This window comes from Anomaloglossus baeobatrachus, chromosome 6 (assembly GCF_048569485.1).
Source record: "Anomaloglossus baeobatrachus isolate aAnoBae1 chromosome 6, aAnoBae1.hap1, whole genome shotgun sequence".
Classification (NCBI taxonomy): domain Eukaryota; kingdom Metazoa; phylum Chordata; class Amphibia; order Anura; family Aromobatidae; genus Anomaloglossus; species Anomaloglossus baeobatrachus.
In genome coordinates this window covers 193,203,342-193,347,520 of record NC_134358.1, presented here as the reverse complement: position 1 = coordinate 193,347,520, position 144,179 = coordinate 193,203,342, and the positions used below count along the sequence as shown (strand labels likewise).

Genomic DNA, 144,179 nt, shown 5'->3' with positions numbered 1-144,179 from the left:
ACGGAACGGTCATGTGAATGTAGCCTTAACAGCAATCACTGCCTGCTGCCGATCACATGTGACCGTGTGCGGGCTGTGTGTACAGGAGTTCAGCTAAGTTCAGATCAGCTGACTCAAGTGTCGACCGATCAGGCTGGGGCCACACGGGGATTACTGCGATCCCCTCGCATTACACTCGGCTCACGCTCAGTACAGCAGAGCTGAGTGTCATGCGTGTGTCCCTGCGACTGAGGTCCGACTGTGCGAGCAGACCTCAGCTGTGGGGGGCGGTCCGGCACTTGAGGGGTGGGCCAGCATTGTGGAAGGGTGGGAGGGATTTCTCTCCCTCTCTCCTCTGTAGTCCACCGATGTACCGCAAGTGCAGTGCGATTTTTCTCTCAACCCATACACATGAATGGGTAAAAGAGAGAGTCTTGCATTACAGTTGTAGCATGCTGCGATTGTTTTCTCTGTCCAATTAGGGCTGAGAAAATAATTGCTCATGTGCGCTGACACACAGGCTAATATTGGCCCGAGTGGAATGCGATGTTTTATCGCACTGCACTTGCACTGTTTTTCTCGCCGTGTGGCTTAGACCTTACTTGTTTTGTGTCCCCCTTCATCCATCACAGCGTGTGCGGGCTGGAGTTCAGCTGAGTTCAGATGAGCTGACTCCAGTGCTGGACTGAACTCAGGTGACCTCACAGCCTGTACACGCTGCGATGGATGCAGGGGGACACAGAACAAGTAATCGGCCGACACTGGAGTCATCTGATTACTTGGGATGAATGAGCAGTAAAATGCTCTGGTGCTCGATGGGCGAAGCCCATGTCGATTTTTTTTTTTAAAAAAATTCATTAAAAATAAAAAAAAACAAAAAAATCACATTGTTTGTGGGCTCCCGCTGCATTTTCTATTGCTAAGGGTAACCCAAGCAGCTACTGGCTGCTAACCCCCGCTGCTTGGTGTTACTTTCACTGGCAATAGAAATCCAGGGAAGCATTTTTTTTTTTTTTTATAAAGGTTTTTGCCTGAAAACGTTTTTAAAAAAATTACGTGGGCTTCGCCATATTTTTTGTACGCTAGCCAGGTACAGCAGGCAGGTACGGCTGCCCCCAACCCCCAGCTGCCTATTTGTACCCGGCTGGGAACTAAAAATATAGGGAAGCCCTTTTTTTTATTTCATGAATTTCATGAAATTAAAAAAAAAATGACGTGGGCTTCGCCATATTTTTGTATGCTAGCCAGGTACAGCAGGCAGCTACGGGCTGCCCCCAACCCTCAGCTGCCTATTTGTACCCGGCTGGGAACCAAAAATATAGAGCCCTTTTTTTTCATGAATTTCATGAAATAATTTAAAAAAAAAATGACGTGGGCTTCGCCGAATTTTTGAGTCCAGCCAGGTACAACTAGGCAGCTGGGGATTGGAATCCGCAGTGCAGGCAGTGGGGCCCCCGCTGCGAATTGCAGTCCACAGCCGCCCCAGAAAATGGTGCTTTCATAGAAGCGCCATCTTCTGGCGCTGTATCTAACTCTTCCAGTGGCCCTGGTGGCAGGTGGCACGCTGGGTAATAAGGGGTTAATACCAGCTATGTTTTACCAGCTGGTATAAAGCCCGAGATTCTTAATGTCAGGCCAAGTTTGACCTGGCCATTAAGAATCTCCAATAAAGGGTTTAAATAAAAAAAAAAAGACACCACACAGAGAAAAATACTTTATTAGAAATAAATACACAGACACAGTAGGGACTCCATGTTTATTACTCCCTCCACAATGGAGAGATTTCTGTACTGACCATGCCAGGAGAGAGCGAGGGGGGGGGGTAAAAAGAGAGCGAAAGGGGAAAGAGAGCAAGGGGGGGGGGGAGAGCAAGGGGGGGGAAGAGAACAAAAGGGGGGGGAAAGAGAGCAAAAGGGGGGGAAAGAGAGCAAAAGGGGGGGGAAAGAGAGTGAGGGGGGAGGAAAAGAGTGAGGGGGGAGGAAAAGAGTGAGGGAGGAGGAAAAGAGAGCGAGGGGGGGGAGGAAAAGAGAGCGAGGGGGGAAGAGAGCGGGGGGGGGAAGAGAGCGAGGGGGAAAGAGAGCGAGGGGGGGAAAGAGAGCGAGGGGGGGGGAAGAGGGCGAGGGGGGGGAAAGAGGGCGAGGGGGGGAAAGAGAGCGAGGGGGGAAAGAGAGCGAGGGGGGAAAGAGAGCGAGGGGGGGGAAAGAGAGCGAGGGTGGAAAAGAGAGCGAGGGTGGAAAAGAGAGCGAGGGTGGAAAAGAGAGCGAGGGGGGAAAAGAGAGCGAGGGGGGAAAAGAGGAAAAGAGAGCGAGGGGGGAGGAAAGGAGAGCGAGGGGGGAGGAAAAGAGAGCAAGGGGGGGAAGAGAGCGAGGGGGGGAAGAGAGCAAGGCAGGGAAGAAAGCGAGGGGGGGAAGAGAGAGCAAGGGGGGAAGAGAGAGCGAGGGGGGAAGAAGAGAGCGAGGGGGGAAGAGAGAGCGAGGGGGGGGAAGAGAGCGAGGGGGGGTGGAGAGAGCGAGGGGGGGAAGAGAGGGAAAAGAGTAGGGGGAGAGAAGAGTGGGGGGAGAGAAGAGAGTGGGGAAAGAAGAGAGGGGGGCAGAGGTGCTCTGTCACCAACTGTCTCCATTCTGTGACTTGTGGTGCAGGTGACAGAGTGCAGACAGTTGGTCGCATGCAGCAGGACAGATGGCAGAGCACAGCGGTGACATGCCTCTCAGTGTCTTGCTGGTTGCTGCGTCCTGCAGTGCTGCTGGGAGTAGCACATGATCACACTGCCCGACACCGGCCTCTCTCCTGACATCGCAGCAGAGCGGGTGGGTGGAGAGTGTGATCAGATACTTACGTGCAGGGGGGATTTCAGCTGAAGAACCCCCCCTGTACTGCACACTGGCGCCCCGTGCCTCACCATCTTCAGGACGCTTAGCCGGCTCCACACTGACATCCTCCGGCTCCTCCCCTCGATGCTGGGCTGTGACGTGCGGTAGTCACGGCCCACAGCCCTGTCACTCAATCTGAGTGGTGCCAGCCTCCTCTGACGTACCCGACAAGTTTGAGAGCCCGGAATTGCCGGGACGTCAGAGGATACTGGTGGCCACAGCTCCAGGGGGTCATGTGACAGGCACTGAGCGTGCAGGATAGTGCCGTTCAGTGCCAGAAATGGAAACAGAAGCCAATGGAGAAAACGCCTAGAATGGTAAGTAGAACTCATACAGAAAATAAAAAAATGGGTGAACCACCCCTTTAATGGGCCAGCACAGCTGTCCGGGATCTGACTACTAATTAGCTTTGGGTATTTAAGATTTCCTATTTCCCTTGGCCTGTGCTTGTTTAACGCGTCCCTGTAGCTTGTCTCTTGTACCAGTTGTTCAGGCCTGTCTATGCCATGTGCTGGGAGTAAAGGGTGCTTTACATGCTGCGACATCGCTAACGATATATCGTCGGGGTCACGGTGTTTGTGACGCCCATCTGGCGTCGTTAGTGACATCACAGCGTGTGACAGCTAGGAGCGATGATCAACATTCGCAAAAACGTCAAAAATCGTTGATCGTTGACACGTCACTCCTTTTAATAATATCGTTGGTGGTGCATGCCGCAGGAACAACGAAAATCTTCTTACCTGCGTCCACCGGCAATGAGGAATGAAGGAGGTGGGCGGGATATTCTGCCCGCTCATCTCCGCCCCTCAGCTTCTATTGGACTGCTGCTGTGTGACGTCACTGTGACGCCGCCCGAACCGCCCCTTTAGAAAGAAGGCGGTTCGCCGGCCACAGTGACGTTGCAGGGAAGGTATGTCCGTGTGATGGGTGTAAGCGATGTTGTGCGCCACAGGCAGCGATTTGCCCCTGACACACAACCGACGGGGGTTGCTCACTAGCGATATTGATAGCGATATCCCAACGTGTAAAGTGCCCTTTACTCTTTCTATGCTTACAGATCCTGAGTACCTTCCTGAGCATGCTTCCTAGCCTGTTCCCTTTAACCTGCACCAGTCTCCGATTCTGGACTTCAGCCTGATCCTGTTAACCTGCACCAGTCTTTGATTCTGGACTTCAGCCTGATCCCCTTAACCTGTACCTGGTCCAGATCTGGTCCTGTATCCACCACAGACTCTATAAGATGCTATCCTGCGAATCCTGCTGATCCCAGCTTCCGTGCATCTAGGCCCTCTGGGGTTAGGCCCGACAGTCTCTGTATAGGGGTTCGATCGAGGTGGCGCCACAGGGGTTTCCGGTGCATGGTCCAGTGGGTCCACTCCCAGGACTATCGTTACACTGTGATGTTCCCTGAGTCAAATGGGGTTGCTGTGCAAAATTTTGTGATTAACCACACCTCCCTGACGAAGGCCACATGCTGAAACCCATGTTGGTTTGGCATCGGCACGGCAGTAGGGACATCACAACCTCAGGTGAACTATATCTCTAATACATGCCTACTGCTCCCACATGATCTCTTTGCTCATTTTGTCTTGGTAGCTCTTTACATCATTCTCGCAATTTGAGTTTTACTGACATCCATATTTAGGTTTTGTGCCTTTTGATTGCACTTTCACAATGCACCTTACCATTTGCACTTTAATACTCTGCACCATAATTTTGCACTTTAATTAGTCTTGTGGGACTATTTTCCCACATAAAAAATTCTTTACACTTGTATTATATATTATATTTTACTATATTTTTTGTACAAATATGTATTTGGTGCACATGTTATTCTTTGTAAATTTGTATAATATCTTTTTCATGGGTGTAAATATTATCATTGATGTATTTTTCTAATTATTCCTTGGTGTATCTTATTGATTGCATTTTTTGATTGGCTTTTTATATATTTTTGATACTTTATATTGGAGCCTTTATACTATTTTTTGCATAATTTTGTTGCACTGAGATGCAACGTTTTTTGTCCCTTGCCGTGCCGTCTTGTTATGCTTATTGCACCTCTTTCATTATTTACATTTTTATCTTGCTTTTAAATATTTACTAATAAAATTCTATTTTATAGATTACTTTTGTTTTGGCTATTTTGTGTCTGTAGGAGTATAAAATTTTGTGATTGTCCACTAAAGGAATTTGCACCGTCGCATTTACATACAGTCATATGAAAAAGTTTGGGCACCCCTATTAAAGTTAACCTTTTTTCTTTACAACAATTTGGGTTTTTGCAACAGCTATTTCAGTTTCATATATCTAATAACTGATGGACTCAGTAATATTTCTGGATTGAAATGTACACACATACATACTCTCAGCTTTATATATGAAATGTTAAACATGCATATGCTTGTAAACAAACAGTTCTTTGCCATAAATGACAAAAACTTAACAGTTCGACTCAGAGTATAACGTGCTATCAACAATGTGAAATAGACCATTATTGGACATAATAATAGACAATTATTGGTTGTCTTCCACCAACAGCAATTCACCAAATCCACTGTGAGAAGACACAAGTGCTGAAAAACAATGAACAATCAAACAGAAATACAAGAAATGTCATGATTAGTTGAAGAAACATACATACAGTAGCTGAGCTTCTAACCAATCCAGATAAAGGTAAAGAATGAATAAAGAAATGTAACAGGCCATCAAAAACGTAGATTGCTTGGCTAGGCAATAAGGGGTCTGCATCACAATATAGAAGATTGAATCAAGGATCAGTTAGATCAGATGTCTCAAACACATGGCCCCTCAGGCAGATTCTTGTGGCCTGCTGGCCAATGAACCCCGGGGCCACAGCCATCAGAGCTTTATTTCAGATGAACATTTTGCTGGCACTGCGCAGAGTCAATCTCCCTCTGCACAAATAAAAGGCAGTCACCAGCCAATCAGAGGCAAGCAACTGATGCGTATGACCTCAGCTGCTCGCCTCTGATTGGCTAGCAGCTGCTATTGGAATTGTTGTGCAGAGAGAATTTGACCAGCAAAAAGTTCATCTGACAGTGGCTGAAAGCGTTACCAGGTCCACGGGCCTGCACGCCACATGGAGCAAGAAAGAAGATGCCGAGGGAATAGAGGTCAGGTGAGAAGAATGTTTTGGTGTGTGTCTGTTGCCCGCTGAGGCTGCACATTTCAGGGTGTGTGTGTGTGTGTGTGTAGAATGGCACAACAGAGGACAATGATGGGACATTGCTACAAGAAGAGGACCAGTAAAGGGAACATTACTACAAGAGGAGGACCTGCATGGGCACATTACTACAGGATAGGCCTAAGGATGGACACATTACTACAGGATGTGGACCAGGATAGGCACATTACTACAGGATGGGAACAAGGATGGGAACTTTACTACAGGATGGGGACACAAGAATGGGCACATTATACAGGATGAGGACCAGGATGGGGATTTTACTACAGGATGAGGACCAGGATGGGCACATTACTACTGGATGGGGACAAGTATGGGCACATTACTACTGGATGGGGACAAGTATGGGCACATTACTACTGGATGGGGACAAGTATGGGCACATTAAACTGTGGACAAGGATGGGGCATATTACTACAAGAATGGAACAAGGATGAGCACACTACTACTTGATGGGGACCAGATCGGATCGATCCCCAGGGTCACGGAACTGGGCATCGGCCGCCACCACGACTGTTCCCCCTGCACACCACATGCCCGTGACCGAGTACCCCACAGCCTTGGGGCATCACATACATGTGTCGGGTATGTGTGAAAAGGACGCCACAACTACCAGAAACACACATGTGGTCTATGACTGATGGGTGCTGCTTGCATTCCAGTAAGAAAGTATTGTGGGGTAGACAAATTGTTTTCAGCACTCTAAAGGCTAAAGCTGGCTATTCAATCTCTATAAAGAGATTGTCCACTACCCTCACTCGGTTACTGGTTTTGCCATAAATGCTTCATTTCCCATGTCCTGGTACCAACTTTGTTGTCATTGCGATCACTTCCTTTTCAGAAGACTCTGGTCCCTTCTTGCTACATTTCCTATCTTTCCTTGTGCTGGGTTGCCCCTTGTAACTATATCTAAACCCTTCCTACTCCTTGCAAGAGTCACACACAGGCTAAGCATGATTTCCTGAATGTATGCACATTATAAATGGAATATAGCAGAGTGTTTATATATTATAAACAGTATACATAAGTTTGTGTACATGTATATACACGTTTGTGTACATACAGGTGTAAGGGAAAGCTAGGAACAGTCACAGAAACTGAGTGAGCTCTGCTGAATGCAGCCCTGCCCACCTATGTGAATGGCCTCACCCACCCACCAGTTTCCAGAGCCCAAAACTAAGTGACAATTGGAAGTGACACCACAGGAAGCCAGGAGATTCTCACCCAGAGATCATGTGACCAGAAAAGCAGCTCAGGTTACAACAGAATTTGACAAAGTAAGGTATTTAGTGCTGATGTATGGCAGGTAGTTGACATGAGGGGGACATGTAAAGTAAACTGCTGTATTTAACCCTCAGTTGAAGAACATTACCCGTGCTCCCCACCCAAACTGTGCCCATGACTGTACAACCATTAATGTTAATATTTGGTCCGGTTAAAATTATGTTTTGTGAGTTATTGAGTGGCCATAAACAATTTGATGAAAATGTTTTGTGTGAACATAATCATTTTTTAAATTATATTTTACTTAGCAGAAAAATTTGAGGGCTGACTTATTGAAGATATGGCCAATGATATAAGATTCTTCAAGTTCATTATGATGCTGTGACGGGCTCCTTCTCCCATATCACACAATCAACAGAGCAAGAGATGGCTGTACAATCCAAAGAGCATTTATTCCAAGCAAATCAAAACGGTCCATAATATAATCCACAAAACCAAGGGTAAAATTAGTCCAGTAACACAAATATAGTCTGGTAAGCGATAAATGTCCAGGTCTCTCTGAAAACCAGTTTCTTCCAGAGGATCAATCCTTCTCTCTTCAAGTTCTCCAACAGACTGCCTCTTCCCCCCAGGTAAGCAGAGAGTTTACAGTAGGTGGATTCCACACCCACCTCCTCCCACACCTAGGGATAGAAGCGCTTCAAGAAGCTATAACCTTGCACTGTAGGGGATGATTGCCTACAGACAATACAATGTACACAAAAGCAGTACAAATAATGGACAGTGAACCAAGCTTAAAATAGGAATCTGCAGAACATGATACACCTCCCCCCATATCCCACCATCACAATGCCTTTTCCTGACAATCTTTGTCACCAAGGAGCTGGCAGAAATTTTTGCTTTACCTTGGACCACTCTCTGGTGTAAATGTTAGTGAATCAGTTGGGCCGTCATTAGACGTTCCATCCCATTTAGCCCCATCTACATTTTTTTTAAAGTAGCAAGTTGAACACTCCCAATACTTGGACAATTATGGTTTGAGCCTCCTCAGAAACATTTTAAGGCCAAGAAAATGATAATGAATTGAAAATCATAATGAATTGGCCCCTAAGTGTACAAACCAACTTTAATATACTTTTTTTACTTTGTGTTGTTAGTTAGAATTGTAAAAACAAATCCATTTACTTCTAAAATTTCCCATTTTTTAATTTTCTTTTTTTTTTTAAAAAATGATTCAGAAAAATAACTGCATTTTTATTTCTGTGCCGTGTTCTTCAGCTTAGCCAGACTTAATCAAGTAATCAGTGTAACTGAATCTGGTTGTGGCTGGACAGCGGTATTTAACTCAATGAAAGGAAGAACACAGTTTTCAGTTTCCTTTGATCATTAGAATTTTCAGGACTATATGCAAGATTAGAAACAATATTATATTTAGTAAAAGTGGATTTTTTAGAGATATCTCAGGCAACAGGACTATTGTGCAACTGGTAACTCCATTTCCTCTATAGCTGCACCCTAGATATTAGCTATATTTTGTATCATTATCATGTTGTACTAGATGAAAGGTGTACTTGGTTCCTTGAGTTGATTATTTTTCATTTTTATTTTCTTATTCTCTGACTAGGTAGTAATTTTAACATGGAGCCAAAGGTTTGCATCAGTGTGGGGACAACCTCCGATCTGGGTGCCATTACATCAACTGTTTCAGTCCTTGGGCAATTTTCTAGGGGGTGGGGGTGCTTTGCTTGAGCTACTGGACATTTAATTCTTTCCTACGGTGTGCGCACACAGGTTTCACTACTGAACACTGTGGCATATGCAATACTGGATTGAGTATTAATTATTGCCAATGCTAATGTCAGGATGTTCTTTGTGGGTGGAGTTAGCACTCTCTCCTCCCGATCAATGTTTTAACTTATGGTGCAGTCTCCTGTGGGATGTATGCATTAGACACAGTGTCTCCTATGTGCTGTACATTATATCACAAATGTGAGTACACATCTCACTGTAAATATAATATTATATTTATTCATGGGACAACACTAAAGATATTACATTTTGACACAATTTAAAGTAGTTAGTGTACAGCTTGTAAATTTGGTCACTAAATAAATTAACACATAGCCATTAATGTCTACACTTCTGGCAACAAAAGTAAGAACACCTCTAAGTGAAAGTGGCTAAGTTGTGCTCAATTAGCCATTTTCCCTCCCAGTGTCATGTGATTCATTAGTTTTACAAAGTCTCAGGTGTGAATGGGAAGAAGGTGTAGTAAATTTAATGTTATCTCTCACACACTCTTATACTGGTTACTTGAAGTTCAACATGGCACTTCATGACAAATAATTCTCTTAAGACATGAAAAAAAAATTGTTGCTCTACATTATAGATGGCCTAGGCTATAAAAAAGATTGCCAACACCTTTTTACAGCACAGTGGCCAAGACCATATAGCGGTTTAACAAAACAGGTTCCACTGAGCACAGGTTTCACCATGGTCAACCAAAGAAGTTTAGTGCATGTACTCAGCATCATATCCAGAGGTTGTCTTTTCAAAATAAACAAGTAGTGGTGCCAGGATTGGTGCAGAGGTTAAAAGTGTGCGGGGTTATCTGATGCACTCCCCCATGTAAAGCATCAGTTGCAGGCGCTTCACTTCCGGTGCACCCCAGCATTCCAGAATAGAAAGTGCACCCTGATATCTTATAGTAAGTTTATTTTCTTTGTCAGCATACTGAATTAGGATGGGAGCTATGAGGACAAAATTGGGCGCTCATCTGAGTGTAAGTTTGGGTGCATTTGTGGATGAATGGGAAAGAAAAAATCAACACATGAACCTAGGTTCATCTAATAATAAGGTTCATCTAATATTATTTTTTTTATTTTCAAATGAGAATAAGTAGATATAATTGCGCAATGTTCTTAGTTTGGTTGCCAGTCTGCTAGCTAGTTGTCAGATCCTGTTATCTCTGTATCAGTCACCTGCATCTGCCTTCCCATACCTATCTGTCCCTGTCGTGCTCACCATACATGTCTATACCCACGTTCCTGTCTGTCTCACCCATGTTGCCTGTACCAGCCTGCACCTGTGCCTATTATTGAGTCTGTATCCAATCTTGGGGGTCAGTTGCCACAATCTCGATCACTGCCCTTGGAGTGATACCTTTTGTGTGCCTCGCAGTATGTCCTTGGTTAAGCACCTCCCACTAAAGGATAAGCCTGGGTCCTCTCTGTGGTGCTGTGAGTTCACTGCTCCTGCTCACTGCCTCTATATCGGCTGTGTTACACCCTCTAGTCTGCAATTATTTCAATAAACGTTTATGGACAATCATCTGGTCTACCTTGGAGTTACTGTGAGCGCTGACTGAAGTCATTAACTTTTTAATTAAATTATATATTTTATGAACGTTTTTTTCTATTTTAGCAGGATAGTAAATATCTTGCAACAAAGTAAATGTGCAATTTTGCAGTAGATTTATGGTTTCACTTTTTTAACGAAACATGCTTTTTTAGTTCTGGATAGTCATTGAGATGCTTTTCCACACACTAGAGAATAAACTGTTTCTGGTCTTCTTGAGTGCTCAATGACGAATTGAATGTGCTCATGAGTGCAATGCAGAGTTTGTGTAACACTCACTAATGTTGAGGCGAGCAGTAGTAGGAGTTGAACCACTGGATGACAGGGGATACTGAGGCTTACCCTGACGTGTGAGGGGCTTGACGATGCAATCACCGAGGTGGACACCAGGTGCCACTCGCAGGGCAGTGTCTAGGACTGTGGCAGCTGACTCCTATGGTAGGGAATGCAGGGACATACAGGTGCAGGCAGGTACAGTGTCATAACCAATACAGTAGACATGAATAAGACAGGCAGGTATGTGAAGGCGGGCACAGAAATAGATAATGGGACATTAGCATGGGACCTAACAACTAGATAACAGACAGAAGACTGACTAACTAAAGGTGGTGTCACACACAGCGACGACGACAACGACGTCGCTGCTACGTCACCATTTTCTGTGACGTTGCAGCGACGTCCCGTTGCTGTCGCTGTGTGTGACATCCAGCAACGAGCTGGCCCCTGCTGTGAGGTCGTTGCTCATGGCTGAATGTCCTGCTTCATTTTTTCGTCGTCGCTCTCCCGCTGTGAAGCACACATCGCTGTGTGTGACAGCGAGAGAGCGACGAAATGAAGCGAGCAGGGAGCAGGAGCCGGCGTCTGGCAGCTGCGGAAAGCTGTAACCACTGTAAACATCGGGCAACCAAGGGAAGACCTTTCCCTGGTTACCCGATATTTACCTTCGTTACAAGCCTCCGCCACTCTTGCTGCTAGTGCCGGCTCCTGCTCTGTGCACATGTAGCTGCAGTACGCATCGGGTAATTAACCCTATGTGTACTGTAGCTAGGAGAGCAAGGAGCCAGCGCTAAGCAGTGTGCGCGGCTCCCTGCTCTCTGCACTGTGACATGTAGCTGCAGTACACATTGGGTTAATTAACCCGATGTGTACTGTAGCTAGGAGAGCAAGGAGCCAGCGCTAAGCAGTGTGCGCGGCTCCCTGCTCTCTGCACTGTGACATGTAGCTGCAGTACACATCGGGTTAATTAACCCGATGTGTACTGTAGCTAGGAGAGCAAGGAGCCAACGCTAAGCAGTGTGCGCGGCTCCCTGCTCTCTGCACATGTAGCGACGTTATGATCGCTGCTGCGTCGCTGTGTTTGACAGCTAAGCAGCGATCATAACAGCGACTTACAAGGTCGCTGTTACGTCACAGAAAATGGTGATGTAACAGCGATGTCGTTGTCGCTGTCGCTATGTGTGAACCCAGCTTAAAAGCATTGCACAAGGCAACTCCCCTAGTAGGAGTCTTAAGTCTTAAGTACCTAGTGCCTCTCAGCCATAGGCTGAGGAGCACTTCTGGGAAATAACACGCTGGCCCCTAAAAAGAAGGGCAGGTGCACGTGCGCACCCTAACCACATTCCTGGGATCCTGTGCAGTGTGCACAGGCCTCTGGACAAGGAGGTAGCAGAGGAGCACATGGATGAACATGAGAGACAGCCAGAGAGGGAAAGTGGGATAGAGATAGAGAGACAGTTACTATCCTGGGCAACGCCGAGTACTACAGCTAGTCTAATATATAAAGCTGAGTGCATGTACTGTATGTATGTATGTGTGTGTATGAATATGTATATGTCCTCCAAAGGAATCCACACCATGGCATTTACAACCACAAAATTTTATCCAGTCACCAAATTTGACTCAGGGAACATGATAAACTATGTTTTTAGGGGAAATTTTTACCCCGCTTTTTACAGTTGTTTGTCCCCCAAATAAAGCTTACTTACTGTTTGTAGGTGTGAGGTAATATTTTGGCTGGTTTGACACTTAAGGGTTCTTTACAAGCTGCGATATCGGTACCGATATCGCTAGCGAGCGTACCCGCCCCCGTCGGTTGTGCGTCACGGGCAAATCGCTGCCCGTGGCGCACAACATCGCTAACACCCGTCACATGGATTTACCTACCCTGCGACGTTGCTATGGCCGGCGAACTGCCTCCTTTCTAAGGGGGCGGGTTGTGCGGCGTCACAGTGACGTCACATGGCAGCCGTCCAATAGAAGCGGAGAAGCGGAGATGAGCGGGACGTAACCTTTCGCCCACCTTCTTCCTTCCGCATTGCCGGTGGAGGCAGGTAAAAAGATGTTTGTCGCTCCTGCGATGTCACACATCTGCTGCCGCAGGAACGACAAAAAATATCGTACCTGCAGCAGCAACGATATTAAGAAAATGAGCGAAGTGTCAACGAGCAATGATATTTCATGTTTTTGTGCTCGTTGATCATTTGTGTTACACGCTGCGATGCCGGTAACGGCGCCGGATGTGCGTCACAACCGACGTGACCCCGACGATATATCGTTACCGATATCGCAGTGTGTAAAGCACCCTTTAGCCTGGATATTTATCAGGTGGCCTATAGCGACCACTCACAGCTCTGCTTATGTTGTGCTACAGATCATTAATAGGACCTCTAATTGGTTGCTATAGGCAACGAAGGATATTTTTAGTATAAGATAGCTTATGTGTCAATTAATATAATTTCGGTGGTGAGTGGAAGAGTATGAGAGAGGGAGAGAGAGAAGGAGAAAGACAGAGGGAGAGTGCCAGAAAGGGAGAGTGGGAAAATGGGACAGAGGGAAAGAGGGAAAGATGGAAAGTGGGAGAGAGGGAGAGGGAGAGAGGGAGATTGTGAGAGAGACTGGGAGAGAGAGTTGGAGAAAGGGAGAGTGTAAGAGAGGAAAAGTGGGAGAGAGACAGAGACAGACTTTGTTACTTTCCCGGGCAAAACTGGGTACTACAGCTAGTTATACATATAGCTTAATGCATCAACCACAGACACCAAGGAAACCTTTCTAATCATGATGACAATTTCATGAGCCTGAACGTTTGGAGAAATGGACAGTGTTCATTTTTCTATGGTTGCTATACATCAATGATGTGCTTATCCTATGCACTGGGACCAAAGAACAGTTTATGGAGTTCACAGAGGAACTTAATATGAATGATCTGGGTCTGAGAGTTACATCAGAGAAACAGCCAAATGAGTTCTCCTTTTTGGACTTTAGTATCATCAAACTGTAATGAGGGGAGGAACGGAAGGAACATGGTTCCTAGGCTGACCCTGCAACTAGGGAACTCTGTCCCTTATCCCGACGGTAGACCTAATGGTAGTCAGGGTCGAGCCTCCAACATGGCCCTGTCTCCTGTCCAGGTCCTAACAACTAACCCCCACCACCTAGGGGATTGACCCGGACGGAGTCCAACAACCCACCAACACAGAACAACAGACTGGGTAACAAGAACTCAAACACACCAAAAAACCTGCACCAGGGAATAACAGAAGGTGTGCGAGTAAGGGTACAAAGAAAAAGGAGGTAGAAGAACAACTCACAACAATCGCAACAAATAGCAGCAGTAGTAACAAGGCATCCTCTCTGCTCCCTGAATAGCTTCTAACTGAATAGAATAACTAGCAACAAGTCCAGGAAGCAGAGGGTTTAAATCCCAGCCACCAATTGATTAACTGCTGCCAGCTAAGCCAGTCTGCTGCAACAGAAGGTACATTAACCCCACAAGTGCCTAAAGGAAAAAATCAGTTTAAAGTGCATGGTATAGATGAGAAGATGAGAACTATATTGTCCCTATACATGTGATAGTACCCTCCCCTTTAAGAAGAGGCCTCAGGACTCACAAGACCACGCACTTTCAACAACCTAACAGACAATGTGAACCGCAACCTTGGATCATCAACCATATCTCTCGAGTGCCGACCTATATACGATGTTGCAGGTGTTCATTACTGAGATGGCCATAGGATCACTACAATCTACACTCAGACAAGCACCCCCACTTGATGTGGTTAGTGTGCACCCATGCAATGTCATTTTCCCACAGGTCTGGACCTGCGCATTTATTATCAGCATGTACGCATGTGTGCAACTCAGAATGTCTATACATACACCCAGACACAACAGCCGCCCCCCTCTTACCACCTCCTCGGGGCGAACACCGAGAGCTGCAATAGAAAATACTCCCAGATACTGGAGTTGCCACCTATTTGGTGGGAAGACCGAGGCTTGTAATTAGACAGGGGCATAGAAGAAATAGTCCTGTCCTTTTCGGATACAACCCCAGGGCCCAGGGAAGCAGGGACTAGATGAACAGAGGAGATACTTAATCCAGGATGCTTTGCACAAAAAGATCCACCTTGAGCGGGTTCTTCGGTAGACGCAATGCGTCCTGAAAAATGTGGAAACACCAGCTCGTGATCTAGGCATTCGGGCCAAGTCTGAGGATAGAGATGGGTATCCCTCCCATGTGCTTCAGGTGATGGGGTCGGCACTGAAGGAAATAGAGAAGCAAAAGTAAAGCCTTAGTCGCTCTGCTCAAAGTGACCCAGACAGTGCGGCTCCTTTGGAGGGGAGACCTTTTTGGAATGAGATAGACATGCACCAATAAAATGGCCCTCACATCCACAATAAAAACAGGTTCCCATCCCACGGCAGACTGAAACCAACTGGCCACGAGAGGTGAGCACCCCCACCTGCTTGGGCTCATCCCCCTCAACCTGTGGGACCTCCACCTCTGGCATGGCTAAGGGGACCTAGTCTTGTTGGTTCTTTTCCTGAGGCGTCTATCCACCCTGATGGCAAGGGACATTGTGATCCCCAGTGATGCGGATGTGGAGTACTACAGTAAGGAGTCCTGCAGCGATATCGCTGGTGAAAGCAACCGCCTCCATTGTTTGTGCTTCACGGGCAAATCGATGCCTGTGGCGCACAAAATCGTTTGGAGCCGTCACACGGACTTACCTGCCTAGCGACGTCGCTGTTGCCGGCGAACCGCCTCCTTTTTAAGGGGGCGGTTCGTGCGGCGTCACAGCGGCGTCACTAAGCAGCCGCCCAATAGAAGCAGAGGGTAACATCCCACCCACCTCCTTCCTTCCGCATTGCCGGCGGCCACAGGTAAGCTGCAGTGCGTTGTTCCCGAGGTGTCACACGTAGCGATGTGTGCTGCCTCGGGAACAACAAACAACCTACGTCCTCAACAATCAATGATTTTTTAAACAGGAACGACATGTCAATGATGGCCAATAAGGTGAGTATTTTCCATCGTTAACGGTCGTTCCTTGCTGTCACACGCAACAACGTCGCTAACGATTCTGGATGTACGTCATGGAATCCGTGACCCCGGCGATATATCGTTAGATCCGTCATTGTGAGTAACGGGGCCTTAAAAGTTAAGTTTTAATACCAGCTCATTAAATCTATATTAACTAAGGGAATGATTTGTCCATACAATGATATGTTTTGGTAACTTGTAAGTTCTATTATCTATATATATAATTGCCTTATTCTGTCTGTCTGTCTGTCTGTCTGTCTGTCTGTCTGTCATGCTCCAAAATTGTGTCCTTACGGTGACACAAAGCTGATTGGCCGCTGGGCTCGCCATGGCCCCGCCCCCCCACACGGATTGGCCGCTCGCCCAGGCTGCGCCCCCACACGGATTGGCCAGCCGCTCGCCCAGGCTCCGCCCCCCCCACAGATTGGCCTCTCGCCCCGGCACCCTGCAGGCATTGGCAATTCGGCCACGCCACGCCCCGCCCCCCTCACGCAATGCACGTTAGCTCTGGCCCCACCCCCTCCCTCCTCCCGCGCATTTCTCGAACTGACACGGCTGTCACGGAGGTGAGTACGGTACTCCCTGCCCACCCCCCCCCCTCCCCCCCCGCCCACCCCCCCCCCTCCCCCCCCCGCCCCCGCCCCCGCTCGCACAGGACTGGTGTGGATACGTTGCTAACCATGCTCGCATGGTTACAAGCGCTGTCACGGAGGTGAGTACTGTACTCCCTCCCCCCCCCCCTCCCCCCCCCCGGCCCCCGCTCGCACGGCAGTGGTGGGAGTGGTGTGGATACGTTGGTATCAAGCCCATCAAGGTCCTGCTGCGCCAGAAGATCCACACGCACACACACAAACATACACACACATCAGATCACACTCACACTCACTCTTACACACACCTCACACACACCTCACACACACCTCACATCGCATCCACATACTCACAACATCCTGGGATATCGCTTGCTTCTCGGCGGCGAAAATGTGCTGTTGTGATCTTCCAGGACCTGACGGAGGATCACATGGCCAGAAGCATGTGATATCCCCGGATGTTGTGAGTATGAGCGCGTAAGTGCGATATCGTCAGTGTCTGTGTGTGTGAGTGGATGCGATCGGGTGTGTGTGAGTGGATGCGATCGGGTGTGTGTGAGTGTATGCGATCGGGTGTGTGTGAGTGTATGCGATCGGGTGTGTGTGAGTGGATGCGATCGGGTGTGTGTGTGAGTGGATGCGATCGGGTGTGTGTGAGTGGATGCGATCGGGTGTGTGTGAGTTGATGCGATCGGGTGTGTGTGTGAGTGGATGCGATCGGGTGTGTGTGAGTGGATGCGATCGGGTGTGTGTGAGTGGATGCGATCGGGTGTGTGTGTGAGTGGATGCGATCGGGTGTGTGTGAGTGGATGCGATCGGGTGTGTGTGTGAGTTGATGCGATCGGGTGTGTGTGTGAGTGGATGCGATCGGGTGTGTGTGTGAGTGGATGCGATCGGGTGTGTGTGTGAGTGGATGCGATCGGGTGTGTGTGAGTGGATGCGATCGGGTGTGTGAGTGTCGGCAGAGGACCAGGCCGTGCTGGAGGAGGCTGGGAGCAGAGAGGCTGATCATGGGGAAGAGGGGAATGCTGATGCTGAAGGAGGCTGGGATGGGAAGGCTGGGAGGAAGGAGGCTGGGACGAGAGAGGCTGATCCTCAGGAAGGCTGAGGAGGGGAGGCTGATGCTGAGGGAGGCTGGAAGGACAGAGGCTGAACAAACGTGCTCCATCCGCCATACTGCGCACTCCCCATCGTGCTGCATCCCCCATGCTGCGCACTCCCAAACGTGGTCCATCCGCCATGCTGCGCACTCCCAAACGTGCTCCATCCGCCATGCTGCGCACTCCCAAACGTGCTCCATCCGCCATACTGCGCACTGGAGCACGTTTGGGAGTGCGCAGCATGGCGGATGGAGCACGTTTGAGAATGCGCAGCATGGCGGATGGAGCACGTTTGGGAGTGCGCAGCATGGCGGATGGAGCACGTTTGGGAGTGCGCAGCATGCCGGATGGTGCACGATCGGGAGTGCGCAGTATGGCGGATGGAGCACGTTTGGGAGTGCGCAGCATGGCGGATGGAGCACGTTTAGAAGTGCGCAGCATGGCGGATGGACCACGTTTGGGAGTGCGCAGCATGGCGGATGGAGCACGTTTAGGAGTGCGCAGCATGGCGGATGGAGCACGTTTGCAAGTGCGCAGCATGGCGGGTGGAGCACGATGGGAGGTGCACACCTCCCCCCAACACACACACACACGCGCACTGCACAACACACACACACTAGGAATCACAAACAACGCCCTACACAGACACCCACACAGACAACGCTGCACACACAAATATACGCACATACTGCACAACACACACATTGCTCAAAACATACCTCCCCCCAAAACACACCACACCCACACAAACCGCACAACACACACACACACACACAACGCTACAGACACACAGCGCTCCACAAACAACGCAACACACATACAACACCGCTCTCACCCCCCGCGACACTCAGAACATGTACAGCCCCTACACAAACACTTGGTAACTACACACAACAACATCTATATATATATATAACAAAAATCATACATGAACTACACAATACGTAAATTCTAGAATACCCGATGCGTAGAATCGGGCCACCTTCTAGTCCAATAATAAACCTTTACCATGTCTTCTCAAATCTTTCCACATGAGGTCACTGCAGTGTAAGGTTTGATTATGGTTCTCATTCTAGTTTAGTATCTTGATTCTAAAAAAGATGTGAAAATGCACATTTTGAAGATTCAAAAAGAAGACAGTTATTTTATTTTAATAGCAAACAGCAAAAAAATGACTGAATTGGAAGTGTCACTAAAATAATTTCAGACGTAATGTTAAATAGGTTGTTTAAGGTTTAAAAATAAATAAAATTGTAGGGCTGTAAAAACAAGCAACTTTACAAGTTAGCCCTTAATAGAAAATCATCTCTGATCTCAAGAAAAAGAAAAGGTTCTTAATTTTTTATTTTATTTAGTTATTTTTTATATTTTTTATTGCTGCCTTTGCTGTCAGGGAGAGTGCCCTGCTCAGACCGGCTGAGTGACCATGCTGCTACTCTGTACTATCACACAGTCCTAGGCAAAGTAGAAAGCCAGGGGCCAGGAGCAGTGCACTCCTGAAGAATCATATTGAGAAAACTCCTTCATCCACATCTGCCATACATGTACGATACAAGTTAGTAGCGGAGCACTGTCACAGGGTGAGATCCCCCCCATACATGGCAGGTAATGGCTGCCAGGACCTGCCTATAACAATCGTTAGCCTGCTAAATGCCACTATCAAACCCTGACAGTGGCACTAACCACTCTGGCATTGGGGGAACATCATTCTTTGCACCCATCGGGACATTCCTGACGTGATTGTGGGGTGCCAATGGGTTGCTATGACAGCTGAGAGTCTGTGAAAGACCTCCGTGCTTGTCATTCCAGAGCGCCCTTGAAACCCAGCTTCAGTCCTGACTTCAAAGTAGAATGTGGTGTGACAACTCAGTGTTTGAAAGCCACTTCTGTGGGGAGTGAACTAATCTTAATTAGGCCCAGACGTATGTTTCCTTTATTTTTTAAACCATTTTCTCATGTGAGATTGACCGAAGCCCTATTGTCTGTAAATGTGGATTGCCTCAGCTCTTCTGACTACATAGTTTAGAGGAAAATTATGCCGTTGGTTTGAACTTGAGACCAAAGATAAAACAGTCATCCCAACTACTCCTGTAAGAGAACTGAAGGGTATAAAGGGCCTTGCTTCTGTCATCAGAGAAATATTCTAAATGACTCCAGCCGAGGAGCTACGGTTCCAACTGGTGGAATCAAGAACTGCTTCAAGATTTGGGGATATTCTACATGACCTCAGCCGGGGACTTAAGGGGGATTTACACGCTACGATATCAGTGCCGATATCGCTAGCGTGCGTACCCGCCCCCATCGTTTGTGCGACACGGGCATATCGCTGACCGTCGCGCACAAAATCGTGCACCCCCATCACATGGGCTTACCTGCCCTGCGATGTCGCTCTGGCCAACGATCCGCCTCCATTCTAAGGGGGTGGGTCGTGCGGCGTCACAGCAACGTCACACGGCAGGCGTCCAATAGAAGCGGAGGAGCGGAGATGAGCGGGAAGTAAACATCCCGCCCACCTCCTTCCTTCCGCATAGCCGGTGGAGGCAGGTAAGGAGATGTTCCTCGCTCCTGCGGTGTCACACACAGCGATGTGTGCTGCCGCAGGAACGAGGAACAACATTGCTAATGAGAGGTAAACGATTTTTTGTTTTAGGACGACCTCTCCACGGCAAACGATTTTGGCCGCTTTTGCGATTGTTTTAGATTGCACAAAAGTGTCACACGCTGCAATATCGTTAATGACACCAGATGTGCGTCACTAACGACTTGACCCCGACGATAAAACATTAACGATATCGTAGCGTGTAAAGCCCCCTTTACAGTTCCAGCTGTAGAATCACAGAACTGCCTCAAGATGAATACTACAGGATTTCAGCCCAAGATCCACAGTTCCAGCTGAACTTTTACAGAACTGCTTCACTGCTCAACACTGAGCCCAAGAATTTGCTTGCAGAACCCAGATTGGGACTACTCGGTCACGTGGCTACATATCTTGCTATGACAGTCACCTTCTTAAGGTTGCCACTATGTCTTCTCATAGGTGCCCACCAAAAGCAGATTTTGCATCCAGTTTCCAAGGACAGAAACGAGGACATGAGGCAATTTTTTTTATATCCTAAGAAAATTGATTTCTTCAAATGTATTGTACAATAAACTCCTCCAAATTTGTGCTGGAAAATCTGTCCCTCAAATCCATATTAATTTCACCACGTATGACCTTGTTCTTCTAGGGGTCTTCTCATCACATACATTTATGCTGTATCCCTGATATTACATCATGGATGGTACATGTGGATCTCCTCAATGGAGCCCACATGTATCTGGAAAATTGGAGAATGAGGCACTGCCGATCTTTGTGGAGAGATAGTACAATGTGCAATACAGGTTAATATTGTGGTATCGTGTTAGCCAGAAAAATCAATTGAAATAATATGTCCCAAGAATGACAAAAGTATATTAGGAGTGATACCTTTATAGGCTAACCAGAAAAATTATATTAGCTATAATTTTTCTGGTGAGCCTATAAAGGTATCACTCCTAATATACTTTTGTCATTCTTGGGACATAGTATTTCAATGGAGAGATAGTATAAATTCCTGTACACTTGGATGGGAGTTCTGGCATCTCTGAGCTGAAAGCAGTGCAGCTCGTGGCCCTATTGGTGGAATTAGCATCTACTATACAAATTCTGTGGATAGAATATAAATATAAAGATAAGTACACAAGACAATGCACAATGGAATCGGCGGCCGGTGCCGCATGTGCTCAGGACCAAAAAGGCCAACATACAGATGTTAAAGGGGATAGTTCAAAAATAGAAAAAAATCTCTGCTTTCTGCATAATATAGTCTCCTGGGGTTATATGTGTCACTGCCTCTCAGCGTAACTGACGTGATGTCACAGATGCCTATGGTGAACCCAGGGAAGCCTATACTGGCCCTAAGGCTTGGGTTCCTGAGCTCACCCAAACACCTGGAAGTACCCTTGATGGTAGTGAGGTCCAGGCCTCCAAACCTAGTCCCTATCTCCTGTCATTGTCCCTGATGTTATAAACCCCCCTCCACAACCCACCACCTGGGGCAATGGACAAGAACAGAAGACTACACCCTACCAGCAAATATGGACAGAAAGGAGTTACCACAAAACAACTACTCATACATATGGCAACCATACATAAAGGAGCCACTAAAGTGCACGAGGGAAAACCAACACAAAAGTGGGTAAGAAGACAAACTACTGGGAAACTAACATACAATAAAAAAAACACACCTGAAAATGCTGCAGCCAACACCTATGCTGCAGCTCAAAGAACAACAGAGAGAGAGAGTTCCACAGCTCCTTCCACCTCCTGGCCAAACTTCCAAATGATAGGAAATAACTGGCCCCCTCTGGTGGATGTAGAGGGTATTTATAAAACCTGGGCATTGTCCCAAGCAGAAACACCTGACCAGAAGTCTGGAGCTGTTGGAAGGAAACCTGGCAATAACCCTCTCCTCTCCAAAAGAAAGGGAATTCATTTAATCAGCAGAGTCCCACATGACAAAGTGAGACTCTGATCGAAAACATGTCACAAAACTCCGCAACAGAGGAACCTTCATGACACCTGAGCAGGTGCCGTACAATATACACACCATGAGGATGGAGGAGTACTGTGTATGTGTCACTGCCTCACAGCTTCATTGACCTGATCAGACTGAGGTGCAGCACTACATACACAACATAAGGACGGATAGTGCTGTGTATGGAAGAATTACAGCATATATACTGTAATCCATCTATTAATTAGTCTGGGCTAACACCAGTTGGCAATGCTGCGAATAATTTTGTACAAGAATTTTTCAAACAAAGCCACGCTCATTATGTGATATTCTGCAGATCCTCATACACACCTCAGCAACTGCAAAACCTTATAATACACACTTCAGATGAGGCAGAACCTCATCATACATACCTCAGCTGCTGCAGAACCTCATCATACACAACCCATCTGCTGCATAACATTATAATACACACCTTAGCTGCTGCAGAACCTCATCATACACACATCAGCTGCTGCAGAACCTCATAATACACATCTCAGCTGCTGCAGAACCTCATAACACACACTTTTGCTGCTGTAAAACCTCATCATACACACTTCATTTGCTGCAACACCTTATAATATACATCTCAGCTGCTACAGAACCTCATAATACAACTCAGCTTCTGTAGAACCTTATAATACACACCTCTGCTGCTTAATACACACCTCAGTTGCTGCAGAACCTCACCATGCACAACCCAGCTGCAGCAGAACCTCATCATAACCTCTTTATCTGTAAAAGAGACACCTGTTCACACACTCAATCAATCACACTCCAACCTATCCACATTGGCCAAGACCAAAGAGCTGTCTAAGAACACCAGGGACAAAATTGGAGACCTGTACAAGGCTGGGATGAGCTACAGGACAATAGGCCAGCAGCTTGGTGAGAAGGCAACAACTGCTGGGGGGATTCTGTATGTCACAGTTGAAGTGTACATATAATAAAAATTGCAGACCTCCCCATTCTTTGAAAAATGAGCAGTGTATCAAATACTTATTTTCTTTACTATATATGTGTGTGTTTTTATTATTTTTTTTTTTTTTACCAAATCAATTAAAAGTAAAGTTTTATATGTTTTGCTATCCCTGGTGAGCAATCAAAATACTATGTGCGGTTTATCGATTAATGAATGTCAATGATTAATTATTATGCCGGATGTTACCAAACAACAATATAATATCAGGATAAATACACCCTACTATTTGAAATTTTAAAATACATACCTCCCACGGTGGCTCAGTGGTTAGCACTACAGTCTTGATGTGCTTGAATCCTGTCTTCAAATCCCACCAAGGACATTTACAAGGCGTTTTATATGTTCTCCATGTGTTTGTATAAGTTTTCTCCCACGCACTAAAAATATATTAATAGGGAATTTAGATTGTGAGCCCCAATGGGGATAGTGATGTTCATGTCTCTAAAGCGCTGTGGAATTAATAGCGCTATTTAAGTGAGTAAATTAAAAAAATCCATAAAACACTATTTGCTCCTGGATAATGGACCATTATTATCTTCCTTTGTTTCTGGTCAAAAGTGAAGCTAGCTAGCCATATGCAACACTTTGGCTGTTCTGCTGCAGCGTGCGGACCGGAACAGCCAGAGGGTTTCATATAGTGGTGTCCTGCACCAAGAGACCATCCTCTACCCGAAGTCTCACTTTCACTTGTATCTGTATCTTCAGGATGCAGGTACCAGATAAAACAATGGTGAAACAGGAAGCTATCAGCTTCTTCTCCCATCATTTAGCCTGTACTAGTGATGAGCGAGTATGCTTGTTACTACTCGGTACTCGCACGAGTATCACTGTACTCGGGCTACTCGGCGGGTACCGAGTAATTTTGCAATACTCGTGCTGTACTCGTGGTCTTCATCCCTGCATGTTGGCGCTCTTTTGAGAGCCAGCCCTCATGCAGGGATTGGCTGGCAGACCACTGCAATGCCACAGCCCTGTTAGTTGTGGAATTGCAGTGATTGGCCGGCCTGCACAGCGTGACCGAGCCTTTATACCGGCGGGCGCGCTGTGCTCTGTACACAGCCATCTCATATTCCCTGCTTTCCACGCCCACAGGCGCCTATGATTGGTTGCAGTGAGACACGCCCCCACGCTGAGTGACAGGTGTCTCACTGCACCCAATCACAGCAGCCGGTGGGCGGGTCTATACTGTGCAGTAAAATAAATAAATAAATAATTAAAAAAAACGGCGTGCGGTCCCCCAATTTTAATACCAGCCAGATAAAGCCATACAGCTGAAGGCTGGTATTCTCAGGATGGGGAGCCCCACGTTATGGGGAGCCCCCCACCCTAACAATATCAGTCAGCAGCTGCCCAGAATTGCCGCATACATTATATGTGACAGTTCTGGGACTGTACCCGGCTCTTCCCGATTTACCCTAGTGCGTTGGCAAATCGGGGTAATAAGGAGTTAATGGCAGCCCATAGCTGCCACTAAATCCTAGATTAATCATGTCAGGCGTCTCCCCGAGATTCCTTCCATGATTAATCTGTAAATTACAGTTAAAAAACACACACACCCGAAAAATCCTTTATTAGAAATAAAAAACACTAACAAAGTCCCGCATTACCAATTTATTAACCCCGACAAACCCTCCATGTCCGGCGTAATCCACGGACCTCCAGCGTCGCGTCCAGCTGTGCTGCATGAAGGTGACAGGAGCTGCAGAATACACCGCCGCTCCGATCAGCTTCACACAGCAACTGAGGTGAGTAGCGCGATCAGCTGCTGTCAGTCAGGTAACTCCCGGCCACCGCTGGATCCAACGGTGCCGCGATTAACCTCAGTGACAGCAGCTGATCGCTATACTCACCTCAGTTGGTGCATGGAGCTGACCGGAGCGGCGGTGAGTAGCGCGATCAGCTGAGCTGTCACTGAGGTTACCCGCGGCCACCGCTGCATCCACCGCTGCATCCAGGTAACCTCAGTGACAGCTCAGCTGATCGCTATACTCACCTCATTAGCTGCGTGGAGGTGACCGGAGCGGCGGTGTATTCTGCTGCTCCTGTCACCTGCATGCAGCAGAGCTGGACGCGACGCTGGAGGTCCGTGGATTACGCCGGACATGGAGGGTTTGTCGGGGTTAATAAATTGGTAATGAGGGACTTTGTTAGTGTTTTTTATTTCTAATAAAGGATTTTTCGGGTGTGTGTGTTTTTTAACTGTAATTTACAAATTAATCATGGAAGGAATCTCGGGGAGACGCCTGACATGATTAATCTAGGATTTAGTGGCAGCTATGGGCTGCCATTAACTCCTTATTACCCCGCTTTGCCAACGCACTAGGGTAAATCGGGAAGAGCCGGGTACAGCCCCAGAACTGTCGCATATAATGTATGCGGCAATTCTGGGCGGCTGCTGACTGATATTGTTAGGGTGGGGGGCTCCCCATAACGTGGAGCTCCCCATCCTGAGAATACCAGCCTTCAGCCGTATGGCTTTATCTGGCTGGTATTAAAATTGGGGGGACCACACGCCGTTTTTTTTAATTATTTAATTATTTATTTCACTGCACAGTATACACACACACTGGCTGCTGTGATTGGGTGCAGTGAGACAGCTGTCACTCAGTGTGGGGGCGTGTCTCACTGCAACCAATCATAGGCGCCGAAAAGCAGGAAAGCAGAGAATACGAGATTGATTAATGAGCGGCTGGCTTTTTCAAAAGAGGAAAAGCCGCCGGAGTTTAGTGAACAGCAGTGCAGCGCCGCGCCGGTGATCGGGGAACGGTAAGTAAGAAAAAGGGGGGAGATTGACCGACAGACTGTGAGAGGGGGACAGACAAGACAGAGAGAGACAGACAGAGTGAGACCGACCGACGGGAGATAGAATGAAAAAAAAAATGACCGACATCGTTAGTAAAAAGCACAAAACGTGCGTTTTGGACATCGGAGTGCCACACAAGGTTTTCACGTAAACTCTTTCATGTATTAATCTCAAAAAGTAACATACACCAGCTCTATCTCACTATTGGGTATGTGCCCTTAACATTTCCGCCATGAAAATTCATTTTGGTGTCATTTTGGAAGGTTTTCTGGTGAGTCCGTAAAAATGGCGTAAAACTCGGACAAAATTGTTCACAGCTGTGACTTTTGAGTGATAAATGCTTCAAGGGGTCTTCCCCATGCTGTTGCCATGTCATTTGAGCACTCTTCTGAGACTTTTGTGACATTTTTAGGGTTTCTACATGCTGCCGGGGGTCATTTCACAAAAATACTCGGGTCTCCCATAGGATAACATTGGGCTCGGTGCTCGGGCCGAGTACACGAGTATCTTGGGATGCTCGGCCCGAGCCTCGAGCACCCGAGCTTTTTAGTACTCGCTCATCACTAGCCTGTACACCTGAGAGAGTGACATGCCCACTCCAGGGCCGGGGGATCTCAGAACCGGGCTGGACTAGTCCGGGGACATCAACGATGTCAGGGTCCGGCTCCGTGACTCTGGCGATGTCTTTATTTAACAGAACAGGGATGATGACTATTTACAGTTGGATAAAATTTTTGACGCCATCTGTGGTTTTTGCGGCTATGAGGCCGCGGCTACTGGACAGGAACCCGGGGATGGTGTTGTGGTCGTTGAGGTATTTCTGCTCCCCACAGGTGGAGCGGATAACCCCGGGGCAACCATTAGGAGAGTCAATGGAAGGTATCGAGTAAACTTCAGCGGCAGGAGCGGGATGTATGGGAGTTGTAGTACTACTGGCGGTATTCTCCAGGGCTAACAGGGCGCGGGAAGAAGTAGGCGAAACAAGGGCTGCGGTTCACAATATCTTTACTCACAGATTGTTCTTTATGCCCGCGGGATGCCGGTCTCCACCAAGATGGGCTCCAGGCGATCCCGAACTCCTCGGATCCCAGTGCCGGTTGTGACCTGGGGGGCTCTTCCTCCATGCACTATTCTGCTATTGGTGGGTCCTTTTGGGGTCCCCTCCTGGTCTCACAGTCCCGGCCCATATGGCAGGCAGCTTGAACCTCTCAATGGGTTGGACCTCTGTCCTAGTTCCCAGGTTCCCTGCTTGCTGCTGTGCCCGGGCTCCAAAGTTGATGAGGAACCCTGATGATCCCCTCACCTAGCAGATTTAACAGGTGAGCCTAAAGCGTCTTCCTGTACTAGGTCTCTGCACCCCGCCTGTGATTGGTGCCTTGAGTACTGACACCGTACTCTCCCGGTGATCGTACTCTTTTTGTCCCACCGAAGTCACTAGGTGAGCTTCTCGCTGGACCGAAGTCCCTCTCTGACTGACTTTTCAAACTGTCACTAATGGTTCTCTAGACTCCTCCCTCTCCCCAGAGACTCCTCCTCCTTGACCCTGAGTCCTGGACCCAGAGGGTTTGGAGTCTCTAAGTGCGGTGGCATCCCATAGATCCAACCGCTGTGGCGACCGCCTTCATGACCCAACCCTGGTCCCAGTCCCCATTGGGGAGGGAAGTCTGCAGTGTGTAGTTTGTGGTGTTGTGTGAAACTGTCACTGATCACCCAGGAATTCGGGATTAGCACAACACCTAAAATCAGGTACCATACCCTGTGGCAACTGAAGCCTGAGGGGCGCCACATTCCCTCTTGGTAAATTCCAGCACGTCTGCGGGCTGCAGAAAAAAACTTTACAGTTATATCGCATTTTTAAATATGCTATAAACAATAAAACATTTATCTCTTTGGGGAAGGCAGGATCACTTGAACGTTGCATAACATTTAAAAATGTTCATAGCTATTTGCATTCAATGGACAACACATTAAATAATTAAAACTTATCATCTCCTATAAAGCATAAAATACTGGTAATCATCTTTGTCACAAAAGCATGTAAAATTTCACATTAGTATTCACATTGCCTATAAAACTTTATACATATACTTGAGTCTTTGGTGCACATACCCAGTGCACCTTTCCCTTTAAGTGTGACTTTTCTAGCAGCATGCTCTCGCCTTAATTCAGGTAGGGAGCACAACAGGTGCAACTATGTACAAGGTGGTGTCCTGGCCACACTAAAGCAGGCTTTACACGCTACGATATCGTTAATGAATTATCGTCAAGGTCACGGTGTTTGTGTGTCGCCCTGGGCAAGCCAGGGGACACAGATAACAACACCACCACACCCCACACTCCAGGTAGGCACACCTGCTAACCAGAAATCCTTGTTGCCTTCCTCCAAGAGTCTGTTGATGCACACCAGGGGGTGGGCCAGGCGGTTGGCTCCGCCCACCAAGGAGCTCACAACTCTGGAGGCAGGAAGTTACCAGGCAGTCCAGTCAGGGACATGAACGAGTGAACAGCAGATTAGCCCAGGCAGGGCTTGAGTAAACATCGAGGTTAGCCCAGGCAGGGGCTAGAGGAAACAACCAGAAGTGGAAAAGGAGGAAAGCAAGAAGTGGAGACAGAGCAAAGAGGGAGCAAGCCTGAGAGCCCAGCTGTGTGTAGGGCTAGAACAGCAAGGTCAGCGACGGCGGTGACTGTCCGGAGGGGGACCGTTTGGAAGTTCCTGGAAGGACCCCGTTGGCTGTGTGCCCGGTGGTCTGGAGCAGTGTTCCGAAGGACAGTCAGCACCAGGGCAGGGGCCTCTCGGACCCCGGCAAGGCTAGGAGTCGCCCAATTTGCCGAATCCGTCAGTGAAGGGGACGCAGATCCCCCAGCAACAAAGTCCCGATTGACGGCAACAGCCCGACCATTACCGGGGAGACACCGCCACCGCCAAGGCACCAGTTTCCCCAGGGCCAGCGCCTGCGGGCAAAGTGTAGAGCTCCTCCGGCCCAGATTGCAGTCGGGGAGCGGGTAACCGGAGGGAATCCACCGCTACCATCAGTCAAATAGGTGCAAGGAAGAGAGACGTCACCGTCACCTACCGGGAGTGCAGGTGCAACCGTCTGTGGGACCGTCCTACCAGCCGTTGGTTTACCGTACAAACTGTGTCCGTATCTCAGGCTGAGTGAGTACCACAGTGCCGCAAGGCACAGCGCTGCCCCCGCGTCCCTGCGCCCTCCAGGCCCTACACTTTACATCTCTTCACCGGGCCCCGGGATCACCAACCCCTACCCACGGAGGGGCAACACAACACCTGGCTGCTCCCATCACCATCCCCGGGACCCCCACACTGAGCAGCGGTGGTGCCATCACCACAACCGTGGGTGGCGTCACGAACTATAATCCCAACAAACACCCCCCTTTCACTCACGGGCGAGGAGTGTCGCTCGAGACACCCCGGGATCCGGCCCGCAGCTCGAGCCACCAGGAGCAACTGCCGGACCCGAGCAGAAGGGGTGAGCGCGGTGTGCTGACACCCTCCTCCCCGCCCGCGACATTTGTGACGCACATCCGGCATCATTAACGAGATCGCAGTGTGTGAAACTTATGAGCGACCATAAACGATTGCAAAAGCGGTCAAATTCGTTTGCCGTGGAGAGGTCGTCCTGAAACAAAAAAACGTTTTTTGCTTATTAGCAATGTTGTTCCTCGTTCCTGCGACACCACACATCGCTGTGTGTGACACCGCAGGAGCGAGAAACATCTCCTTACCTGCCTCCACCGGCAATGCGGAAGGAAGGAGGTGGGCGGGATGTTACGTCCTGTTCATCTCCGCCCCTCCTCTGCTATTGGACGGCTGCCGTGTAACGTCGCTGTGACGCCGCACGACCCACCCCTTTAGAAAGGAGGCGGCTCGCCGGCCAGAGCGACGCCGCAGGGCAGGTAAGTTTGTGTGTCTGGGTTAAGCGAGGTTGTGCGGCATGGGCAGCGATTTTCCCGTGTCGCACAACCGACGTGGGCGGGTACGCACGCTTGCGATCTTGCTAGCGAGATCGCAGCATGTAAAGCCTGCTATAGTCCTGTGGCCCACATGTCCATCAACTTTTTATCAATCTCCTAAAGAAAACATATTAGCAGACATAGTTCTCAACTATTTACATTAAAGTTGCGTCCATCCATAGTTCAGTGGCCCGGTTGTCCATCTTCACAAATATAAACAGGGGGAAAAATCAGGGTGATGTCTCCAAAAAGAACAAAGGGGCTATTTACATATTGGGATCCCGGTCTTTCACATATTGGCGACTGAAGCCTCAGGGTCACCACAAGAGCAGGAGGCATGATGACGTCACTACATCACGTCAGCTGTGCCTCAGTGCATAGCGCAGACCAGAGCTGCAGGGGAACAGGGTGAGGTGAGTAGTTTTTTTTTATATTGTGTAAGGGGGCTGTGTGGGGACATCATTTTGTAAGAGGCCTGTGTGGGGACATTATTCTTCTTTGAGACTGTATAGGGACACCATTGTGTATAGAGGCTGTGTGGGGAACAACATTGTGTAAAGTAACTCTGTGGGGACATCTTTGTGTAAGGGTGCTGTATTGTGCAAGGGGGCTGTGTGAGGACATTATTAGTGGCTGTGTGGGGGACATACTATTGTATAAGGGGATGTGTGAGGACATCATTCTCTATGGGTGCTGTGTGAGGACATCATTGTTTATAGAGGCTGTGTGTGGGGACATAATTTCCAATAGGGGCTGTGAAAAGACACAATTCTGCATAAGCTGTGCAAGAACATCATTCTGCATTTGGGCTGTGTGGGGGGACATCATTCTGTGTGGGCGTGCTCTGTGGGGACTCAATGTGTAAGGAGGTTATGTGGGGGACATAGTAATGTGTATGGGGGTTGTGTGGGGACATTATTCTCCATGGGTGCTGCATGGAGACATCATTGTACAGGGGGGGTTGTATGGGGGGACATTATTTTCCATGGGGCTGTGCCGGGACATCATTCTTCCTGGGGGCTGTGTGTGGACATCATTCTGCATGGGGGCTGTGCAAGGACATCATTCCGCTTGGGGACTGGTTTGGACATCATTTGAGTGGGCTCTTTAGGGACATCATTCTGTGGAAAGGGGCTTTGTGGGGATATTGTTTTGAGTGGAAGGTTGTGTGGGGACATAATACTGTGTACTGAGGCTTTGTGGGGACATTATACTGTGTGTGGGGACATTATACTGTGTGGGGTACTTAGTGACTTAGTGTTGATATCATACTGTGTGGGTGGCTTTGTGGTGACATCAGTTTTTATTGGAAGCTGTTAATCAATGTAGAAGGGCTGAATACCAGGAGCGCTATGATTTCTAAATTTTCTAAAAAAGTTTGCCAAGGCTCTTATATACAGCATTCTAGAATATTGTATATAAGAACCCAGGACACTCTGTAGAACTTAAAAAAACATCTTTATAATACTCATCTAGGGGGTGGTCCAGTCCAATGGGTGTCACTGTTCTCGGTCCAGCACCTCCTTCATCTTGTGTGATCGGTGTCCTTCTGTCCAGTCCCGTGTGCATTACGAGTCCTGCATCATTCATCTAGAGGCCTCCATTGTGCTCCTGCGCATTTGCACTTTGATCTGCCCTGATGAGGTCAAATTAATACATTGTAGTGCGCATGTGCGGACGGTCTTTCATCTTTCCTCGTGCCTGCACGTTATAGTACTTTGCTCTGCCCTCAACAGGGCAGATTAAAGTGCACATGCGCAGGAGCACAATGATGGCATCTGTGTGCATGACATAGGACTAGGGATGATCGAATACTTCGATTATTTGGCTTCGTGAATATTTCCTGAATACCTCGCCGCTATTCGACTATTCAATGCGCAATGCAAGTCTATGGGAAGCCTGAATAGTTGTTATTTGGGTTTCCCATAGACTTACATTGCGCATCAAATATTTGCGAATAGTCGAATAGCGGCGAGGTATTCGGAAAATATTTGTGAAGCCGAATAATCGAAGTATTTGATCATCCCTATGTAGGACGCATCATAAATATGAGGCTGGGAAGGAGGATGGCGATCGCACAAGACGGAAGAAGCGCCGGACCGAGAGCAGTGTCATCGGACCGGACCACCCCCTAGGTGAGTATTATAAAGGTGTTTTTTACGTTCTACACAGCAGCTTGGGCTCTAATATATAGCATTCTGGAACGCTATAAATAAAAGCTCACTGGTGATTGCCGCAGCTCATAAGGGGAAAAACCTGGTGACAGGTTCCCTTTAAGTTCGGCTAGTTGGTTCGGCTCTCCACAAATTACAGTATCTCATGTGGTCGCTTGAAAAAATGAATTTCCTATCCCTGCTCCACACAGTGGCATCTCTGTGGGGTGCCAATAGCTTGCAGTTTGAGATGCTGGGTGAAATATGTAGTAGCTACAGAACTGTTGAATCAAGCTTGCATCAAAAGCATTTTGGAAAGAAGCTCTGTTCATTACAGGAATGTGCTTTGCTTTTCCTTTGGCTCTTTATATCGCTGTCTCCCTAGCATACTAGCAGTCAACTAATATTTTCAACCATTCTAACTCCTCATACCAAACAGCCATATAGTAAGCTCAAATAGGTATAGACATGAACAATGCTCGTACCTTATTATAGTCCATTTAAAATCCTTCAATGTGTATATGGACTTTATAATTCGTGTACATAAAAATGACATTTACTATCTTGAAATAATCAACTTAATAACTTACATATATGCAGAAATTTAATGTCCTGTTAGAGGGAACCTGTCAGGTGCAATATGCATAGATAAAGAGATCTTTAGAAAAAGTATTTCTAAAGATCTTTTATCTTACGCTAATGAGCGCAGGGAATAGTCCCTTGGGCGTTACTTCCCTTGCTAGTCGCCCCATTAGCATGTTAGCACGCTCCTGTGGGTGTACTAACATGCTGATGAATGTGCAGCGTCAGAGGATGATCTCACTCACCTCTCCACCGCCATCGCGTCCGACGGGGGATTTCAGCTCAGTGCGCATGACCCCGGAGTTTCGGTCATGCACACTATGAAGCCGGGTGTACGCATCCCGGCTTCAAACTGAAGCAGTGCTCATGACCGAAAGTCCGGGATCATGCGCACTGAGCCAAAATCCAGCGTTGGACGCGATGGCGGTGGAGAGGTGAGTGAGATCATCCTGTGACGCTGCACATTCATTAGCATGTTAGTACACCCACAGGGGCGTGCTAACATGCTAATGGGGTGACTAGCAAGGGAAGCAATGAACACTGGGACTAGTCCCCGCACTCATTAGCATAAGATAAAAGATCTTTAGAAATACTTTTTCTAAAGATTTCTTTATCTATGCTACCAGATGCAGGAACGGTTAGGGAGGGATTAGCAGTATACACCCAGAACTGCTCGTGGATCTGGGTGCATATTGCACCTGACAGGTTCCCTTTAAATTGTACCAGTGTATTTTCACACTGTTAGGCTATGTGCGCACTTTCCGTCATCCTACATGCAGTTGTAAACGCACGTTTTGGGCTTAATTGATTTAGCCAAAGTTGCCTTTTTAAGAAATTTAGCGCTGAAAACGCATGCGTATTTACCGCGTTTCAGATGCGTTTTCAGCGCTTTTTGCATGCTTTTTCACCTGCGTTTTGACAGATGCGTTTTGAACATCAAGACACTACTAAATAAAGTTGAAACATTCAGACGGAATGAAAAAGTAGAAAAAAAAGGGACAAATCTATATTAATGGGAAAAATAATGGAAAAAGATATATTTAATAAAATTATAGCGTTAAGATACATTTTATCGGTAAAATAACAATAAATGCATATTTTTCTTAAATTTAATTGTCGGATTATGTGTGTGTGTAAAGGAACATATCAATTCATTATTTTGATGTCCAAAAAGCATGCGTTTTGGTAGTCCAAAACGCATGTTTTCTGCAATGAAAAAGCAGGTAAAACGCAGGAATTTTGATATTTCTTGCTTTTTGCAACTTCTCATTGACTTCAATGTTAACAAAACGCACCACAAATGGCAAAAACAATTGACAGGGTCCTTTTCTGAACGCATGGTTTTTGACCAAACTTATGCAAATTTTGTGATGCGTTTGTAAACGCAAAGTGTGTACAAGAATTCATGATTTCTCATTGACTTTAATGGAAAATCAAAACGCATGCATTTGGGCACAAAAACGCTGCAGTTCAAAACTGACTCTAAAAGCAGCGGAAACGCAGGTGAAAACGCAAAGTGTGAACATAGCCTTAGGGTATGTGCGCACGTTGCTTTTTTACCTGCTTTTTTGCTGCTTTTTCTTCTGCGCTGTTTAATGCCAAAATGGATGTGTTCTTCTATTCAAGCAAAGTCTATGGGAATTTGGGTTTCTTGTTCACACTATGTTGTTCAAAATGCTGCCTTTTTGTGGCAGAACTTTGGTCAAAAACTCAGCTTTGCAGTGCAAAACCCAAATGGCAAAAACAATTGACATGTTGCTTCTTTGAAAAGCTGAGTTTTTGACCAAAGTTCTGCCTCAAAAAGGCAGCATTTTGAACAACATAGTGTGAACAAGAAAGCCAAATTCCCATAGACTTTGCTTGAATAGAAGAACACATCCATTTTGGCATTAAACAGCGCAGAAGAAAAAGCAGCAAAAAAGCAGGTAAAAAGCAACGTGCGCACATACCCTAAAGACAGATAGGATTCCTGGGCATAGAAAGGTGCAGGACAGGTTGCAATAGGGTGTTTGTCATTAATATTTAGATCATACAGATAATCCAAGATAATTATTGTAATTAGTTAAAGGAAAGTAATGAAAGTGTATTATGAATCCTCCCTGGAGAGAAACCGGCCTGGTAGGTTTTCCATTTTGGCGTACATGTCACTAAAGTCCCTATCAGTCTGGAGTACATGCTAATGCCTAACTTTATGCAATATTAACAAAGGCAAACACTTATTTATGGCATAATTTTTTTAAAAAATGAGTACCGGTATATTGTGTAAACAATTACTTTAATATAATATATGTCACACAAATTTAAGAAAGAACAATCTTTAAAATGAGTGGAAGGTGCTGTATTGTATGAAGGGATACATTACATGTGTGGGTCCAGTACAAAAAAATATAGAGTCATCATAGGCATAGGTTGCAGAGCACTAAGTGCCATGGGAAAAGCATAATCCCTCATAAAGTAACAGTCTGTCAAAAACACACTAAGGCCTCTGCCACACTCACGTGAATTTCACGCACGTGCCGAGAGACACGTATTTTCCCTGCGTGTTGTGTGCAGGTAAGTACGTGTCTCTGGTACGTGCGTGACACGTGTGTTCTACGTGTGCTATCCGCGATAGCACACGTAGAATCAGTAATTATTATACTCACCTGGTCCTCCCTGCTGTCCGCGCTGCTGTCCGTGGTGCTGATCTTCGGCTCCAGCTCTCCCGTCTCCCCGCTGCTGCTGCTGCCAGGCTGTGAAGTGAATATTCTATGAGATTAATGAGCGGCGGTCGGCAGCAAGAGGCAGCAGCGGCAGAGACAGGAGGGCTGGAGAAGGTGAGTTAATGTTTTTTTTTTTTTTCACTGACATGTGTGTTTACTCCGGCGCGTGTCACACGGGACCGCATCCACACTACACCCGTGTGGTACGGGTGCGGGCCGTGTAACACCCGTGCTGCCGGAGAAAACACTGACATGTCAGCGCTTTCAAAATCGCACACACGTACAAACGCACACGGACACACGTTCCGTGTGGTTTTACGTGTGTGTGCCTGCTACAATAGGGTAGCATTGGTTAAAGTGTCTCCGTGCCGCCGGTACGTGTAAAAAATGACAAACACGTGCCGGCAGCACGGATGTGTGGCACAGGCCTAAGGCCCTGTGCGCATGTTGCGTTTTTTGCTGCGATTTTGCTGCATGTTTTGCTGCAGAAAATGTTCGTAACCTTCCTGCAGTCCTTCCCCTGCAAAACATATGGTAAAAAAAATTCTGTGTGCACACTGCGTTTTTTTCCCCTACAGATTTTGCTGCAGAATTTCTGTAGCAAAAAGAATGAGCATGTCACTTTTTTTCCGCAGGTACCTGCGGTTTTTGCCATAGATAAGGCTAGTTTCACACATCCGGCTTTTCGCCGGTTTGCCGGATTCAGTGCACGCCAGTACAGTGTATACAGTACAATGGCAGCGCGACAAGCTCCGGTCACGTGCTGTTAAGTGACCGGAGCATGTGACCCGGACGTTGCGGCGCTGCCACTGTAGTGCATACACTGTACTGGCGTGTGCTGAATCTGGCAAAAGCCGGATGTATGAAACCGGCCTAATGGTAAAAAAACACAGGGAACAACCTGCAGAAAATTTGCGGCAATACCGCAGTAAAACCGCATGCGGTTTTCGGGTGCGGTGTGCTGCGTTTTTTTACCGCAAGTGCGGTAATCCTTAAGAGGGTGCGGAATTTTCTTAAGACCATTCCATTTTCTAGTGCGCACATAGCCTTAATCAGTGATTACATGAATTGTGACTGCTTACAGCATATTCCTATGGCCCCAATTTTAAAAAAACACCCAGTATTTGGGGCTGCAATGGCTGTCAGGATCTGGATGTTCCTATTCATTAACCGTACAAAGCTTAAAAATTGTGTGGCAATGACACTGGTCAACACGGGGACGTACTGCACCTCAGCAAGTCTCCGGCAAGTTCTGCAGCCAGTATCTGGAAATTACTGGGGTGCGACTATCAATCACATGGAAGTCGTAATAACGAGTGACCAGCGTCAGTAAGTCATACACATTGGGAATCATTCCACTTTCTCACAGTTGTGTTATGTTGCAGGTCCTAATGTGACACTGCAGGAACTTTAGATGTAATTTTGCAATCTAAACACCCCGTGTTGTACAGCCTTGGCCTAAAACTAAGACAAAGAATAACCAGAAAAATGGTTCAGAATTTCAGAAGCGCCTGCCTCTCCCAGGAGATAGTGACACTACCACCACTGTGCACTGATGAAGGGCCAATACGGACTGAAACGTTTGTGCTTGGTGGTGTCTTGGAAAAAAAACCCAAAACCCTATTTTTTCACATCAACTCCTGAGTGCGAAGTCTTCTTTGATATTGGTTATGGGATTGGTCCTACTTGTGCACCATCAACAGAAGTGCCGTGTTTGCTTTAATTACATCTGGCTCAGAGACTCCATTGCAGATGTTGCCATAGAACAAGAGCTCTGCATGTCCGCCGAAGATGGAAACCTTGGTGGGAGTCTCACCGACCCCATTATAAATCAAGGTAATATGAGCCTCCGGCCTGGTAATCACTAATGATGGCTCATATGGGACTGATCCGACACAAAGATGGCAGCTGACACCCCAGCGAGAGCTGCCTTCAGTCTCTGAATGGCGCTGACTGAGGGCAAAATGCTTATGTGTCCAAAACCCTGCCAGAAAAGGGCTGTCATTGGCCACAGGCGGGCAACCGTATCGAACTGCACTGGTTGTACCAGACATATGATGGGCCCCAAAACAGCTGGACTCCATCACTAATACAAACCTTACATAGTAATATGTACACAGCACAAATGTGCCCATCACCAGGCGGGTGCCACATGGCGCCCACCGTCTACTGTTCACATATGGTGGAGCGCACCGTCATAAATGGTTTGCGTCACACATGGTTTGCAGTCATACGTGGTTTGCAGTCATACGTGATTTGCACCGTCATATGTGATTTGCACCGTCATACGTGGTTTGCAGTCATATGTGGTTTGCACAGTCATACGTGGTTTGCAGTCATATGTGGTTTGCACAGTCATACATGATTTGCACCATCATACGTGATTTGCACAGTCATACGTGGTTTGCACTATCATTAGTGGTTTGCAGTCATACAAGGTTTGCAGTCATACGTGGTTTGCTCCATCATACGTGGTTTGCACCATCATACGTGGTTTGCACAGTCATACGTGGTTTGCAGTCATACGTGGTTTGCACCATCATACGTGGTTTGCACAGTCATACGTGGTTTGCACTGTCATACATGATTTGCAGTCATACGTGGTTTGCACTGTCATACGTGGTTTGCACAGTCATACGTGGTTTGCACAGTCATACGTGGTTTGCACAGTCATACGTGGTTTGCACCGTCATTAGTGGTTTGCACCATCATACGTGGTTTGCAGTCATACGTGATTTGCACCATCATACGTGGTTTGCAGTTATACGTGGTTTTCACCATCATACGTGATTTGCACCATCATACGTGGTTTGCACAGTCATACGTGGTTTGCACCATCATACGTGGTTTGCACAGTCATACGTGGTTTGCACTGTCATACATGATTTGCAGTCATACGTGGTTTGCACTGTCATACGTGATTTGCACCATCATACGTGGTTTGCACCGTCATACGTGGTTTGCACAGTCATACGTGGTTTGCACAGTCATACGTGCTTTGCACAGTCATACGTGGTTTGCACCGTCATTAGTGGTTTGCACCATCATACGTGGTTTGCACAGTCATACGTGGTTTGCGGTCATACGTGATTTGCACCATCATACGTGGTTTGCAGTTATACGTGGTTTGCACCATCATACGTGATTTGCACCATCATACGTGGTTTGCACAGTCATACGTGGTTTGCACAGTCATACGTGGTTTGCACTGTCATACATGATTTGCAGTCATACGTGGTTTGCACTCTCATACGTGATTTGCACCATCATACGTGGTTTGCAGTCATACGTGGTTTGCACCATCATACGTGGTTTGCACAGTTATACGTGGTTTGCACCATCATTAGTGGCTTGCACCGTCATACGTGGTTTGCAGTCATACGTGGTTTGCACAGTTATACGTGGTTTGCACCATCATACGTGGTTTGCACCGTCATGCGTGGTTTGCACAGTTATACGTGGTTTGCACCGTCATACAGGCTTTTACTTGGGGGTACATGGCCATCATATCTGGATAATCATAAAAATGATATTAAAACAATAAGGAACTGGTTTCCAGTGTGACTGGAGGCCGCCTGCTCTTCATGGACCCCGGCTGCGACAGCCAGGCCTTATTATAGGACCCTCATACTAACATTGAGTGACCCGAGTGCAGGGAGCCGGCTCTGGAGGTGTCACCCGCCGGCTGCCGGTCACTTTGTGTTCCCCGCCGGCTCCGGGGCACTGAGTGTCGCCCTCCCGCTGTGTGAGGAGGAGGCAGCCTCCAGCCCGCACAGCCTACCACTGAGGAGGAGGAGGGGGCGCCATAGCGCTGCCTCACTGTTTCCTTCCGGTATCACATCCTCCCAACATGGCAGCTGCCGGGTTCTGCGCCTTCATAGCAACAGGTAATGATAGAAGCGACGTCTGTGTCAGGAGCACAGGGCATATCTGCGGTGTGTGTGTGCCTGTGGCGCTGCCATGTGTGCTTGTGCTCCTCGCTGGAAGGGTGTGTGCTCTGTACGGATGCCCCATCCATCACCATAGCCGCCCTCTATGGAGGGAAGTGTACGGCTGTGATATACAGTGCTGGAGCTATGGGGTGTGGAAGACCCCGATCACTGTGTACAGGGGCACCCGGGCGAGGGACCAGATGTGCTGCCCTGTGCCATCAGTAATAGAAGGGGCAGCGTGTCTGCATGTGGGAGAATGGGCAGTATGTGCAGAATATATATATATATAATGTGTATAGGCAGATAATATATATCATAATGGCAGTGCGTGAGGATAATAGATAATAATGGGTAGTATATAATTGTGATCCTGTGTGGGAGGAGTAGGCAATATAGCATAATGGACAGTATATGATCGTGACCCTGTATAGGGGGAGCAGATAAAATATGACAACGGGCAGTGTATATTTGTGATCCTGTACAGGAGGATCAGATATATATGATAATGGGCAGTATACGATTGTGACTATGTGAATATGGGCAGTATAAGATTATGATCCTGTAAAGAAGGTGCACAAAATGTATACAGTACCTTTGAAAAAGTATATCCCGTGAACTTTTCCACATTTTTTCACGTTATACCCACAAACGTTAACGCAAAGTAGTATTTGGGAATGGTAAAGGAAATTATACTTTTTTTGGTTTTGTTTTTTTTTTTTAATATTTGAAAAATATAAATTGCACATTATGACATGTATTTATATTCAATAAAGTAAAGGCAGATAAGGTAATAAAAAATAAAAATAGCCCAAGCATTGATCCTCTCACTCAGCAGTTCAATCTATCATGTAAAAAGGGAAGGAGAATGGCACAACTACAAACCCACTAAGACATGGCCGCCCACCTAAACTGACATCCCAAACGGGGAGCGGACTAATTAGTAAAGCAGCCAAGAGGACCATGGTCACTATGGAGGAGCTGTAGATACTCGCGGATCAGGTGGGAGAATCTGCCCACAAAACAACTTTTTGGGCCCACTCACACAAGCCTATAACGCGGATGAGTTGTACCCCATGGTTTATAAGATAACAGTTGGTCCTGTGGTATACTGTGGGGCAGTGCCGACCTATTTGGCATGAGAAATTGCTGCGTTTGGCAGCATAGATCAGACGGGGTGCACCCATTCTGGTTTATGAATGGAAAAAGTTGTACAGTCTGATATACGCCAACTAAGACAGTGGAGAAATGAAGTTATGTGTTCTCTGTTCCTGTGCTCCGATTCTCACATTACAGTAAATGTCACTTGGCTCACGCTCTGGTCAGAGTTTGAGCCGAGTGTCATTGACACAATTGGCCCAATTCTCTCGCAGGAGAGAACATATATCCGTGTGAGTGAACCCTTAAGGGGGCTTTACACACAGCTAGCGATGTCACTGGTAAAAGCTCCCGCCCCCATCGATTGTGCATCACGGGCAAATCGCTGCCCATGGCGCACAACATCGCTTACTCCCGTCACATGAACTTACCTGCCTAGCAACGTCGCTGTGGCCGGCGAACCGCCTCCTCTCTAAGGGAGGGGATCGTTCGGCGTCACACGGCAGCCGTCCAATAGAAGCGGAGGGGCGGAGATGAGCGAGCCAAACATCCCGCCCACCTCCTTCCTTCCTCATTGTAGGTTTTTTTATAATGTGGAAAAAATATGTGGAAAAGTTAATGGGGTATGAATACTTTTTTCAAGACACTGTGTGATTGAGATCCTCTATAGGAAGGGCAGATAATATACCTAAGATGGGAGGGTACACATATCCTAACATTCTTGTCTCCCTGTGTGTCTTCCAGCCATCTTCTTGTTGGCCCGCTCCTCAGCATTTGTAGAGGACTTGGATGAGACGTAAGTACATGACTGATGTTTTTTCTACGCTGTGTATATGTGTGCTGGACGGCGAGTGATTGTAATGTAATGCTGCCCCCTGAGTGATGTGCTATACAGCACTGCTATGACGATATCAGCCTTTCCAGTATATGGTCTTTACCCCTCACTTCGTGTCGGGCCCACAAATGATGACTTGTGCTCTTCTCTCATCTTGATAGTCCATTTAACCATTAGAAGGTTCTGGTTTTCGCACGCTGATGGTAAACAGTATAATAGCGGATGTAGGAGATCTCTGATTTCTTGCAGCCGCTGATATTTTGAGAGGCCGCACCCGTTTCACATCACATCATGCTTTATATACCTCGGAGCTCCTCTCCTTTTGCTTTCTCCTCTTGGTTTTGTCTGGCATACAGATCACATACTGTTACCTGCGTTCACCCTTATGGAGCAGTAATGAGGACATATCATCAAGATGCCCACCCACAATAATGGAGGAGATGATGGTATAGTAATGTGGAGCGACTTTAGTCCAGTTACAGCTTTCATTTTCCATACAGTTTCCTAAAATTGAGAGCCGGTATCTGGTTGGTGTCTACGGGCAGCTGCTCCATTTTTTGTAGCACTAGTTTTTATGACTACCTGAATATTTAGAGGTCATCTGCTCACAAAAAGTAATGATTTATTGGGCTCAACTGAAGGAACTGTAGAATTGTGGCCTCTGTTTTGACTATGAGGTCCCCTCTTTCCCCGGATTATATACCTAGAACAGCGGGATGCTTCCTACAATGGCATGACGTCCTGTCTGCCTCCTGAGGTAGACCGTTCCCAATAGGAACCATGCCAGTACACATTATCTTGTGCATTAATTGCGGCATTTTTTTATCATGTAAGTAGAGATTACCAATGAGCAAATCTTCCATTCTATTGGCCTGATCTCTGCTGTCAGCCATTAGCTCAGCCGTTTGTAATATTTTTTTACTTGCTAGAACTGATCCTACCATTTTTGGTTAACCGAATTGGAACATGAGGACAACAAAATCCATATACCGTCCCGAATCCCTAATGTACAACCCTTTCAACAGTGTAAAATGTGGGAACCAAAGTGAAATGTATTTACTCACTATGGAAGATTAGCTGTGTGGCTGTAGGTAAAGGCCGCTTTACACGCGTCGATTTATCAGGCGATCGCATGTGCGACGTGACGCACCCAGATCATATTTACGATTTGCCGGTATCGCTTATTGGTCGTTTATTTGCTGTCACACATAGCGATCTCAAAATCTATGCATCAGCGATCAACGATATATTGTTGGACCCAGGCAGTCGTTTGAATGTTGTTCGATGTTGGCAGGGTGTCAAACGAAGCAATATGTCGGCTGCTTCCCCAAAACGAACAATCGTTTAAAAATGAATGACGTGTCAACGATCCACGATTTTCATCCTATTTGCGATCGTTCAGAGTCGCTCGTAGGTGTCACACGCAACGACGTAGCAAACGATGCCGGATGTGCGTCACAGAATCCGTGACCCCGACGACATATCTCCCGATAAATCGACGCATGCAACGGGGCCTTTAGATAGGACACAGAATTGTCGATCCACATCCGCCTCCTATTGATCTAAATGGGAGGTGGATGTGCAGTATCCGGCCGCGGCCACTACCAGAAGACGGAACAGTGCCAGAGCTGAGCATTTCCGGCTGCCTGCTGCCGCCGCCGGGTCTGTGATCAGCTGATTTTCCGATCAGACGTTAATGACCTATCCTAAGGATAGGTCATCAATGTAAAAGTAATGGACAAACTCCTTTAAAGCACCAATCACCAAGACACTTTTAACCCAAATACCTGATTTTAAACATTAGGTCATTTTACCAATGATGACTTTCCTTTTAAATATATAATGCTGAGCGTTAGATAATCACGTTTACAAATGTCTCCATCCAGTAACCTCTTCTGTCAGTGTATCTGTGCCACCTAACTGAATTGCTGAATGCAGCAGTCTGAGTGCTGGAAATCCTTTAATGGTGGGATTTACGGACGCACGCTTCACTGGGCAGTCATCAGATAATGGGCTCAGTGGAGCGGACAGTGTGAGGCCCTGTGTACTGAACTGATGAATGTGGAAAGTAATCTGCACATGGTGTTGGGTTTCCATTGATGAGGCAAGTGTCTCTTTATAGATGACGAAACTTTTTGTCATATTCCAAACTAGGGTGATTGGTTATGGCAGCAGGGAACGCTCGAGAGAGCCTCGGGGGAATGTCATGCTGCAATAGCACTAAGGAGTTTCCAAGCAGGTTTTACAGCCTTGAGAACAATGTGCCATTGCCACATCAGTATAGTCAGTATACGAGGGGCTGATGATAATTCTTTATCTTTTTTTGTTTCTATGGTAACGAATGTTACATCACATGAAAGCCTTATGTGTCTAATGTGTGGTTTCAAAATTGTGTTTGTTGCTCATAGCAACAGTATTCTGCACACGCGGGAAAACAAAATGGAGGAGTCTAATGTGATATTTACAGCAACTGACAGCAGAGGAGTGATAAAATTCATGTTTCTGCAAGGAAAGCCCGCAAAGCATATTCATGGTGATATGTCGTAGACATTGGGGGATCAATGCCCTTCATATTCCACAGATAAGAAACTGGGTTGAAAAATTTAAAACGGGGCACTTCTGCAATAATGAGGAATGTTCTGGATGACCGAAAGTGGTTGTTACTCCGGAGATCATTGATGCTGTGCACAACCTTATACTGGAGAAAAGACGAATTTCAGCTAAAGCGATAGCAGACATCATGTTGATTTGCTATGAATGTGTTTGTGTCATTATCTATGAACATTTGGACATGAGGAAGCTATCTGCAAATTGGGTCCCCAAATGTTGGACAAGAGATCAGAGAAGCATACAAGTGAAAACTTTCCAGTCCATTTGTCGGCATTTCTGGACTGATAAAAACTTCCTGGATCGACTGGTCTCTATGGATGAGACCTGGATTTATTTGTATGACCCTGAAAACTAGGAGCGGTCAAGAGTGGAGGCACATTGGTTGTCCTCGTCCAAAGAAGTCCATGGTGCAAAACTCAGCCACTAAGGTGATGGCGTCTGTGTTCTGGGATAAGGAGGGTGTGCTGCTAGTGGACTACCTTCAAAAGAGTTTCACCATCAATGCAAGATATTGCATTGAACTTTTTGACCAATTAAAGGCAGCTCTGAAGGCCAAGAAGCACAGCAAGCTGTCCAAAGGAATCTTGTTTCTTCAAGTCAACGCCTCCGCTCACACTGCACAAGCGACTACGGCAAAACTTGCAGAGCTCGGCTTCCAGCTTATTCACCAGATCTAGCTCCATCCGACTATCATCTGTTTCCAAACCTGAAGAAATACCTCAAGGGTACCAAATTTCACACCATTTCTAAAGCCATGAATGCTACAGATGCCTGGTTTGAGGCACAACCGAAATTCTTCTTTTTCCTCGGCTTACAGAACTTGGAATACCGATGTAAGAAGTGTGCTGACATCAGTGGAAAGTATGTGGTATAAATGTAAAGTTTCATCTTCCTATCTCGTTTCTTTCTGGGTAAAGCTAAAGACTTATCAGCAGCCACCCTCATAGAGGCAGAAAAATATTAAGTGTATGGAGGATTTTCTGATATTGTCAATAGATGATAAATGTATGCAGAGTAAATATTGCTAATATAGGAGTTTGTGTGGTGGGGCTGTACACGTAGCAATATTGTGTCATGTCTTATTTGCAATGTAGGTTTTGGTTGTTTGGTTGCTAGCCATATCAACTATTCATGGTGCCTCAGTCTTTCCTTCAGTTGATTGGCACTTGATTGCCCCCTGTCTTGTCTCTGGATCCAGCCTAGGCTGCTCTGGTGGTCTGCTCCACAACCGAAAGTAATGAATGATGCTCCTTCTGCAGCCACCTGACCTCCAAAGCCCGTGATAGTCTGAGGGGGTCACCTTGCCTGGAACAATGCGTTCTCAGAAGTGTCTAATGGTATGCCATTCAACATGGCGAAAAGTACGAGCATGGTGTGGTGTAGATCATGGAACAATGCTGGTCATTCGTGATGGGCACGCAGTAATCGAAATGATGAGTGAACAGTATGATGCTCGAGTGCTCTTTACTCAAGTCAAGTAGGTTGGACGCTCTGATGGGCTCGACTTGACTAACGAGTATGATAGAAGTCAATGATTGGGCAGGTCAGCTCTCCGTTCACATAAAACCAGGCATAAACAGAGCATTTCCTAGGAGGGGAGAAGGCAAGGGTTTTTTGTTTGTTTTGTAGACACCACATGCAAAATCATTGTTCTCTCCCCAGTGAGAGCCGTTCGGAGACTGCAAGTGTCTTCCTCTGCGGTCCCTACTCCCATCATTCAGTGAAGCGAGCCTGAGGTTTGTGTTCGATGTTTCATGACCGACACATCCGAGCACCCGCGATACTCGACTGAACACCGAGCGTACCAGAGCACCCTGATGCTTGATCAAGTACCGAGCAATGGAGAGCACTCTCGCCCATCATCTACTCATGTATTATTTTGGTGTTTTTCTTGAGTGGGAGAGGGGTGTAGATATATGTTGTAAATCGTACACTACACAAGTACAGTATAATAGCGAACTTCTGCTCACTGGTATTCTTGTTTCTTTTTATAGTTTCAAAGACACCCGAGAAGAGGATGTGTGGCTTGTTGATGTAAGTCTTATCTTTAATCTTGTATTTGTCCTCGGTGAGGAGTGTGCAATATAGAAAATGTAATATTTATTCGTTTTATTTTACCAGCCTTACAGTATGTTCACACAGGGTTTTTTTTATGTAGATTTATAAGCCAAAACAATGTGCCTTCGAAACCTGGAATGATGTTTTTGCACTTTTTTTTGGCTCATTTTGTGCATGGGGATTTTACTACTTCTGATTTTTTTTTTTTTTTTTTTTTTTTCCAGGCAGAAACTTTTATGAATTTTTATGTTTTCTTTTTTTTTGTCTGTACTCAAAAAAACCCAACACCATATGAAGTATATGCAAATTGTGATAGTCTTATTTTCTAAGATATACTTATAGCATAAAGGCTTGGTTGAATCTATTTAACTCCTTAACTATTTTAACTTTTTAAGTGTAATAGGCGATTCAGGAGAACTTGCAGCAAAATGTCTGTCGGCCTCTTGCTCCCCCATCTCCATAGACCTTTTATAAGCGCTCTCTGCCATCTCCTAGCTCAGTAATGGGAACGTTTGTCTTCATTGGAGACAGAATTTGCCAGAGAATTGAGAATGAGTACTCAGTCCAGGAGGAGAAATATGATTTTTACAAAGTGTCTTATTTTCTTAAGTACTTTTGCTTTCTTAAAAAAACAAAATGACGGTTATTATTTAAATCAACTTGAAAGAAACTCGTATTTTTTTTTTTTTTTTTTTTTTTTAGTCACAGGAACTGCAGAAACGAAAAGGGCAATAAGGTCTTAACCGATAAAACTACTGCTGTATAATAGAAATGTCCACTCACCTATAGCGGTTGTGCTAGTCATAACCTCTATAATGGCCGAAAAAAGGTGCTTGGCTGCAGCTCCTCGAGGTAGGCAATTCAGGTATACAGGAGAAAAAGGGATTTTCGCCGCGCTCTCACCACACTGCTCATATAAACTTAATTTCTTTTTCGCTCCTAATTGGGAGACCCAGACAGTGGGTGTATAGCTACTGCCTCTGGAGGCCGCACAAAGAACTACACTTAAAAGTGTAAGGCCCCTCCCCTTCTGGCTATACACCCTCCCGTAGGAGTACGGATTCCTCAGTTTTAGCTTTGTGCGCAAGGAGGTCAGACACGCACGCATAGCTCCATTGTTTTTAGTCAGCAGCAGCTGCTGACTATGTCGGATGGAAGAAAAGAGGACACATACAGTGTCCCCAGCATGCTCCCTTCTCACCCCACTTATGTCGGAGGTGTTTGTAAGGTTGAGGTACCCATTGCGGGTACGGCGGCAGGAGCCCACATGCTGATTCCTTCCCCATCCCTTTTTACAGGGCTCTGGGTGAAGTGGGATTTACCGGTCTCCAGGCACTGAGACCGGGCTCCATCTACAGCCCCTGGAGAAGATGCTGGATGGAGCGGAGTACGTCAGGGACATGGCCCTGCTTCCTTAAGGTACTCTGTGTCCCCGTGCATTTGGCGCTCACACCGCAGCATGCTGGGTGTTGTAGTGCGCCGGGGGACGTCAGCGCTGCGGCGCCTGTGCCATGGCCTCATTCAGCTTAGCTGAAGCAGGCACACTTATGGGATCGGCCGCGCCGGCCGCTGGGGCTGCGGCACGGCTGGCACTTGTAGTGCGCCGGGGACTTCAGCGCGGCCTGCGCTTTTACGGCGGCCGCGCTGATAACTACAGTCCCCGGCTTTTTGCGGCCTGTTTCCGTTCGTTCCCGCCCCCGGACCTGCCAGTCAGGAGAGGGGCGGGACGCTGCCCACGTCTAGGACTCGGTCGCGCCGGCCGCTGGAATAGCGGCGCGGCTGGCACTTGTAGTGCGCCGGGGACTTCAGCGCGGCCCGCGCTTTTACGGCGGCCGCGCTGATAACTCGAGTCCCCGGCTTTTGCGGCCTGCTTTCGTTCGTTCCCGCCCCCAGACCTGCCAGTCAGGAGAGGGGCGGGACGCTGGCCAGTGCATCAGCGCTGAGGGCTGGAGTCGTTTTTACATACTCCAGCCCTCACAGTCAGCACAGAGGGGACACTGTTCCCGCACTTTTGTTTGGGAACTCCCACGGACCGCCCCTCTCCACACAAGCCGGCAGCCATTCTTGCCAGACACGCTGCGCTGCAGAGGGGAGCCGGGGAGACCCAGACAAGGCATTCTGCAGCCTCTTACCCGCTGTTCAGCGGGCGGTAAGCAGCCCTCAGGGCTCACCCCCTCTTGTGCTCGTAGTATTCTTAGTATTTTGTTGCTACAAATACTTTGTACTGCATAGCGCTGGTCGCCCTTTTGGCTATAGACTCTCTCACATGCAGAGAGCCAGCAGCATGTCGCCCGTAAAACGCAAGGGTGCCAAAGCACAGACATTATATGCTTCCTGCACCGCATGTGGGACTTTTCTACCGGCAGGCTCCACGGACCCCCATTGTGTGCAGTGCTCGGCCCCTGCGGCGCTTGCACAGTCGGGACCTCTGCTGGACGTGTCCCAGGGTGTACCACCTGTGAATGCTGTCCAGGTGACAGGAACTGAGTTTGCAGCTTTTGCTGACAGAATGTCTCTCACTATGTCACAAATTCTTGACACATTGCGAGCTAGGCCTGTACTTCAGACCACGGACACTGTGCAATCATTGCCCCCTGGTCCCCCTCAGCTCCTAGCTCCGGGACGGGCATCTACACCTCAGGGTGAAGACTCTGACTCGGACGATGGCCCCGGGCAGCCTAAGCGGGCTCGTTATGACGGGCCTTCACATTCATCTCAATGGTCTGGATCCCAGCGGGATGAATCTATGGGTGATGAGGCGGACGTAACTGATCAGGATTCTGATCCTGGGACCGCTCTCAATCTAGATACACCAGATGGTGACGCCATAGTTAATGATCTTATATTTAACATCAATAAGATGTTGAATATTTCCCCACCAGCTCCTCCTGTAGAGGAGTCAGCTTCGCAGCACGAGAGAATCCATTTCAGATACCCTAAGCGTACATTAAGCACTTTTCTGGACCACGCTGACTTCAGAGACGCAATCCAGAAACCCCACGCTTATCCTGAAAGGCGTTTTCCTAAACGACTTAAAGATACACGCTACCCTTTTCCCTCTGAAGTGGTCAAGGGTTGGACCCAGTGTCCAAAAGTGGATCCTCCAATTTCCAGGCTTGCAGCTAGATCCTTGGTTGCGGTTGAAGATGGAGCGGCACTTAAAGATGCCACTGACAGGCAGATGGAGCTCTGGCTGAAATCCATCTATGAAGCGATTGGAGTGGGTGGAAAGCAGAGCGTCCACCATATCTGCAGTTCACATCCCAGGCGTGGAAAACTGGGAAGCGGACTTTCTCAGTCGCCAGGGCATGGACGCAGGAGAATGGTCCCTTCACCCGGACGTGTTTCAACAGATCTGTTGCCGCTGGGGGTCGCCGGACGTCGATCTGATGGCGTCACGGCACAACAACAAGGTCCCAGTTTTCATGGCACGGTCTCACGATCACCGAGCGCTGGCGGCAGACGCATTGGTTCAGGATTGGTCGCAATTCCGACTCCCCTATGTGTTCCCACCTCTAGCATTGTTACCCAGAGTTCTCCGGAAAATCAAGTCCGACTGCCAACGAGCCATACTCGTCGCTCCAAATTGGCCAAGAAGGTCGTGGTACCCGGATCTGTGGCATCTCACGGTAGGCCAGCCGTGGGCACTACCAGACCGTCCAGATCTGCTGTCTCAAGGGCCGTTTTTCCATCAGAATTCTGCGGCCCTGAACCTGACTGTGTGGCCATTGAGTCCTGGATCCTAGCGGCCTCAGGTTTATCTCAGGGAGTTGTTGCCACAATGAGACAGGCTAGAAAACCATCCTCAGCTAAGATCTATCACAGAACGTGGAAGATATTCTTAGCGTGGTGTTTGGCTCAAGGGTTTTCTCCCTGGCCATTTGCATTGCCAATTTTTCTTTCCTTCCTGCAGTCTGGGTTGGAAAAAGGTTTGTCCCTTAGCTCGCTTAAGGGTCAAGTCTCCGCGTTATCCGTATTCTTTCAGAAGCGCTTGGCACAGCTTTCTAAAGTACGCACGTTTCTCCAAGGAGTTTGTCATATCGTTCCTCCTTACAGACGGCCATTGGAACCCTGGGATCTGAACAAGGTTCTCCTTGCTCTTCAAAAGCCGCCTTTCGAGCCCTTGAAAGAGGTTCCCCTTTCTCGGCTTTCACAAAAGGTAGTTTTTCTTGTAGCGGTCACATCTCTTCGAAGAGTGTCCGAGCTGGCGGCGTTATCTTGCAAATCTCCCTTCCTGGTGTTTCACCAAGACAAGGTAGTACTGCGTCCAATTCCAGAGTTTTCTCCCAAGGTGGTTTCTTCCTTTCATCTCAATCAGGATATCACTTTGCCATCTTTGTGTCCGCATCCAGTTCACCAATTTGAAAAGGGTTTACATCTGTTGGACCTGGTGAGAGCACTCAGGATTTACATTTCTCGCACGGCGCCTCTACGCCGTTCGGATGCGCTCTTTGTCCTAGTCGCTGGTCAGCATAAGGGATCGCAAGCTTCCAAATCCACCCTGGCGCGGTGGATCAAGGAACCAATTCTTCACACATACCGTTCTGCTGGGCTTCAGATTCCATCTGGACTGAAGGCCCATTCTACCAGAGCCGTTGGTGCGTCCTGGGCGTTGAGGCATCAGGCTACGGCTCAGCAAGTGTGCCAGGCGGCTACCTGGTCGAGTCTGCACACGTTTACCAAACACTATCAAGTGCATACCTACGCTTCGGCAGACGCCAGCCTAGGTAGACGGGTCCTCCAGGCGGCGGTGGCCCACCTGTAGGAAGAGGCTGTATAACAGCCCGTTCATGTGGTATTTTTTTACCCACCCAGGGACTGCTTTTGGACGTCCCACTGTCTGGGTCTCCCAATTAGGAGCGAAAAAGAAGAAGGGAATTTTGTTTACTTACCGTAAATTCCTTTTCTTCTAGCTCCAATTGGGAGACCCAGCACCCGCCCTATTTGTTTTTAGGGTTTCGTTTTTTTCGGGTGCACATGTTGTTCACGTTGTTTCTTAAGTTCTCCGATCTAGTTATCGGATTGAATTTGTTTTTGAAACTGTTATTGGCTTTCCTCCTTCTTGCTTTGGTACTAAAACTGAGGAATCCGTACTCCTACGGGAGGGTGTATAGCCAGAAGGGGAGGGGCCTTACACTTTTAAGTGTAGTTCTTTGTGCGGCCTCCAGAGGCAGTAGCTATACACCCACTGTCTGGGTCTCCCAATTGGAGCTAGAAGAAAAGGAATTTACGGTAAGTAAACAAAATTCCCTTCTTGTCTTTTTTATTCTATGTAGGTACAGGTCAATGCGTTTCAAGGGACTCGGCCCTCTTCATCAGGACAGCAGACAAAAAAAAAAAAATATTTATTTATGTTTTGTTGGTCTGCTGTCCTGATGAAGAGGGCTGAGTCCCTTGAAACGCTTTGACCTGTACCAACATAGAATAAAAAAGACATATATTAAATTTATATGATCAGTGTGGTGAGAGCACGGCAAAAATCCCTTATTCTCCTGTATACCTGAATTGATTTTTTTTTTTTTTATCATTTCATTTGTACCAAAAAGATAGTTTTAAATTTAAAGCTTGCTTTCTTTGTCGCTCCATTGGGAGACCCAGACAATTGGGTGTATAGCTTCTGCCTCCGGAGGCCACACAAAGTTATTACACTTTAAAAAGTGTAACCCCTCCCCTCTGCTATACACCCTCCCGTGCATCACGGGCCCATCAGTTTTATGCTTTGTGTTGAAGGAGGCACACATTCACGCAAGGTCCACATTTTAGTCAGCAGCAGCTGCTGACTTTATCGGATGGAAGAAAAGAGGGCCCCTCACAGGGCCCCCGGCATGCTCCCTTCTCACCCCACTTTTGTCGGCGGTGCTGTTAAGGTTGAGGTACCCATTGCGGGTACAAAGGCTGGAGCCACATGCCGTTTTCCTTCCCCATCCCTTAGGGGCTCTGGGAGAAGTGGGATCCTAGCCGGTCACCAGGCACTGGGACCGGGCTCCCTCCGCAGCCCCTGTGGGAACCTGACGGACAGGAGACTGGATGTCATCAGGGACAGGCCCTGCTTCTTTGAGGTACTCTGTGTCCCCTTAGGGACGGCGCATAGAGCGCCTGTGGATCGGACACTGCAGCAGCTGTGCTGTGTTTGGGGCCGCCGGGACTACCGCGCCGACCGTGCCTGTTTGCCGGCCGCGCTTATAACTCGAGTCCCCGGCTTTTGCGGCCTACTACCGCATATTCCCGCCCCCGGGCCTACCAGTCAGGGGCAAGGGCGGGACGCTAGACTGAACGTCAGCGGTGAGGGCTGGAGCATACTTAGTATCCTCCTCCCCCCTCACTGAGCACCGTGGGGCACCAGATTCCCGCACTTTTTAAGGCACGCCCACGGCTCCCTCCTCCTCACAGAACGCTGGCAGCCATTATTATCATCGCTGCTGCCGGAGGAGAACTTCAGATAGAGCTCCATAACTCTGGGAGGCCCAGGCAGGGAATCTGGTGGACACACAACCGCTGAGCGCGGTCGGTAAGCCGCTCCTGTTACAGGTGCTGGCCCCCCTGGGTGCCGCAGTGTATATATATATATATCCATATTTGGTATACATTTGCTCTGCTCGGCTGCAGTATTTGCTTAGCTATATACCCTCACTGTTTGCTAAGAGGAGATAACAGCATGTCGTCTGCAAAAAGCAAGGGTGCCAAGGCACAGGCTTATTTTGCAACTTGTACCTCTTGTGCGGCTATGTTACCTGCAGGTTCCACCTACCCTCATTGTGTGCAATGCTCGGCCTCTGTGACACTCACTCAGCCGGAGCCTCAGGCACTGGTGGGACCCTCGGCTCAGGTAGAACCACCGGCTGTTACTGTCCAGGTGGCATGGACAGAGTTTGCAGTGTTGGCTGAGAAACTTTCTGACTCCCTTTCACAATCCATGGCTCAGTCTATGGACAAATGGTCTGCTAAGATATTTGAAGCTTTGCAGTCCAGACCGGTAACACAGGCCCCGGGCACTGTTGAATCATTGACCCCAGGCCCCCCTCGGTTAGAGCAGCAAACTGCTCCTGAGGTGACACATAGGTCCCACGGGGAGGACTCCGACTCGGACTGTAGTCACAGACCGTCTAAGCGGGCTCGCTGGGGACCTTCATCCACTTCATCACGCTGCTCAGGGTCTCAGCATGAGGACTCTCTGGAGGATGAGGCGGACGTTGCAGCTCAGGGCTCTGATCCGGACGGTGCTCTCAATCTTGATACACCTGAAGGAGACGCCATTGTAAATGACCTTATAGCGTCCATTAACCAGGTGCTAGAACTTCCTCCTCCAACTCCACCTGTTGAGGAGTCAGCTTCACAACAGGAGAAACACCAGTTTAGGTTTCCCAAACGTACAAGGAGTGCTTTTTTCGATCACTCTAACTTCAGGGATGCTGTCCGGAAGCACAGAGCATATCCGGACAAGCGCTTTACTAAGCGCCTTAATGACACACGTTACCCCTTCCCACCTGATGTAGTTAAGGGTTGGGCTCAGTGTCCCAAGGTGGATCCTCCAGTCTCTAGGCTGGCGGCTAGATCCGTGGTATCAGTGGCAGATGGCTCATCGCTCAAAGATGCCACTGACAGGCAAATAGAGCTCCTGATGAAATCCATCTATGAAGCCATAGGTGCGTCTTTTGCTCCAGCATTTGCAGCCTTGTGGGCGCTCCAAGCTATCTCAGCTTGTTTGTCTGAGATTAAGGCGGTCACACGCACCGCTACTCCGCAGGTCGTGTCTTTGACTTCTCAGGCATCGGCTTTTTCATCCTACGCCATGAACGCGGTCCTCGACTCGGTGAGCCGTACAGCGGTAGCATCCGCCAATTCGGTGGCAGTCCGCAGGGCCATGTGGCTACGCGAATGGAAGGCAGACTCTGCTTCCAAGAAGTTCTTAACCGGTTTGCCATTTTCCGGCGACCGCTTGTTTGGCGAGCAATTGGACGAAATTATCAAGCAATCCAAGGGAAAGGACTCGTCCTTACCCCAGTCTAAACCGAACAGACCTCAGCAGCGAAAGATTCAATCGAGGTTTCGGTCCTTTCGGCCCTCAGCCAGGTCCCAATCCTCCACGTCCAACAGGTCACAGAAGGGCCAGAGAAACTCTTCGGCATGGCGGTCTAAGTCACTTACACTCTCAGGGCCACTCGGTGATCCCTTACTTAGACGATCTTCTAGTCAAGGCACCCTCCAGGGTGGCATGCCAACACAGCCTGACCGTCACTCTGGAGACTCTCCAGAGGTTCGGGTGGATCATCAATTTCCCAAAGTCAAATTTGACACCGACCCAATCGCTGACTTACCTCGGGATGGAGTTTCATACCCTTTCAGCGATAGTGAAGCTCCCGCTGGACAAACAGCGTTCACTACAGACAGGGGTACAATCTCTTCTTCGGGGTCAGTCACACCCCTTGAGGCGCCTCATGCACTTCCTAGGGAAGATGGTGGCAGCAATGGAGGCAGTTCCTTTTGCTCAGTTTCATCTGCGTCCACTTCAATGGGATATCCTCCGCAAATGGGACAAGAAGCCGACGTCCCTAGACAGGAACGTTTCGCTGTCACGGACAGCCAAGACCTCTCTTCAGTGGTGGCTTCTTCCCACTTACTTGTCAAAAGGAAAATCCTTCTTGCCCCCATCCTGGGCTGTGGTCACGACGGACGCGAGTCTGTCAGGGTGGGGAGCGGTCTTCCTCCACCACAGGGCTCAGGGAACCTGGACTCCGACAGAGTCCTCCCTTCAGATCAATGTTCTGGAGATAAGGGCAGTGTATCTGGCCCTAAAGGCGTTCCAGCGGTGGCTGGAGGGACGGCAGATTCGAATACAGTCGGACAACGCCACGGCAGTTGCGTACATCAACCACCAGGGCGGCACTCGCAGTCTTCAAGCCTTCCGAGAAGTTCAGCGGATTCTGCTGTGGGCGGAAGCCACAGCCTCCACCATCTCCGCAGTTCACATCCCGGGCGTAGAAAACTGGGAAGCAGATTTTCTCAGTCGCCAGGGCATGGATGCAGGGGAATGGTCTCTTCACCCGGACGTGTTTCGGGAGATCTGTTGCCGCTGGGGAACGCCGGACGTCGATCTAATGGCGTCTCGGCACAACAACAAAGTCCCGGCATTCATGGCTCGGTCCAAGGATCACAGAGCTCTGGCGGCAGATGCGTTAGTTCAGGACTGGTCGCAGTTTCAACTGCCTTATGTATTTCCTCCTCTGGCACTGCTGCCCAGAGTATTACGCAAGATCAGGTCCGACTGCAGTCGTGCCATCCTCGTCGCTCCAGACTGGCCGAGGAGATCGTGGTACCCGGATCTGTGGCACCTCACGGTGGGTCAACCGTGGGCACTCCCAGACCGACCAGACTTGCTGTCTCAAGGGCCATTTTTCCATCTGAATTCCGCGGCCCTCAACCTGACTGTGTGGCCATTGAGTCCTGGCTCCTAGCGTCATCAGGGTTATCTCAAGATGTCATTGCCACCATGAGACAGGCCAGGAAACCAACGTCCGCCAAGATCTACCACAGGACTTGGAGGATCTTCTTATCCTGGTGCTCTGATCAGGGTTTCACTCCCTGGCCGTTTGCCTTGCCCACTTTTCTTTCTTTCCTTCAATCCGGATTGGACAAGGGCTTGTCTCTCGGCTCTCTCAAGGGACAAGTATCGGCGCTTTCCGTGTTTTTTCAAAAGCGTCTAGCCAGGCTTCCGCAGGTCCGTACGTTCCTGCAGGGAGTTTGCCACATAGTCCCACCATACAAGCGTCCGCTAGAACCCTGGGATCTTAACAGAGTGCTGACGGCTCTCCAGAAGCCACCTTTCGAGCCGATGCGGGATGTCTCTCTATCTCGCTTTTCGCAGAAGGTGGCCTTCCTAGTGGCAGTCACATCACTTCGGAGAGTGTCTGAGCTAGCAGCGCTGTCATGCAAAGCCCCCTTCCTGGTGTTTCACCAGGATAAGGTGGTTCTGCGTCCGGTCCCGGAATTTCTCCCTAAGGTGGTATCCCCGTTTCATCTCAATCAGGATATCGCCTTACCTTCTTTTTGCCCTCATCCAGTTCACTAATGTGAAAAGGATTTGCACTTGTTAGATCTTGTGAGAGCACTCAGGCTCTACATTTCACGCACGGCGCCCTTGCGCCGTTCTGATGCGCTCTTTGTCCTTGTCGCTGGACAGCGTAAGGGGTCGCAAGCTTCCAAGTCAACCTTGGCCAGGTGGATCAAGGAACCGATTCTTGAAGCCTACCGTTCGTCTGGGCTTCCGATTCCTTCAGGGCTGAAAGCCCATTCTACCAGAGCTGTAGGTGCGTCCTGGGCATTGCCGCACCAGGCTACGGCTCAGCAGGTGTGTCAGGCGGCTACCTGGTCGAGTCTGCACACTTTTACAAAACACTATCAGGTGCATGCCTATGCTTCGGCAGACGCCAGCCTAGGTAGGCAAGTCCTTCAGGCGGCAGTGGCCCACCTGTAAGAAGGGGCCGTTTTTTCGGCTCTTTTTTATCGAGGTATTCTTTTACCCACCCAGGGATTGCTTTTGGACATCCCAATTGTCTGGGTCTCCCAATAGAGCGACAAAGAAGAAGGGAATTTTGTTTACTTACCGTAAATTCCTTTTCTTCTAGCTCCTATTGGGAGACCCAGCTCCCGCCCCTGTTCCCTTCGGGCTGTTGTTCTTTTGTGTACACATGTTGTTCATGTTCAATTGTTCTTTGGTTCATGGTTTCAGTTCTCCGAACATCCTTCGGATTGAATTTACCTTAGACCAATTTATAAGTTTCCTCCTTCCTGCTTTGGCACCAAAACTGATGGGCCCGTGATGCACGGGAGGGTGTATAGCAGAGGGGAGGGGTTACACTTTTTAAAGTGTAATAACTTTGTGTGGCCTCCGGAGGCAGAAGCTATACACCCAATTGTCTGGGTCTCCCAATAGGAGCTAGAAGAAAAGGAATTTACGGTAAGTAAACAAAATTCCCTTCATTGCTTTGTACACTCCAGTAAAAAGTAGTTTCCTTTTTTTTTTTTTTTTTTTTTTTTAAAGGGAAATACCCATGTACAAGATCCTATCCCAACATGTAGCATTTGTAATGATAATTAATATTAGCAAATACCTCCAATTAGAAATGTAGCATAGTTCTCCTGATTAGCTATGTTGCTTACCGCATGTGCAGGGCATTGCAACAGCTTAGGCATTAATGGTTACAACCACAAGCACTTAACTAACGACCTGTCAGTATGAGTGGCTGTAACCATAAAGCTGCAAAGGTATTTGCTATTATTATTATTATTATTATTATTATTATTATTATTCCTACTGTATAGTGGGGGATAGGATTTTGGCGATGAGAATACACCTTCAACTACAACAGTCCACCTAATATCTTTAAACTTCACACTGCTCCACATTTGAGTCCATCTATGACTTTTAGACTGTCATTGAAGAGTCAGCAGCTGTGCAGAAATCTTGCATCTGGTGGACCTGATAACACCAAAAGCCACAATACACATATGGATGGCTAAAGCACAAGGGCTAAATACACACCAAAAGAATTTATATGCAAGCCAATATGTATAATATAATTGACAACGTCTTTATTAAACATAAAAATACAAATACATATTACATATTAAAATGGATATGCCCAAGAGGATGGATGGAATAGAGGGATAACACTAGGCACTTGTCATTAATATTGATGGACACTATTTTAGCAAAAAGGTATTTGTGTAACTATATATCAAAAAGTAAAAAGGTTGAATTTGTATCCACATTCCCACTTTGTAATGATGAATAGAGTACGATATACAATTATAATAACAGGGGAATGTATCTAGAAAAACACCAGACAAATACAAAACATAATATTACCAAAAGGTCCTAATCTGTAATGGTGCCACGGCCTCCCAAAACACACTGACGCGCGTTTCGCACCTTAACGTGCTTCCTCCTGGACGAAGCACGTTAAGGTGCGAAACGCGCGTCAGTGTGTTTTGGGAGCATTACAGATTAGGACCTTTTGGTAATATTATGTTTTGTATTTGTCTGGTGTTTTTCTAGATACATTCCCCTGTTATTATAATGGTATATCGTACTCTATTCATCATTACAAAGTGGGAATGTGGATACAAATTCAACCTTTTTACTTTTTGATATATAGTTACACAAATACCTTTTTGCTAAAATAGTGTCCATCAATATTAATGACAAGTGCCTAGTGTTATCCCTCTATTCCATCCATCCTCTTGGGCATATCCATTTTAATATGTAATATGTATTTGTATTTTTATGTTTAATAAAGACGTTGTCAATTATATTATACATATTGGCTTGCATATAAATTCTTTTGGTGTGTATCTGGTGGACCTGGAAGATGGCAGGACTACCCTTGGAGAAGGCAGGGACAGTTGACTACCATCTCTGCCTTCCAAATTGCTGTCTACACATTGCAGAATAATTGCTGTGTGTATTATTTGGAAAGTAGGAACGGCTCTTCCTTCTTTGGTCTCCGTGATGATTGGATTGTCGGGTGCTGGGAGGTGACAAAAAGCTGCTGGGTTTCAGATCAAATCACCCTTTGTTCAGCAATGGAAGCTGAATGTGCCCTGTGGCTGAGAGGGATTTAAATGTTGATATGCTTTCCACCTCCCACCCAACCACAAAAGGTGTCTTTATGACCCATCACCAGATTTTCCCCATATAAATTTCAGCCATTACCACTAAGGCTTCTTTTACACTTGGAGGGGTTTTTTTTTACCACTTACCATTACATCATATGATATAATGGATTGTGTTATTCAAAAGTACAAAAACAAGCTCTCACGTGGCTATATCGCCGGAAAAATAAGCGTTATGGCTCCTGGAATAGAGAGGAAAAAAAACAAACGCAAAATGAAAAATCGCTCGGGCCAATCTTTTTAAGAAGGGCACAATGTCTGTAATGATTAAGTAAGAAAAAGGCAAGAAAAAATAAAAAATTACATAAAAAGAAAATTACTGCCTGTCCGAATTGCTGTTTATATCCCCCTCTTATGAAACAATACGGGGAGCACAGCTTAAAATGCACTTTAGTGGCCTTAAAACATGTGAAAAATGAACACCTATTAACTTTCTTCTTATTGGCAAAAAATATAAAGCTTACATAAGCATTATAGGTTTTTTTTGCAAAGTAAGGCTGCTTTCACACTACGTTTTTTTAACATGCGTCAACGTTTTTTTAACGCAAAAACGGATCCAGTGCAAATGCGTTTTCATTTCAATGCATTTGCAATGGACTCGCGTTAACATGCGTTCACCTGCGTTTGCGTGCGTTATAGTGAGGATCCAGCGACTTGCAGTTTTTTAACGTTTTTCAAAAACGCTACTTGTAGCGTTTTTGAGCTGCGTCCAAATACTGCAAATTGCTGGATCCTGACTATACTGCATGCAAATGCATGTGAACGCTGGCATGCTGATACACAGGATCCTGCTTGCTCTACTGAGCATGCCCAGAAACCAGCCTCGCATGATCAGTCTCTCTCCCCCTCCCTCTCTCCCCCTCCCGAGAGCGGCGGACGCTCGTAACCAAAGTAAATATCGGGTAACCAAGCAAAGCGCTTCTTAGTTACCTGATGCTTACCTTTGTTACGTGTGCAGGGAGCTGGCTCCTAGCAGCTGCGGACGCTCGTAACCAAGGTAAATATCGGGTATTCAAGCAAAGCACTTCACTTAGTTACCCGATATTTACCTTTGTTACAGCTTACCGCAGCTGTCAGATGCCGGCTCCCAGTCTCACGTTCAGTTCCCCTCACTCCGATCACATGACTCCACTGCCCGCCAATAAACTTCAAGTGAAAGGATCCTGCAAAATAACACATGCGTTTTTCTCTGCAAAAACAGGATCCACTTTTGCAGCAAAAAAAGTTCATGACTCATGCTAAATAAACGTAGTGTGAAAGCCGCCTTACACATTTTTATTTTTTAGAGGTCTTAAAACCAAGTGAACAAAAAAGTAACTAAAAAATGCCTGGTTGTGAATGGGTGAAAACTGTCCTTGAACTATGCCAGGGGCTGCAGGCAGTTGATTGACTTTTCAGCGAGTACTGTAATACTATGTACTATTCTTAGCTATATTGAGTTTGCAGGTAATACAAATAACATGTATGAGAGCAGCTGTCCTAGTGTTGTGTGTACTTGCTTTTTGCCCAGTTTTATGCGCCTTGGTGCGGCCACTGCAAGAAACTTGAACCTGTCTGGAATGAGGTCGGTATCGAGATGAGATCCAGCGGTTCTCCTGTGAGAGTCGGAAAGATGGATGCAACCGTTCATTCAAGTAAGTGTCTACATTGTGAATATTGTGTTACTTTTCTGCATGGCAGTTACGTTTCAGCACGGCAGTGCATTTGATAATCCATGGTTGTGATATTAAAAGGAATCTATCACCAGGTTGTTGCTATGTATTCTGAAAGCAGCGTAATGTAGGGGCAGAGAGCCTAGTTCCATTGATGTGTCCAGTTTCAATACAATTTGTGTTTTATCAGCAGGAGATTATTACTGTAGGACTAGGTGTTGCCTGCCAGGCCGTTCAGCTATCTGTGTAACCCCCCCACTGATTGATGCTGACAATTTACACAGGAAGTTACCAATGGGCTGTGGATATTACAAAACTGACCGGCATCTCCAGATATCACAAAATAAGTGTGAACAGGTGCAAGCTGCTATGACTATATGAAACATAACAAATTTGGAAATGTCAGTCAATTTTTTGTTTTTGTAGTATATTGTTGGAGATTTTGACTGCTTCATTCTTTGTCTGTGCTCTCCTCCCATCGGCCCCAAGGTGTCAGTAGTGAGTCCTATCTGCCCATACATTTGTAGACTTTAGGTGCAGGAGAGGGAAGAAATAAGTTAGGGTCCTATTAAAGAAGGGTCACCTTGCCATGGTTGATGGGCTCACATGAATTGGCCACTTTTTGCACTAAGTACCTTCATTTTTCTAAGTATATTCCATATAGTATATTAATGCTGTTTACATTTCATACATTCTGTCTTTACATATATCTTAGTGCTTAGGATATGTGCCCACAGGGACAGTGTCCTGCGGTTATATCTGCAGGACATTCCGCGGGAGCTCTCAGAAATCCGCAGCACAGCTTTGTCTGTTTCCATGCTGCGGATTTATTGCAGAATGTCCTGCGGATATGGTGCGGTCATTCTGCATTGAGAATACAGTACCATGGCTTCGGCACTGCATCCTCAATGCAGAACAAGTGCTGCAGTGATCGGGGCGTTCATATTACTTACCTCAATCATGCAGCACCTCGCTTTCCGGCGGCCGGGTTACTCTGTCAGCGTCTGGTGCACTGTGCTGAAGAAGGTGGGCGGGCCTGCACTAGCTCCGGCTGTCACATGACCGGAGCTCGTGCAGGCCCCGCCCACCTCTTCCTTCGTGTACCTGGATTGACCGCGCTCTTGTGCACCGGATGGAGAAAGTGTCATCGTTGTCTTCTATCAAGGCGGGTAAGTATGGGACCCTGCGGAGAAGTCCGCAGGAATAATTCCCATGCTGCTGATTTTTCCGCAGGGAAATCCGCATTATTTCCGATGCGGAAAAAAACGCAGCGTGGGCACAGCAGTTCCCAAATGCCATAGAAATGGCTGGGGAGTAGCTGTACTGCAGATTGTTGAAAAATCTGTGGAATTTCCGCAAAAAATCTGCGGCAAATTCCGCGCATTTTCTGCAGCGTGGGCACATAGCCTTAGAGTGCTGCTGTGTGCTCTTGTTGTAGCTGTGGATATTGTTATACAGGCTCAGCATTTAAAGCTATGTTTCTTGTACCGCTGATCAGAGAAAACAGGGATTCTATCAAAACTTCACCAAGCAGAGCAGTAAGTGACACATCACTAGAGTTGGGCTTTCTGATTGTGCTGCTCTCAGATTCCACAGCAAAAACCTGCAGACAGAAGCAGTGTTCGGATTTCCATGTTCCCTTTTGTCATTCATGCACATTTTCGATCCATTTGACATTTACTTTCGCACCTCTCCTTTTTCTTCTAATGAAGGAAATGAGGCGTAGTGGATTTATGCTACAAGCTCGCACCAGCCCTTCTTGTCAGGCCTGTAGCACATTTGCATTGCATTATTCTTCTAGCTGGCTGCCTTTTTCAATAAGATTAATATTAATGAATGCATCTGGCTTTTCTGGTATTGTGATAATTGTTCTGGCTTGTAAAGAATAAATTGGTTTTCATTCTGTATTGCCAAGTGAAGTAGCCGTGCATCCTTCCTTTTCAGTAGCCTTTCCTTACCTTATACTAAGGTAACCTCCTAGTTTCAAAAGTAAGTGATGGCATATTGTTAGGATCTGCTATTACCTACTGTTCAATGAGCATCCAGTTGCCCTGACCCCGCCATGATCCTTAAAGGAAATCTGTCAACAGGTTTTTGCTGCTGCATCTGAGAGTAGCATCATTTAGAAAGAGACCCTGATTTTAACAATGCATTACTTAGTTTACTTGGTGCATCAGTTTTGACACAGTGTTCTTAGATATAACATGTAGTGAGGTCAGAAAGCTAACCCTTCCCACACCACAGTTTTGTGTGTACATTGTCTATTGTTAAAAAGCTGCTTATCAGAGGAGGGGCGTGGTGAGACCAGGGATCCCATGTGCTGTAGTCCTGGCAGGGATTACCTCCTGGTGATAAAATCTCCATTGCATGGAAACTACAGCACAGGGCCTAAGTAACACATCCTTGAATTCAGCATTTCAACACTCACATCATACTGTTCTCATATTACATAGAAAAAACCTGCTGACTGATTCCCTTTTAAAAGTAAAAAGGCTACATTGCTCATCAAAGGGGTTGTACAGCAGAATACTATAGTCACACAGGCTGGGGCTGGGGGCACGTCTGACTGCAACCAATCACAGACTCCAGTGGGGGGGGGTGCAGTGAATATGCATGAGGCTAATGAGTGGCACCGGAAGTAGGAGGGGCTGCGGAAGCAGGTACGGCTGAGCCTAGAATGTATGGGCTCCTTCCAGGTTAGTGGGTGTGACCAGCTGGGTTAGTGAGCTTGGCGATGTTTTCTCCCTTCCACTATATCATGCTCTGCCCCCCCCTCCCAATGTGATAGGGGCCTGTTGAATGACGTCATACCTGGAAGGAGCCCATACACCCTAGCATCTACCGGAGACTGGTAAGTATAGCGCGCTTGCTTTACTCTTTTACCTTCCGAGTGCCGGATCCAGGTCAATCCCGGCCCAGCACTCGGGTACTTTTGAACCCCTGTTGGTCTTGACATCACAGAAAAAACGCTGTAAAAACCCCACAAAAAAATGCCACAAAAACCACACCAAAACCGCAGATGACTTCCAGGAGACATCCTGCACAAGGTCAGGTTTTGGTCAGGAAAAAAAACGCTGCAAAAATGTTTGGTGTGAACATATCTTCGAGTGACCTATTATCGTGGCCAGCCTAAAGTCCCAGTCACACTAAACAACTTACCAGCGATCCCAACAACGATACAACCTGATAGGGATCGCTGGTAAGTTGCTAGGAGGTCGCTGGTGAGATGTCACACTAAGCGACGCTCCAGCGATCCCACCAGCAACCTGACCTGGCAGGGATCGCTGAAGCGTCGCTACACGGGTTGCTGGTGAGCTGTCAAACAGGCAGATCTCACCAGCAACCAGTGACCAGCCTCCAGCCAGCAGCGCCGCGTGGAAGCGATGCTGCGCTTGGTAACTAAGGTAAATATCGGGTAACCCGATATTTACCTTGGTTACCAGCGCACACCGCTTAGCGCTGGCTCCCTGCACACCTAGCCACAATACACATCGGGTTAATTACCCGATGTGTACTCTGCTACGTGTGCAGGCAGCAGGAGCCGGCTTCTGCGGACGCTGGTAACGAATGTAAATATCGGGTAACCAAGAAGCCCTTTCCTTGGTTACCCAATATTTACCTTCGTTACCAGCGTCCGCCGCTCTCACACTGCCAGTGCCGGCTCCCTGTTCCCTGCACTCCTAGCCACAGTACACATCGGGTTAATTACCCGATGTGTACTGTGGCTACGTGTGCAGGGAGCAGGCACTGACAGCTGAGAGCGGCGGACGCTGGTAACGAAGGTAAATATCGGGTAACCAAGGAAAGGGCTTCTTGGTTACCCGATATGTACATTGGTTACCAGCGTCCGCAGAAGCCGGCTCACTGCACATTCAGTTGTTGCTCTCTCGATGTCACACACAGCGATGTGTGCTTCACAGCGGGAGAGCAACTACTAAAAAATGGCCCAGGACATTCAGCAACAGCCAGCGACCTCACAGCAGGGGCCAGGTTGTTGCTGGATGGCACACACCGCAACATCGCTAGCAACATCGCTGTTACGTCACAAAAGTTGTTCCTTAGCAGCGATGTTGCTAGCGATGTTGCTTAGTGTGACGTGGCCTTAAGGCAATAATCATGCTGTCTAATCAGCATCTTGATATGCCACACCTATGAGGTGGATGGATTATCTCTGTAAAGGAAAAGCGCTCACTAACAAATATTGTTCACAAATTTGTGAAAATCTTTGTGAGTAAAAGGCCTTTTGTGTGCAGAGTAAAAGTCTTAGATCTTTGAGTTCAGCTCATGAAAAATGGGAACAAAATCAAAAGCGTTTATATTTCTGTTCAGTGTATGTACATATACTGTATAGATAATACATATAATGTGTGTCAAATTACCCCTATTAAAAATGTAGGAAATAAAGGAAAAATTGAGAGATGCACACATTTGAAATCGCTGCGCTCATAAAAGTCTGATCTATCAAAATATAAAATTATTTTGGCTGGTAAACGGTATGTTGAGGAAAAAATACCTAAATGTCAGAATTGCGGGTTTTTTCGGCCACTGTAAGAACACAAAAATGTAATATCAATTGGGAAAGAGAATGGCACTCACCAGATATATGCTGTGAGAACAAGTATTTATTCAGATTTGGAGGTTACATGTGCAGGGCAGGTAGGTGGGGAGGGAGAGCTATACACGTCCGACGACGACCGTTTCGCACTTACAAAGTGCTTCAGCTGAAGCACTTTGTAAGTGCGAAACGGCCGTCGTCGGACGTGTATAGCTCTCCCTCCCCACCTACCTGCCCTGCACATGTAACCTCCAAATCCGAATAAATACTTGTTCTCACAGCATATATCTGGTGAGTGCCATTCTCTTTCCCAATTGGAATTTTTATCGTCTTTTTTCATGTGCACCCCAGAGCTGTTCTGATTCACACTGATATATGGACATTGGCTATATGGACATTGGCATGATTTGATTATAGTGCGGAGTGGTGCCCCGGGTCTCTTTTTTTTCTTTATATAACAAAAATGTAATAACTGGGTCTCTGAAGCCCTGTGTGGATGGCTCACTAGTCCGTTTGTCCCCTTATGGCTGCCACTTCTATCCTCCAAAATAATAAAGGGAATTCTTTGCTTGTGTCCCATGTCACCATGTTTCTAGGTTAGAGCTGAATGTACTCCTATGCACTGTTATATACACACATGTTGAAGGTAAATGTGCTGTTGAAGAAATTTGATTGGGAAGATTCCTCTTTGCTTCTTTCCTACAAATGTTCCTTGAAGAGTCGGATAAGATGCCGTTACCTCTGATAGCGGTTGATGCTCTGGAATCTAAGTGATCTCGTCTGTGTCCACGTCTCCCGTCTCTTCAGAAGCTGTTTACTTTCTAGAAATGTCACCATCTGCTTTCATTGCATGAATTAAATCTGCAAAGTGTAAACTGAGAAATGTGGAAGACACAACCACAATGTAAACTGCCATTAACTCCTTCTACACTCCTTTTTTTCATTGTCATAGTTGGTTTGTGATCCACGATTACTACAAGTGTACTTTATATTTTCTGCTCTTGGTGTCTGGTAAAAATTTTTAAAAAAATAATAATCAGTTACCAGATAACCTAGGTATTCCCAAAGATGATGTATGTCTGTAATCAGATCTCTGTAATTCCGCTTGCTAGTCTTGTGTAGTGATCTATAGCCCCCGATACCCAATAGGCTAATGTTGGCTGAACCTGCCGATGTCGGCTGACAATCTAACTTGTATGGAAGTCCTGGACTAACTATTGCCAAGAGAAATAAGGATGTGGCATATTTGATTCAGACTGACGGTTATTTAGTCCCCTGGAGAAGTATCACTGCCAGAAATGTCTGCTGATGGCCCTCTCGTGGAGCACACTGGAGCTCTCAGCCGAGAAACGTTCCTCTGTTTGGGAGAGCTGGCCAAGATACTGCTAATCAAGCCATATTGTATAGCCGGCATACGCTTCTAGATTGACCTTGTAAAAATTCGGTAAGCTAGAGCCAGTTCTGGGATAACTGTTGTGGTGACTGCTTTTTCAGTTGAAATTAGAAGATAGCCAAATCATGAAACCAAAACCGCTATGGCTATTTGTTGTACCTCCAGAGGAGGTTAGGTGTGAAAAACGCTTTGGTGGAAACGTGTCCCATCTGGTTTTCCCAGTATTGTATTTTAATTCTGAACATTCTCTATTGTTTAGCCCTTTTGTTGGGGTTACGTTCCACATTGGATGTATTTCTTTTTTTGGTCCTCGTCTATGGTCTAGTTTTTATTGTATTTCTGGGATATCAGGTTGTGGTTCCAGATTTGATATTCTCCTTTTTAATTAAACTTTTAATCTTGTTTGTTTCTGATTTGTATATAGATTACTACTATTTTATTGGGTATTATGCTGCCGTGTTGTATAGGTTTTAGTTATTTCCTTCCCGTATTATTTTCCCAACTTAGGAGTTATGCTCTAGTCTTTAGTGACCTGTACTTTCACACCAAACCAGTAGAAAAGCATGGTCATGCTGCGGCTCCGGCTACCACAAGCCGTTTTCTCATATTTGCTGTTAGAGACAGATTACACTTAATAACCAGCATTAGGCTGCCCACAATCACTGTTTGCAGCGCTTTAAATGCTCCGTGTTTTCGCTGCGTCCAGAACGCTGCATTGTGCAGTACAAGCACAGTGAATGGGATTTATAGAAATCCCATGCCCACTGTGCGTGTGTGGCCTGCAGCGAAAACTGACCTGCTGTGCGGCTTTCCAAGCCACAAGCATGTCAATTCTTTGCTGTGGAGTTGATAGCATTCTCCGTAAGGAGAACACAAGTGAGAGACTGCAGTGCTCCGAAGCCTGATCGTAGGCACAGGCAGCTGCGGTCTCCTGCGGAGGAGACTTACGTCCCCACAGGTCAGGACCCACCGAGTCCACAAAACCGCGGGTCCTGATTGGGGGCACATACCCTTAGACCGCAAGGGAGGGAGACTCCTGGTGACTGATTTTTCATGCTAAAATGTCTTTTGGGTAAAGTACTTTGCAATGTTGATAGCCATTGTATTTCCCATCAGATGAGGCTATTGCTAATTAGTTTTGTATATTGGTATTTATTGTGCAGTAATAACCATTGGTTACTCATATTCTTTTGGTCAGTATGTTACCAAATTTCTACAATTTAGTTTAATTTTTTTTATTTTATTTAGTACTTCAACAAAAAAAATAATCTATGCTTAAATGGGTTGTCCACTACTGGACCTTTTTAACTGCTTGGATGTCCCACATAACATAAAAACATAAAACATAAAAAAGCATGTATTACTTCCCGAACCAGCGCTGTTATTCCCCGTGGCCTGGAGACATTGGTACAGCAGTCATGAGACATATCTGCGGCCACTGATTGGCTTGTCACGTTAAAGAAATTGTGGTTGGCAATCTCGGCTAAAGCTAGGTGCTCTATGGTAGGGATGATCACACACAATATTTGGAGACTATACCAAGGCACTCAAACTTGTAGATGAGAAATTTCTTCATCGTTCCTTATGGGAGACCCAGACCATGGGTGTATAGCTTCTGCCTCCGGAGGACACACAAAGTACTACACTAAAAAGTGTAGCCCCTCCCTCCGAGCATATACGGGCGGCACGGTGGCTTAGTGGTTAGCACTGCAGTCTTGCAGCGCTGGGGTCCTGGGTTCAAATCCCACCAAGGACACCATCTGCAAGGAGTTTGTATGTTCTCCCCGTGTTTGCGTGGGTTTCCTCCGGGTTCTCCGGTTTCCTCCCACACTCCAAAAGACATACAGATAGGGACTTTAGATTGTGAGCCCCAATGGGGACAGCGTTCCTGATGTATGTAAAGCGCTGCGGAATATGTTAGCGCTATATAAAAATAAAGATTTGATTTTTTTTTTGATATACACCCCCTGGATAACCAAATATAGCCAGTTCAATGCTTTGTGTTCAGGAGGCACACATCCACACATGCATTCTCATCTGATTTTGATTTTTGGAAAAGAGTTTGAAGAAAAGCGGGTCCAACCCTGGACTCCCGGCATGTCCCTTCTCACCCCACTGTGTCGGCGGTGTTGTTAAGGTTGATTTCAGGGCTGGAGCCTTACATGCCGCGCTTCTTCACCATCCCTCGGGCTCTGGCTTGAAGTGGGAGCCAGCACGGTTCTCCCTGCCTGGCAGGAGACCGGTCTCCATCCGCAGCCCTTTCAGGATCCTGCCGGATGGAGCACTCATCCCTCAGGGACCTGGCCCTGCGTCTCACAAGCTAAGTCTCTGAGACGTTATTTTCAGGGGGTCCCTTGTACTTTAATGTGGGGGAGAGTGTGCTGTGTATGTATTCTGACATTCCCGGCCGGTTCTCTGGTTTTCACCCGAGAACCGCGCCGATGGTGCCTGTTTGCCGGCCGCATTGTTAAATCTAGGCCCCGGCTTCGCCTGAGGCCTAGTTTCGATTTCACTGCCCCTGCATGTCCGTCATGCAGAGGGGCAGTGCGGCTCCGCCCAGCGGCTGTTCGGCACAGGGGAGAGACACTCCTCTCTGAGGAAAGATTCCCTCCCCTGTATATCTCCTTGGCCCTCCGGATCACGCTCTTAGAGTAGGCCCCGCCCCCTCTCCTCGCTCCGGCGCCATTTTATCAGCGTTCTTATGCCATGTCTGCACAGCGATCGGCGCTGACTGCAGCATCTCTCTGGGGGTCCGGGCTGTGGGATCTGGAGGGCACAGAGACAATGTCAAACGGTCTGGCAAGCCACAACCTCCGGTTGTGGACCTGCTTATATACTGCTTATATACTCTGCTGGGGGTCATTCTGGCTCAGAGCCCCCACTTCAGCAGCATGTCTCACACGAGAAGCAAGGCTGCACTCAATATGCACTGCATGTAGGCTCGTACTGCCTGTACCGAGCACATAACCACATTGTGATCCCTGCTCTAACATGGTGGTGCCTCAGCCTGGAGTCTCATCCCCAGTGGTCCCTCCCAGCTGCTCCGGCTCCGGTGGCTGAACCCCCGGCTTGGGTAGAATCCTTCTCTCCATGGGACAGCTGTCCCGGACTCTGCTGAGCATGCATCAGCCCCCTTCTCAGGGCGCCTCTGCTGCTACGGCTCGCTCAGCAAGGCCCACTGAGGATTCTTCTTCTGGTCTCAGACCCCGTCCTCCTCAAAGGAGGCGCAGGGTCCCCTCTCCTTCCTCGTCCCGCGGCTCTGATTCACGAGCTGACTCGCAGGACGAGGAGGATGCCTTTACTGGGGGCTCGGACGCTACCTCCATGTCCCCCATTGATCTGTCCGAGGGTGACGCAGATGTTAGTGTTTCGATTGCGTACATTAATTCTGTACTGGACCTCAATCCGCCAGTATCAGAGGAGCAACCCTCTCTGGCAAAAAAGCACCAGTTTACCTTGCCTAAGAGAACAAGGAGTGTGTTCCTTAACCACTCCAGTTTTCAGGCCACTGTGACCAAGCCCAGGGCCTGCCCTGACAAACGCTTCCCAAAGCGTGGTTCTGATGACCGTTTTCCGTTTCCACCAGAGGTGGTCAAGGATTGGGCTCATTCACCAAAGGTGGACCCTCCGGTGTCTAGACTCTCAGCCCGGACAGTTGTATCAGTGGCTGATGGCACCTCTCTTAAGGATTCCACTGTCCGCCAGGTTGACCTTCTGGCCAAATCTGTATATGAGGCGGCAGGGGCCTCGTTCTCCCCATCTTTTGCAGCAGTGCGGGCTCTCAAAGCCATCTCTGCTTCTCTAGAGGAGATGCATTCCCTCACCAGGGACTCTATGCCCGAAATGGTTGCCTTAACTTCCAGGCTTCAGCCTTTTCATCCTATGCCATGTCTGCCATGCTGGAGACTCTCACCGCACTGCGGTGGCCTCGGCTAATTCCCTCGCTATCCGCAGGCTCCTGTGGCTTCGAGAGTGGAAGGCAGATGCTTCTTCAAAGAAGTTCCTTGCTGGGCTCCCTTTTGCTGGGACCAGACTATTCGGTGAACAACTGGATGAAATTATTAAGGAAGCTTCTGGCAGGAAGAGTACTTCCATGCCACAAACCAAAACCAGGAAACCTGTCCAGGGCAGGAACCAGTCGAGGTTTCGTTCCTTTCGTTCCTCCAACTGGTCGTCCTCTAAGCCCTCGGCCTCGTCCACTAACTCAGCCAAGGACCGTAAACTCAACTGGCGCACTAAGCCGAGTCCTCAGAAGACCGCAGGAGCTGCTGCTACTAAGGCAGCCTCCTCTTGACTATCTGGCCGCGCCAGCAACGTCCTTGGTCGGTGGCAGGCTCTCCCACTTTGGCGACGTGTGGTTTCAACACGTCTCCGATCAGTGGGTGCGGGATACCATCTCCCACGGCTACAGGATAGAATTCTATCCAGCCCGCCAAACAGATTTTTTCTGTCAACTCCCCCCTGCTCCAAGGCCGCCGCCTTTTCACAGGCCGTGGCATTCTTGCAGGCCAATGGAGTAATTGTACCAGTTCCCGACTGGGAACGGTTCTGAGATTTCTACTCAAATCTCTTCCTAGTCCCCGAAAAGGACGGTGCCTTCCGACCTGGATCTCAAGCTTCTCAACAAGCATGTTCAGGTGCGGCATTTTCGCATGGAGTCTCTGCGATCAGTCATTGCCTCAATGACCCAAGGAGATTTCCTAGCATCCATCGACATCAGAGATGCCTATCTGCATGTGCCAATTGCAGTTTCACACCAGCGTTGGCTACGTTTTGCAATCGGAGTGGAACATTTCCAATTCGTGGCTCTTCCCTTGGGGTTAGCCATGGCCCCTCGAGTATTCTCAAGGTCATGGCAGCAGTGGTTGCGGTTCTGCACCTCCAGGGGTTGGCAGTGATCCTTTTTTCCTGGACGACCTTCTAGTCAAGGCTTCATCCAGTGCAGACTGTTAGCGGAGTGCCTCGCTCACTCTCGCCACTCTAGCCAATTCGGGTGGCTTGTCATTCTGCCCAAGTCCACTCTGACTCCGACCCAGAAGCTCACGTACCCAGGGATGCAATTCGAGACTCTGCCGGCACTTGTGAAGCTGCCCTTAGTCAAACAGCAGTCCCTCCTCTGGCGGTGCGCTCTTTGCTGAGGCCCCGATGTCGTTCCATCAGGCACCTAATGCAGGTGCTGGGTCAGATGGTGGCGTCAATGGAAGCGGTTCCCTTGCCCAGTTCCATCTGCGTCCTCTGCAGCTGGACATTTTCCGCTATTGGAACAAGCGGACTTCCTCCTTCCACGGGTTGGTGGCTCTGTCGCCACAGACCAGGGGCTCCTTTCAGTGGTGGCTTCGGCCCCTCTCTCTTCAGGGACGCTCCTTCCTGGCCCCGTCCCGGGTGATCCTCACCACGGATGCCAGTCTTTCCGGCTGGGGAGCAGTATATCTCCACCATGGAGCGCAGGGCACTTGGACTCCGTCCGAATCAGCCCTCTCGATCAATGTGCTGGAAATCAGAGCTGTGCTTCTAGCTCTCTTAGCCTTTCACCATCTGTTGGCGGCCAGGCACATTCGAGTCCAGTCAGACAACGCGACAGCGTTTGCCTACATCAACCACCAGGGCGGGACACTCACCTGCCTGGCAATGTTGGAGGTTCAACGCGTCCTTCAGAGGACGGAGGACTCCAAGTCCACCATATCCGCAGTCCACATCCCAGACGTGGAAAACTGGGAGGCAGATTATCTCAGCCGTCAAACCGTGGACAGCGGCGAGTGGGCTCTGCATCCGGCAGTGTTTCGGCAATCTGCCGCAAGTGGGGCACTCTGGACGTGGATCTTCGCTCCACGATCCTCAGGCTTTTGCAGCAGATACACTGGTTCAAGATTGGTCCCAGTTTCGTCTGTCTTACGTGTTTCACCCTCTAGCTCTTGCCCAGAGTCCTGCGCAAGATCAGAATGGAGGGCCGTCGGGTCATTCTCATTGCTCCAGACTGACCCAGGCGAGCTTGGTACCCTGACCTGCTCCATCTGTCCGTAGAGGTGCCGTGGCATCTCCCGGACTGTCCAGACCTTCTCTCACAAGGTCCGTCTTTCCGCCAGAATCCTGCGGCTCTCAGATTGACGGCGTGGCTCTTGAGTCCTGGATCTTGACGACTTCTGGTATCCCTCCTGAAGTCATCTCCACTATGACTCGGGCTCGGAAGTATCCCTTGGCCAAAATCTATCACAGGACCTGGAGAATTTTCCTGTCCTGGTGTCGTTCTTCCGGCCATGCTTCTTGGCCTTTTTTTCCTTGCCGACCCTCCTGTCCCTTCTACAGTCCGGTCTGCAGCTAGGACTATCCCTCAATTCCCTCAAGGGACAGTTCTCGGCTCTGTCAGTGTTGTTCCAGCGGCGTATAGCCCGGCTGGCTCAGGTGCGCTCCTTCATGCAGGGCGCATCTCACATCATTCCTTACCGGCGGCCTTTGGAGCCCTGGGACCTTAATCCGGTCCTCACGGCTTCCAGAAACCCCCCTTTGAGCCTCTTAGGGAGGTTTCTTTGTCTTGTCTTTCACAGAAAGTGGTCTTTCTAGTGGCCATAACTTCCCTCAGGAGAGTCTCTGATTTGGCTGCACTCTCTTCGGAGTCACCTTTTTTTCATCAAGACAAGGTGGTTCTCCGTCCGACTCCGGACTTTCTCCCTAAGGTTTCTGCTTCCACCTTAACCGGGACATTTCCCTGCCTTCCTTTTGTCCGGCTCCTGTTCATCGCTTTGAAAAGGCGTTGCATACTCTGGATCTGGTGCGGGCGCTCCGGATCTATGTGTCTCGCACCGCTGTTCTTAGGCGGTGCACCTCTCTTTTTGTGCTGACCACAGGTCAGCGTAAGGGCCTCTCGGCTTCTAAGCCGACCCTAGCTCGTTGGATTAGGTCGGCCATTTCCGATGCCTACCAGTGTACTCAAGTGCCTCTCCCGCCGGGGATCAAGGCACACTTGACCAGAGCTGTCGGTGCCTCTTCGGTGTTCAGGCACCAGGCTACGGCTCAGCAGGTCTGTCAGACTGCCACTTGGACTAGTCTGCATACCTTTTCAAAGCACTACCAAGTGCATGCTCATGCTTCGGCAGATGTGAGCTTGGGCAGACGCATCCTTCAGGCGGCTGTCGCCCATTTGTGAAGTTAGGTTTCGCCTACTTCTCAGTTTTTCTGTTTATTCCCACCCATGGACTGCTTTGGAACGTCCCATGGTCTGGGTCTCCCATAAGGAACGATGAAGAAAAAGAGAATTTTGTTTACTTACCGTAAATTCTTTTTCTTATAGTTCCGTAATGGGAGACCCAGCACCCTCCATATTGCCTGTTGGCAGTTCTTGTTCCGTGTGTTATCACCGGCTGTTGTTGTAGACAGAGGCTCCGGTTGTTCCGGTTCTTGCTCTATCTCTACTTGTGGGTGGCTACTCTCCTTCAGCTTTTGCACTAAACTGGCTATATTTGGTTATCCAGGGGGTGTATATGCTCGGAGGGAGGGGCTACACTTTTTAGTGTAGTACTTTGTGTGTCCTCCGGAGGCAGAAGCTATACACCCATGGTCTGGGTCTCCCATTACGGAACTATAAGAAAAAGAATTTACGGTAAGTAAACAAAATTCTCTTTTTTTATTGCGTCATCAGTATAAGGAGTTCTAGAAGCACAAAATTAGTGTTGCATCTGCTTCCTAAACAAAAGCTCCTTCCTTGGGCTGTTATGGAGGCCCGAACCGTTGGCCAATTCTGTGCTTGTGGAGCTACATAAGCTGATGATTCAGAGGTGAATATCATACCTCCTATACAATATTGTAGTGCTTGGGATTTTGTCTCAATAAAAATGTCACATGACCTACAGGAATCGTAGCGCTGACCTCGCAGGAGCGATGGTGATTCAGAAAGTAAGTATGGGATTTTTTTTTTTGTTATATGGTTGCATATGAGAAGACCTTCTCCATTAACGATAATGATAGAATTAGTGTGCACACAGCCGGTTAAATTGAGAGGTGCTGGTAGATGGGATATAACATCCCAGGTAGCATATAACAAAGTTCACCGCACTCTCCAATAGTTTTTCATGCAACAGTGAGATTTTAGAAATATGGACGGTGGACAGTAGAAGGCAAGGGGAAAAGCGACTATAAAACGTTTCGACCTGTAAGGTCTTTATCAGAAAATCGCTTGATGTAATGTGATCTGGGCGCTCCCGCGCCTGTGTCCCAGCTGACACACTGACGGATCAGCTGGGACACAGGCGCGGGAGCGCCCAGATCACATTACATCAAGCGATGTTCTGATAACGTTTTCTGAAAATCCAGCCAACCCAGTGAACTGATACTAAATATTAGAGGAACCTTTCCTGTTTTGATACCTTGCCTATAATAGGTAAACTTTCTGTACTTTGCACATATGATGCACAAGTTAGGAGCATTGCTAAAATACTACTATTCTATAATACCCAATCTCTTCCGTTTTTTGTAGCCTTATTTAGTACAGGATAAATGTCGTAGCCTAAGAGTGACAGATGTTACATGAGGATAAATATTTCTTCTTTAGAGATTAGTTTATGCTAACAGGAGTATAAAAGAGATTAGTATTGCTATAATGTGTTGCCAGCAAATCTCCTACCGGCCAGCTGCTGGGAAGTCCCTCCATGTTAGATCATTGATCTTTGATAACTGATCTGTCCGTCTGTTGGCTAAATGAAACTGCAAGAAAAAAGAAAAATATTTTGTGGCCTTCACAACTTTATGTACCATTCCTTCAAGCCCGATATTAGCCGTATTAACATGGCAGCCGAGTCTGAATACCGTATTTTATAGTGTTGCCTAATTAGGACCATAGTGGTACTCATCGGGACTACATGCTGATGGATGTGGGGGCAGTAAATCAAGTATATCCAAATACATCAGCAATATTCGTATGGTGGTTATTTAGTTGAATGTATGGAGCGCTGCTGTGGCCATTCATGTAATGCATAGCTGCTTTGGGTGCGGCGCAGCAGGCGTTCATCTTATAGAATGGTTCTCCATTATGGCACATAGAGGAGGGGGGTCCCAAATCCGTTTCCTCTCTGATATACTGTAACGTGATTGTCCGGATGTGACTACCCCTTTTAAAGCTTCTCATGGTAATCAATCATGGTGACAGCCTTACCTGTCTGCACCTCGTCATCTACCCATCATTTCATCGGTGAATTCTCTCCTCTTCATAGTAGTTTGGAGAATTGGTCATTGTGACCAGGCCTTACGTGCTAGCATGGCCTGAGTAGATCCTCTTACATAGTGCTGTTGGAGACATTAAAGGGAACCTGTCAGCACTTTTTTGGGTTATAAGCTGCGGCCACCACCACTGGGCTCTTATATACTGCATTCTAACAGGCTGTATGTAAGAGCCCAGGCCGGGGGTATAACATAAAAAACCCTTTATAATACTTACCTAACGTTCACGTGGTGGGCCTTATGGGCGTCTCTGTTGTCCGGTGCCGGCGCCGCCTCTTTTTGCCATCTTTGTTCTCCTTCTCTAGCCGCAGTGCATGATGCGTTCGACGTCATACACACTCGCCGGCATTCAGGTCATGAGCAGGCGCACTTTGATCTGCTCTGAGCAGGACAGATCAAAGTATTGTAGTGCGCCTGCGCAGGACCGGTGAGTGTGTATGACGTAGCCGCGTCATGCACACAGGCTTCAGAAAGAGGATGAAGATGGCCGAAAGAGGAGACTCCATCAACGGACAGCGGAGACGCCCACAAGGCCCACCGTGCGAACGTTAGGTAAGTATTATAAAGGGTTTTTTATGTTATACACCTGGCCTGGGCTCTTATATACAGCATGTTATAATGTATATAAGAGCCTGGTGGTGGTGGCCGCAGCGTATAACCCAAAAAAGTGGTCACAGGTTCCCTTTAACTTGGAAACTAAATTTTGAAAGCTATTACTATTCTTACTTATTAACCTTTATGCTGCAGTATCTTGTGCCACTGTTCCACATGTCCATATGAATCTATCATGTGACAATCTTATTTAATGTGTCTGTATTTGCAGGTATTGCTTCCGAATTTGGTGTCCGAGGATTTCCAACTATAAAATTGTGAGTATTGCTTTAATTTATTTATAACATTAGTTCTAGCTTACTTTTCTTCTATATATATATATATATATATATATATATTATTATATTCCTTATGTTATTGTTCATATTTATTATTCAGATATGAATATTCCATATTCAGAAATGTCCGATCTATCAGTGGTAAACACTGTAAACCTGAAAATTAAACACCACCAAAATTACGGGTGGTGGTGGGGGGGTTCTCTAAAATACTGCAAACAATGTTGTAACAAGCGATCAAAACGTAACATCCATCTCAAAATGGTATCACTAAAAACATTGTCGCACCCCACAAAAAGAATAAGCCATCACTCCTCTCCATCGACCAAAAAATGAAAACGTTAGAAGTCTTGGAAAATGGCAACACACAAGCCCCTAAATTTTTTTTTAATGACTTCTGATTTTTTTCACCAGTAAAATAATTAAAAAAAAACTGGACACATTTGGTATCACTATACACATACCAATGAGGAGCATCATACTGCGTGGTCATTTTTGCCACAAAATGAACTCCATAAGAACAATTTCCGAAGAAAGTCAGAATTGTATTTTTTTTCACAATTTCTCCACGTATAGATTTTTTTCTCCCCCTTATTAAAGTACACGATTTGGTAAAATAAATGGGGTTATTCAAAAGTACAGGTCATCCAGCAAAATAATGTGTATGTGGGCAAAAAAATAAAAAAAAAGTTATGGATCTGGAAAGAAGGGGAGGAAAAACAAAAACGGAAATTGTTGGCATCGTGAAGGGCTTAGAACCACTGGTCATTGTAGGCCATTTTCCAGCACCGCTGTCTCACTTTTGTTTTTATTCACTCATTTTTTTTTCTTTTTTTACATACATGGATTGTATAATATAAGGTTTAATAATCTTTAGCGTGTAAGCTGATTATTTGGTATATCTATAGACTGTAGGACTCACGGCTGTAGGATTAGAAACCTTCCAAAATATATTTGGTGCCGGCTTCATACATACTGAAAAGACATTTATCAAACTATCATTTATTACTCTGACTTCCTATATATTTTATTCAGTAATGTTGTTTCGTATCCAATTCTGCCATTACATATTTTATTAATTGCTACTCCATTATTTTTTTTTTTTTTTTTATTATAATATTTATCTTCCTTTCCAATACGCAGGCTGAAGGGAGAGATGGCCTACAACTATCGGGGTCCTAGGACTAAGGAAGATATCATTGAGTTTGCAAATAGAGTTGCTGGGTGAGTAGGCGATGTGTCAGGCATATGTAATTATGACTCTTGTTTTACCAACATGAGATGCTATAGTAGCAAGCAATTTATTGAAAGAGAACCTGTAATCAGGATTTTATACCCAAAACGAATAGCATGTATGTAAAGGTGCTTTATTACGGTTTAAGTCATGACTCTTTCGGCAGGTTTTTGCTATAGAAGCTAAAGTCAGCATGCCATAAGGGTTAAGACAGAAAGTTCTGGCATGCCTGTGTTGTGACAGTCCAATCTTTTTGTTTATTTGCTATGTTTGTTTTAGCAGCCAAACCCTTATGCCGGCGTCACACGGTACGATATATCGGGCGATATGTCGTCTGGGTCAAGTCGTTTGTGACGCACATCCGGCATCGTCAGAGATATCGTACCGTGTGACACCTTCGAACGACTGTTAACAAGCAAAAATACTCACCTTATCGTTGCTCGTTGACACGTTGCTCATTTTCAAAATGTCGGTCCTCCTTCTGTGCTCCCGTTCATCGTTCCCGTGGCAGCACACATCGCTCCGTGTGATACCTCGGGAACGACAAACACAGCTTACCTGCGTCCCACCGGCAATGCGGAAGGAAAGAGGTGAGCGGGATGTTTGTCCCGCTCATCTCCGCCCCTCCGCTTCTATTGGCCGGCCACTGTGACGTCGCTGTGACGCCGAACGTCCCAAATAATCGCCCGTGACGCACAAACGACGGGGGCGGGTACGATCGCTTGTACGATCTCACGATAGATCGTCCCGTGTGACGCCGGCATTACTGTTGGTGTAACTAGCTGTTCCTGCCATGTTGTCCTGCATGTCCCCCTTGACACCTCACAGTCAATGCACAATCTCTATTGAGAGCCTGGTGTGTGTAGGACTGCCCTCCCTTCATAGATGTCAGAAGGGCTGCACCCAGTAATCTAAGTTATACATGGTTACTTTCAGAATTTCTTGCCTACAAGATGCTGCTCTCAGGTGAAGTAGCAAAAACATGCTGACAGATTCCCTTTAAGGATTTATTCAGCATAAAAATGGCTTTCATAAGTTTCAGGTATAAAATCCTGATAACAGGTTAGTTACATTCTTAATCGTTGCTCTTTTACAATCTTGGGGAGATTTCCTAATCCTCCATATTTAGATACTGTATACTTAGACTAGATGGGCTAAAGCCCTATTGCTTGCTATACTTGTGGAGCAGGCTCAGGAGCTGAGCCCACTCCATACAAGGCGAGTCCCCCGGCTGTGCTTTATAGACAACATTGGAGCATTGCTTGCAGAAGTTACCCCTTACCTTAGATCAATGCCACTGTCCATTGAGACAGTGATATTTAGGGCTGGGTTACATGTCAACTATGGCCGCAATATGGGTCTCTTGGGTAAAGATAGCTTGTGCCACCTCTACATTGCAGCAAAATGCATGTGAATGGGGCCACAGTACAATCTCTTAAGGTACCGGGACAAGCAAGTTACAAAAAACTCAGACCCAGTTGGATTTTTTCGAATTTTGTTTGGCCGTGCTAACCCAAAACTTTGGATTACTCTGCAGTGTAGTAGCTGTACATAATAGCGATGGGCGAATAGTAACTATTTGTGTTCGGATTATTCATAACTAATTCCAAAGTACTATTCGAGTATTCGTTACGAATAAAAACCTAATGCAAGTCAATGGGGGAACCAGAACATTTTGTTTTTGTGCCGAATTCTGGAATAGTACTGGGTATTTGATAATCATTATTTGAACACCAATAGTTACTATTCGCCCATCAGTAGTACATAGCTATTCTATATCTCTCCTCCTCCTCCTCCCTCCTCCCTCCTCCCTCCTCCCTCCTCCCTCCTCCCTCCTCCCTCCTCCCTCCTCCCTCCTCTCGGACTAGACAACTATTAGGGGTACGGTATGATGTTGTTCCTCGTTCCTGCGGCAGCACACATCGCTGTGTGAGAAGCCGCAGGAGCGAGGAACATCAGCCTACCTGCGTCACCACGGCTCACGCCGGCTATGCGGAAGGACAGAGGTGGGCGGGATGTTTACGTCCCGCTCATATCTGCACCTCCGCTTCTATTGGCCGCCTGCCGTGATGCCGCACGACCCGCCTCCTTAGGAAGGAGGCGGGTCGCCCGCCAGAGCGACGTCGCAGGGCAGGTAAGTCCATGTGAAGCTGCCGTAGCGATAATGTTCACTACGGCAGCTATCACAAGATATCACTGCTGCGACGGGGGCGGGGACTATCGCGCTCGGCATCGCATGCATCGGCTTGCGATGTCTTAGTGTGCAAAGTACCCCTTTGTCTTGTGGGCAGATTCTCCCACCTGAGCTGTGGATTTTTGCAGCTCCTCGAGAGTTACCATGGGCCTCTTGGCTGCTTCTCTGAATAGTGCTCTCCTCTTTTGGAATGTCAGTTTAGGTGGACGGCCATCCGTGTCTTGGTAGTTTTGGAGTTGTCATGCTCCTTCCATTCTTTGATGGATTGAACAGTGCTTTACGAGATGTGCAGACCTACACACACACACACACACACACACACACACACATCTATATAATACATACAAACAGCTTTATTCTTCTCCACAACTTTATCCCTGACCTGTCTGGTGTGTTCTCTGGCTTTCATTATGCAGTTTGATCCCTAATGTACTCAAACAAACCTTTGAGGCATTTACAAGACAGCTGTAGTTATACTGAGAATAAATCACACAGAGGTGGTAATTTATTAGGTGACTTCTGGAGGCAATTAGTCACTCGGGATTTTATTTAGGGGTATCAGATTACAGAGGGGCTAAATACAAATGCACGTCACAATTTTCAGATTTAATTTTTTTAAAATATTCAGATAACCAGGTATCGTTTCCTTTACATTTCACAAATACTTGCTGCTTTGTGTTGCTATGTCACATAATATCCTGATCAAACACACATAAATTTGAGGGTGTCGTGAAAAAAATGTAAAGTTCTTGGGGCATAAATACTTTTTCATGGCACTGTGTGTAAAGCATGACAGCAATATTCAAGTCTTTAAGATGGTAGCTGTTATCTCTGACCGTCATCGGCACCCTGGAAGATTGTAATGTCAACAACTTTGGGGGGGCCTTATGAAAACTTCGTGTAAGATCAACTATGAAGACCAGCCTGTGGCTGGTCTTTATACGAGATTGTCTATTATACAATGTAATACTATTGTGTTGCAGCAGTTACATACAAAAAAAAAAATCTGCATAGAAAAGTTAAATATACCCTCCTTTCCCAAAACATAAATGGAAAAATCCGCATTGCTTTTAGCTAGTATTGTACAGCACATTGTAACTTATAGGACAGGGGAAAGAAGAATGCTATGAATATATGCACCTCTGAGATATTATCAGATTGGTCATCAGCCTATGGATATGCAAGATTGGGTCTAGTCACTGACTGCAAACACTGTACATTGCAAATGCAGAAATAAAGCCAAAAGTCTATTGCCTACCTGTTCACTTTGTAATAATGAAACATTACTTGCTTGAAACCATCCATGGTATAATGAACACTGAGCCATGATTGATTGATATGGACTTCAAAGGCAGGTGTTTTTTTTGCGTTTGATTTTTAGATATCTCTGATAAATCTGCACTATATACCAAAGTTTTATATATTTCTTGATTTTGTCTTTAAAACCTCATTTTTTTCAGTTTTTGCTAATTTATTCCCCTTGCTTATCTATTCATAGCCGTTGCTTTGTGTGGTAGTATAATGGTAAATGAGTTCTGTGCCATCTTGTGTTTTGTTTTTTTGTCATTTATTTTATATCCTTTATATCTTTTTAAGGCCATTAATACGACCGCTCCCAAGCCAGCAGATGTTTGATCATGTGCAAAAACGTCATCGCGTGCTGTTTGTGTATGTCGGTGTTGAATCAACCTTGAAGGTGAGTATTTTTTTCAGTTTTGTTAAAATACTACCATGTGTTTGTTTGTTTTGTTTTTTTTTTTTTTTTTTTTTTTTTTTTTTTTTTTTTTTTTTACACTATGAAGCCACATACCACATGTTGAGTATTTGTTGAGATTTTTTACCCCCTCCTGATTTTGGCTTCCAAATACTGAACAGTTGCCCATGTTTCTATTATACCTTTCCTGTGATTGTCCCACGCCTAGTTTTGGCTACAAATCCTGAGGTACAAAACTCGCCAAATACTCAACGTGTGCATGTGGCCTAATATGCACTTTTTTGAAACCAAAAAAAAAATCTTCGTGAAAATGAGTTTATCTTTTAGTCCAGGGACAGCTTCTTGTGATGGAGGAGACTGCTCATAGAGCATCCTTACTTATTTCTGAGAGAACTATGGAGCTGTACAGTTCTCTCTCTCCTCCTGATCACACTGATCAATTTGATTGGTGCAGGCAACATAGAAATTTCTCAGTATCTGCACTTAACTAAAGATACACAGGTGCTGAAGGACCTTTCAAGCACATGTTTGGAAGTGAATATTGTGTATATTCTGTGTTTAGCATAGGTGTATGTAGGTTGGAGTAGCGGAGCTGTCTGTTGTTGTTGTTGCTAAGCTCTGTGATGTAGTTGTCCCATGTGATACTGAGGTGTGTATGTGTTGATGTGGCTGAGGTGTGTGAATGTGTATTGATGGAGTTGAGTTGTGTGCACCTTGCTGGAGCTGTGTGTGTGCGCGCCTTGCTGGAGCGGTGTGTGCGCTTTGCTGGAGCGGTGTGTGTGCGCCTTGCTGGAGCGGTGTGTGTGTGTGTGCGCCTTGCTGGAGCGGTGTGTGTGTGCGCCTTGCTGGAGCGGTGTGTGTGTGCGCCTTGCTGGAGCGGTGTGTGTGTGCGCCTTGCTGGAGCGGTGTGTGTGTGCGCCTTGCTGGAGCGGTGTGTGTGTGCGCCTTGCTGGAGCCGTGTGTGTGTGTGCGCCTTGCTGGAGCCGTGTGTGTGTGTGTGCGCCTTGCTGGAGCCGTGTGTGTGTGTGTGTGCGCCTTGCTGGAGCCGTGTGTGTGTGCGCCTTGCTGGAGTGGTGTGTGTGTGCGCCTTGCTGGAGCGGTGTGTGTCTGCGCCTTGCTGGAGCGGTGTGTGTGTGCGCCTTGCCGGAGCGGCGCGTGTGTGTGCGCGCCTTGCCGGAGCGGTGTGTGTGTGTGTGCGCGCGCACCTTGCCGGAGCGGTGTGTGTGTGCGCCTTGCTGGAGCGGTGTGTGTGCGCGCTTTGCTTGAGCGGTGTGTGTGAGAGCCTTGCTGGAGCCGAGCTACGTGTGCATGATAGAGCTGTGTGCTTCTCTACAGCATATGTATACCCATAGCTTTACACTGCCCATTAACAATAAATCTTTCTTTGTCGCTCCATTGGGAGACTCAGATTGGGTGTATAGCTTCTGCCTCTGGAGGCCACACAAAGTATTACACTTTTAAAAAAGTGTAACCCCTCCCCTCTGCCCATACACCCTCCCGTGGACCACGGGCTCCTCAGTTTTTATGCTTTGTGTGGAAGGAGGCACACATCCACTCATAGAAAAAAAAAAAAAAAGATTTCTCATACATAGTATGACGGAAGAAAAGAGGTCCCCTATGGGGTCCCCGGCATGCTCCCTTCTCACCCCACTATGTCGGCGGTGTTGTTAAGGTTGAGGTACCCATTGCGGGTACAAAGGCTGGAGCCACATGCCGTTTCCTTCACCATCCCTCACCGGTCATTCACCTGCTGAGACCGTGCTCCATCCGCAGCCCCTGGTGGAACCTGCTGGACCGGAGCGTTTTCATCCCCAGGGACCGGGCCCTGCTCCTTAAAGGTACTCTGTGTCCCCATGTGGGGACGGTACGGGGAGAGAGGTCGCCTTTCTCCCCAGTAGCGCCGTCCGTTGTTTTTTCATCGGACTTCCGCGCCGACCGTGCCTGCTTGTCGGGCACGGCCTTAAATTTAGTCCCCGGCTTCATTGCGGCCTAGTCGCGAAAAATCCCGCCCCCGGGCCTGCCTGTCAGGGGTAAGGGCGGGATTATCGACAGAGGGCTGGAGCATCTTTGCATGTCTCCCCTCCCCTCTCATTGACCACTATGGGGCCTCCAGATTCCCGCCTTTTGCCGGCGCCGCCCATGGCTCCACTCCCCCCTTGAGAGCTCCGGCGGCCATGTTTGGCATTCTGCCGCTGTATGCTGCAGCTGCACAGCTCTACAGCTCCGGGGGACCCACTGGAATGGAATGGACAAGGGGTTGTCCCTCGGCTCTCTCAAGGGCCAAGTATCGGCGCTCTCCGTGTTTTTTCAAAAGCGTCTAGCTAGACTTCCGCAGGTCCGCACGTTCCTGCAGGGGGTTTGCCACATGGTCCCACCTTACAAACGTCCGTTGGAACCTTGGGATCTTAACAGGGTCCTGACGGCTCTTCAAAAGCCGCCTTTTGAGCCGCTGCGGGATGTCTCTCTCTCCCGTCTTTCTCAGAAGGTGGCCTTCCTGGTGGCAGTCACATCACTTCGGAGAGTGTCTGAGCTTGCAGCGCTGTCATGCAAAGCTCCCTTCCTGGTTTTCCACCAGGATAAGGTGGTTCTGCGTCCGGTCCCGGAATTTCTCCCTAAGGTGGTATCCCCTTTTCATCTAAATCAGGATATCTCCTTGCCTTCCTTTTGCCCTAATCCAATTCACCAGTGTGAAAAGGATTTGCACTCTTTGGATCTTGTGAGAGCACTCCGGTTCTACGTGTCTCGCACGGCGCCCCTGCGCCGTTCAGACGCGCTCTTTGTCCTTGTCGCTGGCCAGTGTAAGGGCTCTCAGACCTCCAAGTCAACCTTGGCTCGGTGGATCAAGGAACCGATTCTAGAGGCCTACCGTACTTCTGGGCTTCCACTCCCTTCAGGGTTGAAAGCCCATTCTACCAGAGCCGTAGGTGCGTCCTGGGCATTGCGGCACCGGGCGACGGCTCAGCAGGTGTGTCAGGCAGCGACGTGGTCTAGTCTGCACACTTTCACGAAGCACTATCAAGTGCATACCTATGCTTCGGCAGACGCCAGTCTAGGTAGGCGAGTCCTCCAGGCGGCGGTTGCCCACCTGTAAGAGGGGGCCGGTTTCGGCTCTTTTTATGAGGTACTGTTTTACCCACCCAGGGACTGCTCTTGGACGTCCCAATCGTCTGGGTCTCCCAATGGAGCGACAAAGAAAAAGGGAATTTTGTTTACTTACCGTAAATTCCTTTTCTTCTAGCTCCTATTGGGAGACCCAGCACCCGCCCCTGTGCCCTTCGGGCTGGTTGTTCTTGTGTGTACACATGTTGTTGATGTTGATTTGTTCTTTTGGTTCATGGTCTTCAGTTCTCCGAACATCCTTCGGATTGAATTTACCCTAGACCAATTTATAAGTTTTCTCCTTCCTGCTTTTGCACCAAAACTGAGGAGCCCGTGGTCCACGGGAGGGTGTATGGGCAGAGGGGAGGGGTTACACTTTTTTAAAAGTGTAATACTTTGTGTGGCCTCCAGAGGCAGAAGCTATACACCCAATCGTCTGGGTCTCCCAATAGGAGCTAGAAGAAAAGGAATTTACGGTAAGTAAACAAAATTCCCTTTATTGCCTCCTCTATTTTACCCTTGTGCATTAAAATTAGTGCTATTAACCGCTCCAATTCTTTACACCTCCAAGGTAATTTTAATCAGTAGGAAATATGTTTTTCCTATTCTGTAATATCGAAACCTTTTGTGCATCTAAGTCTGAAAAATATGAAAATTGTGTTTTGGAAAATCAATGTTGTTAATGAAAAGAACAAAATGAAGAATTACCGTATTATTTCCACACATGAATAGGATTGATGAAACCTAGATCCGTCACAATACCGTACAAGTGCTGTGATCTTAGATGATTGCGGCACATTTCCTGTGACTGGTACAATGCAGGGACCCCTGGGGTGGCAGAGGGCTCCCCGCTCCATCACACCTCCAGCACTTAACGTCACATTTACATATGAAAAGCGACATATAGAAGATATAAAGGCCTACATTATATCCCATGTATGTGGTTTGAGGGGGTTATATACTGCCAGATCCCCTTTCTACTTTTCATTAGACTGATATACTACGTTTGTATAATGTACTGGCCAGCCCCCTCAATGCTAATGGAGCTGTGTCATGATAATTCCATACAGTAAGAGCTCCATACTTCTATTGGTTGAAAAAATGTTTTCTCTAATTTTTATTTCATAAATTTAGATATACTTTTTTTTGTTTTCCATCATTTGAAAATGTTTCTTTTCACAGGAAAAATTCATTGAAGTTGCATCTGAACTTATTGTATATACATACTTCTTTTCTGCTTCGGAAGAGGTCTTACCCGAGGTAACAATCTGCTGTTGTGGTTTATAAAACACAATATAGAAGTATAGAAATGGCCGATACCTTAAAAACATGGTGAAAAGCTGTCCCATGTAAAAACCCCATCAAAAGCGCTCTTCCCCGACTGGTGAAAATGGGCATTCATTACCATTAAAAGGTATATCCAAGACTTTAAAAAAAAAAAAATGTGCCTAAAGGGAACCTGTCAGGTGTAATATGCACTCAGACCCGCGAGCAGTTCTAGGTGCATATTGCTAATCCCTGCCTAACCGTCCCTGTATACACTAGCATAGATAAAGAGAGCTATAGAAAAAGTATTTCTAAAGATCTTTTATCTTATGCTAATGAGTGCAGGGACTAGTCGCAAGGGCGTTTTATCCCCCGACTAGTCCACCCTCTTAGCATGTTAGTACGCCCACAGGGGTGTACTAACATGCTATTCAATTCAGCATCACCAGCGGTGCTGCGCATACCTGTTTGCTGTGACCGCGCATGACTGTAAGTGCCAGGCATTCAGAAGCGCAGGCTCATCGAACACAGGTACGTGCAGCACCGCTGGTCAGATTTTTATATTTTTAGAAACTTTTTTTTTTTTTATTTTTCTACGTTTATTTTTTTATCTTTAATAGGGGGATTTGATGCTGCAGTCGTCTGCTCACTTATACATTATACTGAAACACCATAGTAATGGAGTATTTTTAGAAATCACAGTCTGCTATGAATTGCAGCCGCAGGCTGGTCTTCATCGGAGCAGGGTAATCCATCAGTACCCCACAATTGCATCTCGGGTGACACATGCAGTGCTCCCTCCGCTGGTTGGTGCACTTTAGATGCCACTGTCAGATTGGGTTAACGGCAACATTTGGAGCACCAAGCAATCAAATTATTTTGATTAGACCGCCGTTGGCATGCTGCACTATTCTGATTTTTCTCATAATCAAAAATGAAGTTTTGCCCAGCCCTTCTAGCAGTGCTGTCTTACCATTGGTGGGAGTGAGTTGAGCTCCCTGATTGGACAGAAGAGCTCTGTCTTTAGCGGGATCTCGCCTGTGAAGAGCGGTGTATCTTGTGCTGCGACGTCACAGCTGACATGTTACTGCTGCCGGCTAGGACCCCGAGACCATCAGGAAGCTTTCCCGCAGAAGCAGCGAAGGACATGATTCTAGTCATCACAATGCAGCAATATCTGCATATTTAAGTGTGAATTTTGCTAATTTGTCAGACATTCTGCTGCCGGTGCGTCCTGTGGGGACGTTGTCTGTGCGGTTCACTTTGACTCCCATGATGTTATGGTTGCAGCACAATTCAGTTGTGGATATCCTAATGCTGGAGCTATCTGTCTGGGTTATGTTGCGGATAATTTTTTTTATTCCCTTTTTTCTTCTCTTAGTACGTGACTCTGAATGAGGTCCCTGCCATCTTGGTGTTTAAGGACTCCACTTATTTTGTATATGATGGTGAGATCTTTTTTATATTTTACATGTCCTGTCCATTACTTTTGTGCCCTTTTTATATCCCAAATATATTTTAGTGATGCTTTGTGGTCAAAATAGTATATAAAAATGGAGCTTTATATATTTTATATATGAAGAAGGAAAAAATTGTTAGCAGCGTTTTCCATCTGTGGCTTTATACACTAGCTGATATGCAGTCTCTAATATACAAGTAAAACACAGATATGAGGGATTCTTGTCCACCCATCACTCTTGCTTAAGCGGGCTTTACACGCAGCGGCATTGCTAACGAGATGTCGTTGGGGTCACGGAATTCGTGACGTACATTAGCCTCGTTAGCGACGTCGTTGCCTGTGACACGTACGAACAACACAAAATTCTCACCATATCGTTGATCGTTGTCCGGTCGTTGTAATCCGATTATCGTTGTTGCTTTTGCACGCAGGTTGTTCGTCATTCATGTGGTAGCACACATCGCTACGTGTGACACCCCAGGAATGACGAACAACACCGTACCTGCGTACTCCGGCAACGAGGTGGGCATGTCTTTCCTTCGGCTGCTCTCCGCCTTTCCGCTTCTATTGGCCGCCTGCCGTGTAAAGTCGCTGTGACTCCGCACGAACTGCCCCCTTAGAAAGGAGGCGGTTTGCCGACCACAGCGACGTCGCAGGGAAGGTAAGTCCGTGTGATAGGTCCTAGCGATGTTGTGCGCCACGGGCAGCGATATGCCCGTGGCGCACAACCGACGGGGGCGGGTGCGATCGGCAGCGACATCACTAGCTATGTCGCTGTGTGTAAAGCCCGCTCTAGATTCAGAAGTAACAGCACATAAAGGACACTACTTTAGAGTATCGCTGTGAATCCAGCACGGGGAGGGGAGAATAAAACATTTACTAGAAAACTACAGCATGACCTCTCTGCCTTTCTCTCCGACCTTCCTCCCTCCTCCCTTTCCATAGACTTCTGTGGGCTGTTGTGATTTGATGCCTCAGTGAGTTGATAATCCATTTTGTATTGACCAAGTCAGATATTGGCTTTTTTATGGGAGTCATTAGTTTAAAACAATAGAGGGAGAAGAATAAGTGACTCACAAGTGGTGAAAGAAGCAGATATTTCTGAAATTTTTCGTATGTTCACGACTGGAGTGGTTCTTTAAATCTAAGTCCCCTGCCCCTTATACTCGCCCTACAGCGTTTTCACCTTGTTTTGGTGTTCCTCCTCCCCCTGCAGCGCCATCTTGTGACCGTGACATCACAGCTCCTATTAATGACCCGTAGCACCTAGCTGCGTTGACTTTAAAGTAACCAGTTTTTTTTGACAAATAACTGTAAAGTGCAGGGTTAAATTTTCCTCTCAAAACATATTCTGATGTTCTCGGAGTCACATGGGGTGTCTGTGCAAAATGTTGTGATTGTAAATGTGATGGTGCTGATTCCTCTAGCAGACATGCACTGTGTGCAGAATTATTCCTCTGGATCAACATGTTAGGCTACGGGTTGAACTAGATCGACTTAGAGTCTCCCTTCAACCTTAAAAAAACTATAAAAAATAAAAAAAACTATGAAATTAGGCAAATGAGTATTTTGAGTCCAAAAAGTCCAAAATTGTGAGATGTCTTGCAGAGGGATGCAGCAGTCTTGAAATTGCCATACTTTTGAAGCGTGATCACTGAATAATCAAGCGTTTCATGGCAAATAGCCAACAGGGTCGCAAGAAGCGTGTTGGGCAAAAAAGGCTCAAAATAACTGCCCCATGAATTAAAAAAAATCAAGCATGAAGCTGCCAAGATGCCATTTGCCACTAGTTTGGCCATATTTCAGAGCTGCAACGTTACTGGAGTATCAAAAAGCACAAGGTGTGCCATACTCAGGGACATGGCCAAGGTAAGAAAGGCTGAAAAACGACCACCTTGAACAAGAACATAAGATAAAATGTCAAGACTGGGCCAAAAAAAAATCTGAAGACTGATTTTTCAAAGATTTTATTGACTGATGAAATGAGTGACTCTTGATAGGTCAGAGGCTGGATCAGTAAAGGGCAGAGAGCTCCACTCCGACTCAGACGCCAGCAAGGTGGAGGTGGGTTACTGGTATAGGCTAATATCATCAAAGATGAACTTGTGGGACCTTTTCGGGTTGAGGATGGAGTGAAGCTCAACTTCCAGACCTACTGCCAGTTTCTGGAAGACAACTTCTTCAAGCAGTGGTACCGGACGAAGTCTGTATCGTTCAAGATAAACATGATTTTTATGCAGGACAATGCTCCATCACATGCATCCAACTACTCCACAGCGTGGCTTTCCAGTAAAGGTCTAAAAGATGAAAAAATAATGATATGGCCCCCTTGTTCACCTGATCTGAACCCCATAGAGAACCTGTGGTCCCTCATAAAATGTAAGATCTACAGGGAGGGAAAACAGTACACCTCTCGGAACAGTGTCTGGGAGGCTGTGGTGGCTGCTGCACACAATGTTGATCGTAAACAGATCAAGCAACTGACAGAATCTACGAGTATTGGATGGTAGGCTGTTGAGTGTCATCATAAAGAAAGGTGGCTATATTGGACACTAATTTTTTAGGGTTTTGTTTTTGCATGTTAGAAATGTTTATTTTTAAATTTTGTGCAGTTATATTGGTTTACCTGCTGAAAATAAACAAGTGAGATGGGAATATATTTTGTTTTTATTATGTTGCCTAATAATTCTGCACAGTAATAGTTATTTGCACAAACAGATATCCTCCTAAGATAGCCAAATCTAAAAAAAACCCACTTCAACTTCCAAAAATGTTAAGCTTTGATATTTGAGTCTTTTAGGTTGATTGAGAACATAGTTGTTGATCAATAATAAAAAAAATCTTCTAAAATACAACTTGCCTAATAATTCTGCACGCGGTGCATACATACATACATACATACATACATACATACATACATACATACATACATACATACATACATACATGCATAAGTGTGACGCCCTGACAAAATCAGGGTGTCACAGATGACTGCACCCCCACTTCCAGGTGCAGGATTCCCTCCTCCTTGGCCCTCCATCACAACCCCACATCCAAGGTACATAACACCAGCCAGCAAACCCTAGTCACCCCCCATGACAATGGGACACACCAGTGGGCGGGGCCAAGTGGATGATGACGTCCACCTAGGGGTTTTGAGGTGTCCTGGGAGGGAACAAGACAGTTGAGTGAGAGAGTTGCGTTGGACAGAGAAAAGTGAGGAGTGTTAAGTGACAGGGTGGTCAGGGGTTGGAGCCCCTGGACTACCGGACTACTGACTAGGTGGCAGTCGGCAGACAGGGCCACAGGCGACGGAGATCCAGTCGCGGGAGACCTTAAGTGGACCGGGGCAGAATTGTAGCCCGCCGGTATCGACAGCGGGAATCCGGTCTGGAGGCCATGCACGACAGGGTACCTGGACCCTAGAGCAAGGCCAGCTTCAAGCATCCTACTAATTGAAAGATTTCAGGTCTTGTCCCACAGGAGGCCCAGATAGAGCGAGATGGAAGCCCAACGAGGGGGATAGGGCTCCGCAATTGCCTGCAAAGATCCCAAGGGTCGGCTCTCGCAGGCCACAGCTCCCAACACACAGTATCACTGGGAGTGGACTTACCCGTTTCATGCAGAGTAGTCAACAACAAGGACACAACACTAAGTGCAGGAGGAAGGGACCCCTGTTTGCTGTACCAGGGTGTGGGATCCGAACACACTTGCCGGAGGTCATCGGTCACTGGCAATTTGGTTTACCCTTTGGACTCTGTGTGAATTATTCAGAACTGTGAGTACACCCAGTTCCAGGTTTGTGGCTGTGTACAAATGGAACAATATGTCCATGATTTCACTGCAACCACAGATCTGCCAAAGATTTATCTCTGTGTGTGATGGGGCCTTAATACTTGGTAGCACAACCTTTAGCCAAAATAACTGCGAACAACCACTTCCGGTAACCATCAATGAGTTTCTTATAATACTCTGCTGGAATTTTAGACCATTCTTCTTTGGCTAACTGCTCCAGGTCCCTGAGATTTGAAGGGTGCCTTCTCCAAACTGCCATTTTGAGATCTATCCACAGGTGTTCTATGGGATTCAGGTCTGGACTCATTGCTGGCGACTTTAGTAGTCTCCAATGCTTTCTATCAAACCATTTTCTAGTGCTTTTTGAAGTGTGTTTTGGGTCATTGTCCTGCTGGGAGACCCATGACCTCTGAGGAAGACCCAGCTTTCTCACACTGGGCCCTACATTATGCTGCAAAATTTGTTGGTAGTCTTCAGACTTCATAATGCCATGCACACGGTCAAGCAGTCCAGTGCCAGAGGCAGCAAAGCAACCCCAAAACATTAGGGAACCTCCACCATGTTTAACTGTAGGGACTGTGTTATTTTCTTTGAATGCCTTTTCTTTTTTTTCCTGTAAATTCTATGTTGATGGTTTTTCCCAAAAAGCTCTACTTTTGCTCATCTGACCAGAGAACATTCTTCCAAAACGTTTTAAGCTTTATCAGGTAAGTTTTGACAAACACCAGCCTGGCTTTTTTATGTCTCGGGGTAAGAAGTGGGGTCTTCCTGGGTATCCTACCATACAGTCCCTTTTCATTCAGACGCCGACGGATAGTACGGGTTGACACTGTTGTACCGTTGGACTGCAGGGCAGCTTGAACTTGTTTGGATGTTAGTTGAGGTTCTTTATCCACCATCCGCACAATCTTGCGTTGAAATCTCTCGTCAATTTTTCTTTTCCTTCCACATCTAAGGAGGTTAGCCACAGTGCCATGGGCTATAAACTTCTTGATGACACTGCGCACCGTAGACACAGGAACTTTCAGGTCTTTGGAGATGAACTTGTAGCCTTGAGATTGCTCACAATTTGGATTCTCAAGTCCTCACAGTTCTTTGGTCTTCTTTCTTTTCTCCATGCTCAATGTGGTACACACAAGGACACAGGACAGAGGTTGAGTCAACCTTAATCCATGTCAACTTGCTGCAAGTGTGATTTAGTTATTGCCAACACCTGTTAGGTGCCACAGGTAAGTTACAGGTGCTGTTACTTACACAAATTAGAGAAGCATCACATGATTTTTCAAACAGTGCCAATACTTTTGTCCACCCCCTTTTTTATGTTTGGTGTGGAATTATATCCAATTTGGCTTTATGACAATTTTTTTTCTTTTTCTTCATTGAAGACAAATTTAAATGAAGATAATAATACCAAAGAATTTGTGATTGCAATCATTTTCAAGAAGAAACTGAGTATTATCTGACAGAATTGCAGAGGTGCCAATACTTTTGGCCAGCACTGTATGTCTGTATAATAGTGATATATAGTGAACCACATGTGTTAAAGCTCGTTAGGTTTAGTTTTATCTTCAAATGGAGAGGCCATGTGGAGAGGGGGTATAAGCATTGCATCATTTTCCTTCGTGAATAGTTTTCAGAAATCTTACCATGTATATTTGAAAACTCCTAGCCAGCCCCGATTTCCATGTTACCTTTTCCACTATAGATATACAGTTAGGTCCAGAAATATTTGGACAGTGACACAATTTTCACGAGTTGGGCTCTGCATGCCACCACATTGGATTTGAAATAAAACCTCTACAACAGAATTCAAGTGCAGTAGCGTTTAATTTGAAGGTTTGAACAAAAATATCTGATAGAAATTGTAGGAATTGTACACATTTCTTTACAAACACTCCACATTTTAGGAGGTCAAAAGTAATTGGACAAATAAACCAAACCCAAAAAAAAATTTTTTATTTTCAATATTTTGTTGCAAATCCTTTGGAGGCAATCACTGCCTTAAGTCTGGAACCCATGGACATCACCAAACGCTGGGTTTCCTCCTTCTTAATGCTTTGCCAGGCCTTTACAGCCGCAGCCTTCAGGTCTTGCTTGTTTGTGGGTCTTTCCGTCTTAAGTCTGGATTTGAGCAAGTGAAATGCATGCTCAATTGGGTTAAGATCTGGTGATTGACTTGGCCATTGCAGAATGTTCCACTTTTTTGCACTCATGAACTCCTGGGTAGCTTTGTCTGTATGCTTGGGGTCATTGTCCATCTGTACTATGAAGCGCCGTCTGATCAACTTTGCGGCATTTGGCTGAATCTGGGCTGAAAGTATATCCCGGTACACTTCAGAATTCATCCGGCTACTCTTGTCTGCTGTTATGTCATCAATAAACACAAGTGACCCAGTGCCATTGAAAGCCATGCATGCCCATGCCATCACGTTGCCTCCACCATGTTTTACAGAGGATGTGGTGTGCCTTGGATCATGTGGCGTTCCCTTTCTTCTCCAAACTTTTTTCTTCCCATCATTCTGGTACAGGTTGATCTTTGTCTCATCCGTCCATAGAATACTTTTCCAGAACTGAGCTGGCTTCATGAGGTGTTTTTCAGCAAATTTAACTCTGGCCTGTCTATTTTTGGAATTGATGAATGGTTTGCATCTAGATGTGAACTCTTTGTATTTACTTTCATGGAGTCTTCTCTTTACTGTTGACTTAGAGACAGATACACCTACTTCACTGAGAGTGTTCTGGACTTCAGTTGATGTTGTGAACGGGTTCTTCTTCACCAAAGAAAGTATGTGGCGATCATCCACCACTGTTGTCATCCGTGGACGCCTAGGCCTTTTTGAGTTCCCAAGCTCACCAGTCAATTCCTTTTTTCTCATAATGTAACCGACTGTTGATTTTGCTACTCCAAGCATGTCTGCTATCTCTCTGATGGATTTTTTCTTTTTTTTCAGCCTCAGGATGTTCTGCTTCACCTCAACTGAGAGTTCCTTAGACCGCATGTTGTCTGGTCACAGCAACAGCTTCCAAATGCAAAACCACACACCTGTAATTAACCCCAGACCTTTTAACTACTTCATTGATTACAGGTTAACGAGGGAGAAGCCTTCAGAGTTAATTGCAGCCCTTAGAGTCCCTTGTCCAATTACTTTTGGTCCCTTGAAAAAGAGGAGGCTATGCATTACAGAGCTATGATTTCTAAACCCTTTCTCCGATTTGGATGTGAAAACTCTCATATTGCAGCTGGGAGTGTGCACTTTCAGCCCATATTATATATATAATTGTATTTCTGAACATGTTTTTGTAAACAGCTAAAATAACAAAACTTGTGTCACTGTCCAAATATTTCTGGACCTAACTGTATATGGCTTCGGTTTGAAAGTCCCTTCTTGATGAATAATTTTGGTAATTGTTGCCTATTTGATTCTGAAGCTGGAGTGACACCATAATTGACATATAGGATACAACTGCTCTGTCCGTCCACCAATCTGAAATTGTATAGGAGTCTGATGGTGTGCAGTGGGATTGATAGCACCCACAAGGCATAACTGGATCTTATTACAAACTGGTTTGCGTATATTTTTTTATTTTTAGATTTTTTTTTTTCCAAAGATACATTTTGCAGTCATTTAATCCAAGATATCCGTATGATTACTTGTATATGGAAGTGACTTCCCACATAAATACATCTCCTTTTTTTTCTTTTATTAGTGTGCGGTGTTAGTCTTCCTTCGCATGCTTCATGTGTCTTCTCCATACATTTGTAAACTTCCCAAGTTGAAGATGTCAGTGCAGTTGAGTTTTTTTTTTTTTTTCCAAGACAAATAAACATACCACAAATCAAATTAGTGAGAAATAACAGATCATTGTAAGAAATAACATATCATTTTACAGAGAAAACAGCTTCTTTTATACAGGCAGATATGAAATAATCCATTTTTCATTACAGGGAAATAGGGCAAAAGATCTTTTTCTTTTTCTAATTGTAAAAGCAGCTCCTTGATCATTTCTGTAACCTCTGGGGAATCAAATGGTAAAACTTCAGTCTTCAAGATGATGAATTCAAGTCTATGATTGTCCCATACACTTGTCTCCGCCTGTTGGACACTCTTTGGAAGATTAAATTGATGAGGCTTCATAGTATTTATTATGTCAGTATTGCTGCAATTGATCTGTAGTTTGATGAATTTCCTGTTCAGGTTGGTTATAACTTGAAAATGCAGAACCTCAGTACAACAGTAGACCAGTACCCTAAAAATAAAGGATATTAGTGACTAAAAATATTTACCATAAAATGTAACGAACACTGACCACTTATCACCCGCGCTCTTGTGAAGTATCATTTAATATCCACCAATTGTACCAGTAGGTATCATCACAAGTGCCAATACTGGTGTTCTTCCAAAATAGGTCACTGTCTTATATATTCTTTTCCTCCGGGAAATTATTTTCGTGGGTCAGGCTTATTCTTGGGGAAACATGGTTGGGGGTAAGTTTACTCCTCCAAAAGAGCAGACCACCCCCCCACCCCCTTCCCAGGAGAATCCTACTTACAAGACCCCAGATGTCTGCGTGGCTCCCAGGTACTCCTGTTATATTCGGCGGGCGCGCTCAGCAAGTATGCTCCACGCCGTCCTTACCTTCTTTTAGCTTCTTCCACTGATATACATCGCTCTCACCAGATGTGGTGAGTGTTTTTGTGTGATTGTATGTACAATCTGATGTGTGTGGGTGTGCGTTCTACTGCAGGTCATCCTGTTTGTCTGGTGACCATTATTTCTTCTTCTTTCTTCTCTTTTGGGGGTGTCTCCTTCCTATAATTAAGTGTCCTGCAGTATTCTTTTAACTTTTTTAGCTGCCTGGACACTTCATTATTGAGCCGCAGCTAGGGCTTATTTTCAGGTGAGGGCTTATATTTAAGACTGCACTGAAAGTGCTGAAAATTCATGCTAGGGCTTATTTCTGGAAAAACACAGTAGTTCATTACAAACCTAGAGGGTATGAATCCACTTAATCAAATAGAAATATATATCACACCTGTAAGTATAATGATAAAGTTATATGGCACTCCTTTTGAGAGGAGGACTTGGGTGCTCAAGTGAAAATGTAATCAACCCTGATTAGAAAACATGGTACTACAAGGAAGAACAAAAGGAATTTATTAGATATAGCTTCTACTTCATTCAAATATATCGACGTTTTGGCCTATCGGCTTTCATCGGAGACAGTCGCTGTAAGCAGAGAGTTATGGTAAACGTCAGGCAGCTTTTTATGCAGGACAATTCTGTGGGATGCCACCGAGGGTTATGCAGCAAAAGGAAATTGTGTAACACAGGAGTGGCACTGTGATATGCAAAGTATCTGTGCTAGAGAAAATTAGTATTCTCCTTCACCAATACAGATTAACATAAAAAAGTCCTTCATGGAAAACCATTTGCAAACTAGTGATGAGCAAGCGTGCTATACATGGCTTGTTACTCGATCGGGCATTGGAGTTCTTGGGTGCGACTCGATTACTGAGTATTATGGAAGTCAATGGGAAACTCGAGCATTTTTAAACTTTGATGCTCGATGGAGTAATGAGCATTGGCGAGCACGTTCCCTCATCACTACACATAGCCTATTTATCTCTACAGTCTTGAATAATAAAAATAAATCCTTGTGTACTTACATAATTACAGCCATAGTGATCATAAAAGTCACCAATTGCAGAGTCCTGGAGCTCATCTCGAAGCTGTTCCTTTGGCTACTGTTGAATCTACCTCTCATGACTGATTTTTATTCAATTCATTTTTGTAGGTGGGTCATTTCAGAAAGTGAAACTTATAGGCTAAGAAACCTCACCTGCCAAGAGCAAATTGTGATTCATGTGTTTTGTTGTTAAGACTACCTTGTCTACACATCAGCTAGGGAATTTAGAAGAAAGTACGAAGATTTCCTTTCTCACCCCAAATGGCTAATAGTTGAGATAATTATACAAAGAATTCTGTGCATGTGCACAAGTATTTATTAACCAGTGTGTACCTCCCCTGGACTTACACATTTTTTTTTCCGTTTTTGTCAAGTGTAGATATCCCAGTTTCTATGCCCTATTCACCACTCATAAGAAATTGACCACCTATTTCATCCAAACGAGGCCAAAAGTATGTGGTTGCCATGATTGACATTGTACTTACCAGCCAAGTCATTGTCAGACCCGTATCACTTTCCCTTCCTTATCATGCGCAGTGCGATATTTCTGAGGAATGGACCCATGGCTGCAAATAACGGGTAGCAATCTTGTTCCTTAGGTGGCCTCGTCAGGCACTACTGTGTGAAGTGACACCCGCCACTTCTGCCCACTTGGCTTTTACACCCTACTTTTTTGTATATATATAACTTTCAGTAGTTATAACTCTAGCATAAAAAATAAACATTGTTTAGACATTGAGGAACTTCTTAAATACTTATTTTTCTAAATATATTTAATAAAATGCAGAAATGGCACTGTACATATATAAACAGTCACAGCGCAAACAAATCCTGTCTAACACAAAAACACACTAAATTCCTATGCAAAACAATGTATACTATAAGTTATAAAGGGAAAATAATTGTAAGAGTGCAAAAAAAAAAACATTTAAAACATGGGGAACCACTAGGCGGCATCAACGGCAAAGGATATTAATACAATGTCACTAGATGTTGCAAAAGGCACGTCTAAAATCAAAACTAATGTAAATTATAACTCATATTTATAATATGTGTATATTCCAATAGAGAGAGGGGCTGATATGAACATACAGCATACATAATGTCACTTCTCACACATTGATACGAACTGAGGTAGGAAATCCTATGGTATAACCAGAAAAGAAGGAAGTATTTACTGTATTTTTCGGACTATAAGACGCACTTTTTTCCCCTTAAATGTTGGGGGGAAAGTGGGAGGTGTCTTATAGTCTGAATGTGGCTACAGGGAATGAGGGTGCTGTGGTTTGGCGGGTCATCGGCGGCACGAGCAGGCTGTAGCAGCACCTGCCGTGACTATGTGGGCCCGCTCATTTCATATGCACGCCCATCCTCCATGATCCCTCAGCACTGAAGCCAGTGCTTACAGATGGGCGGGGGCGCGCGCATAGTAAACAGCCGGCTCGCGTGATCATCCCTGGCAACTACAGCCTGGAGTGATCATGTGCGGCTGTATTCACTGTTCCCCGCGCATCATTATCAGCGCGGGGCGCAGTGAAGAAGTATATTCACCCTTCACCGTTGTCTGCAGCATCGCAATCTCCTCCTGTCTGCCGGCCAGCTGATCTGTGTTGTTGCGAGCGGTGAGCACAGCGATGACGTCATTGCTGTGCGCACAGCTAATCTCCACACAGGTCAGCTGACGGGCAGACCGGAGGACATCGCAATGCTGTAGACAACGGTGACTGCTCCACACAGGTCAGCGGCGCTGCCGCTGACACTGACAGGAGGAGGAGCGATGCTGCAGGGAGTGAGGAAAGGTGAGTATACACGTTTATTTTTTTTGTGTACCACAGGATGTGGGCCGTATACCAGGATGGGGGTATATTATGAGCAGGATGGGGGTATTTATCAGGATGGATCGTGGTGTATAGCAGGATGAGGGCTATACCAGGATGAGGGCATATACCTGGAAGTCAGTATGTAGCAGGATGGGGGTATAGATCAAAATGGCAAGATGGCAATATATAGCAGGATGGGGGTATATAGCAGGATGGGGGTATATAGTAGGATGGGGGTATATAGCAGGATGGGGGTATATAGCAGGATGGGGGTATATAGCAAGATGAGGGCTATACCAGGATGAGGGACACATATATACAAGGCAGAAGGATCATTACCAGGATGGGGTACCTTATTAGAGAATTTGGGGACATTATCCCCATAACAGTGTCAGCAGCAAATCCTCGCCGTGTCATGACCACATTTTTTGCTTAAAATTTTATTTTCCGATCTTCCTTCTCTAAAACCAGGGTGCGTCTTAATGTCCGGTGCGTTTTATAGTCCGAAAAATACAGTATTATCAAGCTGAGGATAGTATTAATAAAATGCTTAGTGCAAAATCAAATATATATATATATATATATATATATATATATATATATATATATATATATAATTTGATTTTGCACTAAGCATTTTATTAATACTATCCTCAGCTTGATAATATATATATATATATATATATATATATATATAAATCCTACCCCTTGATAAAAAAATGCTGTTCATAAGTAAACACTCCCTAACATAAAGTTGCAACCATATGACCTAATACAGAACCATGTTCATATGCTATATAATGTGACACACCCATAACATCCGTCCACCTGAGGGCAATACAGTATATAACATCTATAACTAACTTACCTGCTACAAAACATGGCGCCTACACCCTGACGCGCGTTTCGTCCTACCTTTTTCTGGGGATTGAATAGCACTGTGTAGCAGCACCATTTTGTTTGGCTTAAGGTACAGAACAGTTTCTCTTTAATATGTTAACTATTCAGTGTTTAGTCCCTGTGACAACTGCAGTCATTATGCGCTGCGTCATTGTGTGCACTATATTTAAAGACGTTGATAAGCCGCAGATGCAGATTGTATAAAGCACAATAGTAAATCTTCTGCCCTGATGAAAATCAGATTAGCGTGAACCCAACTGTCCACTGGGCCATTTGGAAATCTGTTATAATTTTGGCAAACTGTTTTGTTGTCACATTCTTATTAGTTCACAAATTTATTTGGTCCTCAAATGCATTTTCTGTTCATTATATCCCATTATTAGATCTACAGTTAGGTCCAGAAATATTTGGACAGTGACACAATTTTCACGAGTTGGGCTCTGCATGCCACCACATTGGATTTGAAATGAAACCTCTACAACAGAATTCAAGTGCAGATTGTAACGTTTAATTTGAAGGTTTGAACAAAAATATCTGATAGAAATTGTAGGAATTGTACACATTTCTTTACAAACACTCCACATTTTAGGAGGTAAAAAGTAATTGGACAAATAAACCAAACCCAAACAAAATATTTTTATTTTCAATATTTTGTTGCGAATCCTTTGGAGGCAATCACTGCCTTAAGTCTGGAACCCATGGACATCACCAAACGCTGGGTTTCCTCCTTCTTAATGCTTTGCCAGGCCTTTACAGCTGCAGCCTTCAGGTCTTGCTTGTTTGTTGGTCTTTCCGTCTTAAATCTGGATTTGAGCAAGTGAAATGCATGCTCAATTGGGTTAAGATCTGGTGATTGACTTGGCCATTGCAGAATGTTCCACTTTTTTGCACTCATGAACTCCTGGGTAGCTTTGGCTGTATGCTTGGGGTCATTGTCCATCTGTACTATGAAGCGCCGTCCGATCAACTTTGCGGCATTTGGCTGAATCTGGGCTGAAAGTATATCCCGGTACACTTCAGAATTCATCCGGCTACTCTTGTCTGCTGTTATGTCATCAATAAACTCAAGTGACCCAGTGCCATTGAAAGCCATGCATGCCCATGCCATCACGTTGCCTCCACCATGTTTTACAGAGGATGTGGTGTGCCTTGGATCATGTGGCGTTCCCTTTCTTCTCCAAACTTTTTTCTTCCCATCATTCTGGTACAGGTTGATCTTTGTCTCATCTGTCCATAGAATACTTTTCCAGAACTGAGCTGGCTTCATGAGGTGTTTTTCAGCAAATTTAACTCTGGCCTGTCTATTTTTGGAATTGATGAATGGTTTGCATCTAGATGTGAACCCTTTGTATTTACTTTCATGGAGTCTTCTCTTTACTGTTGACTTAGAGACAGATACACCTACTTCACTGAGAGTGTTCTGGACTTCAGTTGATGTTGTGAACGGGTTCTTCTTCACCAAAGAAAGTATGCGGCGATCATCCACCACTGTTGTCATCCGTGGACGCCCAGGCCTTTTTGAGTTCCCAAGCTCACCAGTCAATTCCTTTTTTCTCAGAATGTACCCGACTGTTGATTTTGCTACTCCAAGCATGTCTGCTATCTCTCTGATGGATTTTTTCTTTTTTTTCAGCCTCAGGATGTTCTGCTTCACCTCAATTGAGAGTTCCTTAGACCGCATGTTGTCTGGTCACAGCAACAGCTTCCAAATGCAAAACCACACACCTGTAATCAACCCCAGACCTTTTAACTACTTCATTGATTACAGGTTAACGAGGGAGACGCCTTCAGAGTTAATTGTAGCCCTTAGAGTCCCTTGTCCAATTACTTTTGGTCCCTTGAAAAAGAGGAGGCTATGCATTACAGAGCTATGATTCCTAAACCCTTTCTCCGATTTGGATGTGAAAACTCTCATATTGCAGCTGGGAGTGTGCACTTTCAGCACATATTATATATATAATTGTATTTCTGAACATGTTTTTGTAAACAGCTAAAATAACAAAACTTGTGTCACTGTCCAAATATTTCTGGACCTAACTGTATATGTCTTAGCAACAGAAATGTTAACACTCTTACATATAGCATATCGCAGTTTATATAACATTATCTGGTAAAAGATAGGGAGACCCAATAAAGTTTCCCCTGAAAATAAGCCCTAGCAGGATTTTTTTAATTTTTTGGAGTATGTTTAAAATATAATCCCTAGGTGGGTATTATGTCAAGTCAATTTGATAAATTGTACATGTGTTTTCATCACAAAAACTCTTCAAGTGCTTCAATAAAACCCTCTTGATTGAACTAAATCGCTTACATTGTAAAGGTTTTGTGCTAACCTTGCCATGCGCTTTTTCATTGCTATGTAGAGTACGAAGATGGTGATTTATCAAGCTGGGTTAATAAGGAGAGGTTTGAGGGCTACCTTCATGTCGATGGATTTACATTGTATGAGCTGGGCGACACAGGTAATTTTTATAGTTTTTTATAGTTTACATCTGATAATGAGCTTTTATCTGCTACTTTACACATGTACCTGTATTGTATTATTTACATTTTGTTTCTGGGATGTTTTTATAAAAGATTTCTTAAAAAAAAATAGACAAAACCTTTCCTATTGATGATTTTTAAATGCACCATATCCTAAGGGCTACTATTCATTACAATAGATGGCCATCAGCGTGTGTATATGTAATATATACACACAGACACTGGTCTCCTTATCCTGTTTTGGCTTTCTCCACTAGGTGAAACTTTGCCCCTTAGATTCCCTGTAAGTAGTTTCTGACACAGCCAAATCCATTCTCCTGCTTTGCACTGATGTGAGGATCAAACATCCTGAAACACAGGTCTTCAAATGGAGCGTCTGGTTTGGATTCTCATCCTAAGCCATGTGTTGACTTTTAGAATTGTTCCTGTTCTTTCTCTGAAAAATATATAATATACTGTCATTGTTCTAGAAAATGAAGTGTTTTCTCCCGGCGAATTATTGCAATTACACATCTTGTTATACACATGATTATTTCCTTTGTAAGTATTGGAACAACACAGAAAAAAAAGGCAAATTCGACTTAATTTCACACAAAACTCCAAAAAATAGTTGGTATTCTTAACTTTAATATTTGGTTTTCTACCCTTTGGACTAAATAACAACTGCAATCAATCTCTTCCTATAACCATCAACAAGCCCCTTAAACCTCTCATCTGAAATTTTGCACCACTCTTCTTTTGCAAACCGCTCCAAGTTGCTCATATGTGAAGGACACCTTCTCCCAACAGCAATATTAAGCTCTCTCCATAGGTGTTCAATGGGATTTAGTCCTGGACTTATTGCTGGCAATTTCCGAACTCTTCAGCACTTTGTTTTCATCCATTTCTGGGGGCTTCTTGAATCATGTTTGGGGTCATTGTCCTGCTGGAAGACTCATGACCCATGTTACAAACTCCATCTTTTTCTGTCTTTGTCTCACATGTCCACAAGTTGCATTCCCACACGGATTTTGGCTTACTCACTTACATGTAGGCAAACTGCAGTCTAGCTTTTTTATGTCTGTGTCAGCAGTAGGTCTCCTTCCATAGGCTTTAATGTCATTCAAATGTCGACAAATAGTTTGTGCTGACATTGATGCACCCTGAGCCTGCAGGATAGCTTGAATTTCCCTGGAACTTGATTGGGGCTGCTTATCCATCTTCCATACTATCCTACATTGCAACCTTTCATCAGTATTCTCTGCCGACCACGTACAGTGTGTTACCTACGGTACCATGAGTTGTACATTTCTTGATTTATGTTGCACACCATGGACAAAGGAACATAAAAATCTCCAGAGATGGACTTGTAACTTTGAGTGTTGATATTTTTTAACGATTTTGGTTCTCAAGTCCTCAGTTGTCTTCTCCTCTTTCTGTTCTCCATTCTTAGTGTGACACACAATGCAAAGATTGAGTCAACTTCTCCCCTATTTATTTGATTTCAGGTGTGATTTTCATATTCCCCACACCTGTTACTTGCCACAGGTGCGTTTGAACAAGCGTCACATGCTTGAATCAAAGTTGATTACCCACAATTTTGAAAAGGTGCCAACAATTTTGTCCTGCCATTTTTCGGGTTTTTATGTAAAATTGTCCAATTTGTCTTTTTTTTTTTTCTCTTTATTTGTGCTGCTCTAGTAAACACAAATGAAACAAACGTGTGACAGAACACGTGGAAGTGCAATAATTTCTGGGAGAAATACGTCATTTGTTGGAACAATTTCAACGGTGCCAGCACTTTCGTGCGTGTGTGTGTAATATATATTCATGATTTGTGGTTCAGTGTCCTAATAAGTAGTATCCCTTATGATGTCGGGAATTTAAAATACTGTAAATTTATGTACATGATTATTTTTTCCTAGGAAAACTTGTGGCTGTTGCAGTTATTGATGACAAAAACAATTCAGTTGAACATACCCGGTAAGGGCACTCAGTTATCGTTTACTGTACTGCATTCATCATTTGACACTTTCTTTAATTGTTGTTTTTCCGTTGCTGTCTTAATCTATTTGTTTTCTAAGCAACAAATTAAAATAATTCTGATCCAGAATGGAAATCTTTAGCCTACTTCCTAATTAATACTTATTTCATTTTTTATTAATGGTTGTGTACTTTATTACACGCAGCAGCTCAGTAAAACATCAGTGTCCAATCGGTATGGTATAGATTTATGGCCGATATATATCCATTGACTAGTCCGTTGTAAATCCCTTCCTGACCTCTGTTGCACTTTTACAGCGTACGGGGTTGTATGGAGCAGGCTTAGAAGTTTAGTCTGCTCCATCTGTTGCTGGTGCCAGCTGCATTATACAGTGGACACTCCTTTGACTCTGCTAGGATTCGAGACTAATCCAGTTCCTGTAATTATAACATCTTAGATAATTTGGTCATAATATGGAACTTTTTTTTATGTGCGGGGGGGGGCGTTTGACTGCCAACGGCTTGTAATGGCAGCTGAGACTTAATGAAAGACTCCAGAACTGTCATCTTTGTTTTGACTCAGACACTGCAGTGCATAAGTATTGCAATGTATTGTACCTACAGATTAATATTTGCAGGTTCAAGTTCCCCTTGTAGACCATGGGGAAAAAAAAAGTCGATAAACTTTTAATAATTTTTCAAACTCACCAAGTAGACACAAAATGGCAAAAAACAATCAAACTTGTCTGTACCCTATAATAGTTCCAATAGGTACTACAGCTCAGCCCTCTGAAAAATTGGTTGATTGGCACAAACACTTTAAGGTCTGAGTCTCAGAATAAGTTGACATAAACAAAATTTTGTTTTGTTAAAGTTTTATTTGTTGAGAAAAAGTTAAAATTTGTTCCCTTAACATTGTTTATTTCTTACTGTTTACAGCTTGGTGCGTAGGAGACTAGCCGCTGTGTAGTCAAACATTGGCATTTTTATGGTTCTTGTAAGCACAGCTCTGAAGCTGTCCAGGATTGCTGGAGCGCATTTATAGCTCCTTATCCGGGCCACCTTCATTGGCACTGGGCTCCAGATCCTGGCCACCTTCCTTGGCACTGGGCTCCTGATCTCGGTCAACTTAATTGGCACTGTGCTCCTGGTCTCGGCCAACTTCATTTGCAAGGCGCTCCTGATCCTGGCCAACTTCATTGGCACTGCCCTCCTGATCCTGGCCAACTTCATTGGCACTGCCCTTCTGATCCTGGCCAACTTCATTGGCACTGCCCTCCTGATCCTGGCCAACTTCATTGACACTGCCCTCCTGATCCTGGCCAACTTTATTGGCACTGCCCTCCTGATGCTGTAGAAATGAGGCCGCCTCCAATAGCTACACCTCGAGGGCACAGTTCAGGTCAGCAGCTGAAAAATGCTGCTGGTCTGAGCAGTCGATCAAGGAGTATCATCCACCCCCTAAGCAATCAGGAAGTCGACTAACTGATTTAAGATTATAGAAACAACCCTTTAAAGGGGATTGGCCGCTTAATACATCATTTTTACAAGTTTGTAGGAATCAGTATTATAACCAATTTACTAATATATGCATTGAAACGTCAACTCTGTTTTCTCATTGTTAAAAACAATGGTACATGGTTAGACCAAGCTCTCTCCTGCCCGACAGCATGCAGCTCCCATCCGGAACCTGGCACAAGATACAGGGTCATGTGGCTCAACACTTATCTTTAAAAGATATTACTTATAGAGAGAAATGTGCACTTCTTGATTTTACTAATGGTTTACAATTTGACCTTTAAACAATTGCTTTTTCCTTTGCAGGAACAGATTCTACATTTGGCGATTTTATTTTGTCATGTTTAGTTTTGTTTCTCTGAAAGGGTAGGAGTTTCTTTGCAACATGATTGTGCATTGAAGTATGGAGCCAACCTTATTTACCATCATTTAATATTTCCATTGTGAATCAGTTGTCAAGAACAAGTTTTTCGACATTGCTAAGTACACATTGGCAAGGCGCTCTTGTTTAGATTGTGGTTGGGGAAAGTCACAGTGTGGACCTCAATGAATTATGTGATGTTTCTTTCATATTCCTTTCTTTTATAGATTGAAGTCTATCGTTCAAGAAGTCGCAAGAGGCTACCGAGATAATTTTCACCGGTATGTGCTGATCTTGTGTGTGCGCAGCGTTGTTGTCATGGTCGTACAGTTAGAGTTCCTTCTATATGTTGGTGTTAATAAAATGCTCTAAATCCAGTGGCTTTTCTATACAAACACTTTAGCCCTATGCAGACAGTCGTAATGAAGCCTCCCTCCATATTATGGCCATTAGTCTCAGCCAAGCTCAGCTATACTGCTTGACCAGTTTCATAGAGATTTATGGTGCTGTTGGTGTGATTCAGTAGACACTGTCAGGGTGGGACTTGTAGCCCATAATTCACCGTTCCACATTACATCCTTCTGAATAAAGCCTAAAGGAACAAAGCTCACAATGTAGGAAATGGCTTTGTGTGACCTGTGGTATTCAAGTATAGCTTTCATTTTCCACTTTGTATATCATCTGGACTATCCCAACCAGAAGCACCCAAGGCTCTACATTTTTTTTTTTGTTGCCTCATATTAAGATTAACAAACAAAATACAAGTCAGGGTATCTTTTCACTATAATCTTATTCCACCAGTTTGTGCTCTTTGGCAGGCATTTATGTTATACTGATCTTATTGGTACTGCCACTGTACCCATCGGATTAGCGCCAGGAGCCTGACTGATATGTATAATCTTATTCCCGCTAAATCTGTGAAGATCAATAAGAAGTTTTTAGATGATGCAGGCCATTGACCAGATTAAACACCGGAAGAAAAGGTTCCCTCTGGTAACCAAAATATTGCTGTGGCTGCCAAAGGCCTAACAATGGCACTTTTGGCTGCAGTCATTGTACTAGTATTAGATTCGCCAGGTCCAGGGCCTAATGGGATGCCTGACAGCATTATGCCAACAATGATAATACCATGCAGTGCAGATATACTGCAGTCTATTATGGCTGTAGCAATACTTAGTATTTGAGTTGAAGATTTAGACTGCTAATACAGTAGTATAGGGGATTTAGTTCCTAAAAAAAATCCATCTCTATAGTACAATTTTTATTTGCTTTGTTTTTCAGAAAAATTTATTTTTTATGCAAATGAGGAACCTCCAAAAGTGCGCAGTGCAGTGTCTGTGCCGATGTGCTCTCTTCAGCCTCTGCTATCTTCATCTGCCACTCGCTACTCTGATACATGAAAATGTAGTAAGTGGCTGCTATATACAAGAGGATGGTGAGTGCGCACACTGCATTGACACTCTCTGGGCTCCTACAGTGTCAGTGCGCACACACAGGGCCAAGGATTAAGTTCAGGCAGTGCTTGGTCTGGACAAGCGAGGCGGGTGTGAGGGTAGAGCCACTGTAAATCGGTTATAGAGCCAGGGATGTTCTCTTTATATGCAGCTATATCACACTGAAATTGAACACAATACTTAAAGGGAAAGTGTCATCCAAAAATAAAAAAAATTCAATAACTGAAAAAATGGAAAGTTTTAATGTTTTGTTTAAATATTATTTGTTTTTAATTGAGCAAAATACAGAAAAAAAAATTAAAAGTTTGATATTTTCCACTCAAACACTAGGGGGAGCAGCTGCTGAAATCCTACTGTAGAACTACTGTAAAACTAGCTCGCATTACAACTGCAGTAAAAGGGGGTGGAATCTGCTCTCCCTTGTGTGATGTCACACCTCTCACTCCCAATCTGGATGTTTCCAAAAGGAAGATGAAGTTTAGGATCACAGTGCTAAGCCATTTTGTTGGTGACTGCAAAATGATCCTATGCACTGCCGCACGCATGCCCACCTGCAATGCTCTGCCGCATGCCCGCCCACACTACTCTGCTGCATTTACGCCCGCCCGTAATGCCCTGCCTCCCCCTCCTCCCCCCCGCAATGCCCTGCCTCCCCCCGCCCGCAATGCCCTGCCTCCCGCCCGCAGTGCTCTGCCGCTCACTTGCAATGCTCATCTGCCCGCACTCGCGCCCGTACTCACCTCATTCCAAGACCTCTGCTACTGGCAGCTACTCCTCTCAGGCCACTGTCTTTCCAGGGGGAAAGTGCAGCACACCGCATATGCTGAGAGCTCCACAAAGATGGTGCCGATCTCCTCCCTCTGCTGTGATCTGGGCAGCCCAGGGAGCGTATCCAGGTCACAGCAGGGAGCTCTCCATATTAAGTCTAGGGGTCGGAGCGTGACTATCAGACCCAATGCCCTTGGCGCTGTCATAAATGAGGTGAGTACCTGTAGTTACACACAGCAAATCAAAGATGGCGGCGCCCAGTGCTTCAGTAAAAATAGAACTAAATAAAAATTTAATAAACAATGAATTTAATTTTGTATTATTAATAATAATAATAATAATATAATAATGTTTTCTATAATCACTATTAATACAGAAAAAGAGACACCTTACCTTTAAGGAACCTTTTTATTCTTTATTTTAGTTACTTAATCCTCCTTTTACATTCTACTAAGTTTATTAATACAACATTTACAGTATATAAAGCCCCCTATGCACCTTAGATGGCTGTCGGCTAACCAGTGGTTTGGCGGGTAGTTATCCTGGCTGCCCCCTTTATATACAGAAGCAACATCGCCAAAAATTAGGCACATTGGGTCCTGAACCCTTCCATTCATTTGTCCGGAACCACCCTATACTTTAGACTGCAAGCAGGCCCATCTGTATTGGCGGGTTCGGCAGACATTAGTCTTTGTATGGGGGACCTAGCACTCAAATGCAATTTAGCTGTGTTTATGCATTATTAAAATGTACAATATGTGATCAGATTATTTATGTAACATGTATAACTAGTAAAAAACAATGGTAAGAATATGGTGACAAACAAATAATAAGGAGATTATATTGTGCAAAGCTGTTACATTTTGCATCTCTGAAGTCGTTCTGGCATAAAGAATACAGTTGCATGTCCCTTATACTACACGGTGAACACCATAAAAACTGAACCGACTCCCTCCCACCCTCGACCATAAAAAAAAAAAAAGATTGCAATATTATTTTGCCTCCAGGGCCAGGACAGCTGTATCCAAAAAGGGTTAATTGAAATCATCCTGCCATGCAAACCAACTCTTGTCAAATTTGTCAAATTCTTTGGGTTCTGTTTCTTCGAGCATCTGCTGCTCCTTACATGTAGTCTGACTGCCAAGGACAAGACAAGGCTGTTCCTCTGCCTGTGACAAGCATCCCTGTCAGGAGCAGAGGCTCCAGCTAGTTATACACAGCCTCATCCGGTCTCTGACAGCACGTCAGCGTAGACAAGCCTGCACATGTGGAGGAAAACAGATGGCCTGTTCACTGCCGGGTACAGAGGAACTACTGGCCACACTGTCTGTGCTCACCATCGAGCATGTATAGGGCCTGAGAACAGCAGCCTCTACAGGATCGTGATACCAGGTCAGAGACAGAGGACTTGTTTAGCAATGATTTGTCTTTCTTTGGGAATATTCCTCGATGCCATCCGTGTTATTTAATTATGTGCCATTGCTAAGAGTATGCACAAAGTGTCATACCTGTTGGCAGCTACGGCTAAGAGTGTGCACAAAGTGTCATACATAATGGCAGCTATTGCTAAGAGTATGCACCAAGTGTCATACCTGTACCTGTTGGCAGCTTAGTGTCCTATGTGATGGCACTGGATCAGGAGTTAAATCCGCATCACACACAACTCTCTCTCTACTACAGTACCTAGGATTGGAAAGAACATCATTGTGTTTAAGAAAAAAAAAAAACATAAATACCAAAACAGTGAAACTATCATGTTATTAAGCTCACATGGTGAGTAAATAGGCAAATAATTACCGAAGGCAAAGTTTATATTTTCTTTGTCGCTCCTAATTGGGAGACCCAGACAATTGGGTGTATAGCTACTGCCTCCGGAGGCCACACAAAGTATTACACTTAAAAGTGTAAGGCCCCTCCCCTTCTGGCTATACACCCTCCCGTGGGATCACGGGCTCCTCAGTTTTCATGCTTTGTGCGAAGGAGGCACACATACATGCATAGCTCCACTGTTTAGTCAGCAGCAGCTGCTGACTATGTCGGATGGAAGAAAAGAGGGCCCATACTAGGGCCCCCAGCATGCTCCCTTCTCACCCCACTTTTTGTCGGCGGTGTTTGTTAAGGTTGAGGTACCCATTGCGGGTACGGAGGCTGGAGCCCACATGCTGCATCCTTCCCCATCCCCCTTCGGGCTCTGGGTGAAGTGGGATTTTACCGGTCTCCAGGCACTGAGACCGTGCTCCTTCCACAGCCCCTGGAGACTCTGCTGGATATGGAGCTGAGTATCGTCAGGGACAGGCCCTGCTACGTCAAGGTACTCTGTGTCCCCGTATATATCGCGCCCACACCGCAGCATTGCTGGGTGTGCTAGTGCGCCGGGGACAACAGCGCTGCACGCTGGTGCCATTCCTATCTACAGCTCTGCTGAGAGGGGACATGTCTTTGAAACTGCCGCGCCGGCCGCTGTTGTCAGTTTTCTGCGGCGCGGCTGGGACTTGTTCCTACGCTTCGTTATAGGAGACGAACACCTTCAGTTCGTAGCCCTGCCTTTCGGACTGGCGACAGCCCCACGGGTCTTCACCAAGGTCATGGCAGCAGTAGTAGCAGTCCTGCACTCTCAAGGTCACTCTGTGATCCCGTATTTGGACGATCTACTTGTCAAGGCACCCTCTCAAGAGGCATGCCAACACAGCCTGAACGTTGCGCTGGAGACTCTCCAGAGTTTCGGGTGGATCATCAACTTTTCAAAGTCAAATCTAACCCCGACCCAATCGCTAACATATCTTGGCATGGAGTTTCATACTCTCTCAGCGATAGTGAAGCTTCCGCTGGACAAACAGCGTTCACTACAGACAGGGGTGCAATCTCTCCTTCAAGGCCAATCACACCCCTTGAGACGCCTCATGCACTTCCTAGGGAAGATGGTAGCAGCAATGGAAGCAGTCCCTTTTGCGCAGTTTCATCTCCGTCCACTACAATGGGACATTCTCCGCCAATGGGACGGGAAGTCGACGTCCCTCGACAGAGACGTCTCCCTTTCTCAGGCGGCCAAGGAATCTCTTCGGTGGTGGCTTCTTCCCACCGCTTTGTCGAAAGGAAAGTCCTTTCTACCACCATCCTGGGAGGTAGTCACGACAGGCGCGAGTCTATCGGGGTGGGGAGCAGGGTTTCTCCACCACAGGGCTCAAGGGACGTGGACTCAGGAAGAGTCCACCCTTCAGATCAATGTTCTGGAAATCAGAGCAGTGTATCTTGCCCTACAAGCCTTCCAGCAGTGGCTGGAAGGCAAGCAGATCCGAATTCAGTCGGACAACTCCACAGCGGTAGCGTACATCAACCACCAAGGTGGAACACGCAGTCGGCAAGCCTTCCAGGAAGTCCGACGGATTCTGACGTGGGTGGAAGACACAGCATCCACCATATCCGCAGTTCACATCCCAGGCGTGGAAAACTGGGAAGCAGACTTCCTCAGTCGCCAGGGTATGGACCCAGGGGAATGGTCCCTTCACCCGGACGTGTTTCAGGAGATCTGTCGCCGCTGGGGGATGCCGGACGTCGACCTGATGGCGTCACGGCACAACAACAAGGTCCCGGCTTTCATGGCACGGTCTCACGATCACCGAGCTCTGGCGGCAGACGCCTTAGTTCAAGATTGGTCACAGTTCCGGATACCTTATGTGTTCCCACCTCTGGCATTGTTACCCAGAGTGCTGCGCAAGATCAGGGCCGACTGCCGCCGCGCCATCCTCGTCGCTCCAGACTGGCCGAGGAGATCGTGGTACCCAGATCTGTGGCACCTCACGGTGGGCCAACCATGGGCACTACCAGAACGACCAGACTTGCTGTCTCAAGGGCCGTTTTTCCATCTGAATTCTGCGGCCCTGAACCTGACTGTGTGGCCATTGAGTCCTGGATCCTAGCGTGTTCAGGATTATCTCAAGAGGTCATTGCCACCATGAGACAGGCTAGAAAACCAACCTCCGCCAAGATATACCACAGGACGTGGAAAATATTCTTATCTTGGTGCTCTGCTCAGGGAGTTTCTCCCTGGCCATTTGCATTGCCTACTTTTCTTTCTTTCCTGCAATCCGGTTTGGAAAAAGGTTTGTCGCTCAGCTCCCTCAAGGGACAAGTCTCAGCGCTATCTGTATTTTTTCAGAAGCGCCTAGCACGACTTCCTCAGGTACGCACGTTCCTGCAAGGGGTTTGTCATATCGTCCCTCCTTACAAGCGGCCGTTAGAGCCCTGGGATCTGAACAGGGTTCTAATTGCTCTCCAGAAGCCGCCTTTCGAGCCTATGAAGGATGTTTCCCTTTCTCGTCTTTCACAGAAAGTGGCCTTTCTTGTAGCGGTCACGTCTCTTCGGAGAGTGTCCGAGCTAGCGGCGCTGTCATGCAAATCTCCCTTCCTGGTGTTTCACCAGGACAAGGTGGTTCTACGTCCGATTCCTGAGTTTCTCCCTAAGGTGGTATCCCCCTTTCATCTCAATCAGGATGTCACATTACCTTCCTTGTGTCCTCATCCAGTTCATCAATTTGAGAAAAGTTTGCATTTGTTGGATCTGGTCAGAGCACTCAGGATCTACATTTCCCGCACGGCGCCCTTTCGCCGCTCGGATGCACTCTTTGTCCTTGTCGCTGGTCAGCGTAAAGGGTCGCAAGCTTCCAAATCCACCATGGCTCGGTGGATCAAGGAACCAATTCTTGAAACCTACCGTTCTGCGGGGCTTCCGGTTCCTTCAGGGCTGAAGGCCCATTCTACCAGAGCCGTGGGTGCGTCCTGGGCATTACGGCACCAGGCTACGGCTCAGCAGGTGTGCCAGGCGGCTACCTGGTCGAGTCTGCACACTTTTACCAAGCATTATCAGGTGCATACCTACGCTTCGGCGGACGCCAGCCTAGGTAGACAAGTCCTTCAGGCGGCGGTTGCCCACCTGTAGGACAGGGCTGTTTGACGGCCCTATCACGAGGTATTCTTTTACCCACCCAGGGACTGCTTTTGGACGTCCCAATTGTCTGGGTCTCCCAATTAGGAGCGACAAAGAAGAAGGGAATTTTGTTTACTTACCGTAAATTCCTTTTCTTCTAGCTCCAATTGGGAGACCCAGCACCCGCCCTGTTTTCTTAGGGATTTTTGGTTTTTTCGGGTACACATGTTGTTCATGTTGAATGGTTTCAGTTCTCCGATGTTTCTTCGGATTGAATTTGTCTTTAAACCTGTTATTGGCTTTCCTCCTTCTTGCTTTTGCACTAAAACTGAGGAGCCCGTGATCCCACGGGAGGGTGTATAGCCAGAAGGGGAGGGGCCTTACACTTAAGTGTAATACTTTGTGTGGCCTCCGGAGGCAGTAGCTATACACCCAATTGTCTGGGTCTCCCAATTGGAGCTAGAAGAAAAGGAATTTACGGTAAGTAAACAAAATTCCCTTCATCTTTTTCATTAGGTCTTAAAAAAATAAATAAAGAATAAAAGCATAAATGTATTACCATTATCGTGCATAATAATATTAACATGTCATTAATACCAGAAAATGAACACTGCACACGCAAGTTCATGCACATGTGCACAAAAAGGCTCAAACTATTCAACTTTTACAGTAGATATGTATACCGTATTTTTCAGATTATAAGATATACTTTTTTTTCCTCCAAATTTGGGAGGAAAATGAGGGGTTGCGTCTTATAGTCCGAAATGTACAGGGATAGTAGGAAGCGGTGGTGGTGGTGGCGGCGGCGGATTGGGGTCAAAGGAGACAGGAGAACAGTCCCCTGCTGCAAAAAGCTAACGGCAGCAGCAGTAGGGCGATCATGTGTGTCTGCCATTAAAGAAATGAATATTCACTGCTTCCCAAACTCATCATCTCGCACACTTCGACACCGAGGTCAGTGATAGTAAATGACAGTGAAGATTTTTAGTATTACTGACACCGGCACTGAAGATGTTTAGGATTGTGGGCATGGGTAGCAGGGAATTTTCATTTTGGATTAGCCTGCAGCTGATGTCGGCATGTGACTGGGGGCGCATGGCAGTGATGTTATGCTTATCGCTTACACGCCAGTTGCTGGCATCAGAAGAGGATACCACATGCTGGTGAAGTGGAGGGAAGGCGAGTAGAGTTGTTTTTGTTTTTTTTTTGTTTTTTTTTAAAGAAAAAAAAAAAGCAGCCTAGAAGGAGGAGTATATACCCTGATGGGCCCAGGATGAGGGATCTATACACCTGGATAGGGACCATATATACCAGGATGGACCCATGATGAGGGACAGATATCCCAGAATGGGGTATATAGATACCAAGATAAGCCCATGATGGGGGACATATACAGCTCTGGGAAAAATTAAGAGACCACTGAAATATTTTCAGTTTTTCTGATTTTTCTTTTTACAGGTGTATTTTTGAGCAAAAGGTAAATTGTTTTTCTTTTCTTCTTTAAACTACTGACATGTCTCCGAATTTCCAAGCAATAAATGTTGTATTTATTTTCTGAAAATGAGAAAAGGGCAAAATAACAAAAAAAATGCATTGCTTTTAGACCTCAAATAATGCAAAGAAAACAAGTTCATAATCATTTAGAAATAACAATACTAATAATGTTTTACCTCAGGAAGAGTTCAGAAATCAGTATCTTGTAGAATAACCATGATTTCATGCGGCTTGGCATGCTTTCCACCAGCATTTTTTTTAGTTATTTTTACCAGTTCTCATTTTCAGAAAATAAATACAAAATATATTGCTTGGAAATTCGGAGACAATGTCAGTAGTTTATAGAATAAAAGAACAATTTACACTTTACTCAAAAATACACTTATAAAGAGAAAAATCAGAAAAACTGACAATTTTGCAGTGGTTTCTTAATTTTTTTTTCCCAGAGCTATACCCAGATGGGGACATATATGGAAACAATTAAATGAAATTACCACAATTTTGCTTCAAATTTATTTTTACATATTTCGAAAAAGGAAAAAGAAAGATACTCTAACATTAACTTGAATATAAAAGTTTTGTGGGTTTTTTCCCCTGTCATCCCAGTTATAACCTGTGTTTTGAAAGCCAAATTCGTAAAAATTCCAGTGACAATCTAAAATATCTTACAAGTTTTTTGTTTTTTTTCATTTACAATCTGTCTATAGGGACTTTCAGTTTGGACATATGGATGGCAACGATTACATTAACAGCCTGCTTATGGAGTAAGTTCCTTTAATGTTTATCTATGTTTAGCCTCCTTTATGACAAACTTTTACATATAACTGGTGATTGGTATATAGATTCTTTCTTAGACACCTTTGCACTTGATCTTGGTTCAGAAGGTGATACCTCACAAAATAGAGGAGAATCTGGGGCACTGCTCCAAACACTACTATGCTACTCATGCTATGCGATTAATGTCCATTATATCCATAGTAAACAGGCAAGTTTCCATGCTGCTCCAGGGTGCTCATTTTAGAGGAGACATATCCAAATAAAATTATGAGAAAAACGGCACTCACCGATTCTTGCTTTCTTGCTGTGCAGGAATTTCTTTATTTACATGTGGAGATTACACACTTTTGCTAGCGGAAAGGGAGCGGACCATCCGATACATCAGACGATGGCCGTTTCGCACTTTCTCTCAGGGCTTCAGCTGGTCTCTTTTGTCTGTGTCTGTGTAAATCGGACTACACTTGCATTAAATCCACATGCAGTCCAATGTTTTGCACCCTTAGAATTGAATTGGGGCGCGCAGTCTGATATACACTGCCACTTGCATCATTCTCCGATTCGGCATGAGGAAAAAAAGCGCTGGCCTGCCCTGCCACATAACACTGGTATGAGGGCTCTCCGATAAAACATCAGATAACCCTTCTTATTGTTATACACTCATATGAATGAGCCATTACAAGCAGAAAATCTGGAAGACTTCAATGGCAGCAGTCCTTTCTTTTAGAAATGTATTTTTCTGTTGGGGTTTGTATTCATTACTAAAATATCCAAAAGACCAGATTCTGTGTATATATGGACATTGTAGTCCATATGACCTCTGTCATAGCTTTAGCCTCAATATTAAATACTTGTATCCTAATTAAAACTTGGGTCAGTATCCATTTGCCCAGTAGATCATTGTCCTGCGCGCATAATTGTAGTAGAGCATGGGTGTTCAGTGGTTAGGACTGTTTCTTTGCAGCGCTGATGTCAAAGGGATCAAACCACCAAGGACAACATCTGCAAGGACTTTGTATGTTCTCCCCAAGTTTGTGTGTATTTCCTACGGTTTCCTCCCACACTCCAAATACATTCTAATAGAGAATTTAGATTGTTGGACCTCATAGTAACAGTGGTGATAAGTCTCTACGGAATATGATGCAACGCATAGTAATAGTGACCCCACTAGCAGCGTGACTGTGACTTATATTTGCTGGTATCTATTTGCAGTGAGGTCCAGGTACCGACCATTGTTGTACTCAACACTTCCAATCAACAGTATTTTCTCCCTAACAAGAAAATTGAAAATATCGAAGACCTGATTCAGTTCATAAACAGCATTCTGGATGGTACGGCAGAGGTGAGCTACTGTACTGATTCCGCTCACATTTGTAAAAGAGAACTTCCAATATGGTATCCATGAAGCTGTAAACTTCTAAAGATACACATTTTGGTATCAGTGGAATTAATATTGTTCAGTCTCTTCATATTGTATGGCTTATAGTAAAATAAAAGCATATGCATGGAATGGTTGGACAGTTAAGGTTCCTTGACCTGCTGTTTCTTGAGCTGATCACAACAGCTGTAATATATTTTATCAGTCAATTGATCAAACCTGGTTACTGCCCTGTGCATGCGAAGGTATGGGATCTTCGGTATACATTAGGACGCACCTGTGCAGAGGCACATTGTATCAGAATATACCATACCTATGCCAGATTTTATAGTTGAGAAAAGAAAATGAATGTAAATTAATGTCCCTTAAAAAGGAAAAATAACCTACAATACAAATTGTTAAAAGGGCCGGATCCCCACCAATCTGCCGAAAGTAAGTACATTTGAGAACAATTGTTCATTGCGGCTTCATATAGTGTGTAGCGTCAGTTGAATGATCCTGCAGAACAGATCCTATTCAAAAGAATATGGAGAGGTCATCAATATTTTTGGTATGGAGAACACCTTAAAACTCTTCCCCGCATTTCGATGCCATATACATGCCTCTAATAGCAGTGATCTCTCCTGCAATAGGCTGGGCATCAAAGGAGACTGCGACTTTTACTACATATGTAGAAATACAGTACAAATGATCAAACAAATGAAAGTTCTTTGAGGAATGAAAAAAAATAATTACAATGGAATAAAAGTTTTAGAAACTAAACCGCCCTAGTTTCCCCATCCAAAAAGAATGGATAATAAAATACAGGTGATATGTCGCCGCATCCTTAATGGTTTGGTCTATGTAAACAGAAGTTAACTTAAAGGGAACCTGTCATCAGAAATTTCGCCCAAAAGCTAAAAGATTCCCCCTCTGCAGCTCCTGGGCTGCATTCTAGGAAGGTCCCTGTTATTATTGTGCCCCATGTGAGACCAAAATAAAGCCTTTATAAAGTTCTACCTTTTTGTATGCAGCTTCTGTAAATCTGACACGGGGGCGGGCTCTCTGCCGTCCGTTATTTTGCCCCCTGGTCCTGTATGCCGCCCCCATCGCTCCTTTCCATATCTGATGCACCGCCCACTGCTCCAGCCATCCCCGCGCATGCCCAGTGCCAGTCTCACGGGACTGAGCAGTGTGACCGCTGGTGACGTGTGCGCAGGCAAGTGATGATGGGCGGGACTGTGACTGTTATCAGCAAGTACCCGCCCATAATCTCGTGAGCGCGCAAACCTCTCCAGCGGTCACACTGAGCTCAGTGTAGATGCTAGACTGTATGGGCTGCTTCCAGGGATGACGTCCCTTTGTCATGTGATAGTATTTTGAACACGCCCCTATCACATGACAAAGGGACGTCATCCCTGGAAGCAGCCCATACAGTCTAGCATCTACACTGAGCTCAGTGTGACCGCTGGAGAGGTTTGCGCGCTCACGAGATTATGGGCGGGTACTTGCTGATAACAGTCACAGTCCCGCCCATAATCACTTGCCTGCGCACACGTCACCAGCGGTCACACTGCTCAGTCCTGTGAGACTGGCACTGGGCATGCGCGGGGATGGCTGGAGCAGTGGGCGGTGCATCAGATATGGAAAGGAGCGATGGGGGCGGCATACAGGACCAGGAGGCAGAATAACGGACGGCAGAGAGCCCGCCCCCGTGTCAGATTTACAGAAGCTGCATACAAAAAGGTAGAACTTTATAAAGGCTTTATTTTGGTCTCACATGGGGCACAATAATAACAGGGACCTTCCTAGAATGCAGCCCAGGAGCTGCAGAGGGGGAATCTTTTAGCTTTTGGGCGAAATTTCTGATGACAGGTTCCCTTTAATTTATATGGTGAACAGTGTAAAGAAATGAAGAAGTTAAAGTTCATGTTTTTCAGTAATCACGCGTATCCCCCAAAGATTCATTTAAAAGCAATCATAATATTCTTTATACCCAAAAATGGTATCTATAAAACTATAACTCGCCTCACAAAAAATAAGGTCACAAAAAATGACGCAAACACATTTTTATTTATTTATTTATTTATTTTTTTTACAAAGGTTTAACTTTTCTTTTAACCACTAATATATAAAAATAAGTATACAAGTTTGGTATCACGGTCACCAGACTAACCTAAAGTATAATGTTGCTGTGTCATTTTTACCGGATATTGAATGCACAAATTCTGTGGCAGAATAACGACTACTTCCCAATTGGATTTTTTTTCCTCATTTCTTGGTAAAAGCAAAAAAAAAAAAAAAAAATTATATACAGTGTGTGTATATGTGTGTGTGTATATGTATGTATGTATATGTATGTATGTATGTATATATATATATAGATATAGAGATAGCAAGATATATATAATCTCTCTAGATCGATAGATCGATAGACAGACAGACAAAGGGGAGAAAAGACACAACGGCAACATAAAAAATAGCCCCATCTCAAAGGAATTATAGAGTATCTTTTTGTAAAATTGTTTTGGCAATGTGTAAGGATCTACGGCATCGCAGAAGGGTTAAAATGTTATCTTTTATTCATTCCATTAAATTAAAAGACAAAAAATAAATAAAAAATGTAGCAACGTTTCAGCCATGGCTGAAACCTAACAAAATGACACTTCGTGACTTGGAAGCATGGACATTAAAATAAGGTTAAGGTCCAATATACAGCAGTCATTTGACGAAACGGCAATTTTTACAGAATCTTTAGGAAAATAAATTTATATTGTATTTCTTTGAGACTATCTATGCTTTCATGCAATTGCTATTATAGCACTCTACAAGAAGAGTGATTACAGTTTTATATAACTTTTCTTTGTTATTATTTTAGGCTCAAGGTGGTGATGGAATTCTGCAACGCATCAAAAGAGTTGCCTATGATGCCAAATCTACCGTAGTAGTAAGTAAAACGTGTTCGGGGGTTTATAAGTACATAAGAAATAACATACATAAGTAATAACATTGTTCTTCAACTGATTAATGGGTTTATCTGGTGGAGAAACATTTGCTAACGTTATTCAGAAATGCTTAAAGTGCTAAATAAACCTGGAGGAAACACCAGAGTTAGTCTTTTTCAGGGAATATTTTTTATTTTATGTCCATATGGCTTGAGCTCTTTTGACTGAAACAAAATCATTAATTAGTGACCCTTCCTTGTCCGGTGATGCCTCTAACACTGCTGTGATATTTGGCAGACTGTAGTGGTAACATCACGACCGCAGTGCCTGCAGCCAATCTCTTTCTTCAGTGATGGGTTCAATATGGACATCACAAGCCCCTGTGCCCAGTGATTGGCTGCAGTGTTCATGTGTACTATGGTCATGACGTCACCACTACAACTCATCAACCAAAACAAGTGCCGCTCCGCAAAGGTGTCTCGGAGGATGGGAGGTTGAGTAAGCTTATTTTCAGCGAGTACAAGCCATTGGACCAAAAAAAAGAATTATTCCCCTAAAACCCCTGTAAGTTGATCTTTCAAGTTGCACTTTCTACGATTTAATGTAATTACATTTACAAGTTCCTGAACTTGTTTCTAAACCTGTCCCAAGATGTATATCTGATTTTTGTTATTGGAGTGCATAAAGAATGGCTAAAGGTGGATACATCCATATAAGTATGTTCATTTCAGTTTAGTAATGGAAGCCGGTTTTCACTTCTGCACCTGGCATCTTTGTTCCTGCATCTTGGGAGGCTCCAGTGCTTACTAGGCCTGATGATTTTTAGGTGGGACACACTTCATGACTTTGCATGAGGTCTAGTATATAAGCCTCATGTGACATCTTGACATTGTGGGGGCCTGATAAGTGCCAGAGATGTAGACCAGCTGCCATGGAGGACCAGGCTGGACGCAGAGTGAATGGGAATCTTCATCTCTACTATTTTGATGTATTGAAGTATTCTGCGTATGATGTAATACATTATTGTTCTTGAATATATTTACCTTATTATAACTAAGGTGTGTGACACCATTGTGACCTCTATTAGGTTTAAAGCATCAATAAACCGTCTCTCTCTGTTTCCAGTCTGTATTTAAGAGCTCTCCTCTGCTCGGGTGCTTCCTCTTCGGCCTACCACTGGGTGTCATCAGCATCATGTGTTATGGAATCTGCACGGCCGACTCAGATGATGGCTCGGAGGAAATGACCAGAAAGGATGTAATTGATCCAAATGTGTCGGATGAGGGCAGCGACGAGGAACAAGACGAGGACAGAACTAGAGAGAACTCTTCAGAGGTGACGGATGAAGACCAAGAAGAAAAGGATATTATGGAAAAGAAGAAAGATTAACTTTTATGAAAATTGGATTAACTAGGATTGCAAAAGAAACTTATTTATTAAATTCAACCACTGACACAGCTTTATTAAAAAAAAAATAAAAAAGTCTAGAAAATAAAAAAAGGACTGCTTCACTGATTCTTGGCATGCAACTTCATTTTTAAGGCATCAAGACTATTTCTCATGCGTTTTAGAAATTTAATAAGAAGGCTTTGAAAATAGAAGAGACATATGCGGAGCTTTTCTTATACCTCTGTCCTCCAAATGGTTTATTTTTAAATTCAGCTCAAATCCTCAAGTGTTTCTTCCTTCAACTAGGAGTATTGCTAATAATTGATTATTTTGTTTACTTTTATAAGCTGAGAATTTAGCATTGTTTTTTTTTTTTTTACTATGGTGAAAGCTTGAGGCCTTGGTTTAAAGCCAATTAAAGCAGTAATAAATATTGCAGAGTTGAGTATTTTTGTTGCTACTGGATGACGTAAAAGTATACGAGGATATTAAACATTAGTTTTTTGACTGTATATATGTTTAATTTAGTTGTAGCTATCTGCCTTATAGCAACACCTATCCAGCCCTCGGCATAGAGAAGGGTAGGGAGCACAAGTGTTGCTCTGCTTTGTTCTGGCACTTCTTTTTACTATCTGATGAGTCCTGTTAGAATGAGTTACTATACTGTGATTTTTCTTTTCAATGTAATTCATTCTAAATTTTGTTTTAATGCAAATCACAAATCCACTGGGGCGGATTTACAAAAACTATCTAATGTTCAGACCATGTAATCATATACCGGCAGTGTTGAAATACACCAAATGCTTATAGAGTTTGTGCACCTTTCAGCTGTCTTCTCTAATTTTACACAATCCTTTTGTTCCTGTAGTTGCATTTCAGGCTCCTTTAACACAAAACTGCTCCCCTTTGTCACACAAGTCCGAAAAAGGGCCTAACTCTGGTGCAAGGCCTGTACGCTGGATTTTTTCAGGGGCACAAATTAAGCCGTTTTAATATAATGGCTTAGTATACAGTCTAAAATGTATCCATTTGACCAATTTTTGTGCATACTTGTGGTACGTGTTTTACGGAGAATTGGCATATTCCTCATATTTTAGGAGCCTTTATTCCCTCTACCAGTACCTGTTTTTTCTGAAATTGTAGAATTATTTCACACATCTGACATTCACGGTCTAGATGGTAATCTCTTGGCCCAAACTCATCAGTCTTATATATTTCTATGAGGAGGAGCTAAGGTCAGGAGATCTATGACAGGTGCGACCATCACGGTTTATACTTAACTGTGAATGTTGGATGCGTAAAACCACACTAGAACAAATGAATAAGGAAGAATAGTGCAGAGAGGGAATTTGCAGTAGGAACTGTCCATCAATGTCTGTGATCAAGGAGGCAGAAAGGGATGTCACTCACCAACTGTAGAAAGTCATTTATTTGTTCACAACATAAAACATGCGGGCAGTTCACATCTGGACTATTGTTGTTTTGCGCAAGGCTACCCTTCTACATGTCCTGACCTGTAGAAGCACAGCCTCACGCGAAACGGCCTTCGTTCAGATGTGACCTGCATCCACCCGCCCGCCTGCGTATTTTAAGTTATGAAGACTTAAAGGACTTTCTACACTTGGTGAGTGCCACCTCTTTCATTCTTTGTTTGGTTTATCCTGCTCGCTGAAGATCGGGAAGAGCACCACCAGATAGCATCCTACAGCGAAGTCCCCCATCCACTGGTCAAACCACAAACATTCATATCAATTGTGACGGACATTTTTCCATTTTAGACATTTTTCTCCAGATTATTGGCTTAGAGTACATAGGAAAAAGCTCTTATATACAGCACGGAAGAGTCCACACCAAGGAAAAAATGAAAAAAGAAAAAAAATTTGTGTAAATCATGCACAAGGAATAAATTATTTTTTGCAACAATAGGCTTTAAATGTAAATTGGGTTCATCTTAATGTGTCACAATTTTTAAAGAGCCCATTTCCCACATTTTTGGATGTCAATTTTCCAGATATAGAAATCTATGCCTGCAATTAACCAGGCTTTAGATTAGTACTATCATTTACTCCAATTCCTAGAGTAAATGGTAACAAAGTTGTCAGACTGCAGTTGGCTATTCGCACTTTTACTTTAACCCAGTTCATTTTTTTTTGCCACGTAACAAAATTGCAATTTTTTTACACCAAAATTCTGACAGTCCTTAAAGGGGTTGTCCACTACCTGGTCAACCTCTTTTTGAATGAAGTAGTCTCCTTTGTAAAATTAAAATGACATGTATGCACTTCCTGCAGTGACGGTATTGCTAGATGGTCTACATGGCATTGGTATGCCAAGTCTGCCATGCTGCAACCGGCACCTTCAGAATAGCAGATGCTGATTGGCTGCAAAACTCACATGGGGCATAACAAAGTTGTTGGCTACTCGGTGCTGACAGTACTGGTACAGCATTTGTGCGGGAGGCGAGTACATATTACTTTTATTTTTGCAAGGTTACTAGGGGGACTACTTTATGTAAAAAGGGCTCGTCTAGGTAGTAGCTTAATACATTCTCCCCAATGTTGTTTGCATTTTTGTCAAGATTTTTTCATGTGCAATTAATGTTAATCAGATTGGAAGGCTAACGCCTGTAGTCTATAAACCCGGGTGCTTTCTCTATTTCTTTTCTTACTGCCGAATACTTATTATCATAGACATTCGAAAATATGTCCCATCTTACTGCAGTAACATATATGTATTTTAGACCTGCTGAATGTTTTCTGTATATAGTATTATCTTGTGCTTTACATCTATGGATTGATCAGTGATCTACTTCCCCATTTGTTTCTTTTACAGTATTGTACATCTTACTTTCTTATAATTATTACTTTTTTAGGTTCTTAACAAAAATTTACTGCAACGTTAAACGTATACAAGCAAAAAGTGCAGTTCTATATTTTGTGATTATTGATTTGTCACATAAACTAAAAGAGCAGAATTTGCTCACAAGATATTCCGAGTGCTTTGGTTCACATTTTCTTGATTTTTCACAATATGGATCTTCACATTTTTCTTTGCTTTCATAAGACACCGTTATTATGTAAGACTTCTGGAGGCTTTTGCTAGTATTATTTGGTTAGAGCCACTTTATTAGGTCATTTTGTTGTAATTAAAGTGAATGTTTGAAAATAAATCACAATACCTGTAATAAATTATCAGAAAAACAAACTCTAATTGACCTTCTGTATTTTTATTTCAAATTTTAAAATTTCGTAATCTTGCAATTTTCACACTGGCCACTAGGCTTTTTTTTATCACTAGAGACAGTATTGGGCTATGTGTGCACTAGAAAGTGACTATTTCTTAAATAAAAAAACAGAACCTTTTAAAGAATCCCGCACCCGCGGTAAAAAAACGCAACGAAATCCGCATGATTTTGTGCGGATTTTCCGCAGGTTGGTCCCCGCGGATTTTTACAATTATCTGTGGCAAAAAACGCAGGTACCTGCGGAAAAGAAGTGATATGTTTATTAATTCCGCAGCGGAAAATCCACGGGTATAAAAAAACGCAGTGTGCGCACAGCATTTTTTAAAACCCATAGGATTTACTGGGGAATGACAGCAGGAATGTTAGACACGTTTTCTGCAGCAATTCCGCGGCAAATCCGCTGCAAATACCTGATTATTTACAGAAGCAGCAGAGATTCAGAAATGAGTTTGCAGCTTCTAGCTTGACAGAGCAGGCTTGAGACCAGTAGTAGCAGGATTCACTAGGTTAAGCCGAATAGTAATAGTTGATTGTTGGAAAGCAGACCTGAGTTGCAGAGAAGAGAATTAGTCACTTGGCTGCAGCAGAGTTTAGTGGATGATGTGGCTAATTCCTGCAAAAGCATATGGTAGCAAGATACTTCCTGAATACTCAGGAAACACATGGCTGCCTTAGTCTGCTTTAAAAGGCCTTGTGAAATTGTGCTGCCCCCGCGACAGCCGATGGGCTGCTCGGATCCGGATCCGCAGTGGGTTGAGGGGTCTCCGGACGGGGTCGCACGGCCTCTCGAAATAAAAAGGTTTTTTTTTTGGGGTATAGTGGATTGGATAGTGTTCGTGACGCCACCCACGGTGCGTGGTAAGGCAAGATACCACCGCTACTGCGTTTGTAGAGGAAGCGCCCGGGAGCGATGGGCTGGCAGCTTAAGGTGTTAACCCCTCCGTGGGCAGGGGGAAGGTGTCCCGGGGCTCGGTGATAAGAATGGCTGGGGACCCATTGGGGCAAAGGGGCACAACGTACTCACACAGTCCAGATACGCTGACACAGACACCGGGTAAACCAAAGTCCTCGAATATCCTGCTGCTGCTGTTAGAGCTGGGTCCGTGCCCTTTTGGCGTTGCTGGTTGGTATGAAGCCTTGTCCCTTGGCACAGTGTTTAACTCTTTGTGGATCCCTTTTGCCTATGACTACTCTGGTCCCGCTCACCTGCGTGGCTAGCAGGGTGAGCTTGCTCTCAGGGTTCACGCTTGGGATTTTCTAGACGGTTTTGGGAAGTCCTATCCCCCTCGTTGCGCTAGTACCCAGATTCTGGAGCGGAGGGAGAACGGCTCGTGAAGACTCCGTCCTTGTCGGGTGAATTACTGGGCTGTGTGAAGCTACTTCCCAGCCTAGGGTCCGCGTACCCGGTCGTGCCCTGGCCCCTGCCCGGTTGTAGCACAAAGCCGCCAAACTGCCCTCCTTGGCAGTATCGTGCCCTTTGCCACTACCCCCTGTGACCGAGGTTCCAGCTCCTTCTGGCCAGGCCAACGTCTGGCACCTGAGACGGGTGCAGGAGCCCAGCTCCGCAGCGTGACCTCTCACTGTCACCGCTGAACTTCAACTCTCTACTCACTAACTGACACTTCTGGCCCTCCTTCTACCATCCCTCTATCTGGGTGGCCCTATTCCCCTCAGGCTGCCCAATGGGTGTTTGGTGGGTGTGGTGCATAGTGTTCCCCAGGATTTGTATATGCCGTGTGACCCGTAACCAAGGAGGAGCAGGTACCATGCAGAAGGGCAGGTTGCACGGCACCCTTGTGACGACTTGATAGGCCAGGGCGTCACATTCCCCCTTGGTTAAACGTAGCTCGTTCGAGGGTAATCAACAGGGACTGGGTAACCGCTTACCCTCTCTTCACTTGGGATTTCGATCTCACAAGCTCGCACAGCCATCGCCAGGCTACTCATCTCTCCCCTCCAGTGGTTTAGTTTGAACAGGAACTGCGTCCGCATTCTCCTGCACAGCTGCTCGGTTTCCTCTTCAATCCCAGTCGCGGTCCCGGGAACAGCACGTTCCGGTGACCAGCTCCGCTCCGCCATCATGCCTCTGTGTGTCCAGGAACAGTATGACAAAGTCCTGGCGTCCTTGCTTCTCTTCCACTTTCGCTACATTCAGGTACGCCCCCTCGGTTTTCTCCCAGCACTCTTTCGCGCGCTGTGGTCCTCTGGGAACTTCTGGTTCCTGTTTCAGGCTGAGGACAAGGGGCGGGGCTTCGGCTTCGCGTGCATTCCGAGGAAGATGGCGTTTTTGGCGCGAAAACAGCAGAAAAATGGCGAACATTGCGGAAAAAGGACTTGGACTCCCGGACTTCACTTTTCAAAGCGCACGTCACCCAGGTTAGTGGGTCCTGCTCGCATTTTATTCATGACGCCAAGTTTTTTCGAGGGTGTGCCGCCCCCGCGACAGCGGGCGGGCTGCTCTGATCCGGATCCGCAGTGGCTCGAGGGGTCTCCGGACCCGAGGTGGGGTCGCGCGGCCTGTCGAAATAAAGGTGTTTTTTTGGGGCATGGTGGATTGGATAGTGTTCGTGAGGCCACCCACGGTGCGTAGTAAGGCAGGATACCACCGCTGCTGCGTTTGGAGAGGGAGCGCCCGGGAGCGATGGGCTGGCAGCTTAAGGTGTTAACCCCTTTGTAACCTTGAGCAGATCTGTGCCTTGCAACAATTCTGTCTCTGAGCTCCTTGGGCAGTTCCTTTGACCTCGTGATTCTCATTTGGTCTGACATGCACTGTGAGCTGTGAGGTCTTATATAGACAGGTGTGCGCCTTTCCAAATCAAGTCCTATCAGTTTAATTAAACACAACTGGACTTCAATGAAGTAGAACCATCTCAAGGAGGATCACAAAGAAATGGACAGCATGTGACTTAAATATGAGCATCTGAGCAAAGGGTCTAAATACTTATGACCATGTGTTATTTCAATTTTTCTTGTTTTAATGAATTTTCAAAAATTTCTACATGTTTTTTTTTCGGTCAAGATGAGATGCAGTGTATATTATTAATGAGAAAAAAAAATGAACTTATTTTGAATTTACCAAATGGCTTCAATGAAAGAATGAAAAATTTAAAGAGGTCTGAATACTTTCCGTACCCACTGTAAGGCTATGTGCGCACTAGTGCGTTTTACCCGCGGATTTGCCGCGGAAATTTCTTGAGAAATGTCTGCAATCTTTGTGCAGACATTTCCCAGCAAATCCTATGGTAAAAAAAAATAGCTGTGCGCACTGGTGCGGATTTTTCTCAAGAAATTTCCTTGAGAAGAATTTCTCGAGAAACTTTCTTGAGAAAATGAACATGTCCATTATTTCCGCAGGTGCCCTGCGGATTTCGGCAGTACAGCCTGCAAAAATCCGCAGGGAACCACCCGCGGGAAAATCGCGGCAATTCCGCGGCAAATCCGCATGCGGATTTGGTGCGGATTTTTTCTGGAGGTCCGGAAATCTTTCACTCCCAGAAGTTTCTCAAGAAATTTTCTTGAGAAACTTCTCATTTCTAGTGCGCACATAGCCTTAGTGATCCACCATTGGATTCAGGATCTCTTTGCCTCCATCATGCTGCACTCAGATGAGTAAAAAACCTGCTGCCAGATTCCTTTTAATAGGATTTTTTTTAATGAAAAGGAGATGAATGCTTTGAAATTTAAAAAAAAAACCAGCCCTTTCCTATTAAATCTTCCATTCGTTCACTGGACCCTGGCAGTCTTCATTTACACTCTTCAGATGATCCTCTGCTATATACCCATGTGTCTACTGCAGCTAAGCAGTGAAACTGTGCTGTACATGCCAGTGATTGACTGCAGCAGCAGATCAGTTGTAGGTAAATAAACAGAGACGGTCTTGGACCAGCAGAGTGTTGGCATTAGAGTGATGAGGGATTAAACATTTAAGATTTCTTTTTCTACTTTAAAGTATTCCCTGTCGTTACATAAGTTGATTAAATCCTGTACACTTTATTTAAGAGTATGAAAGTTTTGGAGTCTGTTAATGCATGTTTTATACACTTAGAAAACTCAAAATGTAATGTAATTTTTTTTATAGAAATATTTTATTATTACATTGATTTTTTTGTTTGCATATTTGCGTCCTGAAAGAAAATAGTACAAGCTTGACCTAAAAACAGCAGCTTGAACACAAACATAAGAAAAAAAAAACCACAATGTAAATTTAGTTACTATGGCAATCACCATGGTATCCGTGAAGCTTACTCTGACTTTTCCCGTGAGACTCTGTGTACAGACTCTGCGGTGTCTCGATTACAGCTATCAGTAATGGCGGTTGCTGGGAACATATCAGACTTTATGCTTTTACAGTAACAATATAAAAACATGGATTGTTTTAAAAATGGAAGGAAATCAGAAAATGACCTAGTGACTTAGGACCTGTGCGCACGTTGCAGTTTTGTCTTTTATTGTCTGAGCACTTGTCACAAAACCTAAAGGGTTTACTGATGCCAGAAAAGTGAATGCTTGCTGGTCTGGCACTGTGAGGGCCAGTTCTGACATTGTGCTGGTGTGTGTAGTTCTGCCACACACACTGGCACCTGGGCTGCCTTTATTCGCAGTTGTCAGTCCACACAGCATGGGAGCGGTTCTGACATTCCCCAGGTAAGTGGTGTTCTTATATGGTCCTGTTCAAGTCATTATATGAGACCTTATGGTACGATATTAATTTATAACATAGTGTAGGGACCCCCCTATAGAGATTTGCCGTGACGGGGCAGGGGGGCTCAAATCATTGATCAATAATTTGCAAAAAATCTCATTGAATTGTTACAGTAGGAATGAATTTGTGAATTTTACACTTTTTATTGTTTCATTGTTGCATGCCATTCATGAGCAGTGCTGGCTCCCCTCTTCTTTACTTTATTTAAGAGTATGAAAGTTTTGGAGTCTGTTAATGCATATTTTATACACTTAGAAAACTCAAAATGTTAATGTAATTTTTTTTATAGAAATATTTTTTTATTACATTGATTTTTTATGTTTGCATATTTGCGTCCTGAAAGAAAATAGTACAAGCTTGACCTAAAAACAGCAGCTTGAACACAAACATAAGAAAAAAAAACCCCACAATGTAAATTTAGTTACTATGGCAATCACCATGGTATCCGTGAAGCTTACTCTGACTTTTCCCGTGAGACTCTGTGTACAGACTCTGCGGTGTCTCGATTACAGCTATCAGTAATGGCGGTTGCTGGGAACATATCAGACTTTATGCTTTTACAGTAAGGCTATGTGCCCACGCTGCGGATTTTGCCGCGGATTTACCGCGGATTTTCCGAAAATCTGCAGCAGCGGCACTTCCAAGCCATTTCAATGGCATTTTGGAAATGCTGTGTCCATGCTGCGGATTTTTCCGCGCCGGATTTGCCGTGGATTTTGATCCGGAAAAATCTGCAGCATGTCAATTATTGTTGCGGATTTTGGTGCGGATTTTGGGTATAGAATGGGGGAAAAAAAAAAAATCCGCATCAAAATCCACGGCAAATTCGCGGTAAATCTGCGGCAAAAATAAGGTGCGAATTTGCCGCGAAAGTCGCGGATTTTCATGCAGAAAAATCCGCAGGTACATTCTACCGTGGACACATAGCCTAGCAATATAAAAACATGGATTGTTTTAAAAATGGAAGGAAATCAGAAAGTGACCTAGTGACTTAGGACCTGTGCGCACGTTGCAGTTTTGTCTTTTATTGTCTGAGCACTTGTCACAAAACCTAAAGGGTTTACTGATGCCAGCAAAGTGAATGAGAATCCTGAATGCACACGTTGCTTATTTTAATTACTCCATCAAATACTCAAGATGTACACATACCCTAAATAAATAAAAAAAAAAATATTTTGGCAATTTTTTTCCTTTTACTTATCACTATCCATGTCAAAAATCCAAAAAATAAAAGTCATGCATTTTTCAAGTTGGCCATTGTTTTTTTAGATTCTCACTTCCTGTTTCAGGAAACAATATATGCGCATAGCCACAATAACAGAATTTCTTCTGCAACTTACCAGGTTGCATATACTTCTCTGCCATCCCTGTGTGCAACTGCATACTATCTTCACCTAGTGCTTCTAACATTACTGGTCCTGCATACGATGCTGTCCAGGTGGCACCCAGCAAGTCTAACTGCACCATCACCTGGGTCTCTGCTGTTCATCCCCTGATGAATGAGCAAAAATGCTTGTTTGTCTGGTGAAATTATTTTTAAACTTCCTTCAATGGAGCTTGTCACCAGGTTTTCCCACCTATAAAGTATTGCAACCATAATGAAAGCCTCTTTCCTTGTCGCTCCATTGGGAGACCCAGACAATTGGGTGTATAGCTTCTGCCTCCGGAGGCCACACAAAGTATTACACTTTAAAAAGTGTAACCCCTCCCCTCTGCCTATACACCCTCCCGTGCATCACGGGCTCCTCAGTTTTATGCTTTGTGTTGAAGGAGGCACACATTCACTCAAGCTCCCATTTTAGTCAGCAGCAGCTGCTGATTGTATCGGATGGAAGAAAAGAGGGCCTTAACAGGGCCCCCGGCATGCTCCCTTCTCACCCCACTAAGTCGGCGGTGCTGTTAAGGTTGAGGTACCCATTGCGGGTACAAAGGCTGGAGCCACATGCCGTTTTTCCTTCCCCATCCCTTAGAGGCTCTGGGAGAAGTGGGATCCTAACCGGTCACCATTCACTGGGACCGGGCTCCCTCCGCAGCCCCTGGGGGAATCTGACGGACAGGAGACTGAGTATCATCAGGGACAGGCCCTGCATCTATAAGGTCCCCCAAGGGGACGGTGCATGGAGCGCCTGTGTTACAGACGCTGCAGCGGCTGCTGTTTTTTTGTGACGACCGGGACTACCGCGCCGACCGCGCCTGTTTGCCGGCCGCGTTATTAAATTTAGTCCCCGGCTTCTGCGGCCTAGTACCATAACTCCCGGGCCTGCCAGTCAGGGGTAAAGGCGGGACGGTCGACTGGACGTCGGCAGTGAGGGCTGGAGCATACTTAGGTGTTCTCCTCCCCCCTCACTGAGCACTGTGGGGCACCAGATTCCCGCACTTTATTAGTCACGCCCACGGCTCCCTCCTCCCCTGAGAGCTCTGGCAGCCATATTTACAATCACTTCTACCGGTGGAGGATTTCAGAACGAGCTCTACAGCTCTGGGAGGCCCAGGCAGGGAATCTGGTGGACACACAACCGCTTTGGGCGCTCGGTAAGCCACACCGGTTACCCGGTGCTGGCCCCCCTTGGGTGCCGAAGTGTATATATATATATATATATATTTGTATACATTTTCTCTGTTCGGCCGCATTGTTTTGCTTTTGGCTATATACCCTCAGTGATCACTCTCAGAGGAGACTACAGCATGTCGTCCGCAAAGAGCAAGGGTGCCAAGGCACAGGCTTATTTTGCAACCTGTACCTCTTGTGCGGCTATGTTACCTGCAGGTTCCACCTACCCTCACTGTGTGCAGTGCTCGGCCCCTGTGGCACTCACTCAGCCGGAGCCTCGGGCACTGGTGGGACCCTCGGCTCAGGTAGAACCGCCGGCTTCCACTGTCCAGGTGGCAGGGACAGAGTTTGCAGTTTTGGCTGAGAAACTCTCTGAGTCGCTTTCACAATCCATGGCTCAGTCTATGGACAGATGGTCTGCTAAGATACTAGAAGCCTTGCAGTCCAGATCGGTCACACAGGCCCCGGGCACTGTGAGTTCATCGCCCCCAGGCCCCTCTCGGTCGGTGCAGCAGAGTGCTCCTGGGGTGACACCTAGGTCCCACGGGGAGGACTCCGACACGGACCGCAGTCCCAGACCGGCTAAGCGGGCTCGCTGGGAACCTTCCCCGGCTTCATCACGCTGTTCGGGGTCTCAGCATGAGGACTCTCTGGAGGATGAGGCGGAGGTCGCAGCTCAGGGCTCTGATCCTGCCGTTGCTCTCAATCTTGATACACCTGAAGGGGACGCCATAGTAAATGACCTTATAGCGTCCATCAACCAGGTGCTAGATCTTTCTCCCCCAACTCCACCTATAGAGGAGTCGGCTTCACAGCAGGAGAAACACCAGTTTAGGTTTCCCAAACGTACACGGAGTGCGTTTTTCGATCACTCTAACTTCAGAGATGCTGGCCAGAAGCACAGAGCATTTCCGGACAAGCGCTTTACTAAGCGCCTTAATGACACACGTTACCCCTTCCCCCCTGACGTAGTTAAGGGTTGGGCTCAGTGTCCCAAGGTGGATCCTCCAGTCTCTAGACTGGCGGCTAGATCCGTAGTATCAGTGGCAGATGGTTCATCTCTCAAGGATGCCACTGACAGGCAAATAGAGCTCCTGATGAAATCCATCTATGAAGCCATAGGCGCGTCTTTTGCTCCGGCCTTTGCAGCCGTGTGGGCACTCCAAGCTATCTCAGCTTGTCTGTCTGAGATTAATGCAGTCACACGTACCTCTGCTCCGCAAGTTGTGTCTTTGACTTCTCAGGCATCGGCCTTTTCGTCCTACGCCATGAACGCCGTCCTGGACTCAGCGAGCCGTACAGCGGTAGCGTCCGCCAATTCGGTGGCAGTCCGCAGGGCCATGTGGCTACGCGAATGGAAGGCAGACTCTGCTTCCAAGAAGTTCTTAACCGGTTTGCCATTTTCTGGCGACCGTTTGTTTGGCGAGCAATTGGATGAAATTATTAAACAATCCAAGGGAAAGGACTCGTCCTTACCCCAGTCCAAACCACACAGACCTCAGCAACGAAAAATTCAATCGAGGTTTCGGTCCTTTCGGCCCTCAGCCAGGTCCCAATCCTCCACGTCCAACAGGTCAGAGAAGGGCCAGAGGAACTCTTCTGCATGGCGGTCTAAGTCACGTCCTCCAAAGACCGCCGGAGGAACCGCCTCCAAGGCGGCCTCCTCATGACTTTCGGCCTCCCCAAACCGCATCCTCGGTCGGTGGCAGGCTCTCCCGCTTTTGCGACGCCTGGTGGCCACATGTCCAAGACCGATGGGTGAGAGACATTCTGTCGCACGGTTACAGGATAGAGCTCAGCTCTCGTCCTCCGACTCGTTTCTTCAGAACATCTCCGCCCCCCGAGCGAGCCGATGCACTTTTTCAGGCGGTGAACACTCTGAAGGCAGAAGGAGTTGTGATTCCCGTTCCCATTCAAGAACGTGGTCGCGGTTTTTACTCCATCAACGCTTCCTGCGTTTCGCCATCGGGAATGAACACCTTCAGTTTGTGGCACTGCCTTTCGGCCTGGCGACAGCCCCACGGGTCTTCACCAAGGTCATGGCATCCGTGGTGGCGGTCCTACACTCTCAGGGCCACTCGGTGATCCCTTACTTAGACGATCTCCTAGTCAAGGCACCCTCCCGGGTGGCATGTCAACACAGCCTGACCATTGCTCTGGAGACTCTCCAGAGGTTCGGGTGGATCATCAATTTCCCAAAGTCAAAATTGACACCGACCCAATCACTGACTTACCTCGGGATGGAGTTTCATACTCTCCCAGCGATAGTGAAGCTTCCACTGGACAAACAGCGTTCACTGCAGACAGGGGTGCACTCTCTCCTTCGGACCCAGTCACACCCCTTGAGGCGCCTCATGCACTTCCTAGGGAAGATGGTGGCAGCAATGGAGGCAGTTCCCTTTGCGCAGTTTCATCTGCGTCCACTTCAATGGGACATTCTCCGCAAATGAGACAGGAGGTCGACGTCCCTAGACAGGAACGTCTCTCTTTCACTGGCAGCCAAAACCTCTCTTCAGTGGTGGCTTCTTCCCACTTCCTTGTCGAAGGGAAAATCATTCCTGCCCCCGTCCTGGGCTGTGGTCACGACGGACGCGAGTCTGTCAGGGTGGGGAGCGGTCTTCCTCCACCACAGGGCTCAGGGAACCTGGACTCCGACAGAGTCCTCCCTTCAGATCAATGTTCTGGAGATAAGGGCAGTGTATCTAGCCCTAAAGGCGTTCCATCGGTGGCTGGAGGGCAGACAGATCCGCATACAGTCGGACAACGCCACGGCGGTCGCGTACATCAACCACCAGGGCGGCACACGCAGTCGTCAGGCCTTCCAAGAAGTTCGGCGGATTCTGCTGTGGGCGGAAGCCACAGCCTCCACCATCTCCGCAGTTCACATCCCGGGCGTAGAAAACTGGGAAGCAGACTTTCTCAGTCGCCAGGGCATGGACGCAGGGGAATGGTCTCTTCACCCGGACATGTTTCAAGAGATCTGTTGCCGCTGGGGAACGCCGGACGTCGACCTCATGGCGTCTCGGCACAACAACAAAGTCCCGGCATTCATGGCACGGTCTCAAGATCACAGAGCTCTGGCGGCGGATGCATTAGTTCAGGATTGGTCGCAGTTTCGACTGCGTTATGTATTTCCTCCTCTGGCACTGCTGCCCAGAGTGTTGCGCAAGATCAGGTCCGACTGCCGCCGCGCCATCCTCGTCGCTCCAGACTGGCCGAGGAGGTCGTGGTACCCGGATCTGTGGCACCTCACGGTGGGTCAACCGTGGGCACTCCCAGACCGACCAGACTTGCTGTCTCAAGGGCCATTTTTCCATCTGAATTCTGCGGCCCTCAACCTGACTGTGTGGCCATTGAGTCCTGGCTCCTAGCGTCCTCAGGGTTATCTCAAGATGTCATTGCCACTATGAGACAAGCCAGGAAACCAACGTCCGCCAAGATCTATCACAGGGCTTGGAGGATCTTCTTATCCTGGTGCTCTGATCGGGGTTTTACCCCCTGGCCGTTTGCCTTACCCACTTTCCTTTCTTTCCTTCAATCCGGAATGGACAAGGGTTTGTCTCTCGGCTCTCTCAAGGGACAAGTATCGGCGCTTTCCGTGTTTTTTCAAAAGCGTCTAGCCAGGCTTCCGCAGGTCCGCACGTTCCTGCAGGGAGTTTGCCACATAGTCCCACCTTACAAGCGTCCGCTGGAACCCTGGGATCTTAACAGGGTGCTAACGGCTCTTCAGAAACCACCTTTCAAGCCGATGCGGGATGTCTCTCTATCACGCCTTTCGCAGAAGGTGGCCTTCCTAGTGGCAGTCACATCACTTCGGAGAGTGTCTGAGCTAGCAGCGCTGTCATGCAAAGCCCCCTTCCTGGTGTTTCACCAGGATAAGGTGGTTCTGCGTCCGGTCCCGGAATTTCTCCCTAAGGTGGTATCCCCTTTTCATCTCAATCAGGATATCTCCTTACCTTCCTTTTGCCCTCATCCAGTTCACCAATGTGAAAAGGATTTGCACTTGTTAGATCTCGTGAGAGCACTCCGGCTCTACATTTCTCGCACGGCGCCCCTGCGCCGTTCGGATGCGCTCTTTGTCCTTGTCGCTGGCCAGCGTAAGGGGTCGCAGGCTTCCAAGTCAACCTTGGCTCGGTGGATCAAGGAACCGATTCTTGAAGCCTACCGTTCTTCTGGGCTTCCGATTCCTTCAGGGCTGAAGGCCCATTCTACCAGAGCCGTGGGTGCATCCTGGGCATTGCGGCACCAAGCTATGGCTCAGCAGGTGTGTCAGGCGGCTACCTGGTCGAGTCTGCACACTTTCACGAAACACTATCAGGTGCATGCCTATGCTTCGGCAGATGCCAGCCTAGGTAGGCGAGTCCTTCAGGCGGCGGTCGCCCACCTGTAAGAGGGGGCCGTTTTTCGGCTCTTTTTATCGAGGTATTCTTTTACCCACCCAGGGACTGCTTTTGGACGTCACAATTGTCTGGGTCTCCCAATGGAGCGACAAAGAAGAAGGGAATTTTGTTTACTTACCATAAATTCCTTTTCTTCTAGCTCCTATTGGGAGACCCAGCACCCGCCCCTGTTCCCTTCGGGCTGTTGTTCTTTTGTGTACACATGTTGTTCATGTTGAATTGTTCTTTTGGTTCATGGTTTCAGTTCTCCGAACATCCTTCGGATTGAATTTACCTTAGACCAATTTATAAGTTTCTTCAGCGCTCTATTGGGAGACCCAGACGATTGGGGTATAGCTACTGCCTCCGGAGGCCACACAAAGCACTACACTAAAAAGTGCAAGGCCCCTCCCCTTCTGGCTATACCCCCCCGTGGTATCACGGGTTCTCCAGTTTTCAAGCTTTGTGCGAAGGAGGTCAGACATCCATGCATAGCTCCACAGATTTTAGTCAGCAGTAGCTGCTGACTATTTCGGATGGAAGAAAAGAGGGCCCATATAGGGCCCCCAGCATGCTCCCTTCTCACCCGTTGATGGTGTTGTAAGGTTGAGGTACCTATTGCTGGTACGGAGGCTGGAGCCCACATGCTGTTTTCCTTCCACATCCCCCTGGGGGGCTCTGAGGAAGTGGGATCCTGCCGGCCTCAAAGCTCTGACGCCGGGCTCCATCCACAGACCCATTTGAACCTGCTGGATACGGAGCTGGAGTACCGTTCAGGGACATGGCCCTGCACCATTACAGGTACTCTGTGTCCCCGTACACACAGGCACAGCACACTCCAGACTTGCTGGGTGTGCTAGTGCGCCGGGGACAGTAAAGGGTTACAGTCACTGCAGCTTTGCTGAGTGACTTTGTGTATTGGGAACTACCGCGCCGGACGCTCCGGGAGCGGCGGCGCGGCTGGGACTTATAGTTCGCCGGGGACTGGGCGCCGACCGCGCTTTTACGGCGGCGGCGCTTATAAATCCAGTCCCCGGCTTCTGCGGCCTAGTGCCGCTTCGTTCCCGCCCCCTCCCTGTCACTCAGGGAAGGGGACAGGCGCTGAGCAATCAGCAGCGCCGAGGGCTGGAGCCTTATTTACATGCTCCAGCCCTCTCACTGCACACTGTCGGACGCCGGATTCCCGCTCTGACTTGGGGCACGCCCACGGCCCGCCCCTACCCACACGAGCTGGGGAAGACGCCGGCAGCCATTACTGCAGTCCGAGCTCGGACTTTCGGCAACCAGGCAGGACTATGGCGGCCATACACCCGCTTATAGGCGGGCGGTAAGCGGCACACATAGTGCTGACCCCAATATATACTGCAGTGTGTACATGTGTATTTTAACTGCATAGGTCGCTATATGCCCGCTTGGAGAGCGACACATCAGCAGCAGGAAAGCAGGTGTGCTAAGGCACAGGCTTTCTAGGCTGCTTGTATTGCACGTACTGAAGTGTTCATTTGTGTTTATGCTTGTATGCTATACACTGCACTGTACAGTCGCTAGTCTTAGCTATATTCTCCTGGAATGGCTAGACTACAGCAGCAGAAAACCAAGGGTGCTGGGGCACAGGTTTCTTTCTATGCTGCTTGTATTGCATGGGCTGCAGTGTGCATTTGTACTTGTGCTTGTATGCTATACATTGCACTGTATGGTCACTCTTCTGGGCTATATTCCCCTAGATGACTAGTATACAGCAGCAGAAGAGCAGGGGTGCCAGGGCACAGGCTTCTATGCTGCTTGTATTGCTTGTGCTGCAGTGGTCATTTGTACTTTATGCTTGTATGCTATACATTGCACTGTACGGTCACCAATCTTGGCTATATACTTCTAGATGGCTAGTCGGCAGCGGCAAAAAAGCAACACAGATTTTCAGTGCTGTTTTTACTACATGGGATGCTGTTCATGGCACCGTCCCATTGTGTGCATGCTCCCCTGTAGCACTTCGTCTGCCGGGGTCTCTACTAGTCGTGGCCAAAGAAACCACCTGTCATCCCTGTCCAAGGACAGGGACGGAGTTGTAGTTTCGACAGATATATTGTCATAAGATAGAGACTTGCAGTCCAGACAGGCCATGGGCAATCTTCCTGACCAACCTCATTTGGAACGGGGGGGTCCCAGGAGGACTCTCTGTATGATAAGGCAGCTCTCCAGGACTTTGATCCTGACATCGCTATCAATCCGGATACACCGGATGGTAACGCCATACGGAATGATCCTATAGCGTCCATCAATGGAAGGTTGGATCTTTCTCCCTCAGCTCCCCCAGTGGAGGAGTCGGCTTCCCAGCAGGAGAAGTCCCTTTTCAGTATCTCAAACGGATATTGAGTATTTTTCTGGCCACGCTGACTTCAGAGAAGCAGTCCAGAAACACCACGCTTACCAGATAAGCGTCTTCTCCAAACGTTTTTAAGATACACGTTATCCCTTTTCCCCTGACGTGGTCAAGCGCTGGACCCAGGGTACAAAGGTGGATTCTCCAATCTCCAGGCTTGCGTCTAGAGACATAGTTGCACTGGAGATGGGGCTTCACTTAAAGTTGCCATTCACAGACAGATGGACTCTGGTTGAAATCTGTCTAGGACGCTATCGGCGTGTCGGTTGCTCCGGCATTCACAGCCGTATAGGCAACCTAACCTTTTCAGCTGTTCTTGCGCAGCTGGCCTTGAGCACATGTACATCTGTACCGCAGAGGCGTCCGTAATCCCGCAATGTCTGCACTGCGACTTACCCTATTCATGCTGTCCTAAAAGTACAGTCGAGGTTTCGGTCCTTCCCATGCTCGGGCAGGTCCCAATTGTCCTCGTGCAAAAGGGCTACAAAACCTCAGACGGGCTCAGATTCCGGCCGGGCTCAATCACGCCCAAGGAAGGCAGCCGGAGGAACCGCTACCAAGGCGGTCTCCTCATGACTCTCAGCTCTCTCTCTCTCTCTCCGCATCCGCGGTTGATGGCAGACTCCCCCGCCTTTGGCGACATTTAGCTGCCACAGGTCACAGACCGGTGGGTGACGGACATTGTGCTCACGTGCACAGGACAGTGTTCTGTTCTCGTCCTCCGACTCCATTCTTCAGAACGGCCCCACCTCCCCACCGAGCAGATGCCCTGCTGCAGGCGGTGGACGCTCTAAGAGCAGATGGAGTGGTGATCCCTGTCCCCCCTCAGGAACGAGGGCGAGGGTTTGTACTCCAATCTCTTTGTGGCTCCAAAAAAGGACGGCTCCTTCCGTCCTGTTCTGGACCTAAAACTGCTCAACAAGCATGCGAACGCCAGGCGGTTCCGGATGGAATCCCTCCGATCCGTCATTACTTCAATGTCTCGAGGAGACTTCCTTGCCTCAACAGACATCAAAGATGCCTATCTCCACGTGCCAATTGCTACGGAGCACCAACGTTTTCTACGTTTTGTGATAGGAGACGACCATCTTCAGTTCGTAGCTCTGCCATTCGGTCTGGCGACAGCCCCACTGGTGTTCACCAAGGTCATGGCAGCAGTGGTAGCAGTCTTGCACTCTCAGGGACACCCGGTGATCCCTTACTTGGACGATCTACTCGTCAAAGCACCCTCCCTCGAGGCATGACAACGCAGCCTGAATGTTACGCTGGAGACTCTCCAGACTTTCGGGTGGATCATCAATTTGGCAAGGTCAAATCTGTCACCGACTCAATCACTAACGTATCTCGGGATGGAGTTTCACACTCTATCAGCGATAGTGAAGCTTCCGCTGAACAAGCAGCGTTCACTGCAAACAGAGGTGCAGTCTCTCCTTCAAGGCCAGTCGCACCCCTTAAGGCGCCTCATGCACTTCCTAGGGAAGATGGTGGCAGCCATGGAGGCAGTTCCCTTTGCGCAGTTTCATCTGCGCCAACTGCAAGGGGACATTCTCCGCCAATGGGACGGGCAGTCAACCTCCCTGGACAGGAAAGTCTCCCTTTCCCAGACGGCCAAGGACTCTCTGCAATGGTGGCTTATTCCCACCTCATTGTCACAGTGAAGATCCTTCCTACCCCCATCCTGGGCAGTGGTCACGACAGATACGAGTCTGTCAGGGTGGGGAGCAGTTTGTCTCCGCCACAGGGCTCAGGGGACGTGGACTCAGCAGGAGTCCACCCTTCAGGTCAATGTTCTGGAAATCGGGGCAGGGTATCTTACCCTACTAGCTTTCCAGCAGTGGCTAGACAGAGGGCAGTTCCGAATCCAGTCGGACAACTCCACAGCGGTGGCATACATCAACCACCAAGGAGGGACGCGCAGTCGGCAAGCCTTCCAGGAAGTCCGGCGAATCCTCATGTGGGTGGAGGACACAGCATCCACCATATCCGCAGTTCACATCCCGGGCGTAGAAAACTGGGAAGCAGACTTCCTCAGTCGCCAGGGTATGGACGCAGGGGAATGGTCCCTTCACCCGGACGTGTTTCAGGAAATCTGTCGCCGCTGGGGGGTGCCGGACGTCGACCTAATGGCGTCTCGGCACAACAACAAGGTCCCGGCATTTATGGCACGATCGCGCGATCACAGAGCTCTGGCGGCAGACGCCTTCGTGCAAGATTGGTCGCAGTTCCGGCTCACATATGTGTTTCCACTTCTGGCACTCTTGCCCAGAGTACTGCGCAAAAAATCAGATCCGATTGCAGCCGCGTCATACTCGTCGCCCCAGACTGGCCGAGGAGATCGTGGTACCCGGATCTGTGGCATCTCACGGTCGGCCGACCGTGGTCACTACCAGGCCGGTCAGACTTACTGTCCCAAGGGCCGTTTTTCCATCGGAATTCTGCGGCCCTGAACCTGACTGTGTGGCCATTGAGTCCTGGATCCTAGCGTCTTCAGGATTATCCCAAGGGGTCGTTGCCACCATGAAACAGGCTAGGAAGTCCACCTCTGCTAAGATCTACCACAGAACGTGGAAGATTTTCTTATCCTGGTGCTCGGCTCAGGGAGTGTCTCCCTGGCCATTTGCATTGCCTACTTTTCTTTCCTTCCTGCACTCGGGGTTAGAAAAGGGCTTGTCGCTCGGCTCCCTTAAGGGGGAAGTCTCGGCACTATCCGTGTTTTTTTTTCAGAAGCGTCTAGCACGTCTTTCTAAGGTGCGCACGTTCCTACAGGGGGTCTGTCATATCGTACCCCCGTACAAGCGGCCGTTAGATCCATGGGATCTCAACAGGGTATTAGTTGCTCTCCAGAAGCCGCCTTTCGAGCCTCTGAAGGAAGTTTCCTTTCTCGCCTGTCACAGAAGGTGGCGTTTCTCGTTGCGATCACATCGCTTCGGCGAGTGTCTGAGCTGGCAGCTCTGTCATCCAAGGCTCACTTCCTGGTGTTCCACCAGGACAAGGTAGTGCTGCGCATCATTCCGGAGTTTCTCCCTAAGGTCGTATCCTCATTTCATCTTAATCAGGATATATCCTTGCCTTCCTTTTGTCCTCATCCGGTTCACCGGTATGAAAAGGACTTACGTTTGTTAGATCTGGTGAGAGCACTCAGAATCTACATTTCCCGCACGGCGCCCATGCGCCGTTCCGATGCATTTTTTGTCCTTGTCGCTGGTCCGCGCAAGGGGTTGCAGGCTTCTAAAGCCACACTGGCTCGATGGATCAAAGAACCAATTCTAGAGGCCTACCGTTCTGCGGGGCTTCCGGTTCCTTCAGGGCTTAAAGCCCACTCAACCAGAGCCGTGGGTGCGTCCTGGGCATTTCGACACCAGGCTTCGGCTCAACAAGTGTGCCAGGCAGCTACCTGGTCCAGTCTGCACACTTTCACCAAGCATTATCAGGTGCATACCTATGCTTCGGCGGATGCCAGCTTAGGTAGAAGAGTCCTGCAGGCGGCAGTGACACCCCCGTAGGGGAGGGCTGTTTTGCAGCCCTAACATGAGGTATTTCTTTACCCACCCAGGGACAGCTTTTGGACGTCCCAATCGTCTGGGTCTCCCAATAGAGCGCTGAAGAAGAAGGGAATTTTGTTACTTACCGTAAATTCCTTTTCTTCTAGCTCTTATTGGGAGACCCAGCACCCGCCCTGTTGTCCTTCGGGATGTTTTTGTTGTTTGCGGGTACACATGTTGTTCATGTTGAACGGTTTTTCAGTTCTCCGATGTTACTCGGAGTTAATTTTGTTTAAACCAGTTATTGGCTTTCCTCCTTCTTGCTTTGGCACTAAAACTGGAGAACCCGTGATACCACGGGGGGGTATAGCCAGAAGGGGAGGGGCCTTGCACTTTTTAGTGTAGTGCTTTGTGTGGCCTCCGGAGGCAGTAGCTATACCCCAATCGTCTGGGTCTCCCAATAAGAGCTAGAAGAAAAGGAATTTACGGTAAGTAACAAAATTCCCTTCTTCCTCCTTCCTGCTTTTGCACCAAAACTGAGGAGCCCGTGATGCACGGGAGGGTGTATAGGCAGAGGGGAGGGGTTACACTTTTTAAAGTGTAATACTTTGTGTGGCCTCCGGAGGCAGAAGCTATACACCCAATTGTCTGGGTCTCCCAATAGGAGCTAGAAGAAAAGGAATTTACGGTAAGTAAACAAAATTCCCTTCTTTCAGCATACTAGAATGCTGTAAAAAAAAAAAACCCTAATCCCTTTTCCAGATGATGCGGTCCAGTCCAATGGGCGACTCTTGTCTTGATCCGACACCTCTCTTCCTACAATGTTTGTCATCCAGTTTTCTTCATGTGGATATGTCCTGCGTCATCCAATCCCCACTCACACTCCTTCTCAAGCACATTTCTTTTTGCCATCCTGAGTGCAGAATAAACAACTCTAGTGCACATGTGCCGGCTTTACTTTCAGGTCATCGGCGCTCATTGACCTTTCTCGGCACCTGCGCACTACAGTACTTTGCTTTCAGTAGTGCATAGAGAAGTGTGCTTGTGCAAAACCGCGATTAGAGAGCACTGGATGCGTCATCCACATGAAGCAAGCTGGAGGACAGCTATCGTAGATGGGAGGCGCTGGATGAAGTCCAGAGAAGCCCATTGGATGAGACAGCACCATCTGTGGGTATAATAAAAGGGGCCTATTGAAGGATCTTGAGGGGTGATTGGCGACTATTTTTTTTTTTTTTTTTTACAGTTTCTAGTATGTTGTTAGAGAGGCCTTTATCGTGGTGGCAGAACTTTGTATGGGAAAAACCGGATAACAGTAGCCCATTGTCTTGTGTAAACAGGACTCGCACTGCGGAGAGCAAAAGCAGCCTATGTGCGCTGAACAATCTGCTATAAATGGTTCTGTGCACATTGTTTAGCGCTATGTAAACAAGCTTTTAAACAGCCACAGGTCGGTAAATATTTACCCTTTGGCGGTAGTTTAATGCCGCCAGTCTGTTCATCTAAACGGACCTTTAGAGAATCCCCCTCAGCGGGTGAGCCTATAATAACTACTGTGAATGAAGTAAATACAGTGTTTCCTTATCTCAGCAATTTACTTTGTCTATGGGGTAAGCCTGTGTAATGCTGTTCTCCTTGCTGCATTAATATTTTTATGGGGAAACTTCAATAATATTTAAAAGCACCGTTCAGATTTTTTTCCATTGAAGGATTTTACCAAAGTGGCCAGATGTTGCCTCATTTCGAACAGGATTGTAAAAGCTTTAAAGCTTAAGTTTCTTCCCGGAGATTTCCCACGTAACAATCAAAATTGTGACAGTTGGCGCTCACCATCTGCGTCTCACCAGACACTTCCTGAGAAAGTGACATTGTATAGTCAGATGCTCAGTGGTAAGAGTCTTGAATGTCATGCGACACACTTCAGAGATCGCAGGCTTATTTTTAAAATCTCCATGTATTTAGAGAAGGTTTTTCTTTCCTTTTTTTACAAACTGCATTTCATTCACAGTTAGACGTTTTTCTGAAAATGTGCAAAAGCCATTTGACTGATGTCCCCTAGGGTGCCACACTGACACCTTGATATTTTGACATACAGGATAACAGCTTTCATTGTTTCAGTTTGACAAGATATTCACACGTGAGATTATATGAAAATCACATTTATTAAAATTCTTTTTATACCTCATGATAGGTTGATTCTCTGGAAGCTTTCAAGTGACTGCAGACTAATGTGTGTTTTCAATTACCACATTTAGGCCCCGATTCATCAAAACAATTTTGCTAGAATTCTGGCATAGATTGCTTTGAAAACTTGCAAAATTCTGAGTTGACAAAAATAAGGTGGGACTTTTGGTGTTTTTATGCCAGTTTCTCCCAGCTCCTCCAAAATAGGCTTTGATGGAGTGGGATGGGGGCATAGAGTGAGGTGGGGGTGGGGTATGTGATGCCACAGCTCTTCTACTTCATAACTAGTTGTAGCATTCCTTATGTTAGAAATCTTACTCTGGTCATAGATGAAGAAAAGTACTTT

At 46.2% G+C, this 144,179-nt stretch overlaps 1 protein-coding gene across 1 annotated transcript; it reads left to right on the top strand.

Moving 5' to 3' along the window:
• The first annotated feature begins 39,204 nt into the window (after window positions 1–39,204).
• Window positions 39,205–124,118, top strand: TMX3 (thioredoxin related transmembrane protein 3). Its single transcript, XM_075314607.1, has 16 exons — window positions 39,205–39,303; window positions 41,188–41,239; window positions 45,883–45,922; window positions 60,129–60,252; window positions 76,249–76,294; window positions 77,459–77,539; window positions 81,340–81,439; window positions 85,739–85,816; window positions 87,204–87,270; window positions 101,848–101,946; window positions 103,873–103,930; window positions 106,037–106,090; window positions 115,157–115,213; window positions 116,436–116,565; window positions 119,459–119,527; window positions 120,651–124,118. The coding sequence occupies exons 1-16, from the start codon at window positions 39,267–39,269 to the stop codon at window positions 120,912–120,914; spliced, it is 1,356 nt and encodes a 451-aa protein (XP_075170722.1). The 5' UTR covers window positions 39,205–39,266; the 3' UTR covers window positions 120,915–124,118.
• The last annotated feature ends 20,061 nt before the right edge of the window (window positions 124,119–144,179 follow it).

Coding starts and splice junctions, on each gene's coding strand:
- TMX3 (XM_075314607.1), top strand. CDS start 39,267: ATGGCAGCTGCCGGGTTCTGCGCCTTCATAGCAACAG. Junction 87,271..101,847: donor CACTTATTTTGTATATGATG/GTGAGATCTTTT, acceptor ATTGCTATGTAG/AGTACGAAGATGGTGATTTA. Junction 119,528..120,650: donor ATGCCAAATCTACCGTAGTA/GTAAGTAAAACG, acceptor CTCTGTTTCCAG/TCTGTATTTAAGAGCTCTCC.